Here is a 142,482-nt window from a genome sequence, read left to right as displayed (position 1 = left end):
AAAAACAAAAACAAAGACAGAGATGGCAATCCCTTTCCATTCCCACCAGCAAAGAAAGATCAGTCTCTTTTGGTTGGATGTGGTGGTGCACGCCTTTAATCCTAGCATTTGATGAGCAGAGATAGTAGATCTCTGTGAGTTCCAGGTCAGCCTAATCTACATAGTGAGTTCTAGGCTAACCAGGGCTACATATTGAGATGTTGTCTCAAAACAAATGTATTACAGGATATTACACTGTGTGTTGAACATGCCTCCCTTGTTATTCCACATGAGCCTTGCCTTAGCACCTGCATTTAATCCTGTTTGTTTCTCTGGCCAATTCCATCTACCATCTACCGTCATACACACAAAAGTCAGTATCATGGCAGAGTTAAGACCTGAAGCCAGGCCGGGTGTGGTGGCGCACGCCTTTGATCCCAGCACTTGGGAGGCAGAGGCAGGCGGATTTCTGAGTTTGAGGCCAGCCTGGTCTACAAAGTGAGTTCCAGGACAGCCAGGGCTACACAGAGAAACTGTCTGGAAAAACAAAAGAAAAAAAAAAGAAAGAAAAGAGAAAGAAAAAGAAAAAAGAAAGAAAGAAAACCTGAAAACTGCAAATATTTGATACCCTTTAATAGTTGTCTTTTTGAACTTGTCTTAATCCCTTTATGATTATATCCAGTTGCATCCATTCCTATGAATAACATGACCTCATCCTTTCTTATTTATGTTTGATGGATTGTTTGTTTGTTTGTTTTTGAGACAGGGTTTCTCTGTGTAGCCCTGGCTGTCCTGGAACTCACTCTGTAGACCAGGCTGGCCTTGAACTCAGAAATCTGCCTGCCTCTGCCTCCCAAGTGCTGGGATTAAAGGAGTGTGCCATCACTGCCTGGCCTTCCTTTCTTTTAAAATATTTATGTGTATGACTGTTTTGCCTGTATGTATGTGCTCCACATGTGTGCCTGGTGCCAATGTCAGAAGAAAGAACTAGAGTTTTCTCTCTCTCTCTCTCTCTCTCTCTCTGTCTCTCTGTGTGTGTGTGTGTGTGTGTGTGTGTGTGTAGAGAGAGAGAGAGAGAGAGAATCATGTTAAATATATGTGAAGAATGTCCCAAACAGCCACCAGCCATCAACCAAGTAACAGAGACAGCAAATGTGTCATATTCATAAACATTCATAAATATTGAAATATTCCTCAGCTACAAGAAGGAATGAATGCCAGCACTCAGGAGGCACAGGCGGATGTATTTCTGTGAGTTCTATGCTAGCCTGGTCTACAGAGTGAGTTCTAGGACAGCTAGGGCTACACAGAGAAGCCCTGTCTTTGAAAAAACAAGGGCTGGAGAGATGATAGCTCAGGGGGTAAGGGCTATCTCTCCAGATGCTGACTGCTCTTCTGAAGATCCTAAGTTCAAGTCCCAGCAACCACATGGTGCTCACAACCATCCATAATGAGATCTGACGCCCTCTTCTGGTGTGTCTGAAGACAGCTACAGTGTACTTGTGTAGGAAGAAAGAAACAAAGAAACAAAGAAACAGAAAGAAACAAAGAAAGGAACAAAGAAGAAACAAACAAAAAGGATCCATATCAGAGATGAAGAGATTGGCAGAACAGCAAGCAATTAAATAAATCAGCCTTCAGGAGGCATGGGGACAGCTGGCCATGTGAGTATAGGAATCCTTTCTAGCCGGGTGTGGTGGTGCACATCTTTAATCCCAGCACTTGGGAGGCAGAGGCAGGCAGATTTCTGAGTTCGAGGCCAGCCTGGTTTACAGAGTGAGTTCCTTGACAGCCAGGGTTACACAGAGAAACCCTGTCTTGGAAAAACAAAACAAAACAAAACAAAACAAAACAAAAAAAAGGAGTCCTTCCTACGAAGGAGTACCTGAAGTGTCAAGGGACATAAGTCCCTGGAGGGAAGGGGGAAGATTTGAGACTCAGACTTTGAGCACTTAGGAGTCTCCAGGGAGTAGGGAAGGAGGAAGAATATGGGAAAAGCTCCAGCCCCAGCTCTCAGGAAGGTGACTTCTCTTCTTGCTGTGGCGGCCACAGCCTGTAGTGACTTCCTCCCCAACTGTGAGCTTAGAGGCATGTTCAAGAGAGGCAGGGATACTGAAAGGACAGGTCAACCTCAGGGTCAGAGAATTGAGGAAGGAGCCAAGCAGAAAGAGAGGAGGACCAGAGATGGTGTCTGTAGATGACACACCTGATGCCACAGGAATCAAGCACAATATCTGTAGGGATGTTCCAGTGCTCTGGAGCCACCATAACAAATGACTATACATTGAGGAGTTCTAACAGCAGTCAGTCCACCATAGACCAGAGCACCAAAGACTGAGTTGGAGGCAGGACCTGGGGGAGGTGCCTTCCTGCCTTTTTAGCTGCTGGTGGCACCATTAGACCTTGCTTGTAGTTACACCTCTGTCCTGCCTTCAGACGGCCTCCAATCTCCCTCCCCCACGCCTTCTCTCAGTCTCATCTTTGCCTGCAAATGACAATGATAGGTTCTGGAAATCAGATGAGATATTTAAGGGGGGGCAGCATTCAAGCACACTACATAAGGCAACTTCAGAAAATGAATAAGGGACACCTGGAACCAAGGACAGCTTGGTGACCAACTGGTGACACCTTCAGAGGACCCATCTCACTTCCACAACTCTGTGGACTCAGGAGCAAAGCAGCCTGGGCTGTGAGCAGATTGGAGCTGGTCTCTGGAAAGGCTGCATCAACTGGAGGACCCAGTCCATCACCCCATATTACAGGACTCCCCTTAAGGCAATGGTCAGAATGTCAGGCCAAGGCCAGACAGCAAGACCAAGAGTTTGTCCCAGCACTCCATCTGCTGGTGTCTGGCTTGGTGTGGGGGGGGCCAGACAAGGCTTGATGGCAGACACTTAAGGCAGCACAAACCTAAGGGTCACACATGACCTTGTCAGCGGCCTGGATATGTTCCAAGTGTTCCTTAGGCAGAGTCCTCAGCTGTGAGGACTCTGCCTCTTCTCCTTTCTCTTCCACGTCTGTACACTGTACCTCAGTAAGGAAGGAGGAGGGCAGAGGACTGAGGGCAGCTGGGAGCTCAGTTCAAAATCTTCTTCCTCCTCATTTTTCCTTTCCACTCTGTCATTGTGATGTTATTGCTCTTTCAGACAGGGTCTTGTCAGGGTTTGCTCAGGCAAACCTCTTACTCATGGTGATCCTCCTGTTTCACCTTTTCTTTTCTTCTTTTTCTTTTTTTTTTTTTTTTTTTTTTTTTTTTAGTATTTTCTTCATTTACATTTCCAATGCTATCCCAAAAGTCCCCCACTCCCCCACCCACCCACTCCCACTTCTTGGCCCTGGCGTTCCCCTGTACTGAGGCATATAAAGTTTGCATGACCAATGGGCCTCTCTTTCCACTGATGGCCAACTAGGCCATCTTCTGATACATATGCAGCTGGAGTCAAGGGCTCCCGGGTACTGGTTAGTTCATATTGTTGTTCCACCTATAGGGTTGCAGATCCCTTTAGCTCCTTGGGTACTTTCTCCAGCTCTTCCATTGGGGGCCCTGTGATCCATCCAATAGCTGACTATGAGCATCCACTTCTGTGTTTGCTAGGCCCCGGCATAGTCTCACAAGAGACAGCTATATCTGGGTCCTTTCAGCAAAATCTTGCTAGTGTATGCAATGGTGTCAGCTTTTGGAAGCTAATTATGGGATGGATCCCCAGATATGGCAGTCTCTAGATGGTCCATCCTTTTGTCTCAGCTCCAAACTTTATCTCTGTAACTCCTTCCATGGGTGTTTTGTTCCCAATTCTAAGAAGGGGCAAAGTGTCCACACTTTCATCTTCGTTCTTGAGTTTCATGTGTTTTGCAAATTGTATCTTGTATCTTGGGTATTCTAAGTTTCTGTTCCACCTTTTCTTGAATTCACACCTGGCTTTTCTTTTTTTTTTTTTTCTTTGAGACAGTCACACTATACATATACAGACCAGGCTGGCTTCAAATTGAGAATCCTCCTGCCTCAGCTTCCAGAGTTCTGTAATTAAAAAAAAAAAAAAAAAAAAAAAAGAGGACAAAAAGGTTTCTTCCTTCTTCTTCTTCCTTCTTCCCCTCCTTCCCCTCCTTCTCCTCCTCCTCCTCCTCCTTCTTCTTTTTTTTGGGACAGGGTTTCTCTGTGTAGCCCTGGCTGTCCTGGAACTCACTCTTTAGACCAGGCTGGCCTTGAACTCAGAAATCAGCCTGCCTCTGCCTCCCAAGTGCTGGGGTTAAAGGCGTGCACCACCACTGTCCGGCAACGAAAAGGTTTCTTATCACCTTTCTGAGATGCAACTTGAGAGTCAATATGGCTAATGCTAAGATAACTGATTGTCCATACCCACTCTTAAGTATGATGTTGCCCCTCCTCTCCCTCACACGCCTTTGGGTGTGTCCCCTGAGCCCCTCTATGGCTCATGCTTAAGCCTTTATTAAAAAACCCAGCTCTGGGCTGGAGAGGGCTCAGTGGTTAAGAGTTCTGAGTGCTCCTCTGAAGGTCCTGAGTTTAATTCCCAGCAACCACATGGTGGCTCACAACGATCCGTAATGAGATCTGATGACCTCTTCTGGTGCATCTGAAGACAGCCACAGTGTACTCACATATAATAAATAAATAAATCTTTAAAAACAAAACAAAACAGATCTGCTATGCCAGCTATCCTGGTTGGCCTGAGCTGAGGTCCCTAAAATTCTAGAGGAACCACCCAGGCTGGTGTGAGTGGTGGCAGAGCTTTGTCCCCTAACCAGCTATAAAGTGAGGCCACAGAAAGGGGGCATCCTGGTCACAGACAAGCTGAAAACAGCAGAGTGAGAGGCACATTGAGCCACTGACACCAAGGGAATAGCCAGGAAACTATACTCCAAAACAATGGTGTGTGTGTGTGTGTTTGTGTGTGTGTGTGTGTGTGTGTGTGTGTTATGTGTGTGTGGCATGTGTGGCGAAAGCCTTTAGTCACAGCACTCTGGAGGCAGAAGCAGGTGGATCTCTGAATTTGAGGCTAGCCTGTTCTACAAATAAATTCCAGGACAGCCAGTCATGTTACACAGAGAAATCCTGTCTTGGAAAACAACAATAATAACAATAATTGAAGAAAAAAGAGGAATTTAAAAACAGAAGGCTTGCCGGGCAGTGGTGGCACACACCTTTGATCCCAGCACTTGGGAGGCAGAGGCAGGTGGATTTCTGAGTTCGAGGCCAGCCTGGTCTACAGAGTGAGAGCCAGAGCTACACAGAGAAACCCTGTCTAAAAAAAAAAAAAAAAACCAGGGCTGGTGAGATGGCTCAGTGGGTAAGAGCACCCGACTGCTCTTCCGAAGGTCCAGAGTTCTAATCCCAGCAACCACATGGTGGCTCACAACCATCCGTAACGAGATCTGGCGCCCTCTTCTGGAGTGTCTGAAGACAGCTACAGTGTACTTACATGTTTTGTTTTGTTTCTGTTGTTGCTTTTTGAGAAAGGGTCTCTCTATGTAATCCTGGCTGTCCTGGAACTCGATATGTGGACTAGGCTGGCCTCAAACTTACAGAGAGTTTGCCTTCATCTGCGTCTGTCTGCAGCGGCTGGGATTGAAGTGTGCAGCACCCCAGTGTTGTGTTTTCTGTGCCTGCTTTTTGGGTACTGAAGTTCAGGCAGGGCCATCGAGCCTGGTTTAAAGCACTCACTTCATGAGGCTTATGGTTACTGTGTGGAAGCAGACAAATGCTTGTGTCAATAATGAGAGAAAACATATGACAATCTGCTGGTGATTAAGAACCACATACGGGGCTGGCGACATGGCTGCTCTTCCAGAGGGCTGGGTTCAATTCTCAGTACTCACAACGGTAGCTCCCATCCTACTATAACTCCAGTCCCAAGGGAGTTCCATGCCTCTTCAGGCCCATGTGGGCACTACACACAAATGGTTCTCAGACATGCATGCAGGCAATATATCTATACACATAAGATAAAAGTTGAAAAGTACCAGACACAGGCCAGCACGATGGCTCTGTGGACAAAGGCACTTGCTGCCAAGGCTGATGGCTCTGGGACTCATGGTGACCAAAAAAAAAAAAACAAGTTGCACACGTTTTTCTCTGTTCTCCACATGTGTGCAATGGCATGTGCACACCTTCCCCCTCGCATGCTCTCACATGTGGTCATGCACACACAGAAAGTAAGTAAACAAATGCAATTTTTTAAAAAAATAAACAGGGCTGGTGAGATGGCTCAGTGGGTAAGAGCACCCAACTGCTCTTCCGAAGGTCCGGAGTTCAAATCCCAGCAACCACATGGTGGCTCACAACCATCCGTAACAAGATCTGACTTCCTCTTCTGGAGTGTCTGAAGACCTTTTACAAGGGTAACTGTACACTGTGGGAAAGGAAATAATCAGACTTTTCGGGGTCTGCTGGATACTGGTTCTGAGTTGACACTGATCCCAGGAGATCCCAAAAACAGTGTGGCCCTCCAGTTAAAGTAGGGGCTTATGGAGGGCAGGTGATTAATGGAGTTTTGACTGATGTCAACTCACAGTAGGTCCAGTAGGTCCACGGACACATCCTGTGGTGATTTCCCCAGTTCCAGAATGTATAATTGGGATAGATATACTCAGAAATTGGCAGAATTCTCATATTGGTTTCCTGAACTGTAGAGTGAGGGCTATTATGATTGGAAGCCTTTAGAGTTGCCTCTGCCAAAGAAAATAGTGAATCAAAAACAGTATCGTATTCCTGGAGGCACTGAAGAAATTACTGCCACTATGAAGGACTTGAAAGATGCAGGGGTGGTGGTTCCCACCACATCTTCCTTTAACTCTCCTATCTGGCCAGTGCAGAAAACAGATGGATCATGGAGAGAGACAGTTGATTATCGAAAACTAAATCAGGTAGTAACTCCAATTGCAGCTGCTGTACCAGATAGTAGTTTCGTTACTTAAGCAAATTAACACATCTCCTGGCACCTGGTATGCGGCTATTGATCTGGCAAATGCCTTCTTCTCAGTACCTGTCCAAAGGACCACCAGAAGCAATTTGCTTTCAGTTGGCAAGGCCATCAGTATACCTTCACAGTTTTGCCTCAAGGATATATTAACTCTCATAACTTAGTTAGAAGGGATCTTGATCGTTTGGCTCTTCCACAAAATATCACATTGGTGCACTATATTGATGACATTATGCTGATTGGACCAAGTGAGCAGGAAGTAGCAACCACTTTGGACTCATTGGTAACACGTATGCGTATCAGAGGATGGGAAATATGGGAAATAAATCCAACCAAAATTCAAGGACCATCTACCTCAGTGAAATTCTTAGGAGTCCAGTGGTGTGGGGCATGTAGAGATTCTGGAGACAGCACATCCCTCACTTGGGTGTGTTACTTAGGCCTATTTACCAAGTGACTCGGAAAGCTGCTAGCTTTGTGTGGGGCCTGGAACAGGAGAAGGCCCTTCAACAGGTCCAGGCTGCTGTGCAGGCTGCTCTACCACTTGGACCATATGACCCAGCAGACCTGATGGTACTTGAGGTGTCTGTGGCTGATAGAGATGCTGTTTGGAGCCTCTGGCAGGCCCCTGTAGATGAATCACAGAAAAGACCTTTGGGATTTTGGAGCAAAGCTCTACCATCATCTGCAGATAACTGTTCTCCCTTTGAAAAACAGCTCTTGGCCTGCTATTGGGCCTTAGTGGAAACTGAACGTTTGACAATAGGACACCAAGTTACTATGCAACCTGAACTGCTCATCATGAGCTGGGTACTATCAGACCCTGCAAGTCATAAAGTGGGATGCGCACAGCAGCAGTCTATTATTAAATGGAAGTGGTATATACGTGATCGGGCCAGAGCAGGTCCTGAAGGCACAAGCAAGTTACATGAAGAAGTTGCTCAAATGCCTATGGCTTCTACTCCTGTTACAATGCCATCTGCTGCCAAGCATGCACCTATAGCCTCATGGGGTGTTCCCTATGATCGGCTGACCGAAGAGGAGAAGACTAGGGCCTGGTTTACTGATGGCTCTGCACGTTATGCAGACACCACCCAGAAGTGGACAGCTGCAGCATTACAACCCCTTTCTGGGACAACCCTGAAAGACACAGGTGAAGGGAAATCTTCACAGTGGGCAGAACTTCAGGCAGTACACATGATATTACAGTTTGTTTGGAAGAAGAAGTGGCCAGATGTATGATTATTCACTGACTCATGGGCTGTAGCCAATGGATTGGCTGGATGGTCAGGGACTTGGAAAGATCACAATTGGAAAATTGGTGAGAAAGACATCTGGGGAAGAAGTATGTGGATAGATCTCTCCAAATGGGCCAAGGATGTGAAGATATTTGTGTCCCATATAAATGCTCACAAAAAGGTGACTTCAGCTGAGGAGGAGTTCAATAATCAAGTGGATAAGATGACCTGTCCTGTGGACAGTAAGTCTCTCTCCCCAGCCATCCTTGTCATTGCTCAATGGGCACATGAACAAAGTGGCCATGGTGGTCGAGATGGAGGTTATGCTTGGGCTCAGCAACACGAACTTCCACTCACCAAGGCTGACCTGGCTACAGCTGCTGCTGATTTCCAGATTTGCCAACAGCAGAAACCAACACTGAGCCCAGATATGGCACCATTCCTCAAGGTGACCAGCCAGCAACCTGGTGGCAGGTTGACTACATTGGACCACTTCCTTCGTGGAAAGGACAGCGTTTTGTTCGTACTGGAGTAGATACTTATTCTGGTTATGGATTTGCCTTTCCTGCACGTAATGCCTCTGCTAAAACCACCATCCACGGACTGACAGAATGTCTTATCTATCGTCATGGTATTCCACACAGTATTGCTTCTGACCAAGGAACTCATTTCACAGCCAGAGAAGTGTGACAGTGGGCCCACGATCATGGAATTCACTGGTCTTATCATGTTCCCCAACATCCTGAAGCAGCTGGTCTGATAGAAAGATGGAATGGCCTTTTGAAGACGCAGTTACAGCGCCAATTAGGTGGTAACAGCATGGAAGGCTGGGGCAGAGTTCTTCAGAAGGCAGTATATGCTTTGAATCAGCGTTCAATATATGGTACAGTTTCCCCCATAGCCAGGATCCATGAGTCCAGGAATCAAGGGGTGGAAAAGGGAATAGTTCCACTCACTATCACTCCTAGTGACCCTCTAGGAAAAATTTTGCTTCCTGTCCCCATAACTCTAGGCTCTGCAGGCCTAGAAGTTTTGGCTCCAGAGGGGAGAGTGCTCCTAACAGGAGCTACAACAAACATTCCATTGAACTGGAAGCTCAGACTTCCCCCTGGTCATTTTGGGCTTCTAATGCCCTTAAACCAACAGGCTAAAAAAGGAATAACAGTGTTAGGAGGGGTGACAGATCCAGATTACCATGGAGAAACTGGATTGCCTCTCCACAATGGAGGTAAGCAAGATTATGTCTGCAATGTAGGACATCCCTTAGGGCATCTCTTAGGACTACCATGTCCTGTGATTAAAGTCAATAGGAAACTACAACAGCCTAATCCAAGCAGGATGACAAAGGACACAGACCCATCAGGGATGAAGGTATGGGTCACTCCTCCAGGAAAAGAGCCAAGACCTGCTGAGGTGCTTGCCGAAGGTGAAGGAAATACAGAATGGGTAGTAGAGGAAGGTAGTTATAAATACCAATTAAGGCTACATAACCAGTTGCAGAAACGAGGATTATAAAGTAATATGAATGCCCCTGTCTTACTTTGCTAGTGAATATATTTGTCTTTTTTCCAATTTCTTTAACATCAATTTGTATTTAAGTTGAGACACTAAAAGGATGTTCCCAAGGGACATTGCCCCATTGTAAATTTACAAATGTGTTTGTGATTGTACGAGGGATAGTTATATCATGTTAGGTGTATTCACAACCTTGCTACTGTTTCATGTGAACATGAGATATTATTTGTGTCAAGTTGACAAGGGGTGGATTGTAGTGGCTATTCCTGGTTGTCAACTTGACTATATTTGGAATGAACTACAATCCAGATTGGAAGGCTCACCAGTGACCCTTATTTGGAGGCTTAGAGATAGAAGTTTCTTTTTTTTTTTTTTTTTTTTTTGGTTTTTCGAGACAGGGTTTCTCTGTGTAGCCCTGGCTGTCCTGGCACTCACTTTGTAGACCAGGCTGGCCTCGAACTCAGAAATCCGCCTGCCTCTGCCTCCCCAGTGCTGGGATTAAAGGCGTGCGCCACCACACCCGGCCAAGAAGTTTCTGATCTGGATCTTGGTATGAAGATCTTGAGGCATAGTGGCTATGGATTCCAGAAGATTAAATCTCCAAATTCAAGGTCATCTGGGATTAAAGGTGTGGTAGAACACACCTTTAATCTGGGCTACACCTTCTGCTGGAGACAATATAAGGACATTGGAAGAAGGGAGTCTCGCTCTTGCTCCCTCACTTGCTTGCTGTGTGGGACTGAGTAACTGCTAGATCCTTGGACTTCCATTCACAGCTACTACTGAACCATTGTTGGGAATTGGAATGCAGACTGTAAGTCATCAATAAATTCCTTTACTATATAGAGACTACCCATAAGTTCTGTGACTCTAGAGAACCCTAACTAATACAGGAGTATTAGTTACTCGCTGGGTATCCCCGAGTCCATCACTGGATAAACAGAATCACAGAGTCCCTGAGTCCATCACTGGATAAACAGAATCACAGAGTCCCCGAGTCCATCACTGGATAAACAGAATTGCAGGGTATCCCCAAGTCCATTACTGAATAAACAGAGTTGCAGGGTATCTCCGAGTCCATTACTGGATAAACACAATGGGCTGTCTCCATGCAATGAGACCATCTTCTCCCATAAAAAGGAGGGAAATTCTGGCAGCAACTGAAGATATGTGCCTGCAATCTCAGTCCTCGAGGGCCTTAGGCAAAGAGGATTGGCTGCAAGTTCAAGGCTAGCCTGAGTCATAGTGTGAGAACCTGTTTCAACCTCTCCCCAACCAAAGAAGTTCTGACACACAGATGAACCTTGAAGTCACAAAGCTAAGTGAAGTATGTGGGCCTCAAAACCACAAACCCTGTGGTTGGACTTATATGAGGTTCTTAAGTCAAATGCAGGGACACAGTAGAATGGAGTGAGCTGGAGAAGCATGGGGGTATGTGTAATGCAGTGGCTCGCAATTCATGAGTCTGGGCTCCTTTGGCGGTTACAGATCAGATGGATATCCTGCATATCCGATATTTATGATCCCTAACAGTAGCAAAATTACAGTTATGACGTAGCAACAAAGTAATTGTATGCTTGGGGTCACCATCACATGAGGAACTGTATTAAAGTAACCCCAGCATTAGGAAGGCTGATTTAATGGATAGAGTGTCTTCTGGAGAAGATAAAATCACCCTGGAGATAGATAGTGGTTGTATGACAAAGCATGTGTTTGACACTTATGTACCTGGATACTTGAGTGTGACCAGAATGTACAGTAGATTTAGCAAGAACAGTAGCAATGGTAATTGTGGGTTAGCGGGAGAATGAACTCTTTTGAAAGGTAAGGCAGAAAAAGTAGATACCTTGCAGGTGCCTGTGTCTAATCTGTCACCTGGGGGCCTGCATGCATACAAGTAGGAAATGATTTCTACAAATTTTGTCCAACCAAAACAATCTTAAACTTACTTAGCACATGAGATACTTGTTAAATCGGCCTGGTTCTCTAGTAGGAACTTTGTAGGTGACAACATCATGTTGCAATGTCAAAGGGCTGGATGACCCTGCCAGCCTTACAGAATGCCAAAAGTATCTACAGGTCCCTTCCGTTTGGCTAGAAAATAATTGTTTAAAGTATTTGTGCACATAATTACTTTGCTAGCTTGTTACATCGTTGCACTATCTGCCGCATGCAGAAGGGATGTAGGTCAAAGGTCAGAAAGGAGCAGGGAATTCTGGGAAATTCCACCTGTTGGTTCTGAGAAGCAAAACCTGGATCTCTACAAGACCAGTCAACCCTTTCTTTTCTTTTTTAATTTTATATATTTCTTTATTATTTTTTTTTTGGCTTTTCAAGACAGGGTCTCTGTGCTAGTACTAAAGTATGCTCTTGCACGCCTGGTGCTTTTAACCACTGAATCATCTCTCCAGCCCTTAGGAAAATCAGAGTGATTTCTTTTGTTGTCGATGTTTTGTTTTGTTTCCTCTTTTCTTTTTTTTCTTTTTTTTTCTGAGACAGGGTTTCTCTGTATAGCCCTGGCTGTCCTGGAACTCACTTTGTAGACCAGGCTGGCCTTGAACTCAGAAATTCACCTGCCTCTGCCTCTTGAGTGCTGGAATTAAAGCCGTGCGCCACCACCCCAGGCTTGAACAGAGTGATTTCAACAGAGTGAAAGAGGCAGCACTCAGGAAGGGACTATTTGGCTGTGTAGAGTCTACGTGGGCAGGTATGTGTTGTTTTCACTTTCAGCGATGGGCTTCTCAATTCCCTGTCTCTAAAGACGCACCGGTCCGCCATGAAAGACTCGAAGGTTCCAGATGGCCCTGGCCAGTATTCGGTCACGAACTGACTAGACGAGCAGGCTTTGGCCAGGCCCAGGCCCAGGCCCTGGCCCTGCCTGCCCTGCCGTGGCCCCGCCCCCGCCATAGCCCCACCCCCAGTCGGCCCCGCCCCGGTGGACAGAAGCAGGAAGCGTGCGGGGCTCCTCCGACGCCGCGGTCGCAAAGGTGCGGAGGGGACGCAGGGTGCAGGCCGGGCGCACTGAACTTCCTGCACGGCAGCCAGTCGCCGCCCCGGCCCAGCCCCGGCCCAGCCCCGGCTCAACCCGGCCATGCAGGCCCGCACTCGCCCCTGCCCGAGCTTCTGGAGCAGCGCTCGGGGCTCTGCTGCTCTGGCCTGGGGGGCGGGGCCGGCGGCGCGGCGTCATGCATATGCATGAGCAGCGCGGCGGCGGCTCCATTGTGCCCTCCGAGCGGCGGCGGCGCGATGGCGCGGGCGGCGGCGGCCCGGGGGCGGCGGGCGGCGCCGAGGGCGGGCTGAGCGCATGGAGCGGCGCGGGCCGGGGGCCGCGGCGACGGGCCGGGCCGGGCCGGGCGGAGGTGAGCGGCTAGGTGGCGCGGGGTACCGCAGGCGAGCGCGGGCGGTGGGGCGCGCAGGTGCGGCAGGTGCGGTGGCAGGTGCGGCCGGTCCCGGAGCACCGGACGGTTTTGGCTGGGCCCGGCTCTACCGCCCACCTTCGGGTACCTGTCCCCCTGCGCCGTGCTATCCGACTCTCTCACCCCTCCGCTGAGCCTTTGTTGGGGTTGGCCCAGGGGTGCAAGTGGCCTTCGGGGGCCTCCTGAGCCGAGGAGGCTGATGGGCCCTCTCCCCAGCCTGTCGTTCCAGCTCTGGAGCGGGGCAGGTTCACCTTCACGGAGCACCCCTCGGGTTCCCACTTACGTGCTCACCATCTGGGCGATTGGGGGCCGGGGGTGGGGCGTGGGAGCGGTTACTGGACGGACAAGGAGCCGCGCTGCCCCTAGGCTGAGGACGCTGACCTGTCAGTCCCTGGCCGCGTTTTTGACAGGAACACCGTTTTGCAAACTGAAGCTCTGGCACGAAGGTGCCCTACTCTCCCTAAATTTTTTGTTCTCCTTGGTACCCTTAACACCACTCCTAGGTGCCCAGTCCCCCCCCCCCCCCCAGTATCCCTTTCCCTCAAGGTATCATTTTCCCAGTACCCAGTACCTTTCTTATTTTGCCACCTTTCCTGCTTGCCTCCCCTATCCTGCCCTCATCCTTCTAGGGTTCCTTCTCATAGTAGTTAGAGACAGTCTTTGCTGATATCTTTAACTCATTTATGTTATTGCAGAAAATTTCATAGGGACACAAATAGTACATGTGACCTGATGAATGTGAGTAGGGTGAACAGAGACTCACCACCAAGTCCTGGCAAAGCCAGTACAAAGGGCGTCCCTTGACACTTGAGAATAGTAACTAGGGAGGGAAGCTTAACTTTCCTCCCCAGAGCAGACCTCAAGGCCCTTGACGTGCTCCCAGGATGTGGAAGCAGACTGGAGGTATAATGAGCATAAGCAGGTAAGAGACAGGCCCGACATGTTTAGGGAGCATCCTGATTGCTGGGATTGATCTGTAAGGGCTGATGACTTAAAGGTGTCCATATAGCTTAGAGTGGCCTCCAGATTCCCGCTTGAAACCTTGTGCTTTGAAGTCAGGTTTGGTTGGGTTGTTGGCAGATGCTCATCCCTGGAGTCATCATGAACACTTGTCTGCACACTGAGGCTAGGGGGTAGGAAGTACTGTTACCTGTACATGCTGGGCAGGCAGGACCCCTAGCTTCTGGGCGTTTGACCCTTCCTTAAATACTAGGGACTCGGTCTTTGCCACACCCACACGTCACACCTGTCACATCGTCGTCCTCCTCCTGCCATGTGATTTTACTAGCTTACCTCGAACTCCTAGGCTTAAATGATCTTCCTGCCCCAACCTCCTGAGTGTCTAAGACTACAGGTTTACACCGCCTCACCCTTTCCTGGAACTGCCATTTCTCTGGAGCCTTTCGGTCCCAGTTTCTTTTTCTTTTTCTTTTCTTTCTTTCTTTTCTTTTTTTTTTTTTTTTTTTTTTTTTTTTTCAAGACAGGGTTTCTCTGTGTAGCCCTGGCTGTCCTGGAACTCACTCTGTAGACCAAGCTCTTTGAATGCAAAGATCCGCCTGCCTCTGCCTCTAGAGTGCAGGGATTAAAGGTGTGTGCCACCACTGCCCAGCTGATCCCACTTTCTTAAGATGAAGCCTAACCCTGGAACTTTAGAGGAGTGAGCCCTATTTTGTGAGCTGTTGAGAAAGACGTTGGCTGGGAGTGGTGCCCATTACTAGGTCTTGTTCTTAGCTGCTCAGACAGGTAGAAGTGGATGGAGCCAGGAGACTTGGATTGTCGCTGCTCTGGGACACCTGGAAAGAAGGTTCTCTGGAGCTCAGTGCCTGAGGGAAGACGTGACCTGCCCCCCAGAAAGCTTTGTACTCCTAGATGGACTTCAAGTCAGAGCAGCTCTGTTAGGGGACCTGGCTTCTAGCTTCAGTAGGCACCCTGAGAGGCCAGGCCTCTTACCCAGCTCTGCCTTGGAAGTGGGAGGTAGTAGATCTACGCTCATAGAATGCCTCTCTATAGTCAGGAGCAGGGGGTCCACTGGATACCAGATCTTGGGGCTTGGGGCCTTCTCACCAGACCTACGTGATGAGGTGTGAACTTAGGAGTTTAGCAGGAAGTCCTCCCAGCAAAGAGGCATGCTTAGGGGGAACTGGAAATGCCTGTGGTCTCTGTCCACAGCAGAGAAGCATTGTGGGTGGAATTCCCCAGGCTCATGTGATGTAGAAGGCCCCTGTGGGTGCCTCCCCACCCTACACCTGCCCTGCTCTCTTCTCCCCGACTCTGTTCCGTGCATTTCCTAGATTAGAGGCTTTCAAACTGTGGTCAGGTGTATTAAACATACAAGGCTCAGGACCCAGCCTGTGCTGATGACCCTGGGTGGGGCCAGCAGCCTGTCTCACCAGCGACTGGAAAGCTCTGACATTGACTGTTGCTGCCTTAGGTGACTTGAAATGAGGCAAGAGCTTACTGGCTGCCTCTCAGCCTGGTTCCCTCCCTTCTTAGGACAGCAGAACAATCCTGGCCAACCCAAAAAAAACAGCAGTTTTTTGAGGGGAAGGGTGTTTGCTGTTGGTGATGTGGTTTTGTAATTATTTAGTTAATTTGTTTTGTTTTGGCAGGCCTTGAACTCATGACCCTTTTGCCTGTGTCTCCCAGTTGCTGTGATTTTAAGTAGGCGCCAGCACACTAGGCTAGTCTAGAACTCATCATCTAATCAAAGCTGGCCTTGACTTCCTGATCCTTGTGGCTCTACCTCCCTAGTGCTAGGGTTGTAGGCATGGGCCACCATACCTTGATTTGGCTAAATGTTTTATTGTCAGATAATTGTAGCTATCTCCAGTTGTAAGAAATATCACAAAAAGTTTCCTTGTATCTCTACCCAGTTTCCTCCAAATGGTAACATTGTACAAAACTGTAGTAAAATATCACTCTGGGACCAGCACATTGCTACAATCAGGAGGAGCCTTTCTGTTGTGGATTTATATTCACATCCATCTTCTTTCTGCTGAAGTTATAGACCTGAAGGTCATCCCCCCACCCTCATTCAATCCCTGGCCACTATTAACCTGTTTACAGTTTTCCTAATTTTGGCAGATGATGGAATCATACCATATAGCACCAGTAATTGGCTTTTTGTACTCAACACAGTTTCTGGAAGATTCATCTAGAATAGGCTGTAGTGTGTTAGCAGTAGTGTGCACCTCTGGCATCTGGGCTGTGGGTGTCCTGCACTGATGGAACTATTCTTTCATTGAAGGACATCTGGGCCGTTTCCAATCTTTGGCTGTGACAAACATTTGTTTGTAGGTTCTATAAACATAAGTTGGCATCTCTGAGCTATATGTCCCAGAGTTGAGTTGCTGGGTTGTGCTGTGGTAGCTGCACACTCGGATTTATAAGAAATAGCCAGACTCTTCCAGAGTAGCTGTGCCTTTCATTTTACATTCTCATGAGAGATACATGTGGGGTCTAGTTCCTCCTTTCCAGCGTTTTATGATGTCACTTTTTATCTTAGCCGTTCTCCTTTAATCTGTTTCCTGACAGGATGCTAAGCACTTTTCCTTGAGTTATTTTACCATTTATGTTTTCTTTGAAGAAGTCTATTCGTGTGTTTTGCTGATTTTCTATTTGGATTTTGTTTTAATAATAATTTAAGCTGGGCAGTTGTGGTGTACAACTTTAATCCCAGCACTAGGGAGTCAGATTGATCTTTGTGAGTTTGAGGTCAGCTTGGTCTACAGAGCAAATTCCAGGGTAGCCAGAGCTACACAAAGAAACCCTGTCACAAAAACAATAGCAATAATAATAATAATTTAATAATTTGTTATATATTTTAGGTGCTATGCTGCCTTTTTTGGAACAGGTGTAAGCATTTCTTCCAGCTTGTATCATATCTTATAATTCTTTTAGCAGATCTTTCACAGAAAAGTTTTTAATTTTATTTTATGGATCAAATTTAGATTTGGTATCACATCTAAAAACTTTCTGCTCACCCTGGATCCTGTGGAGTTTCTTTGACATTTTCTTAAACATTTTATAGTTTGTATTTTACATTTAAACCTAGGACCTAGTTCATTTTGGTATATGCTGTGAATCGGTTGTTGTTGTTACAGTAGTGAGGCTCAAACTCAGAACATGACATGTGTAAACACACAGGACAAGTGCTCTGCCATTAAGCTACATCTAGAGATGCTGCCACCCCATCATATTTTGTGTCTGAAGCTTTTTGTTTACTGGTAGGCTCTAGTTGCTCATGCACCACTTGTTAGAGATGTCCTTCCTCCACTGAACTGCTTTGGTGTCTCTGGGAGTATTTGTGGCTATTTTCCCATCTCTTCTCTTTTCCATTAAGTCGTGCTTTTGTCTTGATTCCTGTTCCTATTTCCGACATCCACATGGTTGTTCCAGACCCCACATGTCAGATCTTGGGAGGAGTTCTTCCCACCAGGTCAGCTGCCAGGATCCAGCAGGAGCAACATAGATGCCAGCCTTTGCTGCCAATCTGGCACATTCTGTCTCCAGCTGCCTAGGCAGGACCTGGCCTGGGCTAGAATCAAGTGTAGTTGCCTCTGAGGGCTAGGGGACAGACACCTGTGGATGAGGCTTCTGTGCCCCTGATTAGTTCTCTTCCCTGGGAGCCTGGTGCTGGGTGTGAGAAGGACCTCTGGGAGCCTAAGGCTGCCCAGGCAAGGACAAGTCACAGTCCCCTTTTCTCTCTTTCTCTTATCTGTTCTGGGGCTTTGTGTGTGTAGCCCTGCCCTGCAGAGCCTCCAGGTCTGTACTGAGCTCTGAGCGGTAAGCACAAAGAAATGTTTGTTCCAGAGCTGAGGGGGTGCTGCGATACCCCTTGCTCCCCTAGACAAGAGGCTTGTGAGTGCTGAGTGGAAATTACCAGATCTGATCATGGTTCAAAAGATAGCTGTGGCAATCACACAGCCCCTACCAAGAGAGGGTTTCAGACAGGAGTACCCAGGTCTTCCCAGAGGTCCCTGAGAAGTGCCCAACACATGGCTTGTGTGCCATTCTGGTGAGACCAAGCAGAGGTAGGCACGCATGTGGTCCAGGGTATATTAGGGCCTGAGTGGATGAGGCACTGAGAAAGGCAGGGAGTGGGAGGCTTCTGTACCAGTCGCTGCTCTTACCTGCTGTCGCCTCCCTGTCCACCAGCCACTGCTACGGTTTTCTAAGGATGAGGCCTAGTTGGTCCCATCTTGTAGATATGCGTTAGCATGGTCTCGCTTTGTGAATACCCCCCACATCTGCTGTGCTGTGTGTGTCACTGCCATGTTGGGAATTCACAAGTGTCACAGATGGGTCTGTGGGAGGGCAAGATGTCCCCTTGACCATATACTTAAGGCCATATTTGTCTCAGGTGTGTGAGACACTCGAGCGAGCGCGCGCGCGCACACACACACACACACACACACGCACGCACACACACACACGCACACACACACACACACGCCTGCTCCCCTCAAGTCATCTGGATCAGCTTGAAGGTCCTGTGACCTGAAGCCTTTCTGCCACCTTCTTGATAGGAGAGAGCTGCCAACCAGGGACTGGGTCAGTGCCTGTGTCCTGTGTCAGCCGTGTCAGTACAGCCGCCCTAAGGCCAACCTGGTGGATGGACTGCCGTTGTACATCTGCTGCCTGACTTTCCAGCCTCTGCCTCAAAGAACACTCAAGCTCTGCTCCTTCTCAGGTCTCTGGGCTCCCCAGGGTTGGGGCTACCCCTCTGACCTTCTCCAGGGCCTGCTGAGGGTTCCTGGCTTTCTATGGTTTATATGGGAAAGGGAATATGGGAAGTATTTGATATCAGAAAGCCCTTTTCCAGGGTTGATCCAATGGCTTAAGATGACAGAGCCCTTGTTAGAGTTGCTTTGCACTGCATTCTGGGCTGACATTTGCCAACACTACTACCCTGGCTTTGTCCATGCTACCATGAGCATCTAAGCTCTTGCCCTCTCCCTCCTGTCCAGCAGCCGGAGCAGCAACTCCCGGATAAGTTCCAGCACATTGGGCCTGTAGGCTGCTCCATCACCAATGAACCCCATGAACCCCATGAAACCTGCCCTGCCCCCTGCACCACACGGGTGAGTGTGGGCTTTTGTGGCCTGCCTCTAGCAAGCCCTTGGCCTTCTGACCCTGCCTTAACCAGCCGCTCTCTTCTAGTGATGGTTCATTTGCATATGAGTCTGTGCCTTGGCAACAAAGTGCCACTCAGCCAGCTGGGTCACTGTCTGTGGTCACTACTGTGTGGGGAGTTGGCAACGCAACACAGAGCCAGGTGAGTGTGCACCAGGGCCATCCCCCCAGCCCTCAAGATCCAGAGTCTTGGTGGTGCCTCTACTATCTTAGGGCTCCAAGAACCAGGGACCAAGCAGACTGTCTGAAGCACAAGGATGGGGCTTCTTGAGGGTCTCAAGTCACTAGGTGCCTTTCTTCTGTACTACCATGGGATGTCTTCCCCTGGCTCCAGAGACCCTTCCAGTCAGAACTGTAGACAACCACTCCTGCCACCCAGGTCCTCCCCCATTTGCTGGGCATCTCTTGGCATCTAGCACTTTAGGGCTGTGTCTTAAAGACAGTGGTTTGGCTGGTTCTCTCTGGTGACTCCCACTTCCTTGTAGGTTTTGGGGAACCCCATGGGCCCTGCAGGAAGCCCCCCTGGTGGTTCCATGATGCCTGGTGTGGCAGGTGGCAGCTCTGCCTTGACCTCCCCGCAGTGCCTGGGACAGCAGGCGTTTGCTGAAGGAGGTGCTAGCAAGAGCTACGTACAGCAAGGCGTATATGGCCGAGGGAGCTACCCTGGGGGATCCAGCTTCACTACCGGGTAAGCCAGTGACTTGAAGCCCTCAGCCTGTCAGTCCTGTAGAAGGGTTGGATGTTGCCTGCTCCTCCCTACTGTTCTAGTAGCGACAGTGGAAGTTCTATTAAGAATGGAAGAAGTGCTGTGTGTCCCAGAGAAAGCCTCTCTAGACAGTAAGGCAGTCCTATATCACCTACAGGTATGCAGGAGGCCCTGCAGGCCTGGGGCTCCCCACACATGCAGCACGGCCCTCAACTGACTTCACACAAGCAGCAGCTGCAGCTGCCATGGCTGCTGCTGCAGCCACCGCGACAGCCACAGCCACCGCCACGGTGGCTGCCCTGCAGGAAAAGCAGAGCCAGGAGCTAAGCCAATATGGAGCGGTAAGGCCCCCTCCAGCTCCTTCCATGTGCTAGTAATTATGGGTGGGCTTGTAGATTTGGCAAGGCAGCAGGTTCTGGGGACAAGTGTGGACTGTGCTGGGTTTCCCAAGGCCAGTGAGAGAGAGGACCATGGCAGCAGCTGAGAGTGGGGTCTGACTGTTCCTCTTCTTTCTCCTCTCAGATGGGGACTGGGCAGTCTTTTAACAGCCAGTTTCTGCAGCATGGAGGTCCTCGAGGACCCAGTGTGCCCCCTGGCATGAACCCTTCAGGCATGGGAGGAATGATGGGTCCCTCTGGCCTTTCTTCGATGGCCATGACTCCTACCCGGGCAGCAGGCATGACACCCTTATATGCAGGACAGCGACTGCCTCAGCATGGGTACCCTGGGCCTCCACAGGGGCAGCCATTGCCTCGACAGGGGATCAAGAGAGCCTACTCAGAGGTGGGTATCTTGCTGGCTCAGGTTCGGTCCTAGATGATGAGTCAACTACCCTAGCACCCTCCAAGTTATGACAAGGGTGGCATCTGGAATGAGAGAGGACTGCCTGTGCCCAACAGAATCACATACATGCACACGCACTCACGTTGACATATATACATGCATGCAAACTGCTTCCCCCTGATACCTCTCTTTCCCTGGGCATCTGCTTCTTCTCAGGTGTATCCTGGGCAGCAGTATCTGCAAGGAGGCCAGTATGCAGCCAGCACTGCCCAGTATGCTCCTGGCCCTGGGCAGCCCCCTGGCCCTGCCTCCTCCTATGCAGGACACAGACTACCCCTGCAGCAGGGCATGGCCCAGTCCCTGTCTGCTCCTGGCCCCACGGGACTGCATTACAAGGTAGGACTGGTTCCCGTGGGCCTGGGCTGGGTTGAGTGCCACAGGGTTCAGTGGGCGTTAGGCAGGTTGGCCAGGGAATCCTAAGCAGTACAAGAACAGCTCTCAGGGTGACTGGTGGTACGCACATGCCTGCCCCACCTGCCCGCCTGCCTACCCGTGAGCAATTGGTATAGGGACAGCAGGTAGGCTTCCAAGCCATACTCTCTGTGAAGCTGTGCATTTCACTCCCTCACTCCTCTACCCTGCATCCTGACCTCTGTCTAAAAGACAGGCCCTTGCTGGCAGTGCCTCCTCTCTGGGCACATGGAGGATGAGCACACCTCATGTGGGGCCTGGGGAGGCAGGATGATGAGGCTGAGAAGGGGGAAGGTAGAAGGAGCGTGGTGTGCACTGATCTTTCAGCCTTTCCAGCTTGGAGGGTCACTCCTGTTGATGTAATGTTAACCTTTTGCACTATGAAATAATTTCGGGGGATGTGGGCACAGATCAGCACCTCTGTGTGGTACAGGCTCTGGGATTGGGCCTCGGGGGTCAGTGCAGGGCAGGCTAGAACCCCAAGCACACTCAGTTTTCTCTCCCACAGCCCACAGAGCAGTTCAACGGGCAGGGCGCCAGCTTCAACGGGGGCAGCATCAGCTACAGCCAGCCTGGCTTGAGTGGGGTACGGGGCTTGGCAGGGGTGGATGGGCCGGGAGGTTCACAGGGTGGGCACATGGAAAGAGGGCACCCAGGCAGGAGGAAGTGTAGGCGCCCTGCCTAGTACTCCAGGGTGCCTCCTGCCCACTTGGGTAGTGATGGTTTCCACGGGTGCTCCGTGAACAGACCACCCTCCCTCCCGTGCCATTCTGCTTTGACTGTGTATGCTCAACCTCTACAGCCTGCCCGCTCCATCCCTGGTTACCCCAGCTCCCCACTGCCGGGGAACCCCACACCACCCATGACGCCTAGCAGCAATGTTCCCTACATGTCCCCAAGCCAGGAAGTCAAGTCTCCTTTCCTGCCTGACCTCAAGCCAGGCCTCAGCTCCTTGCACCCATCGCCCTCTGGTGAGTGTTTATTTTAAGGACAACACCCACCTGAGGTGTCTGTAGCTTCAGTAATTACGCCTCAATAGAGTCCTCCAGGGAGCTTGGAAAACTAGGGACAGTTGCTAGACCCTGAGAAAAGCCCAGTGCCCCAGCTTCATAAGAACCAAGAAGGGGTGGGGGGAGCTGGAGAGAAGGCTCAGCAGTTAAGAACACTGACTGCTTACCCAGAGGTCTTGAGTTCAAATCCCAGCAACCACAAGGTGTCTCACAACCATCTGTAATGGAATGTGATGCCCTCTTCTGCTGTGTTTGAAGACAGTGATAGTGTACTCACATACATGAAATAAATCAATAAATCTTTAAAAAAAAAAACCCAAAAAACAAAAACCAGGAAGGGTTAGATCAGATCCTCCTGTTTCTCATAGTGGCCCTGTCAAAATTTTTCTGTGAAGCCAAAATGAGCCCTCAGCAGCTCAACCCTGCTACAGACCCTTATTTCAGGGAGACTTCTGTGGAAAAGGTCTAGATTGAATATGCTTTCTTGGTTGGAACCGTGTCCTGTGACTGTGTTCAGATGTGATTCAGTCTGTGCTTGATAACCAAGCATGATAGAACATGCATACTGTGGGCCCAAGTCCTAAGAAGAAACACTAATGGGAGCCCCTCTTGTCGGGGTGTCTCATCCTCTCCAGAGTTTCTGGCCGCAGTTGACTTAGGGTTTGGGGCTCTAGGTGCAGAAGTGTTGTTGAGGGCCAAGCTCTCTTGGCAAGGTACCAAACTCATGGCCAGCATACCTCTGCCCTCAGGAAGTGTCCATTGTGATGAGCTGCGCCTGACCTTCCCAGTTCGAGATGGGGTGGTCCTGGAGCCCTTCCGCCTGCAGCACAACCTGGCTGTGAGCAACCATGTCTTCCAGCTCCGAGATTCTGTCTATAAGACCCTGATGCTGAGGTGAGTCTCGCTGCCATCTTGCCGCTGGTCCCTGGCTGCACAGTGTGGGCTCCCATCATCTTCTTCCCTGCTAGGCCTGACCTGGAGCTGCAGTTTAAGTGCTATCACCATGAGGACCGGCAGATGAACACCAACTGGCCAGCGTCTGTGCAGGTCAGCGTCAACGCCACACCCCTCAGCATCGAGCGTGGAGACAACAAGACCTCGCACAAGCCCCTCTACCTGAAGCATGTGTGCCAGCCAGGTCGCAACACCATCCAGATCACTGTCACCGCTTGCTGCTGTGTGCGTAGTGTGGGACTGTGGGCAGGGCTGGTACACACCCCCAGATTGTCGTCTCTCCTGTGGGGTTTGGGAGCTGTGGGTGAGGGTCTGTCTCCCTGAGAAGCAAGGGGTTGCTTCTCCATTTTACTCTGTCCTTGCCCTTTAAGAAAAGGGAACCGTGCACCACCACACCTTTAACCCCAGCACTCGGGAGGCAGAGGCAGGCGGGTTTCTGAGTTCGAGGCCAACCTGGTCTACAAAGTTCCAGGACAGCCAGGGCTACCCAGAGAAATCCTGTCTCGAAAAGAAAAGAAAAGAAAAGAAAAGAAAAGAAAAGAAAAGAAAAGAAAAGAAAAGGGAACCAGTTAAATACGCTCTGTTACATTAAAAGATTGAACGCTCCCGTTGATTATGTCAGAGAAACCAAGCTCATGGAAGATGTTCCATCTGTACTGGTCTGGGCCTCACCAGGTTCCAGTGGGCAGGATCCCAAGTAGACTGTGAGCTGCAGGCCACCAGGAGCCGTGCGGATTGAGGTGGCTCAGAAGCCAGAGCATGTCAGGAGTTCCAGGGACTTGCGGTGATTGCCTTTTGACAGAAAACTAGACAGTGGTTGAGCAATACCAGAGTGCTCTGCTGAGGGCTGAGACAGTGTGGTAACAAACAGAAAAGCCCCTGCCTGTGTGTCAGCACTCAGGAGAGCCTCGCTGCCAGGATGGTGGCTGGCTTGGCTTTCTTCCATACTAAGCTCTTCCTCCCCTCTGCCTGCACTCCTTGAATTCACTCTTAGACATGTCCCCGAGCTGGGCCCACCTTCCCTAGCTCCTCCTCCCACCCTCCATGTAACATCCCGCACTCTGTTGCAGTCCCACCTCTTCGTGCTGCAGCTGGTGCACCGTCCGTCTGTCCGTTCCGTGCTGCAGGGCCTCCTCAAGAAGCGCCTATTGCCAGCTGAACACTGCATCACCAAGAGTGAGTGCTCTCTGCTCCTCAACCGCCTGCCTGTGCTGTGCTCGGACTGACCCCTGCTCTGTGGGCCAGAGCCCATTTCCTCTCAGACTGCTAGTTCTAACCCAGGGGCAGCGGTTAGCTCCAGGCTACTCCTGAGAGCCTTTGCTTGAGCAGTGACAGGGTCCCTGGTTAGCCATGGTGCTGGGGTCCTTTACTCAAGTCCTCTCCCCTGTCAATGTCAGTAAAGCGGAACTTCAGTAGCGGCACCATCCCTGGCACCCCTGGGCCCAATGGAGAGGATGGGGTGGAGCAGACGGCTATCAAGGTGTCCCTGAAGTGCCCCATCACCTTCCGCAGGATCCAGCTCCCAGCCCGTGGTCACGACTGTCGACATATACAGGTGTGTGGTCCCTGTAGACATTTGTTGCCCTTAAGATATTTTGAGCTTGTGGAGAAACCAGTATTGACTGGAATCTAGGTGGAAACTGAGAAAACTGCTTAGTAAGAAAGATTAAGAAGGAAGAGCAGTTGAGTGGTGGAGTTGTGGAGGGTTACCAGGAAGGGGATATCATTTGAAATGTAAACGAATAAAATGATTAAGGACAGAATAGAGCACAGGATCCATGGGAAGAATTCTATTTCCAACATTTACCCAACTAAGCTGAGATGCACACTAATATCCATAGCTGCTGCATCCTGTAAAAACCTCAGATAAAGCCATGTTTACCAGCAGTTAAATATTTTGAGCCTGGTATGGTAATCTACACCTGTAATCCCAGATCTCAAGATCTTAAGTGGAAAGCCAGCCTGAGATACATTGTGATAATCTGTCTCAGTTGGGTTTTTTTCCCCTTGAGATAGGACCTCAGATATCCCAGGCTGGCCTCAGACTCACTGTGTAGCTGGGACGAGCCTGACTTCCTAATCATCTTGCCTTAAGCTCCAAGCGCTGTGTCGGCAGGCAGAAACCACCTCACTCTGTGTTGGAAAACAATGTTCTTGGCCTCATCCTCTTTGTTGGGTGGGACCCCAGTATCTCAGCTGGCAGACCAAAAAGACAGACCCACCACAGGGGCCTGTCTTCTTGCTTGCCTCCCCTGAGATTAGATTTGTTCATTTTGAAACAGAATGACAATTGTTTCTACTTATGTTTGTGACATGTTGCTCCAACTGTCCTGGAAAGCTCTTTATGTAGACTAGGAGGCCTCAAACAGAAGGTTCTACCTGCCTCACCTCTGGAACACTGGGGTTAAAGGCATGGGACCCCCAGCCTGCCCTGTGGATACCTGCTAGGGAAGGCTGCCTGGGCATCCCAAGCTGGGTCTATTAAAGAAAAGGCTGCCTGGCAGTGGGCGCACGCCTTTAATCCCAACACTTGGGAGGCAGAGGCAGAGGCAGGCAGATTTCTGAGTTTGAGGCCAGCTTGGTCTACAGAGTGAGTTCCAGGACAGCCAGGCCTACACAGAGAAACCCTGTCTGGACAAAAAAGAAAGAGGGGGGGCGGGGGGGAGAAAGCTGCCGTAGAAACCTGATACCTTAAATATATACCTAAATAAGTCCTACTTTCCTGAAGACTCTCATCACACCCCTGTCCACTCAGGTGGTGAGAATGACCACTGTCTCTATCTCTCCACAGTGCTTTGACCTGGAGTCATACTTACAGCTCAACTGTGAGCGGGGGACCTGGAGGTGTCCAGTATGCAAGTAAGTCAGTCTTGTTAATGATGTGGGGAGAGCTGCCACTTCCTCAGAGGGTGAAACACGAAATAGCATCAAGAAGGGTTCCCTAACAGACCAGAGCAGCCCATCTCAGGGCAGAAAGCGCCTACCAAGTGGCCTTGCATAGCATCCCCTCACACTGGACTGCCATAGTGGCTTATCCAGGGTCACCTCACATAGGGTCACTTGGTACATACCATGAACAGTTGCTGCACACACAGGGGCCCTTACAGAGTCACCTCACATAGGTGACAGAGGTGGAGAAGTGATAGGATTGGCTAGGCTTCCTCACCAGTCTCCTTTGATTTCTACAGCAAGACGGCATTGCTGGAGGGCCTGGAGGTGGATCAGTATATGCTGGGCATCCTGATTTATATTCAGAAGTAAGTGTCTTCTTCCTGCTACCCCTGCATCTGTGGCCACCAGGGGGCGTGCTGGAGTAAGTGCTGTTCTCAGAGCCTCTTCCACGGTGAAGCAGCTCCACTCCTGGCCAGTGCCTACTGCACATCTGATGAGTGCCCTACTGCACATCTGATGAGGTTCCTGGGTAGCGGAAAACCTGGTTGGAAACTTCCTGAAGCTGAGTAGGTAGCAGGTGCCGAGCGGGTGGCAGATGACCGGTACCTGTCTGTCTGTCCGTCCCTGCTTAGCTCAGACTACGAGGAGATCACCATCGACCCTACGTGCAGCTGGAAGCCAGTGCCTGTGAAGCCTGACCTACACATCAAGGAGGAGCCGGATGGGCCAGTGCTGAAGCGCTGCCGCACCGTGAGCCCTGCCCATGTGCTCATGCCCAGTGTGATGGAGATGATTGCAGCCCTGGGCCCTGGCGCTGCCCCTTTTGCCCCATTGCAGCCCCCTTCGGCCCCTACCCCCAGCGACTACCCCAGCCAGGGTGAGTATGGCACAGCCAGGCCTGCACCTCAGGTGACCCTGGGCAAATGACGCATCTCCTCCACATCAGCCTCCTTGCCTGTGGCAGTGTCACAGCCATGGGTACAAGTCCCATGCTGGGGATGCCTGCCCTTCAGAGCCCGTCTCTGGCATGGTAGGAAAGTCATGGGGACCAGGACTCAAGAAAGCAGGGTAGTGAGGCTTCCACCTTTCCTTCTGGCTTGGAGTAAGACTTTTCACTGAAATACTTGCATTTGTTGTGGGTCCCTTTCCATCCGGCGACTGCCCAGGTTCGGCCCCCTTGCAGTGATGGGAAGGCATGTAGAATTACCGCCCGTGTGCCTGCATCCCTCTGTTCCCTAGCTACCTTTCTACCTGGTACGTCCACCTAGCTGAGCTTTCTGTCTGACTTTCCTCTTGTAGGTTCCAACTTCCTGGGGCCTGGAACTTTCCCAGAATCTTTCCCATCTGCTACACCCACCACCCCAAATCTTGCTGAGTTCACCCAGGGGCCACCCCCAATCTCCTACCAGTCTGACATTCCCAGCAGCCTCCTGACTCCAGACAAGTCTGCTCCTTGCCTCCCAGGCCAGGTTAGTGCTGTTACAGAGGCCCATGGGTGGGGAGTCTCCAAGGAGTCCTAGAACTATTCTAACAAGTTCTTTCTCTATCCTCAGATGGCACCAGCAGGCCACCTGGACCCAGCCCATAATCCTGGACCACCAGGACTGCACACTCCCAACCTCGGGCCCACCCCAGGCACTCAGCTACACCATCCAAACCCTTCCCCTGCATCCCGGCAGCCCCTGGGCCAACCAAACACAGGACCCATCAGCGAACTGGCTTTCAATCCTGCCTCGGGCATGATGGGGCCTCCCAGCATGACTGGGGCAGGGGAGGCCTCAGAACCAGCTTTGGATGTAAGTAGCCAGTCCTGTGTGGGGTGGGGTGAGAGTCATCGGTCCCTGAGTCTACACACCTTGCTTCATAGATGGGATAACAGTGAACCTTCAGGAGGGAATGTCACCCAGGGGCAGCTGTTTCACACAGGTTATACCTGGAATAGCTATAGGGCACCAGGTACCTGTGTGTGGTTAATGAGTGACCTGCCCTTAGAAGCTTTGGAGCCTGGGTGTGTGATGCTCACAGCGCTGTCCTCAGAGCCCAATGTGACCTGGGCATTTATTCAGTTCTGCATCTTGATAATGCAGGCAGTTTGTGAGCAGGAGCATGAGTGTGTGTGTTCACTGTCCTTGGACCATAAGAGAAACTCAGTGACGTTCCAGCATGAGGAAGATGAGGAGGAGTAGGCCAGAGCAGAAAGCCCCAGGGGCATGGAATCCTACCATGGGCCCTGGAGATCCTTTTTTAGGCCTCTGCATCTCCAGTGCCACCTCCAGTTGTTCTCACTGGCTCCTGGGGACCAAGTCTCAAGCTGTTGTCCTGCAGCAGCCTTGCATGGGGAGATACAGAGGCCGCTGAGTACAGCCAGATGGCTTCTCTCAGGCACCCAGCATTTGGCAGGGAAGGGCACTTTAGCATTCCCACTGGGCCTGAGGCCAGAACAGCTTGGCCACTGGACACGAAGGGTCTGCACTGCGCTCACAGCTGCTAATGTGTTTGCTTTGCCCTCAGCTGCTCCCAGAACTGACCAATCCTGATGAACTGCTCTCCTACCTGGGTCCACCTGACCTCCCCACAAACAGCAGTGATGATCTGCTCTCACTCTTTGAGAACAACTGATCCTGTGGTAACCCCTGGCCTGGCGAAGACACACTCAAAGATACCACCACAGCCTTCCCTTCTCACCCAGCCCCACAGGCTGCCTGCTGGCTCTCCCTGAACCCCCAATGCACACACCCTGAGCTGGGGCCTGCCACTGCCAGCCCCTGATAAACTGGAAGCAGCCCTGCGCTCCATGGGGCCCCAGGCCAGTGGTCCTCACACCCTCCCTCCATCAAGCTCACTGCTCCAGAATGGTTCTTGTGAGGGGCCTGCAGGCCCCGTCAGCCCCACGTGCACAGCCCTCTGCCCCAGACTCATGGCCTTGCACTTGTCCTTCCACCCTGCCTGCTCCTACCCAGCCTGCATCTTGTCCAGCACTGATCCTTCTGTTTCTGTTCCTCCTCAGAAGAGCTGGCTGCTGAGGCTGGCTCTGTACCCTTGGTCTGCAGCTCCAGTTCCTGAGCCTGGCAGCCTCAGAACCATGCAGAGCACCAGCCTTAGAGGGCCTGGCGCTCCCACCCAGCTGAATCTGGTTTAGGGGTTCCTCCCTCCACCCTGAGCTCCAGGTGGAGGCTGGGGTGGGAGCAATAAAGCACAACAATGTACATAGTGTAGAAATGCCAACAGCTGGGAAAGGGAGGGGCCGCTATTTCAGTCAGCATGTTCCTCTGGACTGGCCTGCGCCTTCCATGTGGTGTCTGCCCCTTACTGAGCACAGACAGCTCAGGGGAGGTTCGACTCCTCTAGGGGTGGGCTTTCAGACTCAGCTCTATGTAAATTCTCCAGTGAGCTGCTCCCCCAAGTTTCTCTCTTCTGTGAAAGTGAAGAATTAGTACAGCTGTGTTTTTTAAACCACCTCATCTCCACCCTGCGGCCCACACCCAGGTGGGGGAGGCCATTGCCTGTGCTGGCAAAGCGCCTGGGCCTGCAAGCAGGGTGCTGGCCTGTTGTGTCTCCTGTCTGTGCAATCTATTAAAGGACTCCCTCTTGGTGGGCTTGGCTGAGTCCTTCCTTTGTGCTGAGGGTCTGTGGCCTTCCTGTTCTTAGCACCCCAAATAAAAATCTAGATGTTTTCATCCAAGCTCAGGATATCCCTGAGCTGTAGTAAATTTCCTTTCTCCTGGAATTTTCCAAGTTGGCTTCAGCTGCAGAGCTATTTTGTAAAGCGTCTCAGGCTTGCCCTGGAGACATTTGCCACCATGTCACCTTTTCTGGGTGTGCCCTAGGGCAGGGAGCCAGCTATCTGACAAGTGACTGCAGCATGGCCAGGGGCCTCAACAGCAGTAGGGACTGAGCCTGTGTTCACTGCCCCTTCTTGGCCTGCGCCCTGCCTAGACAGCATTTCCTGTGCAACAGGAAAGGTGAGAAGCAGGGAGGGGTGAGGGGAATCCTCGGCTGGCTGCCAGAGCCTTCCCTACAGTACTAGAGGCTGCTGGGCAAGAGCAAGGAACCGCCTGCAGAGGCTCAGTAGCTGTCTGACATTTGAGAACACACCGATGGGCTCCGGCCTCCCTAAGGAGCCTGTTTCCAGCTTTTCTGTCCTCTTGCTGAGAGTGGGGGAGGGGATAGAAGTGGAGAAGACAGCAGTGTACAGCCTCTGCGAGGGGAGGTAGCAGGGTTGGAAGAGCCAGGATGCCGGCATAGACTCTGTAATAGGTACCTGCAATCGGGAGAACCTAGAGACCAGCAGCACCATAGCCATCTGTCCTGACAACAGCCATCCAGAAAATCCAACCTCAGGAGCTGGACAAGTGATGGAGGAGTAGCTGTCAGAGTTCCTGTGCTCGGTCGGGAATGGGTGACAGAAAAGGTGGCAGAAACTCAGTACGCTGCTTTTATGAAGCTTAAGGCTAGTGAGCTGCACAGGACCTGTACATGCATTCCTTTCAACAAAGCACGCGCATGGACCCAATGAGGGCTGCTGGCTTTGGGGCTCTCCACCGCATTGCACTGGCTCTGTCACTATAATTTATGTATGTGCCAAGTATTACATAACTTTAATAAAGTTGGCTAGACCTGACATACAGAATACATGTTCTCAGTGCAACATACCCCAGGATATATAGCATGTCTCAGGCAATTAGACTGGAACCTGCTGCCTCTCTGCAGTGGAGTCCGGCACACAAGCAGGAAAGAAACAAATTTGGAAATCACATCTGGTTTTGAGATGAGACAGGCTCCCTCATGAAGCCCAGGCTAGCCTCATCATCCTGCTATGCCTGAGTGCTAGAATTACATATGTATCACACTGTCTTTTAACAACTGATAGGAGCCGGGCGTGGTGGCGCACGCCTTTAATCCCAGCACTCGGGAGGCAGAGGCAGGTGGATTTCTGAGTTCGAGGCCAGCCTGGGCTACAGAGTGAGTTCCAGGACAGCCACGACTACACAGAGAAACCCTGTCTCGAAAAACAAAAAATAAAAAAAACAAAAAATAAAAATAAAAAAAAAAAAACAACTGATAGGTTAAAAGAAAAGTGCAGACAAATGAAAACAGCATACTCAACCTTAGAGCAGATCAAGGAGGGAGTGGGTACCCTTGTGAGACAGAATCTCACTAAATCTGGCTGTCCTGGAACTTAATGTGTAGAATAGGCTAGCTAGCCTTGAACTCAGAGAACTTTCAAGGCATGCACCCTCAAACCAGCCAACAGCCTACTTTTAAAAGGTGGAATTGTTGGTTGGTTTTTCGAGACAGGGTTTCTCTGTGTAGCCCTGGCTGTCCTGGAACTCACTCTGTAGACCAGGCTGGCCTCGAACTCAGAAATCTGCCTGCCTCTGCCTCCCGAGTGCTGGGATTGAAGGCGTGCGCCACCACTGCCCAGTAAAAGGTAGAATTCTTAGGGCTGGAGATTGATTCCCAAAATAGGGGAGATCACAACATTTGTAATACCAGTTGCAGGGGATCCATCCAGTGCCCTCTTATTTTGGCCTCCTTGGGTACCAGGTACACATGTGGTGTATGGACAGAAACAAGCAAAACATACACAAAGTGGAGGCAGAGACCAGCATGGTCCATATACAGGACCACCACAGGGCTAGCTACGCAGAAAGACCCTGTCTTAGTGAGTGGAACTTGAAAGTCTGTACTAGCAATATATTTAAAGGGACTAGACGTAGCCAAGAGGAAGGGAGGGAAGATTAGGGCTGAGAAAGTTGGGGGGAGGGCTGGGTAAGAGAGCTGAAGAGATGGCTAAGGAGTTCAGCATGCCTACAGCTCTTGCAAAAGTCCTGAGTTCAGTTCCCAGCACCCACATTAAGTGGCTCACTTGGTTTTGTTGGTTTTGTTTTGTTTGTTTTTTCTGAGAAAAGGTTTCTCTGTGTGGCCCCTGCTATCCTGGAATTTGCTCTGAAGACCAGGCTGGCTTCAGAGTTCTGCCTGCCTCTGCCTCCGGAGTGCTGGGATTTAAAACATGCACAACCACCCTCTACAACCACACGTTAACTCTAAAGGCTCCCATGCCACCTTCTGCCTTTTACACGTGCCTGCATACATGCACATATAAGCAAAACCTTAAGAAAGCAAATATTGGGCTGGTGAGATGGCTCAGTGGGTAAGAGCACCCAACTGCTCTTCTGAAGGTCCAGAGTTCAAATCCCAGCAACCACATGGTGGCTCACAACCATCTGTAACGAGATCTGACTCCCTCTTCTGGAGTGTCTGAAGACAGCTACAGTGTACTTACATATAATAAATAAACAAATCTTAAAAAAAAAAAAAGAAAGTAAATATTTCTTTGCCAGCAAATTTAATAAGCCTTTAGCTAAACTGACTAGGAAAACGAGGGGAAAGTGAGTAGCTAGGTGTGTAGCTCAGATGTCCCAGGCTCTCTCCCCAGCACCATAGGCAGACAGGAGAGAAGGGAGAGGGAGAAAGGAAGAAGGGAGAAAAAAATGCTCATATCAGTTTTATGAAAATAAGATAACAGTAAGAATAATTATGTTAACAAATCAGATAACAAAGTGGACCAATTGCCACATAGAAACACAGATGACCAAACCTACAGGACATAAACCCTCAGCAGACCTACAGGTAAGTGACGGATGCAGTCATCAGAAGCCTTCCCTTGCTTTTGGAAAAGCCCAGTGTCAGATGTTGAATTATATGACAAGAAAGAGGAGCCGCTGGACCTCCTGAGACCAGGCCCTTAAAAGGGGGTGTAAAGGTCTCGGGCTCTCCTATGCCACCCTTACTCTGAGCGACATGGAGACCTGGTTATCAGACGCTTCTGGGCACTAGAGCTGTGCTGATCCTGAGCTTCTCCAGCCTGATAATCCTGGCCTGGCCACTTCCCAGCCACTTCCCAGCCACATGACGTTTGTTACCTGTCATCTTGGTCTCTTTCTGGCCTTCTTAATTCCTGTCTCAATGGCAGCTCCCCTCTTTCCACCTGAGACCCCCCCCCCTCTCTCTCACCACCTGATCCTCTCCTGCTGGCGACCAACTTTATACTGACCAATCAGAAGGTGATGGAGAATAATGTCCTGAAAAATACTGAGGCGGCAGAGGCTTCACAATAATGACAATACCAAGGCTAGACTACATCCAGACTTCTGGGTACAGACATCAGTGTTTAAATGCACGGTGCACAAAACCAGTCCCCAACAAGTGGGAACTCCTCAGTGTGCATGGCAGGTTGGGACCTTTCCCACTGCCACCATTCCCTCCCTGATGCAATCCTCTCTGTCCCCAACCGCTCTAGGTGTTCTTGGTTCTAAGAAGTCAAGACATCAGCACAATGTTTGTTAGAACCAATTTCTGTCCCATCTGTCTTCCCCCCACCCCCACCCCTGCTGGCAATTTACCGTTTGTCTCAAAGGTCATTGGTCACTTGCCCTGTGGTTTGCTTTTGTTTGAACTATTGTAAAGAATACACAGAAGTGATATGCTGTTGAGGTTTGATGGGTGCCCTCTGGTGCACCTGCCGGCCCAGCCCACAGAGATGCCCATGACCCCTAAATGTGTCCAGCTTTGAACTTTATGTAAGTGAATCTTAGAGTTTGTACCTCTTTGTTAATTGACTTTGTTTTGCTTTTTGAGACAGGTTCTCTCTTTTTAACCTTGGCTGTCCTGGAACTCACTCTGTAGACAAGACTGACCTTAAACTCACAGAGATCCTCCTGCCTCTGCCTCCCAAGCACTGGGACTAAAGACAAGATATGAGCCCCAAGAGAATTAATGATTCCCCTTCCTCCCCTTTCCATACTCCACCTCTTCCCTGGCTGGGCATTCCCCTGCTGAAGGCTTTCATTGTGCATTAGCCAGGACTTTGGGGGGAACAATTTGAACCAGCTTAGGAAAGGAAGAACCCAAAATAGTATTGCAAGATCTGCCAGGGCCTCAGGCACAGCTGGGTGGGGGTGGGGACTGAGGGGGGGGGATGGGAGGTGAGGAGGTTGACTGTGGCTTCCTGGGAGTTTGGTCTCAGCCAGCCAGCCAGCCAGCCAGCCAGCCAGCCAGCCGCTTCTGTGCAGTTGTGCCTGCAGAGCCTGAGCCCAGCCCTCAGCCACCCCACACAAAGGGCCTAATGGCTGTGCCTTCTGATGCTAGAGATGGCTCCGGTTGGTTCCCATGTGGGCCCACCTACAACTAGGCTGAGGTCAAAACAAAACACAACAACAACAACAACAACAAAGAGTTGCCTTGGTCATGGTGTCTGTTTACAGCAGTAAAACCTAAGACAATGAATGGACCTGGTAGTGTAAGATTAAATAAGCCCCCTCCTTCCCTTAAGCTGTTTTTGGTCACAGTGAGGTTTTTTGTTGTTGTTGTTTTGGTTTGGTTTGTTTTGGTTTGTTTTGGTTTTTTGAGACAGGGTATACATTTTTTTTTTTTTTCCAATACAGGGTTTCTCTGTGAAGCCCTGGCTGTCCTGGAACTCACTTTGTAGACCAGGCTGGCCTCGAACTCAGAAATCTACCTGCCTCTGCCTTCCAAGTGCTGGGATCAAAGGTGTGCGCCAAAGGTGTGTTTTATCACAGTAACAGAAAGCAAACTAGAAAAGCCAGCGCTGAGGACTGGGGCTCAGCAAGCCATGGGCGGGGACACTGGAGGCCAAGGCTGGAGCCTGCATCCTCAGGGTGTGCATTAGGATGGCAAATTCTGCTTGTGCTCTGGAGGTGAGGCCTCCCTCTAGCATTTGTTCTCTCTCCCTCTAGCATTTGTTCATTTGTTCTCTCAGCTGTCTCTCTCTCTCTCTCTCTCTCTCTCTTTTTTTTTTTTTTTTTTTTTTTTTTTTTTGGTTTTTGGAGACAGGGTTTCTCTGTGTAGCCCTGGCTGTCCTGGAATTCACTCTGTAAACCAGACTGGCCTCAAACTCAGAAATCCGTCTGCCTCTGCCTCACAAATGCTGGGATTAAACACGTGCACCACCACTGCCCAGCTAAGCTGTGTCTCATGTTCTTCCAATGCATCATGAGTTATTAGCAAGCTTTCCATAAATCCATTGATCCATTTAGCTAAAGTTGGTTCTATTGATTGTAACAGGTAGAGAAACCTCACTTGGAAAAAGGACATTTGCTTGGATGTTGTGATCCATGCCTTTGATCCCAGCACTTGGGAGACAGAGGCAGGCTGGCCTGGTCTATAGAGCGAGTTCCAGGATGGCCAGGAAAACACAGAGAATCCCTGTCTCAGGGAAAAAGGAAAGAAAGGAAGAACGATATGTGTATTTTAGTTCTGGCCATCCCAGAATAGTCAGTATGAAATTTGCCTCCTGTCAATCCTTGTATGTTGGCAACATAACTTTTAGCCATGGTCAGCATAGCTGTGCTCTCTGGAAGAGGTGAGGTTCCAGGTTTACCCCCAATATTTCTTCTGGAATCAGCTGAGTAATGTGGATAAATGGACAGAATCTAGAGGTTACAAGCCTCAAACACGGTGAGGAGGGGCGGGGGAAGGGGGAATGCAGCTACCTCAGGGCTGTTTTTGGAGAACAAGATCCCAAAAAACAGGGAAGAGTGCTGTGCTTGAGTGCTGCCCCCTAGGGGCCTAAGCAGTATTGCAAGCCACACAGCCAGAGGGAACCTGCCCTTGGAAGGGCCAGGAACAAATAAATGCTTTGCTGTCACTGTCCTGAAATTCTCAAGGTGTTTGAACAAGAGACCTCTATAGTTTGTCCTGGTGAAATAAGAAGCTGAAAACAAACAAGAAGACAAGCAAAACAAAACCAACCAAACAAAAAAACCCAGCTGCTGGAGGACTGAGCTCAGACTTCTGAAATGGTGCTGCCCAGGGCTGGAGCCAGCCTACCCAATACTTTGTGAATGCACTATTTCCCAAAAACTACTCCAGAAGAGAGGGCATCTCTTTCCCAGTATTTAAGCAGATGTCCCAGGGAAGACCCTGATTTTTTTTTTGTTTTGTTTTTTTTTTTTTTTTTTTTAGATTTATTTATTATATGTAAGTACACTGTAGCTGTCTTCAGACACTCCAGAAGAGGGCGCCAGATCTCGTTACGGATGGTTGTGAGCCACCATGTGGTTGCTGGGATTTGAACTCTGGACCTTCGGAAGAGCAGTCAGGTGCTCTTACCCACTGAGCCATCTCACCAGCCCCGATTATTTTGTTGTTGTTGTTGTTGTTTTTTTTTTTTTTTTAATATTTTTATTACATATTTTCCTCAATTACGTTTCCAATGCTATCCCAAAAGTCCCCCATAGCGCCCCCCCACTTCCCTATCCACCCATTCCCATTCTTTTGGCCCTGGCATTCCCCTATATTGGGGCATATAAAGTTTGCAAGTCCAATGGGCCTCTCTTTCCATTGATGGCTGACTAGGCCATCTTTTGATACATATGCAGCTAGAGACAAGAGCTCCGGGGTTCTAGTTAGTACATCATGTTGTTCCAACAATAGGGTTGCAGATCCCTTTAGCTCCTTGGGTACTTACTCTAGCTTCTCCATTGGGAGCCCTGTGATACATCCAATAGCTGACTGTGAACATCCACTCCTGTGTTTGCTAGGCCCCAGCATCGTCTCACAAGAGACAGCTATATTTGGGTCCTTTCAGCAAAATCTTGCTAGTGTATGCAATGGTGTCAGCGTTTAGAAGTTGATTATGGGATGGATCCCTGGATACGGCAGTCTCTAAATGGTCCATCCTTTCATCACCGCTACGAACTTTGTCTCTGTAACTCCTTCCCTGGGTGTTTAAAGTGTGTAGCCCAGGCTGGCCTCGAACTCGTGATCCTCCTGCCTCTGCCTCCTTCAGCAAATCCTACCGGCGTGCGCCACCACAACCGGCGTTGTTTTGTTTTTTGTTTTTTGCTTTTTTGCTTTTTTTTGAGACAGGGTTTCTCTGTGTAGCCCTGGCTATCCTGGAACTCACTCTGTAGACCAGGCTGGCCTCGAACTCAGAAATCCACCTGCCTCTACCTCTCGAGTGCTGGGATTAAAGGCGTGCACCACCACCGCCCAGTTTAAGACCCTGATTTCTTGAAGAAAATACCATTATGTTACATGCCAGAGCTACCCAACCTGAGGTTGGGAGTGAGACCGGCTCCACTTGGAATGTATTTGTGGCAGGAACTCCCCGGGAGCAAGCTCTGATGCTATGTTGGTTAGCTGTTGTCCATTAGAAACAGGCTAAGATCTCTTGGGAAGAGGTGGTAGCACTTACCTGTAATCCCAGGATGCTCGGAAGGATGACTACCATGATCTGATGTAGTCTTGGCTACATAGTGAAATCTAATCCAGCCACTATACAGCAAGACCTGCCCTCTTCCAGTCCAAAAAGCAGAGACTAGAGACTAACAGGGGGCTCTGTCTGGAGAACTGTGTGCTGTTTCATCTGGCAGGCTGTTCATGTGTGGGGTCAAGTCCATCCAGTCTGCATGGACAGACATCGGGACTAGGCCATGAAATCCAGCTTTCCCTTATGTAAGGCTGACATCTCTCTGGCTTGCCCTTCTCCCCTCCTCATGGTAATGGCTGATTTGGAGCAGTCAGTGTAGCCCCTGGGGGAACCCCAGGGCAGTTCTCCCAGGTACCCTTGCTCTCATAACACATAAGCCCTAGTGCCTATGCCCTTGGGAAAGGCTCAAATCCCCTGTCGGAGGCTTACGTGAGCCTGTGCAGGGTCAGGCACGTTGGCCAGTTCCCAGTAGTGCTCACTCCTCTGCCTGGCAGGTGTGCCTGGCTGGGTGTGGCTCAGGTTCTTCCCTTTCCAGGCTAAGCAAGTACTGAACAACTGAGCTGTACACTCTGACTTCCATATGCTTTCAAGAGACAATAATGAGTATTGCTCAAGACATGGAGACATTAGACTCCTTCTGAATTGTTGGGAGCCTGTTTTGGTGGTGTCTCCTGTGATCCAGGGTCTTGCTACTAGTGCCTTGTTTGGGGACCTGGGGATGTTGCTCAGTCAGAAGACTGTTTGCCTAGCTTGCCTGGAGTCCTGGGTTCTAGTCCCAGCATTGGATAAACTGGGTATGCTGGCTCATATCTGCAATCCTAGTCCACAGATTTATGTTTGTGTGCGTTCACATTTATTTACTTATGTATTTACATTTAAAAAAACAAGATTTATTATATGTAAGTACACTTTAGCTGTCTTCAGACACCCCAGAAGAGGGCATCAAATCTCATTATGGATGGTTGTGAGCCACCATGTGGTTGCCGGGATTTGAACTCGGGACCTTCGGAAGAGCCAGTCAGTGCTCTTAACCACTGAGCCATCTCTCCAGCCCCATGTATTTATATTTATTTACTTGTGTGTATGTGTGTGAGTGTGGGCACATGTATAACTTAAAAAAATATTTTTTGCAAGTTGGATTTTTTTGTTGTTGTTGTTGTTTTTCGAGACAGGGTTTCTCTGTGTAGCCTTGGCTGTCCTGGAACTCACTTTGTAGACCAGGCTGGCCTCGAACTCAGAAATCCACCTGCCTCTGCCTCCTGAGTGCTGGGATTAAAGGCGTGCGCCACCACGCCCGGCGGATTTTTTTTTTAACATTTAGTGTGTGTGTGTGTGTGTGTGTGCATGTGGAGGTCAAAGGACAACTTGTGGGAGTCTGTCCTCTCCTTCTACCATGTGAGTACCAGAGGTTGTATTCAAGTCATCTTGTCCCCTCTGAGGTCTCTCTGGTATTCATCTTGCTTTGAGGCAAGGTCTTTCTTGTGACTTCTGTCGGTCTCCTCTGATTCCCAACCTTTAGAGTGCTGGCATCACAGATGTGAGCCACTTCATCTGGCCTTTTCCCCAGTTCCAGGGCCTTGTATTGCAAGCACTTTTACCTGCTAAGCCATCTTGCTGGCTCAACGGAAGGACAGCGGAACATATCAGCAAATTATGTGCCAGGTAAGAAATTAAACCCAGAATATGTAAAGAACTCCTAAAATACAAGCTATAACCAAAACAATCAGTTAGTTAAAAATGAAGGCAAGTGCTCTTAACCATGGGGCCTTCTCCCCATCCCCGTCTCTACCTTATCCACTATACTGACTCAGTCTTGCCTAGACTGTCTAACCAGTCAGTCTCCATTGCCCCCAGGCCTGGACTTACAGACTCCTCCCAATGGCCTGGCTTTTACATAGGTGCTGGGGATCCAAACGCTGGTCCTTGAGCTTGTCCTGCAAGCACTTAACAGAGAGTTTTGAGAAAAGCAGGTTTACATGATGCTATATGCACAAAGCACACCGGTACAGAATTTTCCAGTTTGGCAAATCAAGACTTTTTGTAGTTCAACCTAATGTGCTTTTGGTCTGATTCATCCAGATAAGGCATGGCCAGACCCACATTCCTGAGGTTGTGTCTAAAGGCCTTAGGGCTCGGAGCCAACTCCAGCAGACGCTATGGTGAAGGGTCTTCCACAGCTCCGACTTTCCCATACTCAGGCTTTGTTTTTGAGGCAGGGCCTCACACTTACAGCTCAGGCTGTATGGAACTCACTATCCTCCTGTCTCCATCTACCTAGAGGTGGGATTTACAGGCGTGTGAAGCCTTTGTTTTGAGAGCACACCTTAGGCCTCATGAGGAAATGAGAAGACCTTGGGGTACTGGGGGTCGGAGGTGGGGGCGGGGAGAAAAAAATTACAGGTAGACTCTGACCAGGATCATGTTTAAATAGCTTCCTCCTGGAGAAAACACAAGATATATTTGTAAAGTAGGACATTTTAAAAGTATTTCATAATCTTTAAAATGAGGGGGCTGCTTGTGCCCGTTCCCCAGAGTTTAAGAAAACGGAGGCGCTCACAGGGACCTATCAGGAAGCGGTAGCCATTGCACAATGCCGGTGTGGGTCCTGGATCTCGGCCCAGGGATGCCTGCCGGTTCGAGTTTCCGCAGCGAGGGCAGCGCCTTAGGACCCCGCCCGACCTTGAAGGGCCGCTCGACCTTGAGGTCCATGTTTGCCTCAGTTACTTGCTCTGTGCAATGGGAAGATACGCAGTATCACTGGGGAAGACCAGGGGTACTAAGGCGTTCCTAAGGACAGCCAGATTGCGTGGCCATCCTCCCTAACTGCCCTCGGACTCTTCCCCCACCGACCGCGCCGCAACCATCTCGTAGGAGCCCGCGGGCGGGAACCTGCCTCTGCGCGCTAGAGCGCACGCGCGCCTCGCGCCCCGCCCCACCCGCGCCCGCGCGCGCCCATAGGCCTGTCGCGCCGTCACTCCGTCTGGGAAGCAGTTGTGATTGATCCAGGTCCGGGCGCGCGACTCGGTGGTGGGCGGGGCCCGAACCGGGTATAAAGGAAGCCGCGGCGAGGCTCGTGCCGCTTTGCAGACGCCACTGTCGCTTTTCGCCGCTTCCTGCAGCCATGGTCAACCCCACCGTGTTCTTCGACATCACGGCCGATGACGAGCCCTTGGGCCGCGTCTCCTTCGAGGTCGGGTGGGCAGTGGTGCTCCAGGGTGGGGTCCCGGGAGCTGTGGAGGGGGAGGCTCTCTCGGGCGCGGGCCGACCCTCCGGTGGAGCGAGCGCGGGCGGCGGCGCCATTTCCTGACGAGGGGCCATTTTGGGAGGCTGGCGAGGCGCGGGGAGGCTGGGCGGGCTGCGGACAAAGCCGGGCGGGGCGCGGCCGTTGGGGGAGGGGGCCGCCCCCGCCCGTCCCGGCCTCCCCGCAGGCGCACGTGGCTGCGTCCTGTGGGGCCCCGCGAGGCCGGGCGCACGTGCTCCGCGCCTCTCCCTTCTCCCAGCCGTTGGGCCCCGCCCTGCTCCGCTGCGGCGCTGCAGCCCCGCGGGCCTCTTCCCAGCCTGCTTTCCGGAGCCCCGCAGCCTTTTAGTCTGATCTGAGCAGGGACCCTGCCTAAGGTCTCGGGGGAGAAGGCTCGGAGAGCCGGGACGTGCTCGTTAGCCCGGTTAAACCTAATGGTTTCCTAAACCTAGTGGTTCCTACGAAGAATATAAAATAATCGTTTGGTAGCAGACTTGAGTGTGAATTGAACCTTTGGCCATTTGGTCCGAAGCAGCCACATTTGGTTAGGGAGGCCCAAAATACCCCTCCGCGTCCCCCACCCCCTAGCGGAAACGAGAAAGGCTTGGCTTTTGCTGGTGCCCAAGGACCGCCTCCTGTCGCAGTGATGGCGCAGCGGGGGAGGCGCTCTGAACCCCTCCCTGTTACCCTCTGTGAGACAGGCATGTTATGACTGGCCACGCTGCAGGTTGCATTGACCAAAGTGGATTGCCAGTGGTTACCTACTTAATTAGTTCTGGAGGTTAAGTGGCTGTTAAAGATCAGTTAGTAATTAGAGTAGTACCCCAAGCAATTGGCGTTTTTCTTTTACAAAATTAAATATTCAGCCGGGCGTGGTGGCGCATGCCTTTAATCCCAGCACCCGGGAGGCAGAGGCAGGCGGATTTCTGAGTTCGAGGCCAGCCAGGTCTACAAAGTGAGTTCTAGGACAGCCAGAGTTATACAGAGAAACCCTGTCTCGAAAAAGCAAAAAAAAAAAAAAAAAACCAAAATTAAATATTCTTGTTAGCCTCAGTACCAGGCATTAGGCCATAGTGAAATGTTACTTAGTGTCTGTACTGTTAAACTCCAGAAGCTATCATTGGTGAGTTTTTAACTCTAAAACTAGATCTTCGGATTGCCTGCCTGCCACAGTGCTGGGTACATAGTAGGTAAGCACCTAAAAAGAGCACTAGGAATAAAAGGAAAAGAGCAATAGGTTCTAATTAGCCCTTACCCAGCATGTATCTAGTCAGAGCTGATAATTGACAAGGACTCCTGTGGAAACTTGGCCTAAGCTTAGCCTGGGTAGGTTAGTATCAGGTTAGCCAGAGCTTAATGGGAATGAGACAAGCCTATAGGTGAAAATAGAGGAGGAGCTGCCAAGAAAGGCTTTGAAGTCATAATTGGATAAAAAAAATGTGGACTTGGAAAGCTGTTAAGCTGTGAGAAAAAACAGTCCAAAGGAGTCACATATTTAACTACTTAAACCATAAATATATTCCTCCAAAAGAAGTGTAGGCGCTGCAACTGATGAGTTGTGGTTTTCAACTTGCTATGAAAGGGCGTGTAGATAATGAAGTGTTTGAGTCCTCTACGGGCCTCTACAGTTAGGTCAGGGACCACTCACCTGATGCTATGCTGACAGGTTGAAGGTGGTAGCAGTTTCATTGCCAGAAACTAACAGTTCGTTTGCCTAGTCATGCATTGTGTGACAGTGCTTTGGGAATTTATGAAGTTAGGAGTGATGGTAAACTTCTGAGAAGCCTCAGTCTATTCCGAAGTAGATGTGATGTAGTAAAAGCTCTTGAGTTCTGCTTAAGCAGTCTGTCACTATTGTAAGTAATGACTAGTTCCAGATTTCCTTCATAGGTTTTGGGTCTCAACTCAACCCTGTAGAATCTTAAAGCTGATAGGCATGATTTCTTACTAGGAATTGAACGTTATTACCAAAGTAGTGTTCTGAGAATGAATTTGACTCACAAATCCCTAAAGCTAAAGGCATTAAGCTTGAGACTGTTCACCTATATATTAATTAGCTGTTTTTTTTTTTTTTTTTGTTACAGCTGTTTGCAGACAAAGTTCCAAAGACAGCAGGTTGGTTTCATTTTCTAGATTTAATAAGTTTCGTGGGTAAAACTATTAAAAAGAGAAAGTATATGTGTGTACATGTTTTTGTTTTTAACAGAAAACTTTCGAGCTCTGAGCACTGGAGAGAAAGGATTTGGCTATAAGGGTTCCTCCTTTCACAGAATTATTCCAGGATTCATGTGCCAGGTATTTATTAAATTGAAATTTTTATTTTTTTAGCTCCTTTTATTGAGCCAGCATGTTTTAGTAGTACTTGAGCTAATATTACACCATTTCTTTCCAGTTGCCTGTTTTTTCTTGTGTGTGTACATAGCAATACATGTGAGTTCTTCTGAGCCTGATGACTGTCCCCAGCACAGGCTCTGTTCTCTGCAGTATTATGACATGCAGGCTGGGCTTAAACTCCTTATCCACTTGCCTCTTCTGTGTGCTGGGATTCCAGATGTGTTAACATACCAACCTTCTAAAAAATCTGTATCTTGGATTGGGTGTGAGTCTTATGAAGTGCCCGCTACATAAGGATCCCAAAACTGAGGACCTGAGTCCTAGAGCCCCTATAAAAAGCTGGGCGTGGCAGCACATGCTATCATATCAACCAGCCTAGCTAAAGCTTTGAGCCCCAGGCTAAACAAAGGGTGGGTGAAAAGATTGGAGAGCAGTGCTGATCTACTGTGCCGTATGTATATACACAGCAAGAAAATTAGAAATGGTATAAAAGCTGACTTTGTGGCAGACTTTTCAGTTACATTGTTAAAGTGACATTACTATCTGATTTTTACAGGGTGGTGACTTTACACGCCATAATGGCACTGGCGGCAGGTCCATCTACGGGGAGAAGTTTGAGGATGAGAACTTCATCCTGAAGCACACAGGTCCTGGCATCTTGTCCATGGCAAATGCTGGACCAAACACAAACGGTTCCCAGTTTTTTATCTGCACTGCCAAGACTGAATGGTAAGAAACCGTGAATGGGATCTGTAGAAAGAGTACAAAGTCGTCCCCCCCCTCCATTGGGGGACACTTGTTTCTTGCTTCAGTGTTCCTTTCATTCCCTCCCTTAAGATAGTGGACATTGAGCCAGTAAGAATGCTGTGTTGGTAGCCATTTTTATCTTTAGTGTTTGATCTACCTCTGGTTGCTGATGGTGGTTATCATTCTTCTACAGGCTGGATGGCAAGCATGTGGTCTTTGGGAAGGTGAAGGAAGGCATGAACATTGTGGAAGCCATGGAGCGTTTTGGGTCCAGGAATGGCAAGACCAGCAAGAAGATCACCATTTCCGACTGTGGACAACTCTAATTTCTTTTGACTTGCGGGCGTTTTACCCATCAAACCATTCCTTCTGTAGCTCAGGAGAGCGTCCCTACCCCATCTGCTCGCAATGTCCTGTAATCTCTGCTCTCACTGATGTTCTTTGGGTTCCATATTTTCCTCATTCCCCTTCAAGTCTAGCTGGATTGCAAAGTTAAGTTTATGATTATGAATAAAAACTAAATAACTGTCCTTGTTTGTATTGGAGTGGTACAGGTCTCTAAGCAACTGGCTGGGTTACTTGGCTGACTATAGCAGTACTCTGTAAGGTTTTCCTCTTCACTAGCCCAACAGGTCTTAACTGCTGCCACTGAGTATCTGGGGGAGGATAAGGAACTTGCCTGAGACACGGAGTAGTATGTAGGGATTCCTATAATTTTAAGTTTTTGTGGGGACTGCCCCATGGACCACAGGATAAACCTATCTACACATAGGTTTCAAGGATTCAGGTTGTCCTCTAGTCTACTCAAACTTTTTTTTTTTTTTTTTTTTTTTTGTGGTTTTTTTCGAGACAGGGTTTCTCTGTGTAGCTCTGGCTGTCCTGGAACTCACTTTGTAGACCAGGCTGGCCTCGAACTCAGAAATCCGCCTGCCTCTGCCTCCCGAGTGCTGGGATTAAAGGCGTGCGCCACCACGCCCGGCTACTCAAACTTCTGATCCTCCTGCCACTTCTGGGAGAATCAAATCTGAAACTCAGTAATAGCTTACCTGGTAAAGATGCATTTATCCTGTGGACCCGAATGGACATCTGGCCAATGAAGTTAAGCTTTAGTTTGGGCTGCAGATGAATTTGTGCTTAACAGCATAGTGCTTTTCCAAAACCACATGGTAATTTACGATCCAGGGCATCCAATGCCCTCTCTTGGTCTCTAAGATAGATACCTGGTGCACAAGCATGGATACATGAAGGTGAAGCATTCAGAAGTTAATCTTGGCTGTATGTTTTGGGACGTGTGTTGTCTATGGGAGCTGGTAGCTTCAGAGTGTGCAGCTAAAGATGGCTGGAAGCCACCTGATGGGTATTGAGACCTGAGCTCAGCCTCTGCAAGTGCTAACTGCTGAGCTGTCTACTCCTAAGACTTTTAGTTTGTATTCTGTGGGGATGGTGATATGAGTGGAGAGATTAGGATGACTCAGGATTTGACCTCAGAACTTAAGTTGGTGATCCACTGAGTCATCTTGCCAGCTCCAATATTTCAGGTACATTACATTGTTCTTAAAATGTTAGATGTAGTTTACATCTAACTAGGGTTAGAATGTTAAAACATCCCTTCAACAACTCCATAATGACATTACTAGAATGTCAATTTTTGTCAGATTTTTACAAACCTACATAGACCTAGAAAGGAATTCTCAATAGAAGAATTGCCCCTTCTTCAGATTGGCCTGTGGCAAGTCTGCAGCCTTTTCATCATTGATGTAGGCAGTTCAGCCCAGTGCTGCTGGTGTCAGCCCTCCTGGGGAAGGTATACAGCCCAGGCCTGGTGAACAAGGCATGGGAGCAAACAGGAAGCCATGATTTCTACTTGTTCATGATTTCTACTTGAAGCTCCTGCATTGAGTTTCTTCCCCCAGTCATGGTGTTGACAGCAATAGAAAGCAAACTAGAAGTGTTATTTCCTCTTAGTCTAGAAGTCTTGGCTGCTGTCTTTCCTGTGTATGAGAGCACACGCACCTGTGAGGCCAGAAGAGGCCAAAGTTGGATCCCTTTGGATCTGGAGTTGGTTGTGAGCCACCTGATATGCTTGTTTGGGAACCCAACTTGGGTCCTCCGCAAGAGCGATACACAACCACTGTTCTCAGCACCTCTGCCCCACCTTTTTTTTTTTTTTAAAGTCACATACACGTAGGCCAAAAAAAAGCAAGCTGGGTGGTGGTGGTGGTGCATACCCCTAATCCCAGCACTGAGGAGAAAGCAAGATCTCTTGAGTTCAAGGCCAGCCAGGCCTACAAAGCAGAGAAATCCTGTTAAAACACTTAACAATGACTCATATATACCTATAACAGCCAGGGACACTTAGTCTCCTACTTGATACAATCTAAAAACCAATCAGAAACAAAATAACTTCCTGAGCCTCAAGCCAGACAAGGTGGGAAAGGCCTGTTGTTGGTTTTTTTATTAAAGATTTATTTATTTATTATATATGGAAGTGCACTGTATCTGTCTTCAGACACTCCAGAAGAGGTCAGATCCCATTACAGATGGTTGTGAGCCACCATGTATGTGGTTGCTGGGATCTGAACTCAGGACCTCTGGAAGAGCAGTCAGTGCTCTTAACCACTGAACCATCTCTCCAGCCCATGTAGTCTTTTTTTGTATGTTTCTTTGATTGTTTTTCGAGATAGGGTTTCTCTGTGCAGCCCTGGCTGTCCTGGCACTCACTTTGTAGACCAGGCTGCCCTCGAACTCAGAAATCCACCTGCCTCTGCCTCCCAAGTGCCGGGATTACAGGCGTGCGCCACCACTGCCTGGCCTGTGTGTAGTCTTTCATAGTTGTTTTTACAGTGAGTTTATTCTTATGCTATAGCTTTTGTTTCTTCTGAGATTTTTTCCTGTAAGGCCTCCTCTTCTGGCTTGAACCATTTTCTGGTTCCTTCTTGGTGAAGAAGGCCTCACTGTGGCAGGGAGTTCATGTACAGGTTCATTATACCAGGGGCTCTTGCAAGTCAAAGATGGACTTATGTGCACAGGATAATCAATGAGTGGAGAAGCTACATCTAGACACTTCAGTTCAGCGCTGCTTTCTGCGCTTCTAAGCATGTGCAGCAAAACACAAAAAGACACAAAAACAAAATCAAACCAGCATTTCTTTTGGACCACAGACCTGTGTCCAGCCCAATAGTAGGCCTGGGCACACCTACCAACTCCAGCATTCTAACACCTGAATGAACACATACTGTTTCTTTGAAGGGCCATCTTTCAGCTACTTGATGCTTTTCAGATATGCATATCTGCCGTGTGAGACCTATGAACCTAACTCGGCTCTGTAAAAGCAGGGAGAACTCTTTATCTGAGCCATGTTTCTATCACCTGGAACGCTTCTATGCACCTTTCTCCTCCCCACACTTTTTCTGAGGGTGACAGCCAGAGAACCAGTCTTTGTAGAGAACAACCCTTCTGTACAGCATATGGTAGAATCTCAATACATGGAATTAAGAGAAAGACTTAGCAAGGAAACCGTTCCCACCAAATGGAAGAAATCAACTTGTTCACAGAGGATCCACCAAACGAAGAAAATTCATATATAGTCAGCTACAGACACACCAGGCCCCCTATTCTGAGGCCACTGGCATGGGTTGGAAGCACCGGTGCAGGGTCTCACAAACATTTCAGGAAGATTCTCAACAATTCACACCAAAGAAGTTGGAACTGAGACACTGGCTAAGAGGCTAGGGCTTGAGACAACCTGAGAATGGTCAGAGAGCATGCACTGAGAGCATGCTCTGAATGCTCTTCTGGATTCCCCTGAAAATATCCAAACTAGGTAACTGTTCATAACTCAAGATGGCCTGATGAAAGAGGGAGAACATGTGATTGAGAAGCTGATAGCAGCCACTCAAGAGAATGACACACTGTGAGTCGTGGTGGAAGAGCAAGCGGTTTCACTCAAAATAGGATCCCAAGGTGATGTTGCTAATTCCATACAATGGATCCGCCTAAGGCTGAGGCTGAGGCTGAGGCGGTTCATGAACCATATAACCCACACTTACGTGGGCAGTCTTTAGGTTCCTGGGCAGTTTGCAGTGTGCTGCTTTCCCACTGACCATTCTTAGAAATGCTGGGGTATTGCAGCCCAGTATGCCCAGTTCTGTAGAGCGCAGTCAACTGGACACTTATGAAAGCCATGCATTTTCAGCTCCATATCAAGAATAAAGTCCCAGTCTCTCTGCCTCTAGGAACTGTATCTAACAGACACACCCATCTCTTCTGGGAACTGTTTGCAACACTAAAGCTCAGAACATTTGGCTCTCCACAAGACTAGAGTAAGAGCCTTGTGATGCTTTACGGACTTCTCAGGAAAACCAGAAAACCCTGACACGGCATGCCCACTGTATAGTCAAGCTCTTTGCACCAACAGACCCTGTATTTGAGCTCACACTGATCTGGATGTATATGAGCTTAGCAAATATTTTTGACTCTGAATTTGTCTATAAGATGAGGCTGCCTGGGGCTGGAGAGACAGTTCAGTAGTTAAGAGCACTTGTTTTGCAGAGGACTGGGGTTTGAATTCCCAGTTCTGAGGGACTCAATACCTCTTCTGACCTCCATGGGCAGCAGGGATGCACATGCTGCATAGACACACATTTGAGCAAAACACTCATATACATAAAATGCAAAAGAAAACTGAGGAGGCTGCCTAGTTTCTTTCCCAGCTATCCACGGAATCAAACAGATAAACCCACACAAACCATACAAGTCATGCTGGGCTTATTTTGTTTTGTTTTTGAGACAACAGGGTCTCACGACCTAGCTCTGTTGTCCTAGAACTCACCCTGTAGACCAGGCTGGCCTCTATTTCACAGAGATCCACCAGTCTCTGTCTCCTGAGTGCTAGGATTAAAGTCACGTGCACCACCTTCCCTGGCTGCTGTTGGTTTTCAAAGAAAATGCTGAGTAGGTTTCCCTATCTGAAAAGAAAAATCCAGGGTTTAGCTTGTAGCTCAATGGCAAAAGCCCGGAGTTCAATCTCTAGAAGCATGAGAAAGCTAAAAAACAATCCCAAGCCTCTGAGGTAACAGACGGAGTCTCCTGTGTCTCTCACCTCAGGCATGCTGTTCTGACTGTTAGTCATCTTGCTCTGCTGTGTGTGACCCAGAGCGATCACCTCCATGCCTGTACCACAATTAGCACTGTCCTCAGTCTTTTTTTTAAAAAGATATATTTATTATTATATGTAAGAACACTGTAGACACACCAGAAGAAGGCATTCGATCTCACTACAGATGGTTGTGAGCCACCACGTGGTTGCTGGGATTTGAACTCAGGACCTTCAGAAGAGCAGTCAGTGCTCTTAACCGCTGAGTGGTCTCTCCAGCCCATCTTTTGTTTTTTTGAAATAGGGTCTATGTCCTTGTCTGGTCTGGAATTTACTCTATAGACCAAGCTGGCATCAAACTGAGAGTGTTCTGCCTGTATCCGCCTTCTGAGTGCTGGGATTAAATATGTCTGCTACTATACCCAGCCACCATCTTTTTCTTTCAAAGTTTAAACTTGTCTAGATTTTAATTCCAACAAACTATAAAAAACTTGACTGGTACTTGGTAATAAAACTGTCAGCTCAATGGTTAAGAGCACCAACTGGGGGCTGGTGAGATGGCTCAGTGGGTAAGAGCACCCGACTGCTCTTCCGAAGGTCCAGAGTTCAAATCCCAGCAACCACATGGTGGCTCACAACCATCCGCAACGAGATCTGGCGCCCTCTTCTGGAGTGTCTGAAGACAGCTACAGTGTACTTACATATAATAAATAAATCTTTAAAAAAAAAAAAAAAAAAAAGAGCACCAACTGTTCTTGCAGAGATCCTGAGTTCAATTCCCAGCAACCACATGGTGGCTCACAACCATCTGTGATGGGATCTGATGCCCTCTTCCGGTGTGTCTGAAGATAGCGACAGTGTACTAATACATAAAATAAGTTAATTACAAAAAACCAAGAAACAAAACAACAAAACCACGTCAGCTGTCTTCAATGAACCCTGTGTAGCACACCAATGTGAAGACTGTCACAGTACTCAGACTAATCCACTGGTGGTGGCAGGTGGGGACACGGTTAAAACTGACCACAAAAACTAATTTGCAGGACCAGGACACATGGCTTTGTCACACTAGTGCTAGTCTCTTTATTTCTGTGCATTTGTCAGAATTTCCATAATAAAATATTTCTTCAAAAATGAATTGTTTTGATACTGTGATATTATAAAACATTAATTTCTCACAAAGATATAACTTACATCTTGTAGTTATTTAGACATCAATCATAAAGGCTATAAGTTACTGCAGGTTAGTGGGAATGATGAATGGCCACAAAAAGTTAGAATTCCAGGACCCAATCAGAAAAGTCTGACTTAGTAGCATCACTTCTGTGTGCACTCTGAAGCCAGACAGACCTAGGTTTGTGTCCTAACTGCACTGACCCACCTACCAGCTCAACTGTCTTCTCAGCAGATCATTAATTCCTGTGGACAATGGGCAGCATGCCCATAAAGTGGGGTAATAACATTCCTTGATTAGGGCTGGAGAAATGGCTCAGAGGTTAAGAGCACTGGCTGCTCTTCCAGAGGTCCTGAGTTCGGTTCCCAGCACCCACATGGTGGCTCCCAATGGTCTGTAATGGGATCTGGTGCTTTCTTATGGCTTGCAGGCATACAGGCAGGCAGAACACTGTATACATTAATAAATATATAATTCTAAAAATTGATTGTATCTGAGATTCAAACACTATAACAATCAAGGTATACTACATTCCAATTTTTGCTTTAAGATTATTCTGAATATCTTAAAACGTCAATGTCTGAAGAGAATATATTTTTTTCTTTTGAGACAGTCTCTTGTAGTCCAGGTTGTGGTAGAACTTGGAATGTAGGCAGACATCAGCGTGTATTCTGAAGGTCCTGCCCACACCTCCCAAACGCTGGGGGTGCAGGCCACAGGGCCCTGCCCAGGTTTGAACAAAGTATTTCTAACACATCATGAAGAAATACTGAGACACAGTACTTTTGTAAAAAATGTTTTATCAATTCTACTTTTGTATAAAACACAAGGGAGAAACCTGGCCAATCAACACATGACTGTGACCACAGGGAAAGGGACTTATCAAACTCCGAGTCTAAAAACATACAGATGTGGCCTTTGTCTCGTCTACAGCAAGCGTCTATGCTCTTCCGCACACCGCACTCGTCCCCTCTGCCCCGTTACAGAGCGAGGAGGGCAGGCCAGCGCCTGACTCACGTCCTAAGCAGTCTTCTGCTGCCCCTTCTTGCCAATCAGAGACTTGTGGATGTGCGGGATCACGCCTACAACACAATGAGTATGACTTGTTATTTTTAATAATGGCCTTTATATCTTAAAGCTTTAAAGCTAAAGTAAAAAACGATTATACCAAGGATGGAACTTATTTAAGACCTTTCTCCTTTGGATCCTACTGAACCTACAGGAGCCTGTGAACCCTTCTACAGGAAGAGTAAACAAGGCTGACTACAGCCATGACATCTGTAAGGTATGCTCAAAACAGCTGAGAACTACCAACTCACCTCACACCTTGACAGATTCCTAACACAGAACTAGCTCAGTCCTGCCACGTCTACCACATTAGACAACTGCTCAGAGTCATGGCAGTTCTCTAGCATAGTTCAAAACATATGGGGAAGCCGCGGGCATGGTGGCGCACGCCTTTAATCCCAGCACTCAGGAGGCAGAGGCAGGCGGATTTCTGAGTTCGAGGCCAGCCTGGTCTACAAAGGGAGTGCCAGGACAGCCAGGGCTACACAGAGAAACCCTGTCTCGAAAAACCAAAAAAGAAAAAAAAAACCCAAAACAAAACATATGGGGAAGTATTTTAAACCTTAGGTTTGAAGTATCGCATCATTTAAAGAACAAGCTAAAATAAAAATAGCACTACACAGGACAGGTGGTGAAAGAGGAAAATTACTGACCACCAGAACTTTCACCCCAGAGTACATTCTGAACTCTCACACCAGAGTCAGACCCCCTCTCAAATGAAAACTGTTCCGGGGACATTTCTGAGATAAGGGTTTCCTGGAACGAACCCAGTCCAACCCCTCCCAACTAAGGACTGTGCCAGGGACATCTTTGAGATAAGGGTGTGAGTAAAAACCTCAGTTCCAATGAATCAAGTACATGGCCAAAGTGTGGGACGCGGTTGCAAAAGCACTTTGGAAAAACCCTTGGTTGAATCACTTAGTGACGTAAAACCTGTATTTTCCCTGCCCTCCTCCCCCCCTGCCCTTTTCTTATAAAAACCTGTGAAAAGTTTGGGCTAATTGCCGGATCTCCTCTGCACCTGCTGCATGAGGTCCGGCCCCAGATATCTGGTATATATGTGCTTTTTGTTTGTTTTGTCTGCTTTCTTGTCGTTGCTGTATTAAATCTTACTATCTATACATCTTAAGTACCGGTCTCAGTGTCTTCTTGGGTGCGCGGCTGACCCGAGGCTTGAGTAAGTGCCTCCCTTTGGGAGTTTGGAGTCTTTCATTTGGTGCATTGGCCGGGAATCAGCGCGTCTACCCAGAAGTCCTGGACCCGCTCAGAAGTAAGATTTACTGTTCTGCTTTGGTCTAGTGTCTGTGTTCTGTTTACTGTGGGCCTGGGAGAGGCCATCTGAATCTGTATCTGGTGCGATCGCTGTTTTGGGTTTGCGTGACGCTCTGTGCTCAGTACGAGCACCAGAGACCGTGCTCAGGGACTGTGGGCCTGGGAGAGGCCATCTGACTGGAGACCAAGCAGGTCTCAATAGAGAGCACGGGGTGGGTAGAGATAGACGTATCTGGTGCCCACCGTCCGATCGCCCTGGGGGACGCCCCAGGAAGACAAGGGGAGGGCCAAGGACGCTTGGCGGACCCCTCTGAAGGCCGAGAGACCATCACTTAGGTGGAAGGTCTAAGCTGGCCGGCCTTGGAAAGGCCATCTGAATCTGTGAGTTGCCTGTGGGCGACGGGAAGTCGCCGCTGTTTTTGGTTTCTTTTGTCTCAAGTCTTGTGTCTGCTTTTGTCATGTCTGCTATTATTCTAGAAATGGGACAATCTGCTGGGTGTGTAGGTGTGGAACTGCTGCATTTGTGTATTCTGAGATTGTGGGTTTATTCTGGCAGTGGCTGTGAGAGGACGACTGTCTATGGCCTCACAGTTTGCACCCCAAAGAGATGTTCCAAGGGAGACCCTGGAAGGAGTGCCCAGGGTACAGAACAGTCAAAAAGACCTGGCTGTTGCCTGGCAGAGTGAAAGAGAGAGAGAGTTCTCTCTGCCAGAGCGGGAGTGGATGTGGAATCCCACCCCTATCAGGAAAAAGAGTCAATGTGAAATCCGACCCCGTCAGAAAGTGGCGTTTGGCTGGTTGTGTTTGTGTCACGTGACAAGACTGTGTGTGTGTGTGTGTGTGTGTGTTAACCCTTTGTCGACTGTAGACTTGGACTGACGTCAGGACAGAATTTGTCAGCAACAGTTTTAAAAAAAAAAGGGAAAAAAACTCAGTGCTGGTGAGTCCCAGACTGCTCAAAAGAGCTCTGAGATTGCAGAGCTGGGCTAAGAATTTCCGGCTTTGGCAGCGTGGGTAGGGCTTTGATAGCAGCAGTGGTGCTGAGGTTCTGAGTTCTGCAGACACAGCAGCAACGGAGGCTGTCTGTGCCCTGCGAATGAGTTGTAAAATGCTGATAGTGAGTGCAGCGGCCTGCCAGCCCCCGCCTGCCAGTCCCGGAGTGGCCGTGAAGCTTGCCACAGCTGGGGAGGGGCCGACTACAGCCGCCGTCCCTCCTTTGGCCCCCCCCAGAGTCTACCCGCACTCCCTTGTGCCGGCCCGGCTGCGTGCTCCCTCCCCAAAGACAGTGCAGAGAACACCGGGAGTCTATCAGGTAGTTAAATAGTTAAATTGGTTCCTCTGCCTGCCAGCGTTTGTTTGCCACTCCCACATTTCCGCTGTGGTGCGCGGGGAGACTCAGCCTTTGCCTGCCTCCTGGGTGGGAGAAAGGCTCATTCTCCTGTCCCCTGTATCCTGTCTCTTGCTAACTGTTAACAGAAAAAATTGTGTTCATTTTGAAATATCAGTGGTCTTGTGCAGCTAGATGTAAAAGCTGCACTCCCTTCTATGCCCCATGTGTTTTCTCTTCTCAGGCATCGCCCTGAGCTGCTAGCAGTGAATCTGTTTTAAGCTCCGGTGAGGGAGACATACAAGGTAAGGAGCACCAACGGGTCTAACTGCCAGGCTCTGATGAAGGATAGAGGTCTGCAAAAAAAGAGCTGAGAGCAAAGCTTCAGCAGACTCAGAAGAGATAGGTTAACAGTGAAAAGAGGTAAAAATAGAGATAAAGAAAATTAGGTCTGAAATGAGAAAGATACTCTAAATGAGAAATATTTAAAAGAGGAACCAGTAAAATGAGGCTGGCAAGTACAGAGACCAGAGTCAGAATCAGAAATGTGCTGTAAGACAGAAAAATAAACCAGGGTAGTCGAACTATGAAGAGAGACATTATATGAGATCTCCATTGCAGTTAAGAAACAGGAGCAAAGAGAGATAAACGACAAAGACTAGAACCTAGCAAAGTGACACTTGCTAATAATACTAGCACTTAGAGATGATCTGCAAGAAATAGGGAGCCAGAAAATTTTCTAAAAAAGATAAGAGAAATGAACTGCTGGTCACAAAAGTCAGGGAGACTAGAAAACTTAGTACCTGGCAACAAAAAAGGAAAGCTTTTGGCTAAAGATCAGAGTGTTTGCTGTTGAAAAAGAAGAGCACTGGGTGAGAGACTGTCCTAACAAGAAGAAGAGGGCCCCCCCCCAAGACAAAACCCTTCACCTGCTCGTGGCTAAAAGTAAGGAAATAGCAGAAGGGGTGCTAACACAGAAAGCTGAGTCCTTAAAAGAGACCGGTGGTCTACCTGTTAAAAGCAGCTAAAAAGAGACTGTGTTTCATATTCCTCCACTGACCAGTGCAAAGCAAGTTTAAAAGGTTCCTGGACACTGCAGGCCTTTGCAGACTGTGGATTCCAGGTTTTGCTGAATTAAAAAGATAAACAGCCCTTCGTATAAAAAATAAAAAGAACAACCTTGGATGGCCTTAGATGCTATTGAGACTGCCCTAATGTTGTCCCTAACTTTGGGACTCCTAGATGTGACTGAGAACAAAAGTATTGCCAAAGAGGTTCTTACTCAGAGATTGGGACCCTGAAAAAGACCGGTGGCATACTTGTGAAAATTAGACCTGGTGACTGTAAGATGACCTGCTTGTCTGCACATAAGTGGTTTCTAGTCAAGGACGCAGATAAACTGACTCTGAGACAAAACTTGGCACATGCCCTAAAAGTGTGGTTCAGCCCCCTGACCGATGGCTGACTAATGCTCTGGAAAACATGAACTCTTGGCACTAACCCAAGCCCTGCGGTTGGCTAAAGGCAGAGACATCAAAGACAAAGAAGAAATTCTGGCCCTCCTAGAAGCTCCTGAATGGACTGGGTGAGTCGGAGTAAAGCTCAGTTATGTCGTACCGAGGTGCTGAGACGACGAAAAGCGGTGGCTCACCGAGGCCAAAAAAAAGACTGTGATGCTGATCCCAACCCCCACCACCCCGCACCAAGTACGTGAGTTTCTGGGGACGGCGGGCTTTTGCAGAGAGAAAAAGTCCCATTCACCTGGACTGAGGAACACCAAAAAGCCTTTGACAGCATAAAGGCAGCCCTGCTTGCAGCCCCCGCTCTGGCTTTGCCAGATCTGACTAAGCCTTTTCTGAACTGGTACACGGATGGCAGTAGCCTCATGGTTAAAGGTAAGCGGAAGGCGGGGACAGCAGTGCAGTGGTGGACCAAAAAAGCAAGTGATTAGGCCAGCAGCCTCCCTAAAGGGACTTCAGCCCAGAAAGCTGAATTTGTGGTTTTGATACAAGCTTTATAAATGACATCTGCAGAAAAAGACGTTCTCAAAATGGATAAATGAGACTGCTCACATAGTCATCAAGAAGATTATTGAAGAAAATTTTTCCAAGGTTCAGAGTGCCAAAAGCAATAGTGTCAGATAATAGCCCTGCTTTGTTGCCCAGGTAAGTCAGGGTGTGGCCAAGTATTTAGAGGTCAAATAAAAATTACATTGTGTGTATAGACCTCAGAGCTCAGGATAGATAAAAATTAGTTTAAAACTCTAAGACAGACCTTGACAAAATTAATCGTGGAGACTGGCACAGACTTGGTGTTCCTTCCCTATGCCCTATCTCTTGATTCAGTTTTACTCTGTTTAAGATCTTTTATGAGACTCCTATGCCCATTATAGTCTTAAATGATGTGTTTAAACCTATGTTGTTATAATAATGCTCTGTATGCTAAGTTAAAAGGCTTGCAGGTGGTCTGGTCACAACTGGGAAAAATTGGACTGAGTACATGGACGACATTGCTCCAGGGATCCCAACAGCTGAGACAGTGAACGAGCTGGGTATCCCAAGGACATCTCACCAGTTCCAGCCAGAGATCTGATCTACGTGCACCTACATCATGCCCAGACCCTCAAGCCTCGCTAAAAGGGCCCCTGCCTAGTTCTGTTTACTAATGCTTCTTGTTCTGTTTTTGTTCCCATGTTAAAATAGAGTCTTTCATTTGGTGCATTATGCAGTATCTGAAATTCTAAGATTAGAATTATTTACTAAAAGAAGGGGGGAATGAAAGAGGAAAATTACTGACCACCAGAACTTTCACCCCAGAGTACATTCTGAACTCTCACACCAGAGTCAGACCCCCTCTCAAATGAAAACTGTTCCGGGGACATTTCTGAGATAAGGGTTTCCTGGAACGAACCCAGTCCAACCCCTCCCAACTAAGGACTGTGCCAGGGACATCTTTGAGATAAGGGTGTGAGTAAAAACCTCAGTTCCAATGAATCAAGTACATGGCCAAAGTGTGGGACGCGGTTGCAAAAGCACTTTGGAAAAACCCTTGGTTGAATCACTTAGTGACGTAAAACCTGTATTTTCCCTGCCCTCCTCCCCCCCTGCCCTTTTCTTATAAAAACCTGTGAAAAGTTTGGGCTAATTGCCGGATCTCCTCTGCACCTGCTGCATGAGGTCCGGCCCCAGATATCTGGTATATATGTGCTTTTTGTTTGTTTTGTCTGCTTTCTTGTCGTTGCTGTATTAAATCTTACTATCTATACATCTTAAGTACCGGTCTCAGTGTCTTCTTGGGTGCGCGGCTGACCCGAGGCTTGAGTAAGTGCCTCCCTTTGGGAGTTTGGAGTCTTTCAGTGGGAGAACAAGTATTTACTCAGATCACTATGACAAGGAGCAGAGAGGAACCCAGAAAGGTACTCAATTAGAGGGTTTACCTGTAGCATTTCTGAGGACCTAGGATCACCAAACACCACCAACAGAGCTGTAGTACATTTAACACGCATGGAGTTTAAATCCATATGGTTTCTAGTTAACCATTCAAATACAGAGGACCATTAGTTAGAAATAATCTAGGCTTAATAATACGTACCGCCCCCGGCTATGGTGGCTTTGATAAGTGAATCCAACTCTTCATCACCTCGGATTGCAAGCTGTAAGTGACGTGGGGTGATGCGCTTCACTTTGAGATCTTTGGAAGCATTCCCTGCTAACTCCAACACCTACAATGCATCCAGAGTAACACAATCAGGTCTCCAAAGGCAAGAGAAGGGCTTCTCTAGGATCTATATGGAACCTGGTTTTTCCTGTGTATGTGTCCATGACACTAAAACCCTCCTCCTGACTCCCTCATATGCATTACCTGCACAGAGAAACATGCAAAAAGTCAGGGCCAGGATGTTCAGCAGCACAGCCTGGCTCTGAACTCAGTGACCTTTCTGTCTCAGCCTCCTGGCTGCTGGGATGAAAGACATGTGCCTGCCATTATGTCTGGTACACACAAATCAAAGGATCAGCCAAGATACTAAGTGTGAGCATTTAGAAGTCATACATTCTGATATATTAATGTAGTCCACCTTAGCTGTTTATATAGACAATTTAGTAAACTTAGTTTCCTTAACAATTGGAACTTAAAAAAGTTTTTTTATATATTTATTGAACATATGTGAGTACACTGTTGCTATCTTCAGACACACTAGAAGAGGGCACTGGATCTCATTACAGATGGTTATGAGTCACTACGTGGGTGCTGGGAATTGAACTCAGGACCTCTGGAAGAACAGTCAGTGCTCTTAACCGCTGGGCCCTCTCCAGCCCCACAGTTGGAACTTCTTTAACACTCAGAAAAACAAAAGGGCTGTGCATGGAAGGATGCCTTGACCTTCTGGCCTCCTGGTCCTACCTCCCAAGTAGGAGGATTATCATGATGTCCCCCACACCTAACTGCATTGAAATTGTTTCAAAGGTGAGCCCTAAGAGCTATAAACAATAAGCCAGAGAAGCCTTCTATCCTGGAGTAGAACACTTTTGTCTTTTTTCTGTTGTTTTCCTAGGCTGGCCTTGGATTTGCTATGTAGCCAGGGATGACAAGGAACTTCTTTCTAACCACTCCAGTCTCCAGAGCAAGAGTTACAGGTTATGCCACCACTCCCACTTCACGTGGTACTTGGGACTGAACACAGGGAGGGCTTCCTGCATGCTAGGTAAGTACGCTACCAACTAAGCCCTATCCCTACTCACATTTCAAGAGATGGCAATGTTCTAGTCAGCGACTACAACCAACTGTTGCTTTGTTTTTGGACACAGGGTCAATCTTAGGAGCTGAGGCTGGCATTTCTCCTGCTTTCGTCTTTGAAATTTGGGATTACAGTTCCCTAGCCTGTCTAGCTAACATTGATTTGTTCTTGTCTGGCTAACATTGATTTGTTTTTGGTCTTTCCATGCATCAGCTGTACTGGCATTGTCACATCTCTGACAGAAACAACAAAAAGAACTTCACAGAGAATGCTCATTAAGGAGCACAGACAATATCATATATCTGAATCAACTATTGGGCAAGCTTCAGAACCACCCAGTGCCTGCCTTTCCTTGGGCATCCCGCTGGTCTAGGGTGAACAGATCATACCTGACGCATACCTGCAGCAAGGATGCTGTGAAAGCTCGCCAAAGGGTTCTGGGGAAAGCCCAGACTGAGACATGATCCCCCTGACATACACATTGGATTAGGGTTTGCAATTCTACCTCTACTAAGAAACAAAATTCCAAATTTTTTGTTTTGTTTTTGTTTTTCGAGACAAGGTTTCTGTAGACTAGGCTGGTCTCCAACTCAGAGATCCACCTGCATCTGTCTCCAAGTCCTGGGATTAAAGGCGTGACCACTAAGGTCAAAACTCCAAATTTAAATACCTAGAACATGGGGGTTTTTTTTGGATTTTTGAGACAGGGTTTCTCTGTATAGCCCTGGCTGTCCTGGAACTCACTTTGTAGACCAGGCTGGCCTTGAACTCAGAAATTCGACTGCCTCTGCCTCCCGAGTGCTGGGATTAAAGGCGTGCGCCACCACGACCAACCGGCACTACATGTTGACTTTTTAAAAAAACAAACAAACAAACAAAAAAAAAAAAAAAAAAAAAAAAAAAAACCAACAACAACAACAAAAAAAGCCGGGCGTGGTGGCGCACACCTTTAATCCCAGCACTCGGGAGGCAGAGGCAGGCGGATTTCTGAGTTCCAGGCCAGCCTGGTCTACAAAGTGAGTTCCAGGACAGCCCGGGCTATACAGAGAAACCCTGTCTCTAAAAACCAAAAAAAAAAAAAAAAAATAAATAAATAAAAAACAAAAAACACACAAAACAAACCTATTGTGTAGCGCTTGAGTTTTTATTGGACTCATGGACAAAGACATTAAGACAAGTTTAAAACTAACCTCCTCCTGCGATCCAGAAGTCAGGGCTCATTCTGAGTGCTGACTCAGGTAAGATACTAACTGTCTAAGAGTGACAGTGGCATTGTACTGATAACGAGGCTGGGTCTAAGAAGAAACGATGATTGATATTTAAAAGCATAAAAATAAAAACGCAGGGCCTCACACAGCTATCTTGTACCTACCCTCTCACTGAGCTGTATTTAGAGCCGGGCGTGGTGGCGCACACCTTTTAATCCCAGCACTTGGGAGGCAGAGGCAGGCGGATTTCTGAGTTCGAGGCCAGCCTGGTCTACAAAGTGAGTTCCAGGACAGCCAGGGCTACACAGAGAAACCCTGTCTCAAAAACAAAACAAAACAAAACAAAATAAACAAACAAAAAAAACTTTAGCCAACCATGAGCAAAACAACATGTCATCTAACTCACCTGGGGGTCTGACTGAGACAGGACTACAACCCGAATGCTGGTGGAGGCAACCTACAAGACTGCCTCAAAGAAACAAAGGATGGTCCCACCTTTTCCAGAACCCACATGTGAATCATTAACTATCCTTAACTCCAGACCCAGAGTATCTGACCCTCTTCTGGTTTCTGAAGGCACGGAATGCAAACTGTACACAGACATACAAGAAGCTAAAACACAACAACAACAACAACACCTTCAAAGGACTTGAGATGTAGATCAGTGTAGAGGGTTCTAGAACTCATAATGTCTTGGGTTCAATCCCAAGTACCACAAAGAAAATGTAGCTGACAATCTGTGTAGAAAGGCTTCAAAAGGTGTGAGCTAGAACCACTATGGGCAAAGCGCTAATGAAAGAGACTGCAGTGGATGACAATCTGGGATAGGAGCGCATCGCAACTAGGATCAAAATGCTCCCATGAAACCTTTGCTTTATAACCCAGCAAAGTTAAACTACCCATAATTCCAAGTTAACTCCTGGGCAGCATAATGAGATGAAGGCATTGATGCCTGATATACCTTACACCCACACAGTTCAGCTTTCTTCCCTATCACATCTTCCCAACTAAGAATCCTCCCTGCCTGCCTGGCTGTCTACATCTTCCTCCTGGCTTACTTGCTACTCAATCACTACCCTGGTTTGCAATGTAGCTACTAGCATTTCATGCCTTCTTATTTATTTTCCACAGAAGGGACAAAGTGGTGGTCTAGGACCCTCATATTAAGAAGTCTTGTCAGCTAGTCAGTGGTGGCGCACACCTTTAATCCCAGCAGACAGGAGGCAAAGGCAGAGGCAGGTGATCTCTGAGTTGGAGGCCAGCCTGGTCTACAGATCGGGTTCTAAGGCAGTCAGGGATACACAGAGAGACCTTGTCTTGAAAAAACAGAAAGAGGGGCTGGTGAGATGGCTCAGTGGGTAAGAGCACCCGACTGCTCTTCCGAAGGTCCAGAGTTCAAATCCCAGCAACCACATGGTGGCTCACAACCATCCGCAATGAGATCTGGTGCCCTCTTCTGGAGTGTCTGAAGACAGCTACAGTGTACTTACATGTAATAAATAAATAAATCTAAAAAAAAAAAAAAAGAAAGAAAGAAAAACAGAAAGAAAAAAACTAAAGAAAAAGTAACTCAGCTAAGTGAAATGTGAAGCTAATTTGTAACCATGAGAGGACTGCTAACTCTTCTGCCTGTGATATCAGAATGTACGTGATTTTTACAGTCTGTTTGTTGTTTTTGGAACAGGGTCTCTCTAGATAGCTCAGGATGGCCTCAAAGATCTTCTAATCTAAACCATCTGAGTGCTATGACTCCAAGCATGTGCCACCATGCCTGGCAATGTCATTCAGGTTTGTGGGGGAGGGGGGTTGTTTGGTTGTTTTCTTGAGAAAGGGTCTCATGTACTCCACGACAGCTCTGAATTCACAATGGAGCCAAAATGACTTCAGTTCCTGATCTTCCTGCCTCCACGTCTCAAGTGTTAGAATTACACTATGCCCACTCTTCGTGGGATTGGGAAATAAACCAGGGCTTCATACACTACCAACTGACTAATATATACACCTCATTAACTTAATTACAACAATGTTTATTTATTATGTTAAAAATATGGCTTGCTGGCCCACATTTAATATAATTAAACAAACAAAAAACCCCAAACAAACAAAACCCAACTATACCAACACTCTTTAAATTGATGAGATGGCCTGGTCTACACAGACTTCCTATTAGCCAGTTACCTTGTCTCTACCAAACCAAACCAACAAACCAACCCTCTCCAAATTAAGCAGAACACAGAGCAAGATCCAAGCCAGCATGAGCTGCTGTCTCAAAAAGGCAAAGAGAAAAAAAAGCAGGAGCCAGCGTGCAGGTATAGTCCTGCAACCCCAGGATTTGGGAGATGGGAACAAGATCCGAAATTCAAGGTCATCTTCTGCTATGGTGGAGTCTAAGGTTGGACTGGATGATCTGAGGCTCGAAATAAACAAAAGTGGCCAGGCGGTGGTGGCGCACACCTTTAATCCCAGCACCTGGGAGGCAAAGGCAGGCGGATTTCTGAATTTGAGGCCAGCCTGGTCTACAGAGTGAGTTCCAGGACAGCCAGGGCTACACAGAGAAACCCTGTCTCCAAAAAACGAAAGAAACAAAACCAAAAGCACATTAGTCTCTTTAGAAGTCTCTCCCCGGCAGTCTCAGCCAGTGAGTTTTCAGCAACCCTTGGACCCCCAGACAGGACATTCCCCACAAACCTCAGCTGTGAGGTACTCCAGAATTGCGGCACTGTACACAGCAGCAGTGGCGCCCACCCGTCCATGGCTTGTGGTGCGAGTCTTCAAGTGTCTGTGGATTCGGCCCACAGGAAACTGAAAAAGAGATGTCTTGTTGGGAAGTCCTACAGTTTTGACAATATATGGTTGAGTGTAACTAAAGGTTTAGCTGTATCACAGGCCAAATTTACTTTGCAAAGATCAATCCTAAAACCTAGATGTGCTGTAATCAGCCCCAAATTTGTATTTTTGGACAACAGAGTTTCACTGTAAAATCATAATTATAGCATATGTTATCAACTACACATTCACCATGGCCCAATAATCATAACCACATCTAATCAATTCTTTCACCCAAAAGCCACATGACTTTGAACCTCTGCTTTTCTCTCTGACCCTAATTATTCTTTCCTTTCCTCAATTTCAAAAGGTCTCCTATTGGTCCCACACGTCCACTGGGATGCTTTCCTTGAGAAAGTAATTTCCATTTCTAAAGCGATCTAATCCTTCTGACTGACTGTAGCACCTCGCTTGCTTCCTTCCACACTTGTTTTAGGTTTGGGGTGCCTTGCACATGCTAAGTAGCTCTACTACAGAGCCACACGCTAAGCCGCCACTCTGCCTGGGCTTCACTGCCTCAGTATTCCAGTAACCTCAATTACGTCCTTTCTGGCAGCTATCTAGGACCTACCTTTCAAAGGCAGCATTCACTAACAAATCTTGTTCTTTTAGATTTTAGTTTTTGTTTCTCATCAGCTGCCCTGGGTTTCACGCTGTAGCCCAGGCTGCCCTCCACCTAGAGATCTGCTTGTCTCAAGAAACAAAAAAACAAAAAAGGAACTCTCCATGTAGAGCCTGGAGAGAGAACTCAGCTGTTAAGAGCATTTGTAGTTGGAGGTGTGGGCTATGTGTACTTATCTCCCTGTCTAAAATAGGGTTGCCTCTCAAGGCTGGCTTCGAATTCTCAATCTTCTTGCCACAGTATCTGTAGCACTGGCTTTTTAGCTATGTACTATAATGCCTAGCTACCTGCAATTCAGTTTTCTGTTATGGCTTCTCCCAATCCAACTCAGCTTCTGAGAAATACTTTTTTTTTTTTTTCGAGACAGGGTTTCTCTGTGTAGCCCTGGCTGTCCTGGAACTCACTTTGTAGACCAGGCTGGCCTCGAACTCAGAAATCCGCCTGCCTCTGCCTCCCGAGTGCTGGGATTAAAGGCGTGCGCCACCACGCCCGGCGAGAAATACTTTTTTGATGTCCACATTTTAGTTACCAAATCTAGCAGTCACTTGTTCATCTCATTCTCAAGGGGAAAGCACATCTCCAGAATTAGTTATAATTTTCTCAAGTGCGCAATCAACGCGTTCGTCCTGAATGTTAGTAGGATATGCTGTTTGGCACATTACAAGACCTCAAACCATCTCTTACTACAAAGAATTTTATTTTAGATGTATTTATTTATTCATTCGTGTGTATGGATACACAACACTTGAGCCTAGTCCTGCAGAGGCCGATGGGCCCCCTGAGCTACTTTAAACTGCACTGCAGCGAGTGTCTCAGGAAGCAGCATTGCATTTGTCTTACAGTGCACTCGGACTACAGTTGCTAGCTGGGTGGTGGCAAGACTCTTAAATTCTAAGTCTTAGAGAAACTTGGGGCGGGGGGGGCTTCCTTTCAATTCTATGCCTCCATCATCTGTTAATGTTACTCCTGTCTTGGAGTGTTAGGGTCTCACAGCATGCTGGGTATGCTAGACAGCTGTGAGAGCTGTCTCTGTATTCCTTTGACCTTGCTATGGATGGGCTGACCTCCACCTTACAGAACTCTTCCTGCCTCTGCATCCTGGGTGCTGAGATTACAGGCCTGAACTACACGTCAAACTCAAACTTTTTTTGAGGCAAAGTAGTGCTAAGCACCGGAGCGGTGGTGGCACACACCTTTAATCCCAGCACTTGGGAGGCAGAGCCAGGCGGATTTCTGAGTTCGAGGCCAGCCTGGTCTACAGAGTGAGTTGCAGGACAGCCGGGGCTATGCAGAGAAACTCTGTCTCAAAAAACAAAAACAAAAAACAAAAAAGAAAGAAGAGAAGAGAAGAGAAGAGAAGAGAAGAGAAGAGAAGAGAAGAGAAGAGAAGAGTATTGCTAAGCTGCCCAGGCTATTCTGAACACACTATGTAGGCCTGGTTGGCTTTGAATTTGTGACCCTACTGCCTCAGTCTCTTAAGCACAGGTAACTCTGCCTCAGTTACATAGAATTACAAAAAAAAAAAGCCAGGCTCATTTTATTTTATATAACTTTTAAAAAAGATTTATTTATTCATTTTATTAAGTATACTGTAGCTGTCTTCAGAAACACTGGAGAAGAACATTAGATCACATGATGGCTGTGAGCCACCATGTTGTTGCTGGGAACTGAACTCAGGACCAGTCAGTGCTCTAAACCACTGAGCCATCTCTCCAGTCCTATTTTTAAAATTTTATGTATATGGGTATTTTTCCTATACATATGTCTGCATACCACTTGCATGCCTGATACCCTAGAACCAGTTACACAAAGTTGTAGCTGCCATTTGGGTAATGAAACTTGAACTCATGCCCTCTGGAAGAACTATAAATGCTCTTAACAGCTGAGTTCTCTCTCCAGCCTCTACATGAAGAGTTTATTTTTTGTCTTGAGACAGGCTTCTTTTTTTCTTTTAAAAAATTTATGTATTTCATGTATGTGGGTATATTGTCGCTGTCTTCAGATACACCTTAAGAAGTCATCGGATCCCATTACAGATGGTTGTGAGCTACCATGTGGGTGCTGGGAATTGAACTCAGGACCTCTGGAAGAGCAGTCAGTGCTCTGAACTGCTGAGTCATCTCTCCAGGTTGTTTTTTTTTTTTTTTTTTTTTTTTTTTTAATACCTTTGCTATCCTGGAATTTGTTCTATAGACCAGGCTGGCTTTGAGCTCAGAGATCTGCCTGCCTCTACTTCCCACCTCCCAAGTGCTAGGATTAAAGGCTCATGCTACCTTGGCCAAGCTACATGATAGATCCATCCATGTGCATGTGTGCATTCAGGAAGGCCAGAAGAGGGTGCTGACTCCCCAGGAGCTGGAGCTACAGTTTGTTAAGGGATGAGCACATTGCAGGGTGGTGATGGTGGAGGTGGCATCAGTGTCTGCGCATCCCTTTAATCCTAATACTCGGGAGGCATCACACTCTCTATGATGCAGAGGATCTCTGAAGCCTGCTTTATAACTAGAGTTCTAGGACAGCCAAGTCTATACAGAGAAATTATCTTAAAAACCGCCACCACAAAAGAGAGAGAGAGACAGAGAGAGACAGAGAGAGAGAGAGAGAGAGAGAGAGAGAGAGAGAGAGAGAGAGAAGGGCCCACAAGAGTGTGGGAACCCCTCTAGTCATCTAGAAGGGCGAGCTGTGAGTGCTCTCAATGACTAAGCCACCTCTCTATGGCCCTACTTATTTATGTCAGTCAGAGGATAAGCTACAGAAGTTGGTTAACTCCTCCCACCGACTGGGTCCTGGGAACTAAGGCACCAGGAGGGAAACCCTTTACATGTTAGGCCCTCTCACCAGCCCTTCTTTTCTTTATTTCTTAAACCAAAGCAACAATTTCCACTTGACACAGTTTAAATACACCTGAAATAAATTCTGAGAATTTAAATAGTGCCCTAGCATGTGTAATATATGCTTTTAAGCTAAGTCCCCAGACTACAGAAAATGACTCGTGGTTAAGAGCACATACCGCCCTTGAGAGAATCTGGGTTTGGTTCCCCCTTATACATGGCAGCTCATTCTACTTCCAGGGGTTCCAATGCCTTCTTTGGGTCTCTGCACATAGTGTAAACACATGCAGACAAAGCACTCATACACATAAAATCAAATTACCAAAAAAAAAGGAACTTAAAAGTTCCTATCCCTTTTCCTTCCATGTCACATAGATAGTGTCATCCACTTGCTGAAATTTTTTCCATAAGAACCTGGTTTTGAGCAGGGCGTGGTGGTGCACACCTTTAATCCCAGCACTTGGGAGGCAGAGGCAGGCAGATTTCTGAGTTTGAGGCCAGCCTGGTCTACAGAGTGAGTTCCAGGACAGCCAGGGTTACACAGAGAAACCGTCTTGAAAAGTCAAAGAAAAAAAAAAAGGATTTCTTTATGTGTGTGGATATGCTTGCCATAACACTCACTCTCTCTCTCACACACACACACACAAAGGTGAGAAGATAACTTTGTTAGAGATGGTACCACCCTCCACACTCGGGGTCCTGAGAGTTGAACTCAGGCCAGGTCATCAGGCTTGCTGGCCAGTGTTCTTTCCACTGAGCAATCCTAATTCCCTTGTATAGAGTGTTTCATGGGGCTAGAGGAATGGGTCATCGTTAAGAGCACTTGCTGCTCTTGTGGAAGACCTGGGTTCAGTTCCCAACACCTACATGGCATATGTGTGATTCCAGTTCCAGGATATCTGACTCCCTCGTCTGGCCTCCTCTGGCACTGTATGTACATGCTGCACAGACATACATGTAGGGCAAGCACCTGCATACATAAAATAAAAATAAGTAAATCTTTATAAAACCCTGTCTCACAAAAAAGAAAAAAAAGGAAACAAAACAAAACAAAACAAAAAAGGATTTTTTAATTTACATGTTTTGCCTACATTTATGTCTGTTTACCACATGTATACCTCGTGCCCAAACAGGTCAGAAGAGTGTGCTGGCGCTCCTGGAAATAGAGCTGCAGACAGTTGCGACCCACCATGTGGGTTCTGGGAATCAAACCCAGGTCCTCTGGTAGAATAGCAAGTGCTCTAACCACTGAGCAACCCACCCCTCTGGCTCCTTTTAAGTTTTTGTGTAGGGAATAATTTCACTTTTACCACCTGGAAATCTTTGAGTCTGTAGATTAAAGTTATAGTAATTCACATGTAAGAAACTTGAAAATACTGAGGAGTCTAGAGCACACTTCTCAGTGTACAATGGAGGTCATTTGGGAAATATTCAGAGAATGGTGTAACAACCCAATATTGGCCTCCAATTCTATTCTATCCTTAAAGTCAATGAACCACTGTAAATAGTCTCAAAGGAAAACCAGAGCACACTCATTTTAAGTTTATAAGATTGAAGAATAGTTAGAATCTTGAAAGCACAGGTATTTTTTTAAAAGAGATTTAAAGCATATGTGCCTCTGTGTGTGTGTGAGATCTGTCAAATTCATCCGGAGCAAGTATTACAAGTGGCTGTGGCCCTTTCCATGTGGGTGCTGGGGACTGACTCACGTGTTCTAAAAGAGCAGTACGTACACAGTTTTTAAACTTTTTTTTTTTTTGGGGGGGGGGGTGTCAAGACAGGGTTTTTCTGTGTAGCCCTGGCTGCCTGGAACTTGTTCTGTGGACCAAGGCTGGCCTTGAATTTACAGGGATCCACCTGCCTCTGCTTCCCGAGTGGTGCACCACCCCACCAGGGTATAAGAGCATGTTCTTAACTGCTAATTCACCATTCCAGGCCCAAGAAGAGATACTAATGGGGGGGGGGGGATCACCAAATTTATTAAGACACCATGTTCACTTATAAAATACAAATTACTGGCTTTATGATTTTACTTTATGATTTAAGGCAACCAGTTAATCACAAACTCAAGGTCTGTCACAGTAAAGGGCATTTCTGTAATTAACGAACCGTCTCCGGGTCATAAATTACGAAGGTAAAGAACATGCAGAACAGTGACAGGGTGGGGTCCTGCCTTACCTGGAGCCCAGCTCGCTGGGAACGAGACACCGCCTTAGCCTTGGCCTTACCACTGTCTTTTCCAGCTTTGCCTCCAGCCTGGAGTAAAACAATCGGGAGTTGAAAATGTTACCTCAAAAGACTGTCAGGAAACAAATTCTAGCTTTACTCTGGGTAAAAATATCTAGTAAAAAATTTAAAACCTAAGATATATATATAGGTCCTCTCCTGACTCACTATAAATCTATATATTTTCTTTTACTAGCATATTAAAAATCAAACATTAAACACTTATTCAAAATTGAAGTATCTATAAATTTAGACATATCTTGCAAATTACTGACAGGTCATGTAAAATTGAAGTATCTATAAATTTAGACATATCTTGCAAATTACTGACAGGTCATGTAAGCTGGCTTTTTGAGACAGGGTTTCTCTGTGTAGCCCTGGCTGTCTTGGAACTCACTCTGTAGACCAGGCTGGCCTTGAACTCACAGAGATTTGCCCACCTCTGCCTCCTAAGTGCTTGGAATTAAAGGTGAGTGCCATCATGACATTTAACTTTTTTAAAAGTCAGCATAACATTTCCACAGAAATTTGCGAATTTGGCTCTCCTGTGAGGAAAAACAAGCACATTATCAAAAAATTAGGTTAACCAAAACCAAGACTAAAAAAGTGAAGGACCTGTCTCAGAACCCAGCAATTCCACTTCTAGTTATAATACCCAAACAAGCCAAGACTCTGATGGCACTTATACAGCTGTGCTCACAACTGCATTATTTACAACAGCCAGAGAAATCAGTAAAGGGCCGAATTGAAGCCTTGGTTCCTAAATGGTGGAGAGACTCTTTAGGTGGTTAAGACAGAAATGAAAGATGTTGATGTTGGATCACTGGGGTATGTCCTTACAGAGCATACTATCCTTGGTGGCTTTCTGGTCAACCACGAAGTAAACACATTCTTGCTACCATAATGCTTTGCACAAGAATATGGGGCCAAGTGAGCACAGATGGGATGATCTGAAACTATGAGCCAAAGCCATTCCTTTTTCTTAACCTTTCTGTCAAGTACTTGGTCATGGTGATGAGAAAAGTAAGCAATAAAGAAATCTGGTAGCCAGGTGTGGTGGCGCAGGCCTTTAATCCCAGCACTCGGGAGGCAGAGGCAGGTGATTTCTGAGTTTGAGGCCAGCCTGGTCTACAAAGTGAGTTCCAGGACAGCCAGGGCTACACAGAGAAACCCTGTCTCGAAAAACCAAAAACCAAAAAACAAACAAAAAAAGAAATCTGGTACCGGGAGTGGGGTTGTTGCCATGACCAATTTTTGATCTTTGGCTCTTAGGCTTGTGGAACTGATTGACAGGAGGAAAGGGAAAGAGTTTGGAGATGTAGGTTATAGAAGCCCTAGGATGTTATAAGCAGAACTCAACCAACAATTTTGGTAGGGTCTCAGAAGAATAGAGAACATTTAGAATTACACAACAAAGATGATACAGGAATTCAGATGGGAACAAAAATTCTATTGGGAAACAAAATAAGGTGTTACATACCATAAACATACTCAATGTTTCATTCATATTATAATTGTTTGTATTTTGTATTTGTTCAGGACTTTGTGGGAAGCTGAATTTAAATGTGTCACATGTGTGAATTTAGGGAGGGAATTTCAGGACTGCACAGCTCCGGACTTTGGTATTGCTGTTGCTAGGTGCTACAAACAAAGATCAGGAACAAAAAGCTCAACATTTTTTAAATTAAAAAAATTTAAGCCGGGCGTGGTGGCGCATGCCTTTAATCCCAGCACTCGGGAGGCAGAGGCAGGCGGATTTCTGAGTTCGAGGCCAGCCTGGTCTACAAAGTGAGTGCCAGGACAGCCAGGGCTACACAGAGAAACCCTGTCTCGAAAAACCAAAAAAAAAAAAAAAAAAATTTAAATACTAATGTTATCCTTTTATGTGTGTGTTACACTTGCATGTCTGTCTGTGCAGCGTGTGTATGGCTGGTATCCATGGATGTCGGAAGGGGGCAGTGGATTCTTCAGGACTGGCTGTGAGCTGCCATGTGAGTGCTGTGAATTAAACCTGGATCCTGTGAATGGCAGTGCTCTTAACCACTGAGCTACATGTCCAGTTCAGCAGGATTATAAAAACCACTGTTGGCTACAAAAGAAATGAGTTAAATTGTCAGCAAGGAAAATGTGCCTGTTTAGGAGATATGAAAGATATGCCAGAGCCCAAGTGGGTGGCAGCCTGTGTTCCTATCATTTTAGAGTCTAAGACAAGACTCTTGTGAGTAAGAGGCCAGCCTGTATAACTGAGTTAAGTTAGGCCCCTGTGACGGGGGTGGGGTGGGAATGGGGGTCTGGGAGATCACAACATGTTTAAGGCCTACTTCCAATGTACAGACTCTGGATACCTTTTTAAAAATACACCAACAAAAGCAAACCTTACAAAAACAAACAATAAATTGCTACTTTATGTAACATCTCAAACCATACGTAATTCTTTTAACTTTACATGTAAAATAGCTGATGACTTAGAAATAGAAACAGAAAATGGAGATGGCTCATCCTGTAGAAGTGACTGGCACTAAGCTGGCCATCTCAGCTGGCTCTCTGAGACTCATGTGTGGAAAGAGAATTGACTTTGGCAAGCTGTCCTCTAACTCCCATAAGCCCACCCATGTGTATACATAATAAATAATACTTTAAAAAGCGAAACAATACAAAATTACTTATCCTAAGAATTCTGTTAGACTGGGCTAAGCTTCTTGGTTAAAAAAAATTTATACACGGGAAAAGGAGGGCACTGAACTATATTTTCACTCCTAAAAACCTGAAAAACTTCCTATTACTGTAATAGACACACCTTTACTTATCAATTTAAAACATCTTTTGTTTTGGTTTGGTTTTTTGAGACAGGGTTTCTCTGTGTAGCCCTGGCTGTCCTGGAACTCACTCTGTAGACCAGGCTGGCCTCTAACTCAGAAATCCGCCTGCCTCTGCCTCCCAAGTGCTGGGATTAAAGTTAAAACATCTTTACAAGGACAACCAATGCATGAAGGATTTTTTTATTTTACATTAATGCTTATGTACTTTTAAAGGGATACTTGAAAACATATCACTAGAATTTATGAGAAAGAAAAAAAAAACCAAGGGCTATGAAAATCAACTGTTTGAGCAAATTCATTTACAAAGAAATAACCTATGCTGCTTGTCAGAGCACTTCCTCATGATCACCACAGAACAACTAACTACAAATGACAGAAGTTTTCTAGTCATTCAAAGTCTGAGAATTTTACAGTCCAAACTTGGAGACTTTCCATTAGCCAATCTATTTATAGTTGATCTATTAAATGCCTCAGATGCATTATCAACAATGAGACAAACTATTATTATCTGCAGTATGAGAAATGATAGCCTGGGGTTGATTTTTAACTTTTAAGCAAGAAGCACCTGTTGAAAGTACCTGTCAAGCCAGGCGTGGTGGCACACACCTTTAGTCCCAGCACTTGGGAGGCAGAGGCAGGCGGATTTCTGAGTTCGAGGCCAGCCTGGTCTACAGAGTGAGTTCCAGGACAGCCAGGGCTATACAGAGAAACCCTGTCTCTAAAAAACCAAAACCAAAACAACAACAACAACAAAAAACCAAAAAAGAAAGTACCTGTCATGTGAAAATGTAGATGAAACACAAAGTAATAAAACTGATGTTACAGTGGATTTACTAATAGATTTGCTCAGGAAACATTGGCCCAAGTAAAATTTAGTTCAAGGAGGACTGCCTCCCAAATCCCTGGAAGATAAGCAGTATGCTAAGTAGGCCTGTTAAATTAAAAACGTGGAACTTGGGCTGGTGAGATGGCTCAGTGGGTAAGAGCACCCGACTGCTCTTCCCAAGGTCCAGAGTTCAAATCCCAGCAACCACATGGTGGCTCACAACCATCTGTAATGAGATCTGACTCCCTCTTCTGGAGTGTCTGAAGACAACTACAGTGTACTTACATATAATAAATAAATAAATCTTTAAAAAAAAAAGAAAGTGAAACTTAGGGTGTTAGGAGACAACTGTTCACCAGGATGGGCCACCCAATCAGACTCATTCCTGTGACAAAGGAGACAGAATTGATCTATGACCAGCAGTTAGGCCCAGATAAAGATAAACCAGCTTATAATTCTGCAAGGTAGGTATGATGACCCTCGGTAATAACTTTGAAAAGGAACAACAGTGGCATACTTAAAAATACTCCTAGCCATATGTAGTAATATGTATAAATCTATCCACTTAAGCGGCCAGACTTGCAATCTCCTGTCTCTGCTTAAATTGCTCGAAGTGTAACCTGGGACCTGAAAAGAGATGTCAGGATAACAGAGTCTGTGAAATGCACACACCTAAAATGTACATAAATTAGTAAGCTCTTCGGTTGGAGGCAGGCTCTTGCTTGAGTCTTAGCCCAGCCAGACAAGCGTCAAAGAAAAGATAAAGAGCTTTTCCTTAACTAATCTCTAAGTGCATGCAGAGAGACCTTCTTGGGAAGGCTTACTATTTCTATAACAGTGAAAGCATATTTCAAACAGGATACCGACAAAAATATAATTCCAAAAAGAGAGCGTCACTCTCCTTAACAATCTTGGTGAAACACATAGGTCTCGATTGGTTTTAGGACTTTCCCCTCAACTTCAGAATGGGGCTAAAGTTTTATTCACTTTCTTTCTTTAGAAGTCACTTTCAACTAGATCTAAACTACAGAATGAAAAGATACTTTAAGATGAAGCCAAGTAAATAAACTTCTATTCCAAAGAATAACCGGCAAGCCGCTGACCGGTCGAGCGGTTCTGGTGGGCAGGATCAGAACTCCTCCGATCCTCAGCGGGGGGCATTACGTAACCCTGAGCCGCAGACTCGGAACTCGCAGGGCTACAGCCGGACCTCCTCCGTGCGGCGCAGCACCCGCCCCCCTGCTTCTGCCTCCCGCGTCGGGCGCGGCCCCCCTAACCCCAGGCGGAGTCCGGAACAGCGGGCACTCCGGCTCCGAAGTGCGACACCGCCCACTCCCGATCCCCGCGGTGGAGGCGCAGTCCGGGGCTTCTGCGCGCCCACTCCACGCGCGACCCCGCACTCACCATGGTCTCGGCCGCGCGACGCCTACTGCAGCCCCGCGCCGCCGCCGCTGCTCTCGCAGTCGGACCGCTGCAGCCAGAGCGGGACAATGCCCGGAGCCCGCCTCGCGCCGCCGCCACCAATAGCCGCTCACGTTGTTCGTTTGAACCCCGGCGGCCGGCCAATTGTACGCTTCCTTCTAGCCATAACTCCGCCCTCCCGGTGCCGCCTCTCTAACCGCTGTTTGTTTTTTTGCACACGGCCCTCGGAGGTGGGGCCTCCGACCAAACATTGACACTCTCTCCGCCTCTTTCCTTGCGCGGAGTTCTGATGAACAGAAGAATGAACCAATGAGAGAGGGGGAAAGCCAATGAAAACATTGTCGGCCGCACCGGGGGCGGGAGGCTGGGAACAACAGCTCGGTGAACCAATAGACTGGAGCGATTCGGCACAGCTGTGACTTTCCCGCCCATTTCGGAGCCCGCCCGGACTTCTTTGCTTTGTTTTTCTTCAATTGCTACAAGTTTAAGCGGAACGTTTAGGTAGCACAGGGTCAAAGGTCTAAAGTAGAGTTACCTTTGTGCAGAAGGTATTGTGAAAATTTAGGAATAAGTGTATATCGTAGTCCGCACCTAGTTAAATCCTCTAGCTATCGCCAACCCCTTCACACAACTTTAAAAGGTTTTATTATTTTTGTGATCATCAATGAGCCCGGGAGATTTGGGAGAGCCACATCCATTTCTCAGCTGGAGAAATGCACTTAGGTGAACGTAGTCATTTGCATACAGCCTTCATCAGAAGTCTTAAGACTTTGTTCTGGTTCCAGCTTCAAAGCTTAATTTTTTTTCCCATTAGGAAAATTAATTGTGAGCAAAACAGTTTTCTACGGTTTTTGTTGTTGTTGTTTGTTGTTGTTGTTGTTGTTTTTTCTATATTGAGACTTTGTTCTTGTGGTAGGATTTTTCCAAGCCATTGTTTTAGAAATTTATCTCCAGCTAGACAATACCTGTCTGAAAATTTGAATTGTTTCTTTTGACAGGGACTATAGCTCTGAGATCAACCTCCATCAGAAGAAGCAACTTGAAGGAAATAGGTCTTTATAAAAAATTTATTTTAATTCTAAACGAGGAACTTGGGCTGGTGAGATGGCTCAGCAGGTAAGAGCACCCGACTGCTCTTCCAAAGGTCCTTAGTTCAAATCCCAGCAACCACATGGTGGCTCACAACCATCCATAACAAGATCTGACTCCCTCTTCTGGTGTGTCTGAAGACAGCTACAGTGTACTTACATATAATAAATAAATAAATAAATCTTTAAAAAAAAAACCCAGAAAACAGAACTTCCTATTCTAAAGGTTTGTGTGTGTGTGCACGCGCACATGTATTAGTATCTGTGCAAACGTACAAGCATGGAGGTCCGATGAGGGGGTTAGGTATCTCTCTCGCTCTCTCTTTCTCCACTTGACTTCCCTGAGCAGGGTCTCTCACTAATCCTGAAGCCTGAAGACTTGCTTGCATCCCTGGGCTCTCCTGATGCACAGGGCTTGCAGTTTCTGTGCTGCAGCTCCTGACAGCCTTTTATACCCTTTTCAGTCTTGGCTCTGTGCCCTCTCTCCTCTGTCCTTCCTGACACGACCACTCTTGAGCTGTCTGGCTGCCTCTTCAGCTGACAAGCAGCTGGTACCTGTTCCTTGTTTAGATTCACTGCTGCTCCCAGCTGCACTGCTCTTCTTCCTTCCCCCTTCTCTCCTCTCTCCCCTGAGATAAGGTCTTTCAAGCTATGACTCCGGCTGGCCAAGAACTCACTGTATAGCCCTACTTGACCACAAATCATACAAAACGAGGGTGAAAAATTAGTAAGATAACATCGAAACCATCACTTATTTTATTGAAGCAACTGGCATGGAAATCTTAAAATTCATACTCAAATGCAAGAGAATTAGAAACAGCCAAACTTATCTTGAAAAAGAACCAAGTTAGAGAACATGCCCTTCTTAATTCCAATATAGACTGCAAAGGTATAGTAGTGAAGATGGAGTGGGTTCTAGCAAAACAGTAAACTATCAGGCCAGGTTCAGAGCACGAAAATGAGCCCACATGTTTAATGTCAGCTGATAATTTGACAAGACTGACCATACAATTCAACAGGGAAGAAGGCAGCCTTCATCAGGCAACACTGAACCTCTAAATAAAATGTGCTTTCTGTTTCCTTTCTTCCCAGATCCCCAGCACCCATGTGAGCGCTCACAGCCATCTCTAACTCCAGTTCCCTGGAGCGCCAACATCCTCCTCTACCCTCCACAGACACTGCATGTACACAGACAAGCAGGCAAAACATTCATATACACACACACACACGAAATATATGTGATATATTATGAATATATAAAATATATAATATATAATACATTATGAATATATGAAGTGTATGTGATATATTCAAATCTATTCATGAGCTTCAGGTTAACTCTTTTTTTTTTTTTTTTTTTTTTTTTTTTGGTTTTTCGAGACAGGGTTTCTCTGTGTAGCCCTGGCTGATCCTGGAACTCACTCTGTAGACCAGGCTGGTCTCGAACTCAGAAATCCACCTGCCTCTGCCTCCCGAGTGCTGGGATTAAAGGCGTGCGCCACCACGCCCGGCTCAGGTTAACTCTTAAAGGCAATGGGATCAACTTTGGCATATTTACAGTGTGGATTACTAAACAACTTATAAGAAATGAATACACAGTGGATGGGGAGACGCCTTTGCAAGCATGATAGATTTGGGTTTAGATTCCTGGTACTCACATAAAAAGTCAGACATAGAAGCACATATCTATGATCCAAACACTGGGAAGCAGAGGCGGAAGGGTTCCAGGGCATCACAGGTCAGTCACTGTGACCAATGGGTAAGCTTCAGGCTCAGTGGCAGGACCCTTGCCTAAAAACTAGATATACACACAAATATGGATGGAACAATAAAAAGGCCATAGATTTGAGAGAGAGTAAGGGGACAACAGTACCTAGGAGGAATTGGAGGGAGGAAGGGGAAGGGAAAACAATCTAACTGCAATCTCAAAAAATAAAAATTATAATGCATGTTCACTAACTCCAGTTGCCTGATGCCACTCTCTCTACTCTCTAATGTACTGGTTTTTATTTGCTTAATGCCTGTTTGCTGAACTCCCCACAAAATGTAAGTTCTACAGGGGAAAAAAAACTGGACAGCAGTAGAGTAAGACACCTAATGTCAACCTCTGACATACACACACACACACACACATACACACACACACACACAGCAAGTATGCTCAAATTGCTCATATTCTATAGATCTCCAAGAAGAATTGAAAGGAGACCAGGCTTCAGAATAATATGTATGGTATAATTAATTGTGTGTGTGTTGAGATGTAAATGTATTTTTTAAAGTGGCAGTTTTTCTCTATCCCCAACTAGTTCCCAAATAAATGAGACAAAGACTATAAGATTTATTTATGGAGGGAGGGTATAGGGAACTTTCGGGATAGCATTTGAAATGTATATAAAGAAAATATCTGGTCCACCGCTGCCGCCTCCTCCTGCCGCTCCTGGTGCTGCTTGTGTGCTCCCTCAGTGCGGACCCGGTGCCTCTTTTTTGTGCTCCCTCAGTGTGGACCCGGTGCCTCTTTTGTGAAGCAGCAGCTGAGGAGACTCCCGCGCTCGCCATGGCCGACGAGAAACCCAAGGAAGGAGTCAAGACTGAGAACAAAGATCATATTAATTTGAAGGTGGCGGGACAGGATGGTTCTGTGGTGCAGTTTAAGATTAAGAGGCATACACCACTTAGTAAACTAATGAAAGCCTATTGTGAACGGCAGGGTTTGTCAATGAGGCAGATCAGATTCCGGTTTGATGGGCAGCCAATCAACGAAACAGACACACCTGCACAGTTGGAAATGGAGGATGAAGATAAGATTGGTGTGTTCCAGCAGAAGACTGGAGGTGTCTACTAAAAAAAGAGCCTGTTACTTTATTCCAGAATTTTGTTATAGACCAAGAATACATTCTCAATTAGAAAGCCACAATTTGGTCCCGCCACATCCTGACTACTAGAGGATAGTTTTCTCTTCTTCCATTTCCCTGTCCCCATTTCTTTCTTTTTTTTTTTTTTAAAGATTTATTTATTTATTATATATAAGTACACTGTAGCTGTCTTCAGACACTCCAGAAGAGGGCGCCAGATCTCGTTGTGGATGGTTGTGAGCCACCATGTGGTTGCTGGGATCTGAACTCTGGACCTTCGGAAGAGCAGTCGGGTGTTCTTACCCACTGAGCCATCTCACCAGCCCCCCCCATTTCTTTATTGTATATAAAGTAACTGGTGGATGTGCACAAGCATAGTGCTCTTTTTTTCTCTCCCTTTTTTAAATGAAATGGTCAATGTTCTGTCCTGGTTGACATCAGATGGAGATGGTCTGGGGGGAAATACTGGGTTTGTGAAAATACCCCCTTCTCCATTAGTGGCATGCCCATTCAGCTCTTATCTTTATATTCCAGTAAGTTATTTTGCTCTCATTGTTTTAACAAAAGAACCCAACACCACCAAATCCTTGCATGCCTTGTTCGATTGGAGAATTTTAATGTTTTTCATTTATCATTGTAAAACCAAGGACAATTTTATAACTTTTTTGTACATAGCTGCTACATAGGGCAATCTGTCTTTAAGTAGGGATAAATTACTCTTGAACAAAATGATCCTAGATAGTTTTCCCTTCAAGTCAAGCGTCTTGTTGTTTAAATAAACTTCTTGTTTAAAATGAAAAAAGAAAAAAGAAAGAAAATATCTAATAATAAATAAATAAATAAGAAAAAAAGATTTATTTAATTAGCTTTACTACACAATAACTGGGCAGTTAACAATCTATTATAACCCTCTAAACTTATCTGGCTACTTCCCAGTTAAAACGCTAAGATATCTGCATTTTAGCATTGGCCTGCCTCTCAGGGGTTTTTATGTGATGTCTCTCCAGACTCCTTCCTTGTGGTGAATCCTCCCTCTCTCTTCTCTCCTCTCTCTTCTCCCAGAAGCCCAGCCCTATTTTCTCCTTTGCCTAGCCATTGGCTGATCATCTTTTATTGACGTGTCAGAAAACAAATGGGAATCAGCATTGGCACAAACGGGAAATAGGAGCTACTTAGAATAAGCATGACAATGCCATGACTGGGCAGCAGCCAGATATGGAGGCAAAGAAGTCAGTACTTGAGTAACACAAGGATCATCTTTATGCCCACACTGAGACCATGTTATGTTTCGGGTGGCCTAGGCGTGACCTCACAATCCTATTTTACTTTCCAGAGAGTTGTGATTAAATGTGTGAGTGACATCATGCCTCTCTTTGTTCATCATAATTAAGCACACAGAATCCAGGGGTACACATGTAAACACATAAAGGCTCACAGGAGGACTAGAGAGATGGCTCAGCGGGTAAGAGAACTGACTGCTCTTCCAGAGGTCCTGAGTTCAATTCCCAGCAACCACATGGTGGCTCGAAACCATCTGTAATGGGGTCTGACACCCTCTTCTGGTGTGTCTGAGGACAGCAGCAATGTGTTCATATATGAAATAAATAAATCTCTAAAATAAAAAAGAAAGGCTCACAGGCTCTCCCTCATGCTTCCGACTGATTACTTTGGAGTGAGGGGTGACAATAAAGAACGTGTTCTAGCCAGGCAGTGGTGGCACAGGCCTTTAACCCCAGCACTTGGGAGGCAGAGGCAGGTGGATTTCTGAGTTTGAGGCCAGCCTAGTCTACTGTTGCGCTCACCTCATCCATTGTTTACGGCATTGTTTACGGCAACTGCGCCATCTTTTAGGTGCCCGGCTGCCTACATCTCCCCCTTTTTTGTTTAATAATATGATGCTGGGCCGGGCGTGGTGGCGCATGCCTTTAATCCCAGCACTCGGGAGGCAGAGGCAAGCGAATTTCTGAGCTCAAGGCCAGTCTGGTCTACAAAGTGAGTTCCAGGACAGCCAGGGCTATACAGAGAAACCCTGTCTTGAAAAACCAAAATAGCCGGGCGTGGTGGCGCACGCCTTTAATCCCAGCACTCGGGAGGCAGAGGCAGGCGGATTTCTGAGTTCGAGGCCAGCCTGGTCTACAGAGTGAGTTCCAGGATAGCCAAGGCTACACAGAGAAACCCTGTCTCGAAAAACCAAAAAAAAAAAAAAAAAAGAAAAAGAAAAACCAAAATAAATAAATAATATGATGCTGGACTAGGTCTGGGCAAGTCTGTCCATTGGCCACGGCTCCTGTCTTAGGTCGATCCTTTCATGTCACAGCCTTACCCGTCCTAGGGTTACCCTATCGCCTCCAGGCCCCATGTCTTAGGTTGGTCTGTGCATAAGGAAAGTTGCCTGTCACTGGATACCATGGATCTGTGTGACTCCAACTGCCAGATGACCTAGGGCGAATTCTTAATTTTTTAAAGAGGCCAGCCAAACATTGGGAGATGCGCCATCAATGCTTGGTACACCACTGCCTTATACTGAGCGTGCTCTCGTTTGAATCGACACAATAGCCAGATACAAAAGACACAACCCAGGAGGACCACTGCCCCCCAGGCCAACATTCCCACCCATTCCTTAAAAAATGAGAAGGCATTGGTGATCCAGGAGGTGAAGTCCCCCAAGGTGACAGGGTCCAGTTGAGTGCTGTTGAGTTTTGCAATCTGGAGGAGCAGCTTTCTAGACAACTGCTCCGCTTCAGCCGACCAATTTCCTACTCAGATAAGAGGCGAATCTGGCAACAGTGTACGGGAGGCCGGCGCCATCTTTTAGGCACCCGGCTGCCTATAGTCTACAAAGTGAGTTCCAGGACAGCCAGGGCTATACAGAGAAACCCTGTCTCAAAAAACCAAACCAAAACAAAACAAAAAAAAATCATTGCTGGTGAAAGAGGAAAATTACTGACCACCAGAACTCTCACCCCAGAGTCCTACCCCTCCCATCTGGAGATTGTTCCCGGAACCCTCCTGAACTTCTCACCCCAGAGTACATTCTGAACTCTCACACCAGAGTCAGACCCCCTCTCAAATGAAAACTGTTCCGGGGACATTTCTGAGATAAGGGTCTCCTGGAACGAACCCAGTCCAACCCCTCCCAACTAAGGACTGTGCCAGGGACATTTTTGAGATAAGGGTGTGAGTAAAAACCTCAGTTCCAATGAATCAAGTACATGGCCAAAGTGTGGGACGCGTTGCGAAAAGCACTTTGAAAAAAACCCTTGGCTGAATCTCTTAGTGACGTAAAACCTGTATTTTCCCTGCCCTGCTCCCCCCTTGCCTCCTTCCTATAAAAGCTTGTGAAAAGTTTGGGCTAATTGCCGAATCTCCTCTGCACCTGCTGCATGAGATTCGACCCCAGATATCTGGTATATGTGCTTTTATGTGCTTTCTTGTCGTTGCTGTATTAAATCTTACTCTCTATACATCTTAAGTACCGGTCTCAGTGTCTTCTTGGGTGCGCGGCTGACCCGAGGCTTGAGTAAGTGCCTCCCTTTGGGAGTTTTGGAGTCTTTCATTTGGTGCGTTGGCCGGGAATCAGCGCGTCTACCCAGAAGCCCTGGACCCACTCAGAAGTAAGATTTACTGTTCTGCTTTGGTCTGGTGTCTGTGTTCTGTTAATTTCTGAGAGGCCAGGAAGGCCATTCTGTATGAGCGATCGCTGTTCTGGTTTTGCGTGACGCTCTGTGCTCAGTAAGAGCACCAGAGATCGCACTCCGGGAGGGAATGCGAAGTGGGTAAGAGTAGACGTGCTCAGGTGCCCACCGTCCGATCTGCCCCTGGGAGACGTCCCAGGTGAGATAGGGGAGGACCAAGGACGCTTGGTGGACCCCACTGGAGACCAGGAAGGTCTCAATCTGTCGGCCTTGGAGAGGCCATCTGATTCTGTAAGTTGCCTGTAGTGTCTCAAGTCTTGTGTCTGCTTTTGTCGTGTCTGCTATTATTCTAGAAAATGGGACAATCTGCTGGGTGTGTAGGTGTGGAACTGCTGCATTTGTGTATTCTGAGATTGTGGGTTTATTCTGGCAGCTGCCACTGTGGACCGTAAGGACCCTAGTGGCTGTGAGAGGACGACTGTCTATGGCCTCACAGTCTGCACCCCAAAAGAGATGTTCCAAGGGAGACCCTGGAAGGAGTGCCCAGGGTACAGAACAGTCAAAAAGACCTGGCTGTTGCCTGGCAGAGTGAAGGAAAGAGAGAGAGAGTGTTCTCTCTGCCAGAGCGGGAGTGAATGTGGAATCCCACCCCTATCAGGAAAAAGAGTCAATGTGAAATCCGACCCCGTCAGAAAAAAGTGTTTGGCTGGTTGTGTAAGTCCAGGCGTGGACGAGTGTGCTTGTTTGTGGCCACATGACAAGACTGTGTGTGTGTGTGTGTGTGTGTGTGTGTGTTAACCCTTTGTCGACTGTAGACTTGGACTGACGTCAGGACAGAATTTGTCAGCAATGGTTTTAAAAAAGGAAAGAAAACCACCAGGCCGGTCCTCCCCAGGCTGCTCAAAAGAGCTCTGAGATCCAGAGCTGCCGCAGTGGTGCTGAGGTTCTGAGTTCTGCAGACACAGCAGCAACGGAGGCTGTCTGTGCCCTGCGAGTGAGTTGTAAAATGCTGATAGTGAGTGCAGCGGCCTGCCGGCCCCCGCCTGCCAGTCCCGGAGTGGCCGTGAAGCCTGCCACAGCTGGGGAGGGGCCGACTACAGCGTCCCTCTTTTGGCCCCCCCCCCCAGAGTCTACCCGCACTCCCTTGTGCCGGCCTGGCTGCGTGCTCCCTCCCCAAAGACAGTGCAGAGAACACCGGGTGTCTATCAGGTAGTTAAATAGTTAAATTGCTGCCTCTGCCTGCCAGCGTTTGTTTGCCACTCCCAGGAGTTTACACGGCATTCCGGCGCGCAGCGGAGACTCGGCGCTTGGCTCCTCCCTGTCCATTCGCCGTTACTGAGAAAATCCTGGTTGGTTTCTTTCCCTCCGCTGACTGGTATGCTTGAGTTCAGCGGGTTGCTGCGTCTGATCTGAGGACGCCACAAGATTCCCTGGTTGCTTCTCATTTCCCTGTCCCCTGTATCCTGTCTCTTGTAAACAAAAAAATTGTGTTCATTTTGAAATATCAGTGGTCTGATGTGAGAACTACACTCCCTTCTCTGCCCCATGTGTTTTCTCTTCTCAGGCACTGCCCTGAGCTGCTAGCAGTGAATCTGTTTTAAGCTCCGGTGAGGGAGATATACAAGGTAAGGAGCACCTACGAGTCTAACTGCCAGGCTCTGATGAGGGTCTCATGTCTGTGGGACTAGAAAATGTCCCATCAATCTGACCTAGGTAATAGGTAATAAAAAGTTATAGAAGTTAAGAAAAGGATAGAGGTCTGAAAAAAAAAAAAAGAGCTGAGAGCAAAGCTTTAGCAGACTCAAAAGAAATAGGTTAACAGTAAAAAGAGGTAAACTATGAAAAAAGTTAAGTGACAGAATATAGATGTAATAATTAGATAACATTCAAAGGAAAGAGAACAAAAAGATATATTTATAGATAGAGAGGGAGACAGTTATGTGATCTAGTGAAAGAGGCAGAGAAAGTGTGTGTGAGAGAGAGAGAGGCGGGAGGCAGAAGAAAGAAAAAACAGGAGGGATCTTAGACAAGAGAGACATTATATGAGATCTCCATTGCAGTTAAGAAATAGGAGCAAAGAGAGATAAATGACAAAGACTAGAACCTAGCAAAGTGACACTTGCTAATAATGCTAGCACTCAGGAATGATCTGTAAGAAACAGGGAGCCAGAAAATTTTTAAAAAAAGATAAGAAAAATAAAATGCCGGCCACAAAAGTCAGGGAAGCTAGAAAACTTAGTACCCGGCAACAAAAGCAAGCTTTTGGCTGAAGATCAAAGTGTTTACTGTTATCTGTTAAAGAAAAAGAGCACTGAGTGAGAGACTGCCCTAACAAAAAAGAGAGGAGCCCCCCCCTCATGACCAAACCCTTCACCTGCTCGTGGCTAAAAGTAAGGAAATAGCAGAAGGGGTGCTAACACAGAAGCTGAGTCCTTAAAAGAGACCGGTGGCCTACCTGTTGAAGCAGGTAAAAAGAGACTGTGTTTTCATATTCCTCCACTGACCAGTGCAAAGCAAGTTTAAAAGGTCCCTGAACACTACAGGTCTTTGCAAACTGTGGATTCCAGGTTTTGCTGCGTTAAAAAGATAAACAGCCCTTCGTATAAAAAATAAAAAGAACAACCTTGGATGGCCTTAGATGCTATTGAGACTGCCCTAATGTTGTCCCTAACTTTGGGACTCCTAGATGTGACTGAGAACAAAAGTATTGCCAAAGAGGTTCTTACTCAGAGATTGGGACCCTGAAAAAGACCGGTGGCATACTTGTGAAAATTAGACCTGGTGACTGTAAGATGACCTGCTTGTCTGCACATAGTGGCTTCTGGTCAAGGACGCAGATAAACTGACTCTGAGACAAAACTTGGCACATGCCCTAAAAGTGTGGTTCAGCCCCCTGACCGATGGCTGACTAATGCTCTGGAAAACATGAACTCTTGGCACTAACCCAAGCCCTGCGGTTGGCTAAAGGCAGAGACATCAAAGACAAAGAAGAAATTCTGGCCCTCCTAGAAGCTCCTGAATGAACTGGGTGAGTTGGGGTACCGGGTATCAGCCAAGAAAGCTCAGTTATGTCGTACCGAGGTGCCGAGACGACGAAAAGCGGTGGCTCACCGAGGCCAGAAAAAAGACTGTGATGCTGATCCCAACCCCCACCACCCCGTGCCAAGTACGTGAGTTTCTGGGGACGGCGGGCTTTTGCAGAAAGAAAAAGTCCCATTCACCTGGACTGAAAAACACCAAAAAGCCTTTGACAGCATAAAGGCAGCCCTGCTTGTTAAAGATGCTGACAAGCTTACTCTGGGTCAGCATGTGACTATACCCACTACCAGAGTTTACTGCTCCTTGGCGGATGACTCCACTCCTGTACATCAATGTGCTGATGTCCTGGCTGAGGAAACTGGAACAAGGAGAGATCTGACTGATCAGCCTTGGCCAGGTGTGCCTGCCTGGTACACAGATGGCAGCAGCTTTGTCACAGGAGCAGCAGTAGTTGATGAAAAGCAGCTCATATCCATGGGGCCATCTACCAACAGAGGGGGCTACTTACCTCGGCAAGTAAAGATCAGATCAGCCTTGGCCTGAGAGTTTGAGCTGGTACACGGACGGCAGTAGCCTCGCGATTGAAGGTAAGCGGAAGGCGGGGACAGCAGTGCAGTGGTGGACAAAAAGCAAGTGATCTAGGCCAGCAGCCTCCCTAAAGGGACTTCAGCCCAAAAAGCTAAACTTGTGGCTTTGATATAAGCTTTATAAAAGTCTACACTGACAGCAGGTATGCTTTTGCCACTGTATGGAACAATATACAGACAAAGAGAGCTGTTGACATCTACAGAAAAAGACCTAAGATGCTGTGAACAAAAGAAATCAGATGGCAGATCTAACCGCCAAAAACAGGCATCCCAAAGAGCAATGATCCTGGCAGTCTGAAGACTATCAAGTTATAGACAAATTAAGACTGGTAAAAGAAACCCTGTATAAAATGGTAAAAACTGAAAGAAAGAAAACTAGTCCTCCCTTGAAAAGACAGACCTGACATCAACTGAGAAATAAACTTTACTGAGAAAAAACGTTCTCAAAATGGATAAATGAGACTGCTCACATAGTCATCAAGAAGATTATTGAAGAAAATTTTTCCAAGGTTCAGAGTGCCAAAAGCAATAGTGTCAGATAATAGCCCTGCTTTGTTGCCCAGGTAAGTCAGGGTGTGGCCAAGCATTTAGAGGTCAAATAAAAATTACATTGTGTGTATAGACCTCAGAGCTCAGGATAAAAGAAATTAGTTTAAAACTCTATGACAGACCTTGACAAAATTAATCGTAGAGACTGGCACAGACTTGGTGTTCCTTCCCTATGCCCTATTTAAACGTACTAGAAATACTTCCTCTTGATTCAGTTTTATCCTTTATGAGACTCCTATGCCCATTATAGTCTCAAATGATGTGTTTAAACCTATGTTGTTATAATAATGATCTGTATGCTAAGTTAAAAGGCTTGCAGGTGGTCTGGTCACAACTGGGAAGAATTGGACTGAGTACGCGGACGACATTGCTCCAGGGATCCCAACAGCTGAGACAGTGAACGAGCTGGGTACCCCAAGGACATCTCACCAGTTCCAGCCAGAGATCTGATCTACGTGCACCTACATCATGCCCAGACCCTCAAGCCTCGCTAAAAGGGCCCCTGCCTAGTTTTGTTTACTAATGCTTCTTGTTCTGTTTTTGTTCCCATGTTAAAATAGAGTAAATGCAGTATTCTCCGCATAAAAATATAGACTTCTGAAATTCTAAGATTAGAATTATTCACTAGAAGGAGTGGGGAATGAAAGAGGAAAATTACTGACCACCAGAACTCTCACCCCAGAGTCCTACCCCTCCCATCTGGAGATTGTTCCCGGAACCCTCCTGAACTTCTCACCCCAGAGTACATTCTGAACTCTCACACCAGAGTCAGACCCCCTCTCAAATGAAAACTGTTCCGGGGACATTTCTGAGATAAGGGTCTCCTGGAACGAACCCAGTCCAACCCCTCCCAACTAAGGACTGTGCCAGGGACATTTTTGAGATAAGGGTGTGAGTAAAAACCTCAGTTCCAATGAATCAAGTACATGGCCAAAGTGTGGGACGCGTTGCGAAAAGCACTTTGAAAAAAACCCTTGGCTGAATCTCTTAGTGACGTAAAACCTGTATTTTCCCTGCCCTGCTCCCCCCTTGCCTCCTTCCTATAAAAGCTTGTGAAAAGTTTGGGCTAATTGCCGAATCTCCTCTGCACCTGCTGCATGAGATTCGACCCCAGATATCTGGTATATGTGCTTTTATGTGCTTTCTTGTCGTTGCTGTATTAAATCTTACTCTCTATACATCTTAAGTACCGGTCTCAGTGTCTTCTTGGGTGCGCGGCTGACCCGAGGCTTGAGTAAGTGCCTCCCTTTGGGAGTTTTGGAGTCTTTCACTGGAACAAAATATTTGACAAAGGCTACTTAAGGTATCTTAGTTATTTTGTTGTTGCTGCTGCTGTTGCTGTGATTAAAAAAAAAACATGAAAAAAAGCAACTTAAGAGAAAAGGAATTGTTTTGGTTCACAGTTTGAGGTTACAGTTTCTCTTAGTTACTTTTCAATTGCTGGGCAGTGGTGGCTCACGCCTTTAATCCCAGCACTTGGGGGGCAGAGGCAGGCAGATCTCTGAGTTGGAGACCAGCCTGGTCTATAGAGTGAGTTCCAGGCCAGTCAGGGCTACACAGAGAAACCCTGTCTTGAAAAACAAAACACAAACATACAGCACCATGACCAAGGCAACTTATAAAAGAAAGCATTTACTTGTGGGCTTGCTTCTGCTTCCAGTGGATGTGTTCATGGCCACCTTGGCAGGGAGCATGGCAGCAGGCAGGCAGGCAGGCAGGCATGGTGCTAGAGGAGGAGCTGAGCGCTTACAGCTGACCCAGAAGCAGGAGGCAGGCAGAAGGGCCTGGTATTGGCCTTTGAAACTTCAAAGTCCACTCTTGGAAAACCTCCTCTGAGGCCACACCTCACTGTCTTTTCTAAACAGTCCATCAACTGGGAACAGAGCATTCAAATCTATGAGCCTAGAGAGGCCATTCTCATTCAAACCACCACAGTCCACCCCCAGCCCCCCAGAAGCTTGGAGCCACATCATAATGCAAAATGTATTTAATCTAACTGCAAAGATTCCCATAGTTCTGTTTGTTTGTTTGTTACACTCCCAACACAGTTTTAAAGGCCAAATTTCTTTGGAGACTCAAGATAATCTCTTAACTGTAATCCCTTCTAAAATTAAAATAAAAAACAAATTACAGGGCTGGAGAGATGGCTCAGTGGTTAAGAGCACTGACTGCTATTCCGAAGGTCCTGAGTTCAAATCCCAGAAACTACATGGTGGCTCACAACCATCCTTAGTTGGATGACACCCTCTTCTGGTGAGTCTGAAGTCAGCTACATTGTACTTACATAATAAATAAATAAATCTTAAAACAAAACAAATTCAGCCAGGCGTGCTGAGTTCCAGGACAGCCAGGGCTATACAGAGAAACCCTGTCTCGAAAAAAAACTAAACAACACAAACAAACAAACAAACAAAAAACCAGAAAGGTATGATCCCCATACCTGTGACCTGTAAGGATTTAGATCTCAGTGTGAGAGCCAGGCTATGTAAGTCTTTCTCAAAACCAAACTAAGCTCAGCGAGAGAGGTTTCTCTCCAAATCTGTAACGATGGTGAAGGTAGCAGCTGCTGAAGAGTTTAGTATACGTCCAATTGAACATTAAGTCACAACATTTGAGAGGTGGCCATTGCATTTATATGTTCATTTATTTACTTATTGGGTTGTTTTGTTTTCTTTGGTTTTGAGACAGGGGTTTATCTGTGCAGCTTGGCTGTCCTGGAACTCACTCTGGACCAGGAGACCTTGAACTCAGGCATCTCTCTCCCTCTGCATCTTGAGTGCTGGGATTAAAGGCTTATACCACCACTGCATGGCTAAATGCACTGATTTTTATCAAGAAAATATGGGCTGGAGAGATTGCTCACTGGTTACTGCTCTAGCAGAGGGCGTGAATGCAATACCCAGTACCAAATTGGGATAACCTCTGACCTGTACATGCTCATACCCACACATGCACGGAATTTGAAATGAAAGCTTTGTGTGACTTTAATCCCAGCACTTGGGAGGCAGGGGGAGGCTGATCTCTGTGAGTTCAAAGCCAGCCTGGTGTCTACATAGTGAGTTTCAGGACAGCCAGAGTTAAATAGTGAAACCCTGCCTCAAAAAAACAAAACAAAACATAGTCTGCGTGGTGGGGTCAAAGGCCTGAGCACCATCCCACGTTTTATCATTAAACTGCCACAAGACATACAACTCTTATGCAGAAATTAAGTTGAAAAACAATTTCTTGTGCTAAATTCCACTCCAACATAGATGCAATGAAACTCCTTGTGTCTGTAGAGTTGACAGAAAGCGTGTTTATTACTCTGGATCTGAGAGAACCCATTAGATGCTTGCACCACACAAATCCATTCTCCTCCCTGGAGGCAGACATTTCCCTTTCAGTAAACACATTTACTTAAAATGAGTAAGTTGGGGCTGGAGAGATGGCTCTGTGGTTAAGAATGTTGGTTCCTCTTTCAGAAGACCTGAGTTGGATTCCTAGCACCCATATGACAGCTCACAGCTTAATTTCTAACCATTACTTTTTTTTTTTTCCCAGACAGGGTTTCTCTGTGTAGTCCTGGCTGTTCTGGAACTCACTTTGTAGACCAGGCTGGCCTCGAACTCTGAAATCCGCCTGCCTCTGCCTCCCGAATGCTGGGATCAAAGGCATGCGCCACCACGCCCTGCTCACCATTTTTTCAAAAAGATTTTAAAATTTATTTATGTACATGAGTGCTTAATTTACATGACAGAAGAGAGTGTCAGATCCATTACAGATGGTTGTGAGCCACCTTGTGGTTGCTGGGAATTGAACTCAAGAACCTTTGTAAGAGCAGTCAGTGCTCTTAACCACTGAGCCATCTCTCTAGCCCCCAAGACTCACCATTTTTTTTTTTAAAAGATTTTTTTATTTATTTATTATATGTAAGTACACTGTAGCTGTCTTCAGACACTCCAGAAGAGGGCGCCAGATCTCGTTACGGATGGTTGTGAGCCACCATGTGGTTGCTGGGATTTGAACTCTGGACCTTCGGAAGAGCAGTCGGGTGCTCTTACCCACTGAGCCATCTCACCAGCCCGAGACTCACCATTTTTAACTACAGTTATAATAAGTTATCATAAGACAACATAAGAAAAAAACTGAATAAAGTCTAATTGGTGGAAGGTTATATCTTTACCAGAACCAGATGTGCCTTTAATCCTTCTTACATCTAGATGTAGACTATTCTTACATTAATTGTAAAAATAATTTAGGGGAGAAGTTTCTTTGCAATCACAACTCTGAAGTCACATGGTTATACAAATCCTGGTGCATTGCAGTGGGAAACATGAAACACACTTAACCTTCTTGTCAGTCACCTAGGAGGACTTATCAGGCACCCAAGAAGTAGAGACTAGATGTGTTTCTGTAACATCAGGAGCTCAGCAATACAGTAGGAGGAGAAGCAGTGTCCTTCCTTATGGTTCCAGACAGCAGGGAAGGAGGCGATGGGGAAGAGAACCATAATTGTTACAGCTGAGAAATCACCTTGATATCACCTTCATTTTTATTATGCACGATGGCTGAGTAGCTGAGGCTCAATAAATCAGAAGTCTGGTTGTTATGGTTGTTATGTGGGAGAGTGTTTTTGTTGCTATTTTGTGTCTTGTTTCTGTTTTTTTAAGAAAAGGTCTCTATATGCAGCCTTGGCTGCCCTGGAACTCACTCTGTAGATCAGGCTAGTCTGGAACTCACAGAGATCTGCCTACCTCTGCCTAGGCACAGAAGGACCTAGCAAGCGTCCTCTGTTAGAATCTCATGTAGCCCTGCCTGTCCTAGAACTTGTGATGTAAAAAGCAGGCTGGCCTGAAACTCACAGAAATTCACCTGTCTCCACCTCTACATAGAGTGCTGGGACTGAGGCACCATGTTTAGCAAAAACTCTTTTAATAACAAAACTTTTCTTCTGCTGAGACCTCGCATGGTGTCCTTGTGTACTTTATGCTGGCTCTGGACTCCAGCTCTTTCTGCCTCAACCTGCCAAGTGTTGGGATTACAAGTGCCATCATGCTTAAGTATAACTCCCATTTTCAACTGGAATTTGCATTTTTCACTGGAACTAAACACAATCATAAGGGCTCACATTATGGAATGTTTACATTTGATGAAACTAAAAGAAACTATGAAGACAGATTTTAAATTTTTTTCAAGGTTGGCTGCTCTCTACTAGAAGTCAAAAGATAGTAACCGAAAATGTACGCGCACTGAGATGTCTATATTTTTCAATACAAAATCCCCTGAGAATTGAGTCTTTCCTTTATGTGGAACTTCCTCTGCTGAGGCCCTTCTGAATGGAGGTTTTTTTCTATAAAAAGTATTATAACTTAAATGGAAAGGCACTTGCTATAAAACCATGGGAACTTTGATTCTTGATTCCCTATGAAGAGCCAGGTGTGGTGCATTTTGTGTGTGATCTCAACACTGGATAGGTGCATTTCCTTAGCTAGACCATATAGCCAAATCAGTGAGTGCCATGTCCCAGTGAAAGAATCTGTCACAAAATATAAGGCTGATAGCCTCTGAGAAACATCCAGCGTTGACATCTGGCCTTCATATACAACACATTTATGTGCATGTGCACTCAACCCCCAATACATGCATAATACATACATAATACATACATACATAAAATATAATATGTAGCTCAGTTGATAGCATGCTTACCTAGCATGTATGATGCCTGGAGTTTAATTCCTGTATCACAAAAACTGCGCAGGGTAGCACATGACTATAATCTCAACACTTCAGGGACAGAGGCAGGAAGATTAGGAATTTAAGATCAGCTGGGCGGTGGTGGCGCATGCCTTTAATCCCAGCACTTGGGAGGCAGAGGCAGGCAGATTTCTGAGTTCAAGGCCAGCCTGGTCTACAAAGCGAGTTCCAGGACAGCCAGGGCTACACAGAGAAACCCTGTCTTGAAAAAAACAAAACAAAACAAAAAATTTAAGATCATCTTCACTATTACACAGAGCACTCAAGGCCAGCCAGGGTTACAGGAAACCCATCTTTAAAAAGTAAATTTTGGGGCTGGTGAGATGGCTCAGTGGGTAAGAGCACCCGACTGCTCTTCCGAAGGTCCAGAGTTCAAATCCCAGCAACCACATGGTGGCTCACAACCATCCGTAACGAGATCTGGCGCCCTCTTCTGGAGTGTCTGAAGACAGCTACAGTGTACTTACATGTAATAAATAAAAAAAAAAAAGTAAATTTTGTATATATGTACACACACACACATGTATGTATGTATGTATTATGTATGTGTACCACACACAGGCCAGATGCCCACAGAGGCTAGATGTCAGATCCCCTGGACTGGAGCTACACTGAAATGAGCCACCACCTGGGTGCTAGGACTCAAACCTGGGTTCCTTGCAAAAGCAGAAAGTGCCCTTAGCAGCTGAGCCATATGTAAAATGAATATTAATATCTGTATATATTAATACAAGAAATCATTAGGGCCACAGTTATTCATTAGCCTGCTATTTTCCAAATAAAAGATTCAGAGCCCTTTTAGGTTTATAACAGGCCTTACAGCCCTACAGCTGGGCAGATCTCAACCCTGGAAGCTATCTTGTGTGCTTCCCTGACAAAATCCCCATAAGGACTTGCATCTCTCCCACCTGTGTTGCTCCTGCTTCATCAGGCAGCCCCTGTGGCCCCATACTCACCATCCACACTCTGTTATGGGGACTTGCTTTCTCCCCTCCTCACTCTCTCTTTGCAGTCCCTACCTAAAGCCCCCAGCCAGGAAACACTGCTCTGCCTGCTTCTCTTCTGCCAACCCAGGCTGTAGGCATCTTTATTAACCAATCAGGGATAATCTGGTAGTGGTGTGGGGGGTGGGGGGAGGGGGGGGAGGGTTTACACAAGCTGGATACAGGATTTAGCATTTGAATCCACAACAACACCAGACCAACCCTAACATTTCTCCCCTTTTGTCTAAATAAAAATGCTCTTTCTCTTACAGTAACAAATTATATACAGTAAGAACAATTATGAAATCTATGGTATAATAATTACATTAATAATGTCCAGCTCAGGGCTGGTGAAATGGCTCAGTGGTTAAGAGCCCTGACTGCTCTTCTGAAGGTCATGAGTTCAAATCCCAGCAACCACATGGTGGCTCACAACCATCTGTAATGAGATCTGATGCCCTCTTCTGGTGTGTCTGAAGTCAGCTACAGTGTACTTACATATAATAATTAATAAATAAATCTTTAAAAAAAATAATAATGTCCAGCCCATTTGTATTTGGTAACTTAGGAGAAAGTATGGTATTATCTAACCTATCTTTTTTTGTGTGTGGGGGGGGGTTGTTTCGAGACAGGGTTTCTCTGTTTAGCCCTGGCTGTCCTGGAACTCACTTTGTAGACCAGGCTGGCCTTGAACTCAGAAATCTGCCTGCCTCTGTCTCCCGAGTGCTGGGATTAAAGTCGTGAGCCACCATGCCTGGCCTAACCTATTTTGAAAAGTTTAGAATTTTATATTTAAATCATTTTCTTATTAACACATTAAGCATTTAAATCCTACAACTTTCATAACTTGCAATTACCAACCTTAAAACACCTGTTTATGTCGGGCGGTGGTGGCGCACGCCTTTAATCCCAGCACTAGGGAGGCAGAAGCAGGCAGATTTCTGAGTTCAAGGCCAGCCTGGTCTACAAAGTGAGTTTCAGGACAGCCAGGGCTATACAGAGAAACCCTGTCTTGAAGAAAACAAAAACAAAAAACAAAAACAAAAACAAAAACAAAAACAAAAACAAAAACAAAACAAACAAAAAAATCACACCTGTTTACAATTTCTTCCAACCCTCATTAAAACGCCTTCTAGTCCCTCTAACCTCCATATACCAACCTTAAAACATCTCCTTACACCCTAAAACATGTTCTTAGATCCTTGAGTTATATCACATTTAACTGTGAAACTATGACACTCTAGTCTTCAGTGCCATCAGAGACTGGAAGTGATAAACATTACCTGAGTGAGTAGGAAGAGCAGGGATGCAGCTTCTGAGGCTAGAGCTAGCAGAGACATGGCTGCCTGATCAGTTACTCAGTATTGTCCCAATTACATTGGAACATCTATTTTCAGCTTTCTGGCCCAGTATATGACAGTCTTTTTGTGAAGTAGGAATTATGAAGGACTGCTTACCCTATCTTGGCAAAGATCAGCAATCAACTTCCCTGTGTCTGGTTTTTGGTTTTGTTTTTGTTTTGTTTTTCTGGACAGCATTCTGTCTGAAAATGAAATTAGGGCATTTTTCTTTGCCCAGTGGCTAGCTTGCCATAATTGAAGCAACCCTATATGGAAGTTCTTCAATGCTCATCATCTTCTTTGAAGTAGAGTGTGGGTGCTGCCAGGAGCAAACCTCTCTCTCTCTCTCTCTCTCTCTCTCTCTCTCTCTCTCTCTCTACCAGGCTGGCCTCGAACTCAGAAATCTGCCTGCCTCTGCCTCCCCCAACTGCTGGGTTTTTAAAAAATTTTATTTATTATATGTAAGTACACTGTAGCTGTCTTTAGACACACCAAAAGAGGGCATCAGATCTCATTACAGATGGTTGTGAGTCACCATGTGGCTGCTGGGATTTGAACTCAGGACCTCTGGAAGAGCAGTCAGTGTTCTTAACTGCTGAGTCATCTCTCCAGCCCTGGACCTGTCTCATTGTTTAAAAAAAAAAAAAATCAATTAATAAAAACCTCCTCAGATGCCGTCTTCTGTGAGTCCCTAAGGTGTTCGAAGGTCATCTATCTTTCCATAGCATATTTAAATAGGGAAATTTTGCTTGTTTCTAGCTATTTACTATCTGTTTAAGATAGGATGTATATTTCTGTGATAATCTAGTCTAATATCTGACAGGACAATGAATTTGATTGACTTACTTTGTGTTATTTAACTATCATAAACAGTTTGTAATAGCAGCTTTAAAAGGACTGGAACTAAAAATTGCACTTTCAAATGAGTTCCAAAAGTCCAATAACTTATACAAGAGTAGAAAACATGTATACATAGCATTTTGTAACAAAAATAACGGGCTGGTGAGATGGCTCAGCAGGTAAGAGCACCCGACTGCTCTTCCAAGGGTCCTGAGTTCAAATCCCAGCTCACAACCATCTGTAACAAGATCTGACTCCCTCATCTGGTGTGTTCGAAGACAGCTACAGTGTACTTACATATAATAAATAAATCTTTAAAAAAAAATAACTTGGGCTGGAGAGAAGGCTCAGTGGTTAAAAGCACCGACTGCTCTTCCAGAGGTTCTGAGTCTAATTCCCAGCCACCACATGGTGACTCACAACCATCTGTAATGGTATCTGATGCCCTCTTCTGGTGTGTCTGAAGACAGCTATGGTGTACTTATATATAATAATAAATAAATCTTTATAAACAAAACAAAAATAACTTTAACCTTTGTATCAAAGACTTGTACCAATGAAAACCTTAAACCTGTATCAATATACAATAATCCATATCAATGTAAACAAAAGTAACCACATTTAATCTACCCTTTTATCCTATTATTTCTATGTGATATTTCTATATTCACCCCTTTTCTTTTCAACCCCCTTCCTTTTATCTAAGAAAGAAGGATAGAGAAAAGGAAAGGAAAGAGAAATCCTTGAGTCTAAGCTCCTATGCCTTCCTTGTTTTTGTTTTTTTTTCCTAATCAAAACCATTAACAACTTGAAACCACCCCCCTAAATGGCAACAGACTTCCATAACTCACAAAATGACTAAAACCATCTACTTCATCTTTTGAGTTTTTTGTTTGTTTGTTTGTTTTTGTTTTTGTTTTTTGGAGACAGGGTTCCTCTGTATAGCCCTGGCTGTCCTGGAACTCACTTTGTAGACCAGGCTGGCCTCAAACTCAGAAATCCGCCTGCCTCTGCCTCCCGAGTGCTGGGATTAAAGGCGTGCGCCACCACTGCCCGGCAGGATCATGCCTTTCTTTCAGTTTCTCTGCAGCTGTCTCTTGTAAGGAGCAAATGCTTGAGTTAGGAATGGTGCTGTTGATGACAACATCTATTGCCATTTTAGTGCTTCATAAATGCTTTCTACTGGCTAAACTGTGACTTCCACCCAAACTGTGGGCCGTGTCTTCTACATCTAGTATAACATATAATAGCTACTCAATAATTAACCGAACTTATGAATAATCTAACCTAAGAACAGTTACTGAGGGGCTGGAGAGATGGCTCAGCAGTTAAGAGCACTAACTGCTCTTCCAGAGGTCCTGAGTTCAACTCCCAGCAACCATTTGTTATGGGATCTGATGCCCTCTTCTGGTGTGTCTGTAGGGAGTGACAGTATATATATATATATATATATATATATATATATATATATATATATATATATGTTTCAGTTCCTGAAACAAAGAGACTGAGACTCTCTGGCCAAGACCACTGAGCACCACCTTCTTGTTTTCCCTCTATCATTTGGGCATATATATATATATATATATATATATATATATATATATATTTTTTTTTTTTTTTAAATAAGTAACTGAGATTTTGGCCATGACCACCAGGTGGCTCTCATTTCCAAAAGTCTCAGTGCTTCCTCGGAAGCTAGGTTGGCCTGGCAACCCTTAGAAGCTCTTCAGTGTGCCAAACAACCTACTCTGCATACATCTAGGGGGTTTTGTTGGTTCTTTGTTTTGTCTTTGATAACTCACTATGTAGACTAGCTAGTCTGGCCTCAAGCTCAGAAAGATCTACCTTCCTTTGCTTCCCAAATGCTAGGATTCCAGGTATGTACTAAACCTGTCAGTTGATTTGTGCTTTAAAAAAATCTTTTAAACCGGGCGTGGTGGCACAGGCCTTTAATCCCAGCACTCGGGAGGCAGAGGCAGGCAGATTTCTGAGTTCGAGGCCAGCCTGGTCCACAAAGTGAGTTCCAGGACAGCCAGGGCTATACAGAGAATCCCTGTCTTGAAAAAAAACAAAACAAAACAAAAGCAAAAAAAAAAAAAAAAAAAAATCTTTTATGCGTTTTATGTGTATTACCTGCTTGCGTCTGTGTGTAAAACCCAGAAAGGCTGGGAGCACGAACTAAGTCCCCTGAAACTGGAGTTACAGATAGTTGTGAGCTACTGAATTGGTGCTGGAAGTCAAATCCAGATCAGTGTGTGCTCTTAACCATAGAGCCATCTCTTCAGCCCCTCCTCCCATTTTCTTTTGATTCATGGTCTTGCTATATAGCCCAGGCTTACCTCAAAATTACATTGATCTTCCTGCTTCAGCCTACCAAAGAGATGGGATTAGGTATTCCACCACACCCTGCTTTACAGTTTTATTATTTTCTGTGTATGTGTGTGGGTATATACCATGGTGCACAGGTGGAAGTGCGAACCACCGGGGACAAGTAAGGTCAGTTCTCTCTTTCCACCATGTGGGCCCTTGGGATGGAACCTTGGTCACGAGGCTTGGCATCAAGTACCCTTACCTGCTGAATCATCCCCTTTGCACTGTATCTCATCTTTAAGTTCAGTCCTTAAATCAATAGCATCAACACTGCCAGAAGGATTCTTTTTTTTTTTTTTTGGTTTTTCGAGACAGGGTTTCTCTGTATAGCCCTGGCTGTCCTGGAACTCACTTTGTAGACCAGGCTGGCCTCGAACTCAGAAATCCGCCTGCCTCTGCCTCCCAAGTGCTGGGATTAAAGGCGTGCGCCACCACCGCCCGGCCAGAAGGATTCTTAGAACAGCTTCTTTCCTAGGTCCAAACTTAGAATCCATTCTGCGAGGTCTTGGGCAACTAAAGTGTAAAGTAAAGGGGTCTCTGTGTAAACCCACCCCAGGGATTTTAGCCAAGGGCCTGAAGACAGTGCTGGAGGATTGTATTTCCATCTTTCTCACCATCCTGCAAGCACCATAGCAGGCTGGAGGCTCAGGATAGCTGTACATTGAGGACCGCTTTGGCAGAAACCCTAAGACTTCAATCATTGCCCCTTCCTTGTACCTTCAGATCCCTCAAGGCACTGCTTTTTAGCTCTCACTACACAGTAAAACCACCCTGGGGAAGCTTATCAAGGTCCACACATCAGATCTCATGTCTCCAGATTCTGGCCCAGTTGACCCGGACATGAGAACCCAGAACTCTCTCAACTATTCTGTCCCTGGCCCTAATAACCAATGCCAGGCTGCAGAAAGGCATATTCATAGAAAAATTATGTGTATGCACCTAAGTGTGGTCTCTGTGGATAAGATTAACTTTTTGGTTTTTTGAGACAAGGTTTTACTATGTTATGGCTGGCCTAGTATTTGTCATGTAGACCAGGCTGGCCTTGAATTACCTGAGATCTACCTACTCAGATTAAGTCTGTGCCACCACTCCTGGCTAAACTTCCATCTTCCCCAATTCCACCCTTCGTTTTCAGAAATGTCACTTACACAGACTGATGTCTGGCACAAGTTCTCCAGGAGTCCAGCTGACAAAACTTGATATTGCATGTGTTCACTGTGCACTTAGTCTTCCAGAAGTCTATGGTGTGCTCCAGGAGTCAAATGGAATGGTGTCACTACTCTGACAGTGGATCACAGGGATGACTGTTTTAGGAAATCTCCCATTTCTAATATGATAGGTACCCATGGCTATATCCCGGAAAGATTTCCTTGGCTATGGATACAGCAGTTCCTGAAACAAAGAGACTGAGACTCTCTGGCCAAGACCACTGAGCACCACCTTCTTGTTTTCCCTCTATCATTTGGGCAAGAGATTGGCCTAATTTGCTGCTTAGTCAGTTCAACATAAAGGAGGGAACATCTGAGGCAGCAAGCTTTTGTGAGCCCTGCTAATCTGCTCTGACTTATTCAACAGAAACCCAGATGATCTGAACGTGGTTAGATTTCAGGTCACTTCAAGTGGGGACTTCTTCAAACCCACAGCCATTTGTGAACTACAAAGGATGATAATAGTGCCTTCCCTAATCACCATGCAATCCCTTAAATAAGAGGCAAGAGCACAAGACTGTCATTCACTTTTCCGCATACTTTATTTGTTACAAACATACAATTTTTTAAATATAGACTGTAAAACTCCATTTGCAAAAGTCTGCTATTGGAAGGAGTGCACACCAGCAGGAAGGATTCTTAAACTTTTTATTTCTATGAGTTTTTCTGTCAGTTTTGCTAGTTAGTGGTAAATACGGGACCCGCCATTTTACAGACCTGTCTGAAGCTTCTGGCTGTATTCACATTGCTCTTTGAAGCAGCCCTGCTTGTCTCACAATTGATCAGAATCTGAGCTTCAACCTACAGGCAGTGAGATCACCAGCCCGTCTGGACTCTGCTTTGAACGGTTTTCAGGAAGTGTGGTTTCTGGATGGGTACTGCACTTCATGGATTTGTTTGAATTGCCCATGCAGCTGTGTTTGTTAAAGTGCATACTTCTTTCAAAAAATAAGAGGAATAATCTTTACTCTTTAACCAAGGTACTTAAAAAAATGAACTTTTTGGTCTCTCAGCAGATATTTCCCAAATTGATCCTATCGCTACAAATTTTAGTGTTCTATTTACAAATGTTTATAGGGTTCCGGGTGGAGGGGACCTTATAAAATCAAAGGTTCAGCTTCACTTGAAGCAGAAACCAGCTCTACAGATCCATACACAGGCATACACACTGGTTTACGATGCATAATAAGCACGTTGGTATTTACACAGAGACTAAAGACATTCCCAAACCCTCTTTAATTCCAACTTAAGCTAATTGTACATCTAGACCAGGAAGCTGTCTCCTGCTATCAAGATTTGGTTTTAACTCATTCAAATTACTTCTGAAGATTCCCAACTAGAAGGACGTTAAGTCCCAGCTTTGGAGTGAAGAACCTAGCCTAACAGAGCCTCTGGCAAACAGGATGGGCAGTGAGATTCCTACAATACAAAGTATGTCATCTGCACTTTATTCACAAGACTGGTAAGACATCTGCATAAAGATTCACAAGAGTAAATGCCTAATACAACTGTTCTAACTTCAGGAAAAAAAAAAAGTCCAAATACACTGACAATCTTAATTTCAAATATCAAGGTCACAGAAAAATAACTAAAATATACTTGCCTGCCAAAAAAATATGCAAAACCACAGACTCTGTAAAAAACTGTGTCACGCTGACCCACAGCCAAGTGTCTAGAGTTTTGGCCCAACCTCCTGACTTCCCAGACTCCTGAGGCCTTTGGTTGGATGGACAGTGACATGGGCGTGGAGAAAGGGTTTTACAAAACCTCCAAATCCCCACATGCACCGGGCTCAGAGACAGCCCTGCTCATTTTCTTGGACTTTCCTGGACTTATATTTCTGAGACAGACATTTTAAAAGGGAAGAAACAAACTTCTTATTCTATTTCCAAATACTAAGATTTTACTAACCATTGTGACCTTGCAACACAGGACACAAAATATTTTGCCTTTAAGAAATAAAAATTGTGTTGAAAACGTTAGCCAGTGAAGAGTTCCAAGGTGGGGAAAGGTCACACCTGTGCCTTCTGCACTTCATGGTGGACACTGAGCAAGGCCTACTACTGCTTTCTCTCTAGAACTTGAGACCCATTTACTAGAGGACAAAAGTGATCCCTCTTATCCATGCCAGGGGACAGTGATGGAGTGGGCATAAAACCTGATCACAGGACCTTATGTTTATATCAAAATCCTTCTTCAAAGTGTTAAAATCACAAAAAGGCTTTACCTTCTAATAAAGGTCTGTTCTCTTTATTAGAACTCCTACTGAAACGACAAATATGGCATTTACTATTGTTTTAAAATGGCTCTACCTATTCCAATTGGAATGTCTAACTTAAGAGGCATTTGCTTTTCAAATGAAAAAGTACTTATGTGAGTACATTGGTGGCTATTTCCTCTTTCATTAGGAAATGTAAAATACATTCATAAAGGCCTTAATTTGGGTCAGGAGTACACACAGCAAATGGGAATCACTACGGAAATAAATCTTTATGGTGCAATTTTATTTTTTTTCCATTTTCCAAATTTAAGTTTCAAAATTGATGACTGGCTCCCATTTGTTCACATACAAATTTATTAAATACTTCAGTAATGAAACTAGGTTTAAAAATTGAAGAGTGAAAAAGGTAACTTTAAATGGCAAAGTCAGATATATCTATAAAATTCACCTTTTATGAGTCTAGCTATCTCTTAAAATGGGGGGGGGGGGCTAATATTTTAAAATAACTTAGGTCTTCTAAATTAAAAGCAGGGAAATAAAATACCTCACCATTCCCACCTTACACCTTACATTTCCAACAGGACAGGACAGGGACTTTTTTTCCTTTTTTTTTTCTCTGTATTTTAAGGTAAATGTAGCTCTTTTTTTCTTTTTTCTTTTCTACAAACTACCTCTCTCCCTTCCCTATTCCCCCCTCCCACACCCACCATTCAGTCTACTGAAGGGAGTTACGACTCTTTAGGAAGACAGCTAATTAATTTACAGTACTCTAAAACCAACCCTGAAAACAGATAATCTCATTCACTTACTAAAACTTCAGTGCTGTTGTCGACAGAAAAGAAAAGTTCCCTTAAGGCTGAGGGAAAGCAACTTATTAAACCATGAGTGCAGCATCGTGTACTCTCCCATCCATTGGAAACTAGCAAGTGCATTCTAACCAAGAATACAAACTTTCTAACATTAGCAAAGATCTCTACTCTCCTTACATAGAACAATACTCAGAAGTGGATTATCTAGGGGCCTGAGAAACCATGATCCACATCACACATTATCCATGTATTTCATGTTCAAAAAGTGCTTTATCTTTGAGAACTATGTCAGGGTTAAAATGGAAATATACAATGCAAAGTCACTTGACACCTCTTCAAGTGAAGTACAACATGGAAAAGGAGCAAAAAGATGGAGGCTCTGCTCTTTGAACAGGCCTTATTATGCACGTGACTTTTAGGGTATACTAAATCAAAACTGTCTTAAGAATTAGTAACAGTGGGATTTTATACCACTATCTTTTAAAACCTGAGATTGGACATCAAAGCAGTTAACTTTGTTACTCATCAGAGCAATTCTGATACTTCCTAAAAATAGAAGAAAACTCAATTCAGGGTCAAAAACATTAACTCTCCCTAATCAAAACTTGCCATTAAGAGAGCTGCAGAACGACCACTCTCAGCCAACAGGTCATCTTAACACAAGTGTAAGTCACTTCTTCCCCTCTCACTGAGCAAGGCCACACTATTTTCAAATGAATATCTACTGAGAGATCAGTTGTGCATTGGACAAAGTACCATAATTGGGTTAAAAATGAAAATAAAATTTACAGTGAATACTTATGTGCATGACTTACACACTCCAGCCTTTCCTTATTTCCATCCACCTCAACAACAAGATGGATGCAAATAGTCGCCCGTGTAGACTGTTCTACACCTCTGTAAAGCCAGTCAAGGTCACATTAACAACGCATCCTCAGCAACTCTAGTGCCTGAAGTGTGCAGCCATTTACAGACCACTCAATATGAGGGCATTATTATAACCAGCCTCTTTTGCCCACAACCCTGCATTTTCAGGTAAGACAGGATAATTGTTTTGTTTTGAGAAAACCGAAGCTTGAATCTTTTAAAAGACCTGCAATTTACTGCAAAGTGATCCAGGGATAACAAAGGAAGCAGGAGGCTAATGGCTGCCTGCACCAAAAGCCTCTCAATCATTTTGCAGTAAATAATTATGGAAAGTGACATGACAAGAAGCCATGTGTGCTCATGGCTACAGTCATCTGTACCACCTACATGCCTCCAACAGATACATAGGGTGTCTGGGTTTTTGGTTTGCTTTTGTTTGGTTTTTGGTGCCGTGCAGAGTTATGTTTTGTTTTGTGCAGCATATGCACTGAAGGACTTGCTGACAAGAACTGCCATTATAGACATGCTGAAATGATGTGTAGGGACAATAGAAACCACAAAGTAGTAGGGTCTCTGCATAGATTTTTTTTCCTCTTTGATTTTCTTAAAAACACATTTCTACATACAGTAGAAACAAGTATTTCAACAATAATTTGGAGTTTTAGCTCCAACTTCTCAGGAATGTGACTATTTTCATTAGCTGGGCTATCTGCCAAATTTAAAAGAAAAAAAACTACCACTCTGAATCGTTCATAGTAGCACTTCAAAAACAGAACAGAAAAGTTGGTTGCTTCCCATAATTTGTACAATGCCATTTTCTGACAGAAATCAACAAAGACCAACAATGCCTTCAAAAAGCTAGTATTTATGACTAACTCTCCATGTTTGCAGATTTCTATTGTCCCTAGTCCCTGGATGAGGGTCAGTGAAATGCTACAATTAATCCCCATCCTTCTGCTATCTTCCTACAGTGGGAAGAGAGGCCATGAACCATCCCCTGCAGGAGAAATAAACCTCAGAGATTGGTTAAGACATAAAAACCCACCACTATGACATTTACCACTTAATCTTACAAAGGCAGGTCAAAATTTTAATATAAATTACTTTTGCCAACACATAGCTTATGCATTCTTTGCTCCTTTTTTTGGAGGATTCTCAAATTGAAATCTAAAGATTTACATATGATATATTACTGTTATATGGTCTAATGACTAAGAAAATTTCTCTGGTAACCAAAGCTGATGCCATATATGGTAGTGTTCTTGGCATATACTCTATATGCCTCAGACCACTTCCACATTCTTTCTATTCAGCTAATTATAGCTTAGTAGCCACTGGTGAAGGATTGTGAAGACCCTGTCATTTCTACAGAATAGAAAGGCAAGGCTAGTTACTGCAATTCAGCCAAATAAAAAGAAAAGAGAAAAACAAAAAACAAAAACCAACCCCTTGAAAAGGAGAGGTACTGCACCTTTGCAAAATTGAACTGGCTCACTGCAGCTGAGCAACAGAACCACCGCTGAAGCAAGAAAACAAGTTGGTCTATACAGGAATAGTACATGATTTCAAAATGAAAACGTTACAGCAGTCAATGAATAGCTGCAACCTTAATTTTCATTGCTGCCTCAGAGTTTGAAACTGTAAACAGTTTCTGCAAACCTAATGCTAGCTTCTCAGCTCCTTTACTAAAAGTAGGAATTTGTTCTCCGCAGCAAAGAAACAAACACTCAAAACACATAGGTAAATACAGCAGGACATTATTGAAAACAGCTGCCTTGTAGTACAAAATACAGTACAAGTATACGGATGTCATTAGAACATCAAAAATACTATTGCTCCCATACAATTTAGGAAACATTCTTTGCAACGGAGAAAAATTTAAAAGAAAAGCATTAAAAAAATCTGTTTAAAAATTCTACTGTGGATGATGAGAGTAGAGAAATAGTCTGTAAGGGCACCAATGTTTGTGGCTCTTCCATTTTTAAGTCTAAGATCAACAATATTCTGAATCAGTCTATTTTTTTCAAAGCCTAATTTTATATACACAAATATTTCCCTCCCTCTCAGCCACAGACACAAAAAATGACCTTTTTGTATATTACTTATTTCCGAATAAATACAAAAAGATTGTATAGATTGAATAATACCAAAATAAGATAATAAAAAGGATATGCAATAAATTAAAAAGGCAGCTCAAATAAAGGGCAGGCATGCAGTTAAAAAAAATACTAAGATTGTGGAGGTGGGGTTACTTGCCTCCTGGTTCTTGAGAAGGTGTCACACAGATACCTGAAAAACTTTGGAAAGAACATTAGCTCCCATTCAATTCAAAGTTGCCTAGGTCTATGACATTTCTAGGAATACCTTTTGATGGGGTGGGATTAACTTGATTAGAAAAATCATTTATACTGAAAATCCATTTAAAATATAGAAGAGGCGATCCTTGAAAACCCCAACTTTTATTCTTGAAAGACAGCTGGATAAACCGGCAAGTGCCAGTTTGTTGAAATTTCAAGATGGTATAAAAATGCTTCCAGGATAGAGTCAGCATTCGCGTTCACTTCAGTTCCATTCACAAATGGATTCAGCTTCTACCGGGTGCAAGGCTTGAATCATTCATCCATCATTTGCCAACTTTGATTGTGAGGTACTGAATAAGATGGATCAAGTTCTTAAAAATTTATTTTAAAAGAATAAATGATGCTGGAATTCTGGACCTGAGGATCGTCAGTATTTCAATAAATCCACAGATTAAACTGAAGGTAAATTAAGACTTCAGTTATTTCCAACTTCTCTGTGAGGATGTATATTTCATTAAAGCTCAGGCTTGTAGCCACACTGTTCCTTTTTTGCAGTTAGTCAAGTTTTAAGGTTTAAAATGCAGCCAGCCAGTGGCTGTAACAGCCGAATTAGCCATAATTCACTGGTTCATACGGTGGAGCCATTGGGATTCAGCTCCCACTCATGCTAAGCCATTTCTTGGTAAAGACCTCCATACTTAAGAGATCAAGGGAAGAACTTTAATGAGCAGCAACCAATCCACTCAAACGGTCCACTTTGTGCTTTATGCCTGACTTCTTGTGCCTACCTCAGCAATCCCTATTGTAAAAATGCTTTTGTTTTTGAAAAAAAAAATTGCCAACTTTTAAACTATTTTAGTAATGGATTCTAGTTCAAGCTTTGATCTCTAAATTCATTTGCATCCCGGAAAACAATTCTGCAAAGTAAAGACAGGGGCCTTGGTCCAGGTTCCATGCAAAACCATTTTTTTTAAATGGATCTAATTTTCGAATTCTCCAATGGCTTCTTGAATTCTTCTCTCGCCCTGCCCATGAGTGTGAAAGTTGCATTCCTTTTCATAAACCTGTACCCTCAGAACTGGGTAACTGCAAAAGGCCTCTTTCTTCTCAAAGATTCCACTAAGACCTAGATCCAAAATGCTGATTTCGATGGAGATGAAGGGATAGATGCTGCAGTAGTGAGGCCTGGAGGGATCCTAAGACCAGATTACCCAGGTAGAACACAAATTCTGCTATTCCCAATGCATAAGTCTGGGTAACCCAGGTGTGGTTTTGGTCCCAGACGTTCCAAGATTTATCTATCCCTTCCAGTGTTTTCCTGATGAATTTCCGAACCTCGGTTTTAAACAACAGAAGCTGAGACTCTTGCGCAGGTGAGGAGATGCTGCTGTCCTCTTTGCAGGTTGCTGGCAGTTCCTCGGAACTTAACTGCTTTTCTCTAATTGTCTGTGACTGTTTTCTTATGGTTATTTCTCTTAACTATATTATTTTATTTATTTTTTTTTGTTTTCTTCGTCTGCGGCCTCCCCTGATCCCTCTCCACTAGCTCACTGGGGACGAGAAGGAAAGGGCGCTCTCTAGCCAAGGGGATGGTGGTGGGGTTGGGGGAGGCCGGTACAGGAAGCTGCCTGCTTCAATCCTCATCCACTTCCTCACCCTCCGACTCCTCGCCGCCACCGCTGCCCCCGCCGCGTCGCTCGTAAAGCTTATCCCTCTGTCGCTCCTGGATCTCTTTCATTTCATCTGCATACCGACAGAAGGCGCCTCCAAACTTGCCCCAGGCCTTGAAGGGCACGGTGATGGCATTGCGGTAGGACGGCTTCACCTCGCTCACTCGCAGGAACACCCCGTACTTGTTGCAGCCGACGTCGAAGAAGAAGCGCTTCGAGTCCACCGTGATGGAGGTGCCCTCCGGGAGCTCTCCGTACAGGCCGCCCCCGGGGCCGCCGGCGCCGCCTCCCGGGCCGCCGGCCAGCTCGTCCTCGTCGCCCCCGTAGTCGTCGATGAGCTTGGCGAGCGCGTCGCGGAACTCGATGAGGCCCTGCGCGGGCAGCGCGATGGTCTGGCCGCTCTGCAGGCCGCCGGGCCCGGGCCCCCCGCCGAAGCCGCCGCCGCCGCGGTTCACCGTCTGGCGGATGCGCAGGAAGCGGCCGCGCTGGTTCTCCTTGAGGTCCAGGTAGTACTTGCGGTTCTCGCGCACCAGGAACTCGCTCTTGAGCGCGCGGCGCGGCCCGCCGCCCTCCTCGGCGCCCGCCGCCAGCTGCTCGGGGCTGCTGGGACCCAGCTGCGCGTAGTGCTCGATGAAGTCGCCCAGCGAGTCGCGGAACTCGGCGGCCACCGCCATCGACAGCGTGAGGCGGCTCTTGGAGCCGCCCGCGCCCACCTCGGCGATCTTGAGGAAGCGGCCCTTGGCGTTCTGCTTCACGTCCAGGTAGAAGCGCTTGTTCTGGATGTCCAGCCGCTTCGAGGCCAGCTCCTGCGTCTCCTGCTCGCCGCCGGGCCCGCCACCGCCACCGCCGCCGCCGCGGGGCGCGGGCTGGAAGCCGCCGGGCCCGCCGCCGCCGCCGCCGCCACCGCCGCGCTCGCTGCCGCTGTCGCCGTCCGCCATCTTCTCGGCCGCCGCCTCGCCGCCGCCGCCCGCTGCGCTCGCGCCCCCGCCCTCCGCCCTGCGGCTCGCGCTCCGGGGCCCCCCAGCCTCGCCCGCCGGCTCCTCACGCGCGCCCGCCGCTCATCGCCGGTCGCCGCCGCCCCCCATCGCCTCCGCGCCCCGCCCCCGCGGCTTCCGTGCGGCACGGCCCGCTTCCGGTGCGCGCCTCCCGTGACGTCACTCCGCCCCGCCCGCCGCCGCCTCCCGGCCGGAAGACACACACACCACGCCGGCAGGGCGCAGGGGTGACGTCACTGGCCGCGCCGGGAAGGCGTTCTGCGGCTCCCCGGGGCGAGCCTATGTCTCTGTCCGCTGGTTTTGGGGTCCTCTTTCTTGATGCTTTACTGACGCTCCTGGTTTCAGAGGGTTTAGTGTGTGACTAGATGACTCTTGCTTTGGGGCTGTGGGAAGGCAGAACGTTTTGCCGAGAAGCACATGAATTACTCAACAGTGGAGCCAATCACCTCATGGCGCCTGGGAAAGCAGAGAGACAGGAAAGGGCCAGGGGCGAGGGATCTTTCCAGAGCATACCCCAATAACCTGTTTTCTCCAGTGAGATCCTACTTCACACTAATGCTACTAGATTATTGATCCTCAGGGACTAGTCTGATTAAGTCAGACTCTTAACGATTGGATCCAGCAATCCTTCAGTAAATAAGCCCGTGTTTCTAAAACAAACAAACAAACAAACAAACAAAAAAGCCAGAATACCATCTTACTTTATAAACTCCCTGAATGGAGTTCACACAAATAACTTCTTGTTTTTTTTGTTTTTTTTACAATTGGGTGGGGTTTTTTGTTTGTTTGTTTGTGTTTTTTGTTTTGTTTTTTTGAGACAGGGTTTCTCTGTATAGCCCTGACTGTCCTGGAACTCACTTTGTACACCAGGCTGGCCTCGAACTCAGAAATCCGCCTGTTTCTGCCTCCCAAGTGCTGGGACTAAAGGCGTGCACCACCACGCCCAGCAATTGGGTGTTTTAAATGATAGGATCTCACTAAGCTATATTGGCTTGAACATGAGTTCTAGCATCAGTTTAATATTCATTAACCAGGTTCCTCTAAAGTGTTTTAAATTTGTTTCTGTGTGCCTGTGGCTATACATGTACGTGTATGTGAAGGCCGGAAATAGAGTGTGTTACTCTCCACCGTATTTTTTGTGACTGGGTCTCTGGCTGAACTTGGAGCTCACTGAGTTGATCTAAACTGGCTGTCAGTGAGCCCTAGGGATCCTCCCCTCAGTGCTAAGATTACAGAAGCACACTGCTGCACCCTGCTCTTTTATGCAGCTGCTAGGTATTCAAGCTTGTGTCTTCATGCTTGTGTGATGAGCAGTTAACCGCCCCTCTAGCCTGCATTCTGCCTGATGGGCCAGCTTTCTTATTTTGTTTCCGCTGAAATTTCATTTGCATCTAAGCTTAGAGTTTTCTTTTGTAATTCTTTCGTAAGGACATATTTTTTGAGTGGTTTTATGGTTTGATTTTTAAGTATAGGACTATGTTTATCTGAAATATATCATGATGTCTGGGATGAAGTAAAGAATCTAAGGAATTTCCTTCAAATAACTAACCCATTGTCCCAGTAATACGTATTGGGTAATCCTTGGAGGATAGATGTTAACAGGTGGAGACAGGGGTAGGTTATTTTGGGCAGAGGACCATATGTCTCCAGATGGTGAGTTGTGCAGTTTGGCTGGGGCCTAGGGTCTGTGAACAGTGGAACTGGGCGCAGCTGTTCTCTGGTGGCTAGAAGAGATCCTTGATTCAGTGGACAGGGGCCACCATAAATTGTATAAACAGGAGTCATTTTCTAGTTTTGTACTTTTTTTAAAAAAAGACTTATTTATTATATGTAAATACTCTGTAGCTGTCTTCAGACACTCCAGAAGAGGGCATCAGGTCTCATTACAGGTGGTTATGAGCCACCATGTGTTTACTGGGGATTTGAACTCAGGACTTTGGAAGGGCAGTCAATGCTCTTACCCACTGAGCCATCTCACCAGCTCCCTAGTTTTGTACTTCAAGAAAGTGACCCAGGGCAAAGGAGAGCATGGGTGGGCTACAGTGGGACCCAGCCCAAACTCTTGATTAAAAGCAGTAACTATGTTGTAAAATAGGCCCACATTTTCAGACTCTTAGTGGCTAGGCAGTGCTGGTTGGGAAGTAGGGAGACTGTGGTCTTTGGGTCAGGATATTAAAACTATATGGAGCCAAGAGGGGAAAAAAAGTAGGTGGTAATTGGAGCTGAGGGCTCTGGTGACCAGAGAATGAGAATAATGCTAGCAGATAAGCCTGGTCAGGGGCTTGGGCTCTTTAATAACCCAGCACCAAACTTAGACTTCACAAAACCTCAGATGTTGCAGGTGTTAGATACTCCCCCACCCCCATCCCTGAGAGCATGGAACCAATGAAAAGTGGGACTTTAATGCGTTTTTTGGAATATCAGTTATTTTCTTCAGTTTCTTTCTTCTTGGTGGACTTAAAGTCTTGCCTTTCAGCAAACTGAGGGTATGTGAAATAGATCTGTTGACCATTTGAGATGCTGGCTGGATCCTCCTGGGCAAATGTACCAATGGTCAGTCTAGTGTTGGGCTGGGTGATAAAGATGAAGCTTAGAGACTGCCAGCAGACAGGAAGGCTGGACACCACTTTCCTTGGGGGTTGGGGCAATCACATAAAGCAAGGGACAAGTGAACAAAATGGGGCGAGAGCAAAGGTGATGCCTGGATGACTGGAGGTCCTGTGACAGTTAATACTGAGTTGCACATGAGCCCCTCCCCCATCAGGTTGCACCACAGGACACACTGCTCAAATCTTCCTATTCTAAATACAGTTCCTTAGCCTTGTTTCACACTGTAACGGGTCCGGGGGGGGGGGGGCATGGAAGGCAGATGTCAAAGCACTCGGCAGTAAACGTGGGCAGGAAGTGTGGGTGGAGGAGCCACATGGACAGGGCAGGAAAGGAAGGGAATGGTCAAAGGGCACAGGCCTTGGGCTCTAGAGCAGTGGTTCCCAATCTCCCTAACGCTGTGACCCTTGAATACAGTTTCTTATATTCGAAGACACACAACCATAAAATTATTTTTTGTTATTTCATAACTAATTTTGGTATGAGCTGTAATATCTGATGTGCAGGATATCTGATATACAATGCCTGTAAAAGGGTTGCTTTGACACCCCTCACACACACACACAAGGGGCTGAGTCCCACAGGTTGAGAACGAATGCTCTAGAGAAACCTGAGTAGCATGAAGGTTGAAGAAGGGAGGAACATGGAGACTCGCCCATAATCTCATGTGAAGCCTGGAGCAATCACAGGACATGGATATTTGGGAAAGGGACAGGGTAGAAAATGAGAAGTATCTGCTGCCTTCTTGAAAACTAGGAGAGGGCCGGGCGGTGGTGGCACACGCCTTTAATCCCAGCACTTGGGAGGCAGAGGCAGGCGGATTTCTGAGTTCGAGGCCAGCCTGGTCTACAAAGTGAGTTCCAGGACAGCCAGGGCTATACAGAGAAACCCTGTCTCGAAAAACCAAAAAAAAAAAAAAAAAAAAAAAAAAAGAAAACTAGGAGAGGAGAAACAACACTGGGGCCTCAGCTGGACCAGGTAGACCTTGAAGCAGCCTGCCCTGAGGCCACATGCTAACTTGGCTGGCACTGAGGGGTGGTGAGAGGAATCTGGATAGAAGCCTGCAGAGCAGCCCTTGACATCCAGGGAGGAGGCCGAGGAGACAGAAGTAGGTGTTTTGGATACATACACTCTGAAGTGGAGGCTGGATTCTGGGAAGCAGAGTGGGAGGCTAAGGTGGTGGGCCAAAAGAAAGAGCCTTGGATGGGTAGTTTTGGAAGGGCCATACTTTGGCAGGAGCTGGGCCAGGAAAGAGAGGAAGAGACCATATATTATAAGGAGTGCACAGTCTTGGCCACCTCCTCACCCCATTTTTCCTTTTAAACTTGAAATTTAAATAAACAATACTTGCAATGGCCTGAATACGGCTCAGTCGGTAAAGTGTCTGCTGCATAGTCTTGGTCCCTGGCCATCGTGTAACACTAGGTGTGGTGGTCTAACCCTTTAACCTAAGTACTTAGGTAAGACACAGGAGCAGCCTGGGGGCTCTTGGGCTGGCCAATTTAGCAGAACAAGTGAACTCATGTGACAAGAGACTCTCAGAAATAAAATGGAAAGTGATGGAGGAAAACGTTCCAATACCCACCTCTGGCCTCCATGTCTGCAGGCATGGATAAGCACACCCAAGTCCACTTCTGCACACATATATAGCACACAATGTAGCACACTAGCTGTAAGAGTAGTAGCCTTCACACGAATCCACCCGAAGAAATAGTAAGTAACATGTCTGGTCTCTTTCTCTCATCGCTATCTTGGTCTCCATCTTTCTATGCCTGTTCCTTCCCATTTCTCCATGTCTGTATTTTTCCTTGCCTCTGTCTTTCTTTGTGTTTAGATTTCCTTCTGAGCTGTTTGGGGGTAAACTAGTATTCCCATTCACTGCAACATTTCTGTGTCTGTTTACCAGAATAAGGACAATTTTAGCTAACTGGAGCACCATGATCAAACCCAAGAAATTAGCTCAGCCACGCCTGCCGTTAGCCCATCTGCAGACCCAAGAAGACTGTGCCAAGTGTCCAGACTGCACCCTCTGCAGCATGAAGAACCCTACCGGATTCAGGTCACGGAGTCTGCTCTTCTTACTCTGTGGCTGGCCGGCTCTGGGCTCTGTTATTCACATCAGCAGCACTTTGAAGTCTGAAAGCTGGTTATCCTGTAGATAGATCACTCTACTCTGGGTTTAAAGGTGCTTTTGGCCACACTCTGGAACCATTTGCTGCCCTGACCCTTCCAACTCCCCATAGTGCATTCAATGTTGTCCATGTGCTAGCCAGCCTGTGCCCTAAAGCTAGAAGGAGGGAGAAGAGATGGTTGCAGGCCAGGGTCGTCAGGGCAGGGGCTGGCAGGAGGATGTGGGGCCCCACAAAACCGTTTGTGACTGTATCTAAGGTGGAACCATGTTTAACTCCAAGGCCCTGTGCTCTGAGCTGCTTGCAAGCTGCAATTCCCTGGTCTTTTTTTTTTTTTTTTTTTGCCCTTTCCCATTTGCAATAAAAGCAGATCGGGAAAGCAGTGAAGGCTTCCAAAGTAACCTGTGCATGCACTGCCAGGAGAGCAGGGCAGTCCATGTCCCAGGCCAGGCCTCCCGTGCTGCAGACACATGCTAGCTTGACAATTACGGGCCAAATGTACTGTTCAGGTCTCCATGGAGATCTTGGATTCCTGTGACTGAAGGCAAGTTTGTCCATAGTTACTGCCTCACCCTCTGTGCAGTAGTTGTGCCACTATTTATACTTGTTTTCTGTGAGGTGGAAAATGGATTCCTCGCATGAGCACTGGGTTTTAGGAAGCATAGTTTCTCAGCCTCTGGGCTTAGCAGTCAGCTGTGGCACCTCTTGTCATGAGGCTTCTGTCACACTTGAAAGGCTGGGATACCACATGAAGCACAGCTGCCTCCAGTGCCCAGGATGCACGTGCTGTGACAACCCGACTTCCCAGCGCCTAGCACCGAGTGACTTTCTTCACTGTGTAGGACACTCCTACTCCTCGACCACAGGTGAAGATGCTCATGCGCCTCTCACAAAGCTACCTGAGAACGCTATGGCTCTGTAGCCATATGGTTCCTCATGGGTAGGTCTGGCTCATCCGCAGTCAAGACCACTGTCTGTTGTTGATGTTATTCATGGAAGTTACTCAGCTTCCTCCATAAATCTGACTCCTAGAAAGAAAATTATTATTTTTTAGCTAATGTTGGTTTTTGAGAACATACAAATGAAATCCAGATACACTATTATCCTTATTGGATACATATTTGTTGAAGAAAAAAAAAAAGCTGAAACTTCAAATGGGATGAAAGATCTTGGCATGGGACAGTCAGAGAGACTGGTAGATGGGAAGAGACAGGTGTGGGAGGTGAGGGGAAGGGTGCACACGCAGCCCTGATGGGCCACCCTCTTCTCTCATGGGCTTCTGCCAACAGCTGACTCTACAGAGCCTCCACGTAGACTCCCAGCTGCCAGCCAGCCTCGGCTGAAGCCAGCTGTTGTGTCCACAAAGCCTCCAGTTAGGAGTCTCATCCCAGCTGTTGTGGGGAACAGGTTTGCCCTTTCCAGGCACACTATAGGTCACTTGTGGGTCTTCTGCAGAGCCGGCCAACAGCCCATCTGCTCTGGCTTCTCACTCACCCGGAGAGGCCCAGTCCTCCCCTTGTCCACTGGCAACCCCCATTTCCTGGAGATTTTGTCTCCCCTGAACCTTCCAGAAGGCCTGTTGGCTTCGAATCAGGCCCCTGCCTGGTTACTCCGTCTGCCCTTCTGCTTGATTAGAGCAAGGGTCTCCCACAGGCTGGATGATGCTCAAGTCTGTACTGAGCACAAGGAAAGCCATGTGGCAAGGGAGAGGGTTCCTGGGGTCAGTGAAAGGGATGGTAGCCTGCACAGTACTTACAGTCTTTAAAAGTGTCTTTAGCTGAAGGAAGGGAGTAAAGATGTTTAATAATTGCAAATTTGGTGGATGCTTTCTCTAATTTTTCAAGGTTTGATTTTACTCTATAGCTCAAGATGACCTTGAATTTTTGGTCCTCTTACTTTCCAAAGTTCTGTGAGAGATCTACTTTGTTAACTGAATTTTTAGTGCATAGCAAATTGACGGTTTTGTTTTGAGACGGCTCTCTCTTGCTCAGACTTCCTGGAGCGCTGTCTGGCCTTGAACCTAAGGTGATGCTCTGCCCTCTCTCCTTAGCCCTTGGGTTATCGGCATGGGCCACCACAGCTGGCTCCACAGTACTGATTCATCTAGAAGAACCCAGACGTTCCATCTGGGGATCAGCAGGCTTCATCCCCCCTCTTCATGCCCCTGACAGTCACCATGTTGACCTGAGTTTGGCTGCTTTAAGGACCTTATGTAAGTGGCACTAGGCGGCGTTTGTGCATGACTGGCTTACTTCTCTGAGCACAATGTCTTCAAGGTTTGTCCCTGTTGGTTGCTGCAGATTTGCATTTCTTTCTCAGACTGACTCACTGAGCATGTGTGGTGTGTGACGCTGTCTTTTCACTCGTCCATCTATGAGAATTTAAGTTTTGTGGATAATGCTGCTGTGAGCATGGGTGACTCCCTCCTCGAGATCCTGGCTTCTGGGCTAAGAACACTGTGCAGTGATTGAGAATCTGCCTAGCACATACAATTCAGTTTCAAGTATGACACAATAAATAGAAGCCCAGCTGTGGATAGCTGGATCATACAGTAATTCTGTTTTTAATTTTTGAAGGCATCTCTATACTGCTTCTATAGAAATAGCTGCACTGTGCTCTTCTAGACGTCCTCCCTCCCTTCCATCCTTCCTGCCAAGAAATAGGGTCTCACCCCCAAAACAATACAGACTATTGTCACTGTTTTTGTTTGTTTGCTCGCCAGAACTTGACAAGACCCGACTGCTGGAGACAACCACATACTTCAGTCACAAGACTCGGAGAGACCAAGTTGGTGCTAACCAGGAAACTTCCTACCAGCTGGCTAGTTGTACACTTAGCTTGTATACTAAGAGAAGGTGCTACTGTAGGCTGCCGGATGGGTGCTGCATGTCAATAATCTTACCCATCTGTGAAACCTGTGAGCCATAATAATGATTAACATGCAAGATTTGCCAGTGGTGGTGTGAGTAGGGGTAACCAACTATATTCTGGTCAGATTTAAGGCCAGCTCCACTGGAGGAAGCACATACCCAATGCTGAAAACCTAAACAGGCACCCATGGCTAAGAGCTCACAGACCCAAGGGGTGAACCTACTCCTATTACCCTGCTAAATGGACACAGTTATCAAACTGCCCTCTAAATCCTTATCTCTCTACCCAGCTCTTTCTGCAGTGGACGGTGGTTAATGCAGAAACTCACAACTGATCAAATGCAGACAGGGTCTGCGAGGACTCAACCACAAATAAGACATCTCTATCTCCTGCCTTCCCCACCCTCAAGATGCAGAGCTCATCTGAAAGAGCTGAAGAGCCAGAGGTTGACAGGGACTGAAGCAAAGCAGTATCTTCCGGACATGAAAAGGTCACTATGTCCATGAGCTCAGCAGCCGTGGGAGCCTGCCAGGTCAACACCATCAGCATTCCAGCACAAAGGAGGAGCAACTCAGGAGCCACTACCCCTAACTGAAGAACCATGGACAGTTACTGCCTTCTGGGGGAGGGAGACTCAGTTTTCTTTAAGGTGTGACCATATGCCATGCTCCTGTGGATGGCACCATACCCAGGACAATATAGGCATCAGAAACTGGACTGGATGAATTATTTAGAAAGACAAGCCGGGCGTGGTGGCGCACGCCTTTAATCCCAGCACTCGGGAGGCAGAGGCAGGCGGATTTCTGAGTTCGAGGCCAGCCTGGTCTACAAAGTGAGTTCCAGGACAGCCAGGGCTGTACAGAGAAACCCTGTCTCGAAAAACCAAAAAAAAAAAAAAAAAAAAAAAAGAAAGACAAAACAGAACAAAACACATACATACAAAGTTGGGGGTGGATCTGGTCAGAAGTTAGAGGGAGAAGATATATTGAAATGACCAAAACCCGTTGTATAAAATCCTCAAAGAATTGATTTTTTAAAAAAACCTATTAGAAGCCAGGTTTGGTGGCTCACGCCTTTAATCCCGTTACTCGGGAGGCAGAGGCAGGCGGATTTCTGAGTTTGAGGCCAGCCTAGTGTACAAAGTGAGTTCCAGGACAGCCAGGGCTACACAGAAAAACCCTGTCTTGAAAAAAACCAAAAAGCAAAACAAAACAAAACAAAACCTATTAGAGTTAAGAGAGAAAAAAAAATAAAGAATTAGGGTCTGTGTAGATCAGGTATCTACATCTTGGGACCCTCCCTCCCCCGATTCACCCAGTGGCTGGGATTTCAGGCATGTGGCGCCATGCTCACCTCAAGGCATCCTTAGTGACAGCTTGTTCTGATCAATTGCTAATATATTTTAAACAGTGTACAGGGAGCCACAGACTCCCTGGCTCTCAAATCAACGACCTAGGGAGTGTGGAACATTGTGAAGTCTGAGGTGGGGCCAAGTCATTGAGATATTGCTGTAGTTCTCTGTAGATTCTTGTGTTGCTCTGAGCTATGACTGCTCCCCCCCCCAACTGTTGAACTGGAACAGGAAATAGGGTATACTTCATCTGTCAAGACAGTGCTGGAACAATTTCATCTAGGTAAAGGGTAATGAGAGAATAGGGAACCCTCTATCTACCTCAGTGGACTGTGGAAGAAGCCAGGAGTCACTGGACTGCAGCCTGCTGCTGAGCTCAGCCTGGCTACTCTTAGTTGTAGGGACCTACCTGCCCCTTAGCCTAGGGACCCATCTGCCCCTTAGCAAAAGTCTATTGTGTGTCTCATGTGTTTCACCTTCTCCCCTTCTCTGTCAAGACTCAGGTGTGAGGGTCATCTTTGTAGTCAAATAAACAGCACATGAAAGGACCTGACTTGGCCCAGGACACACCAAGAACAAGTTCTCAGCCCAAAGGGAACTTATTTGCCCCAGAGAGACAAAGACAGGAAGCAGAGGACGGGAGCAAAAGGAAAAGAAACAAGGGAAAGGGGGAGGGATCCTTGCCCCCAAGGGACAAAGGACAGAAGTCGCCTGAAGGCAAATGGCAGTTTATAAAGGGAAAGGGAAAACCCACATTAGGATGAATTAGTTCGTTTTGATTGGATGTGTCAGTTAGGGAGGCCAAAAGGGGGTTTTTGATTGCTGCACATCAATATGCTGATAGCTGGACCTTGGTGGTCAGGTTCAGGAAGAGAAAGTGGCCAAATAAAGGGCTAGACCTTGAGGGCCGGCTTTACTAGTAGAATTTAGCAGGTTAGCAAGGGGAGAAGAGTAAGAGGCAAAGCTGTCTGCACCACATTTGCCATCATGTCCCAGCTTACTAGAGCCCTTCAATACATGAGTCACTTCCCAATGTCCACCATGCTCAGGCCTGTGAGAGCCTACAGTATGCATGTCACTTCACAATGCCCACCTTGCTGCCCCCCCCCCACCCACACACACACACTTGCCTGCTAAGCTGGGATCCCATCACTTGGACTCTTGGCAAGGCTGACTGTGTGCGTCTTGTAGTCACCTCCCACTGTCAACTCTGCCCAGCTGAACCCATCCCCCCCTCACCTGCCCTACAGCCATGCTGGCCTTTAAGTGTGGGAGCTTCTCCTTCAGCTTTCAGTGATTTGCTGTGGGACCCTTTCAGCTCTTTCCAGCCCCACTGCCCTACCTTGTATTGTACGCAGAGTGGAATGCCAATTGTGTTACCTCTGCCTTGGATTATATGTGGCTGAGTCCAGTCCCCTGAATTCCCTGTGGTCCCTTTCCCCACTGTCCCCACTGTCCCCACTGTCCCCACAGTCAGATGACTAGCCACACTGCCTGTTCTGGAATCACCAGTTTTGTCTGTATTTACTCAGGATCAGAAAAGAAGTCCACCCAAGCCTTGCGTATACCTCAGTACTGCTCTGTCCTCAGAGTACAAAAAGGTAAACAGAAATTGAGAGAAAGTATCTGTTTGAGAAATGCTTCAGCTTGTTGGACCAGACAAACCCTGGAGTACTTATCCCCTTTGTTCTTCAGTTGAATTGTTTCTTTTCAAAGAGTATTTTATTTAAAAGTTACTAAAATATTAAACACAACTTTAAACGAAAAAATTTCATGCCAAGTGCTATCACTCAGGTGGACCCATCCCCTATTATTTGTTTCCGACTTGCTACTTTTCTATTTCTGTTTTCTATCAATACATCTATTTCGGTGCTGTAATTATATGGTGTATCATTAGATAGAAGACACTGAATGCCACAGTTTCTCCTCCCTGCTTACATTATTGCAGGAACATGGTATTTCTGTTGTCTTAGGGATTAGCAATTTATTTTATTTTATAAAGCTATTTATGCATTTTATGCATATGAGTGTATGTTACTCATACATGCTACTACCCCCTACCTGCCTGCTGCTCTGGGATCCCACCAGCTGGACTCTTGGCAAGGCTGACATGACACAAGACAGCATTAGACAGAAGAGGGCATCGGATCCCATTACAGACGGTTGTGAGCCATCACGTGGGTGCTGGGAATTGAACTCGGGACCTCTGGAAGAGAAACCAGTGCTCTTACCCACTGAGCCATCTCTCCAGCTCCAGGATTAGCAATTTAAATGAGTTGATATTTATGTTTTCTGTGGTTGGGCCTTTCCATTTTTTGTTGGTAAGCAAACTCATATGTATAGCTCTTTTTCTTTTTAAAATTTATTTTATTTTCATTTATGTCCCTGTGTCTATGTGAGTATATGCATTTTGTGTGTGTGTGTGTGTGTGTGTGTGTGTGTGTGTGTGTAAAACCAGAAGAGGGTATTAAAACAACATTCACATAACTGGGCTTGCTTTTTTGTTTTTGTTTTTGTTTTTCTGAGACAGGGTTTCTCTGTGTAGCCCTGGCTGTCCTGGAACTCACTTTGTAGACCAGGCTGGCCTCGAACTCAGAGACCCGCCTGCCTCTGCCTCCCAAATGCTGGGATTAAAGGCGTGAGCCACCGTGCCCGGCTTTATCAGAGCTTTTCTTTCTTTCTTTTTTTTTAAAAAAAGATTTATTTATTATTATATCTAAGTACATTGTAGCTGTCTTAGGATGTACCAGAAGAGGCATCAGATCTCATTATGGATGGTTGTGAGCCACCATGTGGTTGCTGGGATTTGAACTCAGGACCTTCAGAAGAGCAGTGGGTTCTCTTAACCACTGAGCCATCTCTCCAGCCCCCAGAGCTTTTCAAGATGCAGGTGAAAACATGGAATTAAACTATATCCAAATAAAGAGCCACTCTCTCTCCTGAGAGGCCCGAGGCTGTGTGATGGCTCGGGGATCTGGAGCCTCCACCCCAATCATTTCATCTCAGGCCTAGATCCCCTCTCTTGAGGAATGAAACAACACTTACCTAGCAGGCTAGCTGTGCAGAGAAACTGGACTCTGTTATGTAGCGATTTTGTAAGGTCTGCGAGTCATCCTAAATTTGGCTTCGGGCAAATCATGCACTTGGCCTCGTACTCAGCCACAGAGGCACGGAAGCCATGGAGAAACTCATCCATCCATTCAAAGATTGCAGTTGGCCTCCCAGGGAGTGTGGCAGTCACTTAGGCTATGAATATGTATTGGCCACCTGCTAAGAGTGGCATTCTGAAAAGGTGACCAGTCTCTCCTAGGGAACAAGAGGCAAGTTCACACATCCCAAGAGTTGGAGGACAGGCAGGAAGCCCAGTTTTAACTGATGGAGACACCCAGGAGTGATTTCTGGAACAACAGGCCCCCTCCAGAACCCCCTTCAGAGCTGCACCTCAGCAAACAGAGAAACCAGTGCAGTCAGGGAGTGTCCCCAGACCCATGGAGTAGAAAACCATCTAGCCCTTTCTAAGGGAGGAGCCAGGCTGCAGCAGCTCCTGGGAAGAGCAGAAGGTATCTATCTCCAGGGATGAACTGAATGATTGAGGTGTGGCAGCCTGGAAAAAAGATGGGGTGAGACAGGGCAGCTGCAAACCTGGTTAAGGGGACAGTGTGGTTTGTGTGTCCTCAGCACACCCACGAGGGCCCTAGGAAGGGATTGGTGCAACTTTCCCACCCATAGCCAGAGCTTTGGGTGTGGGTGGACCCTGCTTAAGGGTCTTGTAATCCCAGCTGTCCTGTGTGGCCCCGTGACAGCCAGGCCCAGGGCTTGTGAATCCAGGGCCTCCTCCTGAGAGGTCAAAGTGGTTCCTCTCAGAGACCTAAGCCTTCCCAGCTAATGTCTCTTCTCTTCCCCTGCTTCTTCCCTTTTCAGGGAAGTGCTGAACACAGAAGGGGAGAGAGGCCCATGACAGATGGGGCACCTAGCAACTCGATCATGACTCTATGGGACACCCTATCCCCACCCAGAGTTCTAGGCAGGGATGACACAGGACATAGGTCCACCTGTGCTCTTCTGCCCCCTAATGGCCACCCCATCTTAGTGGCACAGGACTGGACCTATCTTCACAGTCAGAACTTGGCACTTAATCATTCCCACGTGCCTGAAATCTTTGCTGAGCACCAGCCGACCCCCGGAGTTCTAGAGCTGTGTTGTCCATATGCCAACCACGCACACCATGACACTTGAAGAGTAATGATTGCAGACTGAGACTGCAGTGGCTGTAAATCACATTTTATGTCAAAGACTTAGTATTTTAAGTAAGTAAAATGGATGTGGGTGTGGGGGTGTTGCCAGTAGAGATAGCTCAGGGGTTAAGAGTACTTCCTGGCCGGGCGTGGTGGCGCACACCTTTAATCCCAGCACTCGGGAGGCAGAGGCAGGAGGATTTCTGAGTTTGAGGCCAGCCTGGTCTACAGAGTAAGTTCCAGAACAGCCAAGGCTATACAGAGAAACCCTGTCTCGAAAAACCAAAAAAAAAAAAAAAAAAGAGTACTGCCAAAAAGAGTACTGCCTGTTTTTGCAGAGGACCCAGGTTCGAGTCTCGGAACACACACATGGCAGCCCATAGCCATGTATAATTCCAGTTCCAGGGGATCCAGCACCCTCCTCTGGCCTTCTTGAGCACCTGCACACACATGGTTAACATACATGCAGGTAAAACACTCATACACGTTAAAGTATATATTTGCTTTTTGTTTTTTGTTTTTGGGTTTGTTGTTGTTTTGATTTTTGGTTTTTGGATGATTTTTTCTGTAAACCATCCTGGAACTTGCTATGTAGACCAGGCTGGCCTTGAATTGACAGAGATCTGCCTGCCTCTGCCTCCAAAGTACTGGGATTAAATTCCTGTGCCACTAGGCCCAGTCCTATTTAAAAAAAAAAAAAACCAAAAAAACACATATTTAGCTAGATATATGCCTTTAATCCCAGCACTGGTCTAAATATCGAGTCAAGGACAGCCAGAGCTATTACACATAGAAATCTTGTCTTGAAAACCCAAAAAAAAGTAAAATAAAATAAAATATAGTGACCATTTTGATATTGACTGTACACTGAACTGCTAATCTTTTGGATAAGTTATGGCAAATAAACTATGATTGAAGTCTAGTTCCTCTGCTTCTCTTTGTTCCTAGTATGTCTGCCAGAAAGCTTTTCTGTTCTTTCCAGATTGACTTCTGCTTCTGTTAGGGAGTGCTCTCCCAGGTCATCAGGTCCTGGGCATTCAGGTCACATAGACAAGCAATGTCTCCATGTGACATCACTGTTCCCAACTCTCTATTTAGCACTGCTCAGACTGGCCTGGCAGTGCATGGATAAGCCCAGCTCTCAGGGACAAGAACGATCAGAAATGCAGGTCGGTCTTAGTCTACCTGGACTACTTCAAGGCCAGACTGGATATGACCAAGCCAGCTCAGTCAGCCAACAGGTTCTCCAGGGCAGGAGTGAGGATTAAATAGAAAAAAAAGACAGACAACACTGTAGCATGACCCCAGCCAGTTCTGAGGCTGAGGCAGGTTTATTTTTTCCCAGTCTACTTTTATATAATTTTAATTACATGCAAGTAAGTTACAGTTCTAAGTCAAGGAACAAGCCAGGCAATAAACAAAGTCCGGTGATCACTGTTTCTAGGGGTTTATCAGGATGACCAGGGTATCTGAGCCTACCTCCCTGTCCTAGCCTAAAGTCATATTCTTGCCTGAAGCCTACTTCTTAGTTGTACCCCAAAATAAGATTCCTGCCTGAGCTTACTTCCGTGTCCTGGCCCAATGTCAAATTCCTGCCAAGTGGCCCCAAAAGCTCTCCACGTGGATATCAATGAGATTCTGTTTCAAAATAAAAAGTGTAAGCAAGGCTGGGGTTCAGCAGTAGAAAGCTGGCCTAATGTGCAAGGCCCTGGGTTCAAACCCCAGTCCAAATCGCTGGGCAGTGGTGGCGCACGCCTTTAATCCCAGCACTTGGGAGGCAGAGGCAGAGGCAGGCAGATTTCTGAGTTCGAGGTCAGCCTGGTCTACAAAGTGAGTTCCAGGACAGCCAGGGCTACACAGAGAAACCCTGTCTTGAAAAACTGAAAAAGAAAGAAAGAGAGAGAGAGAGAGAGAGAGACAGAGAGAGAGACAGAGAGAGAGAGAGAGACAGAGAGAGAGAGAGACACACAGAGAGAGACACAGAGAGAGACACAGAGAGAGAGAAAGAAAGAAAGAAAGAAAGAAAAAGAAAATCCTGCTCACCTCACCCTTCCTTCCAGGAAAGGAGAGTCACTTTCGTCCCAGAGGCATAGAAGGCCACCTTCGGAAGGCGGAGGACACACGGGCATTTCCCCCACAGATGCAGCTGCTGATGTCCTGAAGGGCAGGGAAGGTTTTGCTAGACGCAGTTCCCGCTGCTTCTTTAAGACTTGTACTTGTTTATTTCAGGAGGAGGGGTTCTTGCCTGTTTGTATGTCAGTGCATTGCATGCCCACTGAGGGTGTGATGGCTACAGAAACTCCATTTTATGTTGGGAGTTCATCTTGGTACCAAATAGCCATTTGTCTCTGACTCAAGTTCCTGGAAGGTAAAGTTTCGGCAACCCCAACTCCTTGTCCCCACCCAGACATGTACAGTGGTGACCACCTGCTGGTTATGCTATGACTGACTGGTGATTTGGCTTCTGTAATTTGCTTCTGCAGACATTCAAGGACTGTTCTGAAGTCACCTTGACCATCCATCTAATCCGGGTAGAGCAGAACAGCCCCTGTGGGTTTTACCTTTAAATGTCCTTCCTGCTCCCTCATCTGACTCTGATTGAGTGCAGCCTTGCCAGAAGTTCTAATAAATTCTGCTAATTATAATCAGAATCAAGTCTGGTAGTCTTTTTCCTGGGCATCTCAAACTCCATTACAAGGATAGAAGACATCAAATCTCTTGGATCAGGAGTAACAGATGTTTGTGAGGCACTGGAAATCAAAAGCCAACTCTCTGTAAGAGCAGCCAGTGCTCTTGACCCCTGAGCGTCTCTCCAGCCCCCGTGTACCCCTTTCTAGACTGTGGGCTGGGACTCCAAAGGAAGGGAGCTGTTTTGTTTCATTTTGCTTTTGGGTTCTTTTGTTTGTTTGTTTGTTTGTTTTGGTTTTTCGAGACAGGGTTTCTCTGTGTAGCCCTGGTTGTCCTGGAACTCACTCTGTAGACCAGGCTGGCCTCGAACTCAGAAATCTGCCTGCCTCTGCCTCCCAAGTGCTGGGATTAAAGGAGTCCTGGAACTCACTCTGTAGACCAGGCTGGCCTCGAACTCAGAAATCTGCCTGCCTCTGCCTCCCAAGAGCTGGGATTAAAGGAGTGTGCCACCACCACCCAGCTTGTTTTTGGTTTTTGAGAGAGGGTCTCACCATGTAGGCCAAGCTGGTCTGGAACTCAGAGCGATCCACCTGCCTCTGCTTACCAAATGCTGGAACCAGAGTGGTAGATCACCACATCTGGCGTCTCAACATGTAAGAGTTGTCAGCAATAACAGGTTTTTGTGCATATGCATCAAAAACTTCATCAAAAATCAAATACAAGATGGCGCCCAAGTCTTTCTGACTGTGTTCCTTTGTGTTGCCTTGTGCGGCTTCACTGCAGCCTTGGTTCTGAACATACAACAGGCACAGTCTGCTGTGTGTGCCCTCAGACCATGCAATGCCAACAGAACATGTAGCAGAATTGTAGCAGCGCCACTGCATCTGGCATGAATTCCAGGGTGGTGGCACCTAGGCTTTGAAGCAGCCTTCTGTAAATAGGCTGTGGTTGTTATCTGAGGTTTATGGGGTTGCTCTTCCTTAAGGATTCACAGAGCCTTTGCATAACTTAGTCCTGAGACATACCTGACAAACCAGGAAGTCTCCTGAGGCTGAATACTGCTTAGGTAACTGTTCCTTCAGACACCTCCTAAATCAGATAAGTATTGGTATGCGGAAATTGACTAAAAGTGCTAAAAGTGCCTTTTGTGTATCAATCAAAAGGCTCTGCAAAGCAAATTTGAAGTTTAGTTCTTCAGAGGCTGATCCCCTGGCTGCTGAGAAGCCTAAATTCATCCTGCAGTGTCTCCCTTTCTCAGATCAATTGACCCAGAACCCACACAAGAACAGAACGGTTCCCAAAGATTTGAGTCTATTGTACGTTAAGAACTGCAAGGTTTCTACTGCACACACAAGGCTTCTTCCTTATAGCTACAGAGAGCAAAGATCCAACACTTTTCCGACATCAATCCTCGACATACATCAAACTCGTGTCTGGATCATAACTGTGTTAAAGTGTTTGAGTTTGAAAATTGGGTTTGGGTTGCTGACTTGAGTTTCACAAAAAAGAATTCGGGGTTGGGATTAAGATAGCATTTTGAAGCCGGGCGTGGTGGCGCACGCCTTTAATCCCAGCACTCGGGAGGCAGAGGCAGGTGGATTTCTGAGTTCGAGGCCAGCCTGGGCTACAGAGTGAGTTCCAGGACAGCCACGACTATACAGAGAAACCCTGTCTCGAAAAACAAAACAAAAAAAAATAATAAAAAAATAAAAAAAAGATAGCATTTTGAGCAATTTCTGAAGTGGCCCTAAGTATACTTCTGCCATTATAGGAATTGATGTTCTCTGTTGAGTTCATAAAACTATAAAGAACTGGGCGTGGTGGCCCATGCCTTTAATCCCAGCACTCAGGAGGCAGAGGCAGGTGGATTTCTATGTTCAAGGCCAGCCTGGTCTACAAAGTGAGTTCCAGGACAGCCTGGGCTATACAGAGAAACCCCGTCTTGAAAAAACCAAAACCAAAACAAAACAAAACAAAAAAAACTATAAAGAGAGAAGGAATATGTTTGTGAAGGTGTAGTCAGGTATGTGGGAAGGGGGGGGGGCTCTGCAGGCCCATGCTGAGCCATCCCTTCCCCCACACCCAGAGACCAGCCACACAATGACGGTATAGTATAAAATAGTTTAGGGCTTGTGGAGGGGAGTTGAGAGGATAGTGGAGACAGAGAAAGGCAGAGAGAGAGAGAGAGAGAGAGAGAGAGAGAGAGAGAGAGAGAGAGAGAGAGAAGAAGAAGAAGAAGAAGAAGAAGAAGAAGAAGAAGAAGAAGAAGAAGAAGAAGAAGAAGAAGAAGAAGAAGAAGAAGAATCAGTTATGAGCACATGGAGTGGGGGGAGTGGGAATAGAGGGGGGAAGGGGTGAGAGGACCAAGAGGAAGCAAGAAGGCAAGAGCAAGAGAAAACAGGCATCGAACAGCCCCTTTTATAGTGAGTGAGGCATAGCTGGCCATTGCCAGGTAACTGTGGGGTGGAACTTAGACAAAATGCTAACACTCTCAGCACAGATAATCATAAAAATCAAAAATACTGATGAACTGTAAACAGCACTGAGACACTGGAAGTTCCCTACCCCCATAGTTCATGAATGGAGAGTTCCAGAAATCTGTTCCAAGGCGTCTCCTGTGAAGGCCTGTAGGTTCGTTCCTGGCTGTGAGCACCTCTGAGAAGACCTGGGGTTGTCACCGCTGGAGGAGGCACACTGACAATACCAGGAGGCATGCTCTGTCCTTGGAGGGAGCATGGTGTGACACAGGTGCTTTACAAGGAGTTTGGCACAATGCTTGTTTGTTTACTTTCTTAAAGGAAAAGTGGATTACTTTTAGAGCATGAGAATATATTTAAAGTTTGTATCTTATATGTTTAAACGTTTGCATTTGTTTTCTCTGTGCATGTGTGTGAGAGCTCAAGTGTACACTGTGTGCCATAGTGCTCCTATACAGGTTAGAGGACAACTGATGGGGGCTAGTCCTCTCTTCCAGTCATGCTGGTCCTGGTCAGGCTTGGTGGAAGGAACCTTTACCCACTGAGCCATTTCACTGGCCTGTTTTTTGTTTTTGTTTTTTTTTTTTTTTTTTTTTTTATGGACATGGGTGCTTTCTCTGTATGTATGTCTGTGCACCACTTGTGTCTTGGTACCCACTGAGGTCAGAAGAGAATGTTGGATCCTTCATAACTGGATTTACAGACAGTTGTGAGCTACCATGTGGTTGCTTGGAATCAAACCTGGGTCCTGTGGAAGAGCAGTCAGTGTTTTTTTTTACTGCTGAGCCATCTCTCCAGCTCCCAATATTTTTTATTTTTTTTAATTTAAAGTCTCATATAATCCAGACTAGTCTCCAACCCACTGTGTGAAAGATGACTTTGAACTCCCGATCGTCCTGCATTTCTAGCGTGCTAAGGTGCTAGGCATGCACCCCCACCCCAGTGTCATCAGAAGCTTTAGCAGATGGGGCTCCACACACCTTATACTTCCCCAGTCTACTCAATCAAAACACACGGAGGAGACACAGCACTGCCAGAGCTTCAGCCTTGGAGATGGCCAAGGGTCAAGGAAAATGACATAGACATACAATAGAATACGACAGCTCTGAAACAGGTCAGCTACCATTACACACTATACACACTACAACTCTGTATCTAAATGATGGACTTCCAGAGAATAATCATTAATGTGATGACCAATACCTTTATGTATTTATGAACTTCCTATAGAGGATGTCTATATAATGAGCTGCTAGAAAATAGTTGATAAGTGAAGCTATTGGAGTATGGTTTTTTCTGTCGTGTCTGGTTGAGTTTGTCTCACACAGTAATCCAAATTGGCCTGGAACTCTTAAGTAATCCTCCTATCTCAGCCTTTTGAGTACTGAGACTTACATGCATGTATCACACACAATGCCTGGAAGGATATATGTACTAGCCAAGAACATATAGAGTGAACCCCTTTCTCTTGCTCTGTGTGTGTGTGTGTGTGTGTGTGTACCTGTAGTTAAACCAAACTGCGGTTCAGCTGGTCCAACAATGGCTGTCTATAACTGAAGGTCCAAAACTCTAGTAGTTGCTCAGTCCATGAGGTTGGATGCTTCAGCTGGTCTTCAGTATATGCTGGAATTCTAACGGAGTAGGCTGTAATGTCAGTGAAGGAATGTACTTGCTAGCAAGAGTGAGAGCAAGCAGGCAAAGAGAGAGCGTCCTTCTTCCTTGCCCTTTATATAGGCTGCCAGCAGAAGGGTGGCCCAGATAAAAGTTGGATCTTTTCACCACAAAGATTTAGATTAGAAGTGAGTCTTCTGTCTTCAAATGACTTAATTACGGACAAAACCCTCATAGGTGTGCACAGCCCCCTGGGTTTTAGTTAATTCCAGATGTAGCCAAGCTGACAGCCAAGAAGAGAACCATCACCCTATGGAGAGCCTTAATTTTCTTTCTTTATCTCTTTCTTTTTTTCCTTATTCCTTACAGATGTTGTCAGTTACCTCCAGAAAAACACTAACTCAGTTTGTCTTCACACCACCCACACTTTCCACATCAGAGTCTCCGGAGCCTGCTTGCTTGGTATCGTCCCTTGCTCGCTGGCATTGCGAACTCTAGAAAGTACCTCCTGCTGTGACCAAATGACTCCAGAAGGAATGAAGCAGCATGTCCTCTGTGTGAATGCAAACAATGGAAGCTCCTGAACACACACACACACACACACACACACACACACACACACACACACACGGCAGGCAGCAGGCTTTGCTTTATGTAGAGCTGAGCCTTGTCTTACTTAGGGTTTCTGACGCCTTGATAAACAACACCACGACTGAAAGCAACTTGAGAAGCTAAAGGTTTATTTCAGCTCACAACTCTCGGGTCTCACTCCATCACTGAAGGAAGTCAGGGCAGGAACTGCAGCGGAGAACATGGAGGGATGCTGCTTACTGGCTTGCTCCCCATGGCTTGCTCAGCCTGTTTTTTTTATATACCTGCTCAGGATGGCACCACCCACAGTCAACGGACTCTGTCACATCAGAGTCAAAAAAAAAAAAAAATGCCTCCAAAGGCTTGACTTATAGTCAACCTAATGGGGACATTTTTTCAGTTGATCTTCCCTCTTTTCAGATGACCCTAGATTGTATCAAGTTGACAAAACTAACCAGGACACTCCCATCTCTTCATGTATGCATATACATTAATTCAGTAATGCAGGCTCGAATCTCTCCCTTCCTCCTCCTCTTCTTTCTTTCCACTTAAATTCATGCAAGGAATTGGATCCAAGGCTATGTGCACAGGAAACACTTGTGATACTATAGAGCTACACCCCCGACTTACAAATAGTTCTCTCTTCTTTTTTTTTGGTTTTGGTTTTGGTTTTGGTTTTGGTTTTTCAAGACAGGGTTTCTCTGTGTAGCCCTGGCTGTCCTGGAACTCACTCTGTAGACCAGGCTGGCCTTGAACTCAGAAGTCTGCCTGCCTCTGCCTCCAAAGTGCTGGGATTAAAGGCATGCGCCACCACCGCCCGGCTAGTTCTCTCTTCTTGTAACAAAATATTGTACAGAATGGAAACTTCAGAAGATGAAAATGAATATAAAGAAAGAAACATATTGGCTGGAGAGATATCTCAGTGATTAAGAACACTCCCTGCTCTTGCTGAAGACCCAGGTTCTGAGCAACCACATCAGGTAGTTAACAACTGCCTGTAATGTAAGTACAGTGCCAGGAGATCTGACACACTCTGGCCTCTGGGCATCTGCACTCACTGGGCATCGGCACTCACGTGATACACATAAGCTTGTGCATTCACACCCCCCCTCACACACAATAAATAATGTATAATAAATAAGTCTTTTAAGAAAAGAACTAAAGGCATAGCATCAAACATATAAAAATGATTGCTAACAGCTGGAGGTGTTTTCTTTCTCTTTTCTCTTTCAAACACACATCTGTATCTACATTTTTTTTTCGAAGCTATCATCATTAGGGGCTTGGAATATGGTTGAGTATCAGAGCCCTTATTTAGCAGGCTCAATGCTCTGGATTCAATCCCCAGAACTGCAAAACAAGTAACTATAACCAAATATTAGCATTTTAGAATTGTTTGCTTCATTTTCCTTGCGTAAATATATTTCCGTGTCACTAAATATTACTGCAACAGGTTGTTGTTGTTGTTGTTTGGCTTTTTAGAATAGAGTCTAGCTCTGTAGCACAGGCTGGCCTGCAAAGGACCACTCCATTCTTCTGCCTCAGCTTCCCAGTGCTGGGAATACAGATGTGATCCGCTCCGCCCAGCTCCATTTCAGTCTTCTGTACTGTATTTTATGATTAGCCATGGTGTTGAACTGATTTTTAAACATTTTTATTTTGCTCAAAGACTTAAATTTAGAACTATTTGATACTGGAGATGTAGCTCAGTTGGTAGAGTATTTGCCTAGCACGCAGAGCCCAGTCCAATACCTAGAACCAAATAATGGAGTGTGGTAATGTATTCCTGTCGTGCCAATACTCAGGAGATAGACACAAAACACTACAAATGCACTCTGTGCCAGCATCTGTTTGGTTTGATATCACAAAATATAAGTTGGGTGGCTTATGAACAGCAGGAAGTGATCTCTCACATTCTGGATTCTGGCCCTGAATGGTCCTGATGGTGGCCCGTCACTGATGGAGTAGTCACAGATACTTGCAGACATCTCCCTGTCTGCATATGGGGCTGGCGTCAGCCTAGCAAGTGTTACCTAACAGTCATTAATTACATTATACCTCTAACAACTAGACAGCCATCATCAGTAGCCACGGTCTACTGTGTGATGTTCATAACCACAGGGGCCTGCATGATGGTACTACTTTTCTGGTCTTGGTTTTGCTGTTGTTGTTGGTTTGGTTTGGTTTTGGTTTTTGGTTTTTCCAAGATAGAGTTTCTCTGTATAGCCTTGGCTGTCCTGGAACTCACTCTGTAGACCAGGCTGGCCTCAAACTCACAGAGATCTGCCTGCTTCTGCCTCAGAGTGCTGGGATTAAAGGCGTGCACACCACTGCCTAGACCAACAATACTGCTTTGATCCCATGACTTCCTGCTCCTAAGTGATCTTTGCTTTTTTATACAGGGCCTCATGTAGCCCAAGCTGATCTTAAAATTGGTGTGTAGCTGATACAGGCCTTCAACTCTTGACCCTTCTGCATCTACTTCTAAGTCCTGGGGTTGCCAGCATGTGCCACCTTGTTTGGTTCCCAAGGTAAATGGGAGCTTTATATATAGAATCCTTCCTGTTGGACAGAAATAATTTTCCACAAGGGGTCCTACTTTCTTGTAGTCCCGAGACTGGCATCTGTGTAGCTCCCAGAATTCTCTGGTGTGGTATTAGAACAGTAGTTCTTGCACAGACAGCTGGAGACCCTAAGTTCCCATTCTCGGGGGTGAAGGCCTTCTCATTGGCCTGAAGTACTCCATGAAGCCTTGTAGAAGACAGCATCACCACCACAGCCCTAAGACTGCTGCACTGGGGCGTGGCAGGGCCGGTAGGAAAGGGAGCGACTGCAGGCATTCCCCACAGTCTTTTATTTTGAACCAGCTCACACTCAGATCTATCACTGAGAGATTGTGCTTTGGGATCCTGCAGTCACCATCAGTGTGGCTGGGCTGTCTGAGCACACTGGGTTCTATTGTATCTTATAGGCTAATGTTCTATTAACATTAAGAAGTCAGAAGTCATTGGCAGCCCAGCCGGGCGTGGTGGGGCACGCCTTTGCTCCCAGCACTTGGGAGGCAGAGGCAGGCGGATTTCTGAGTTCAAGGCCAACCTGGTGTACAAAGTGAGTTCTAGGTCAGCCAGGGCTACACAGAGAAACTCTGTCTCGAAAAACAAAAAAAAAAAAAAAAAAAAAAAAGAAGTCATTGGCTTTAGTAAAATCCTCATAGTTTAGGAGTATTATGGGCTGTGCTACTTTCTTAACATGCAGGAGGCTCTGATTCACTCTGCAGCACTGAAAAATAAGGAAGTAAGGTAGGGTGTGGAGGTTCAGTGGGGGCAGGGAGGAGGAGGACGGGCAGAGGCAGGTGGGTCTCTGTGAGTTCAATACCAGCCTGGTCTACACAGAAAGTTCCAGGCCATCCAGGACTAGTGAGATTGTCTCAAAATAACAACACAAATATAAAAAGAACTGTTTCGCCTGGTATTTCTCCTCTTCTGTAGATGTTGATGGAGCCACATGACCTCATTCAGAAAGATCCCTTATCTGACATCCTGCTCTCTTTCCCAGATAGCGGTCTGACCCTTGACTGTCCTAGAGCCACACCCGTTGTGCCTGCAGAGCTCACTGCACTACCTCCCTCCTGGCAGATGTACAATTCAAACCACAGATGATGCCAATTTTCTAACTTATCTTTTGTAGAGTCACTGTTTGCTTTGTTTTGGGTTTCTTATTGGGTTTGTTCTGTTTTTTTTTTTTTTTTTTTTTTTTTGAGACAGGGTTTCTCTGTGTAGCCCTGGCTGACCTGAAACTCACTCTGTAGACCAGGCTGGCCTCGAACTCAGAGATCCGCTTGCCTTTGCTGGGATTAAAGGCATGTGCCTCCTCTGTTTCTTTTCAGACAGGGTGCCAGCTGTTGTATCTAGTGATATTCCAGGAAGCCGAAGAATTTCTATATCAGATCCAAATGGCTAGAACTCCATCATTATCTGGTCGCTCCCCTATTGTTTGTCCTGGTTTTAAAATAGGGTTTAACCTCAGAAAGCCTTATTCACTCACCTAATGAATGCCTGGCTTCTAGTCAGCTCAATGGTTTCCTTGGGCCACTGAGAGAGCAGAGCTCCTACGGCCTCCTTATTTCTGTGGAGCTTCCCCACTTGTCTGTCTCAGTATCCTCTCTGGCAAGGAGCTGGGTGCCCCTTGCTGTAACCGCTTGGTAAGCGGCCTTGCTTGCCTCACTTGGATGGCCTCTGTCTACGTGACACGGGCTGTGGGTGTGTGGCTTTGCCTGTTGAGGAGGCCTTTAGTCATCTCCCTGGATGGAAGGTCAGCTGTCACTGGATTCCCTAGCTTCAGGGTCCTGGTGATCTCTGGTGGAAGGAATTCTGATGAGACACACAGGGTGAGGGGTAGAAGATAAGCAGAGTTGACGTGGAGAAGTGAGCCCACCCTGGAGGCTGGGAGTAGACAATGCCTTAAGGGGACCATTGCCAAATCTGCATTTCAGGCAAGCTCTAAGTTTCTCGAGCCCTTGTAACAAACACCTTTTCTGAGGGACTTTGCCTAGTCCAAGTGGCCCGCAAGCCTGTTCAGCTTGACCCTTGCAGGATGATACAGTGGTTACCTGTCTTTGTTATTTCTCAGAAAAGCTTCCTGCAGATGATGAGGCTTAGAGTCCCGGAAGTGACCTAGGTAGTTATCCGTTCAGGGCAGTTCAGTTATCCTGTCCTGGCCAGAGCTATGACTCAGGTCTCATTCTTCTGGCTAGAAATTAGAGTCCTGCCACTCCAGTCATTGATTTTGCAAACTGCTGCTTATGAGGGAGATGGCCCCATCTCTGGGTCCTCTAGTCACATTAGTATGTAATTAGTCACCTAGCATTGGGAGAGGTTTTTGCCTGAAATCGTGCATAGTAGTGCACGGCTGTAAAGCCAGCTAGGGAAGAGGCTGGAGCAGGATGGCCACTGGAGCCCAGGAAACTGAGCTAGCAACACAGAAAAACCCAGTCTAAAGAAATAGAGGGGAAAAAAATCAGAAAGGGAAGGAGAAAAGAATGGACAGGTGGATAAAAGAACAAGGGGTTTATAGTACACGCCTATAACCCCAGTTCATGAAACACAGAAGCGGACAGATCAGGAGCTTAAGATCATTCTCAGCCACGAGTAAGCTCAGTGCCAGTCTGAGCTGCGTAAGATCCGGTCTCAAAAGGCCAGAAGAAGCAGGCTATGAAATCCAGCACTCAGGAGGCGGAGACAGGCAGATCTGAGTTTGAGGCTAGCCTTTGATTCCAGCACTTGGGAGGCAGAAGCAGGTAGGTGGATCTTTGTGAGTTGGAGGACAGACAGGGGTACACAATGAGATACTGTCTCAGAAAGAAGGAAGGAAAGAAAGAAAGAAAGAAGGAAAGAAGGAAGGAAGGAAGGAAGGAAGGAAGGAAGGAAGGAAGGAAGGAAGGAAGGAAGGAAGGAAGAAAGGAAGGAAGGAAAGAAAAGGTGCTTAGTGAAAAACTCCAAGGGTGTGATGGCCACACCCAGCCCAGTCAACTCTAGCCCGCATGTCTTATGATCAACCAGAATGCCTGAGCCTGTACCGAAACTCCTGTCCAGCAGTCCTTGTTAGACAGAGGGAAGAGTCAATTCTTTGCCTTTGATTGGTGTGTGTGTGTGTGTGTGTGTATGTGTGTGTGGTGTATTTGTTTGTTTTTGTTTCTTTGAGAGTGAGTCTTACTCTGTAGTTCTGTCCAGCCTGGAATCCACTATGTCAATCAGGCTACCCTAGAACTACAGAGATCTCTCTCTACCAAGGACTGAGATTATACATGTTACTACTATACCTGGCTTGCTTTTTCTTTTTCCTTTTTTTTTTTCTTTTCTTCTTTTTGTTTTGCTGAGACAGGACTCTTGCCTTGTCTTTTATAATAAATAGTATTTTTAAAAACTGTGACAAAACATACACATCAAATTTTCCCAGTTTTGGTGTCATTCATTTATTTATTTGCTTTTTTCTCCTCTCTCTCTCTCTTTTTTAAGACAGGGTCTCATGTTGCCCAGGCTGGCCTTAGCCTAGCGGTCTTCTTTCTTCCTGTCTTTCCCTCCTGGGGCCATGCTCCATATCTGGCTTATTTATTTGTGTGTTTGTTTATTTATTCATTTATTTATGATGAGGTCTCACTGTGGTTGGCTTGAAATTCACAGAGATCTACCTATCTCTGACCCCTGAATGATGGATTCAAGATGTGTGCACCATGCTGGGCTCCTTCATATATGAGATTGAGGGACCCTAAAGGGTTTTCCAGTCCCACACACTCCTTACAGCTTCCCCCTCCTGCCTGGAGTCAAGGCTAGGCCAAATTCCATTCTCCACCCACGGGAACATTCTTGAGTAAAACATTCTCAGAATGTCCTGACTGATAGTTATTGACCCCCTGGAAAGTCTCAGGTAGAGTTCAAATGCTTGCTATGCTTGCTAGCCAATAGATTTAAAGGTCAATATGCTTAGCCAATAAGTTTGAACTGTAACCTTGCTGATGTAACCTGTGCCCCTAAAAAGTATAAAAACTGCTTGTAATAGCCATTCAGGGTCTCCTTCTTAGTAACTGCCCTTGAGGGACTGATCGAAGGTCGGCCAATGCACAGGAAAATAAATGTCTTGCTTTTGCATCGATCTGCATCTCGGTATCTCACTCGGGGGCACCTGGTACCAGTGACCGAGGGTCAGGGTCTTACAATACAAGGCCTCATGATGATGCCCAGGCCAGTGCTGCACTTACAGCATGTCCCTCCCCAGTCAAGGCGTCACTCTGTAGTGCAGCTGAGTTCAGTCAGACTCACTGTGTAGGCAAGGATGATCAGAACTGAAGATCCACCAGTTCCCTGAACACAGGCACTGCAGCCACTACCTAGCTGATTAGTTGTTTTTGAGACAGGGCTCCTTACATAGCTCAGGTTAGCCTTAAACCTTTCTCCCAGTGCTCCTCAGTCCTCGGGTCATAGGTGTGGGCCACCAGGCTTCACTTGTTTGTTGCTCTTACAATCCTCCTGCTTGAGCACTGGGGATCACAAGCACCAACTAGGGCGGTTGGCTGACCTTAGGAGCAGCCAAGTTAGTATTCACATCAACCCACCCAACATTATGTTTCATGATAAAGGAATAGGAAGGCAAAGGATGCGTGCTTCATATATGTATATATATGCACAATCATATTCTCAGCCAATAGGACAGAAAACACATGACAGTTGTTATCCTTACCGCTCAGCCTTCATGTGGTTAGAAGCAAGCGGCCAGCTTGGAACTCACTTTGAGTTCATGATATTTCCTTCTTTTTTTTTTCTTTCGAGACAGGGTTTCTCTGTGTAGCCCTGGCTGTCCTGGAACTCACTTTGTAGACCAGGCTGGCCTCAAACTCAGAAATCTGCCTGCTTCTGCCTCCCAAGTGCTGAGATTAAAGGTGTGCGCCACCACGACCGGCTATGATATTTCTTAGTTTCCTGGAAATGTTCCAAAGCGTCATGTATAGAGTTATTGAGTTCTTTGTATCTCACAAACCTTAAGTGCTCTTATTTTGTGTAGTCTTTCTTTATTTTATGTGCATCGGTCCTTTGCCTGTGTGTATGTCTGTATGAGGGTGTCAGAAGGCCCGAAACTGAGTTTCCAAAGAAACCAGAAGCCTCTGGATCTTCCTAAAAGTATAATTGCTGTTATTGCATTTTCAAAATAAACTTGGGCCATATGAGCACGTGGGCATGTTAAAATCATGTTAGCAAATCACGCCCATGGGAACTTATCAACCATACGGATTCTAAAGAGTGACACTTGCTCGCCTGGACCCCATAAGGTTCAAGACAGGGCCTAACACTGTGATGGCAGTGGTTCCCAACAACCTGTCATCTGATCACCCACTGTGTTTGTCAAGGGACTGACTGACAGAGAACTCCTGACTGCCCTAGAAGCTGCAGCTCTTCTTGGTCCCCAGTGCTGATGCAGTCTGCTTGAACTGCTTCCATCTGTTTACCTTTTTACCCCATTTGTCTGTTTGTCTGGCACTGGTCCTGCGCCTAGCATGGAAGTTCTGCTCAGTGCTGACTGTGGAGAGCTTTGGAGGCTGCTTCTAGAAAGTGGGCAGGAATTTGACATTGGGTCTGGACAAGGAAGTAGGCTTTCGGTAGGAATCTGATTTGGGGTTAGAACTAAGAAGTAGGTTTCAGACAAGAATTTGACTTTGGGCTGGGACTGGGAAGTAGGCTCAGATAGCATCCTGATAAACCCCTAGAAACAACATCCCAGGACTTTGTTTATTACTTTGCTTGTTCCTTGACTATTTGTGTTTATTGTCTTGCTTGTTCCTTAACCTAAAATTGACCTTATTTCTTGCATGTAATTAATATTGTTTAAAAGCAGATTTGGGGGAAAAACCCCTCCTCAGCCTCAGAACTGGCTGGAGTCGTGTTATGGTGTTGTTTAATTGTCGTTTTCTTTTTAATCCTCGCGTGTGCCCTGGAGAACCTGTTGACTGACTGAGCTGGCTTGGTCGCTGACTTGGCTTGACTCGGGGACCAGCCCCTCCTATTGGTCCCAGTGCAGTGATTCTTTCTGCATGAGTCACTTGTTACCTCTTAGTCTCAGAAAGACCGCTTTGACCTCCTTGAACTCTGCTGTGTCCTATAGCTCTTGTAGCCACTCTGTAGCCTACATATATGTAGATGCCATGGGATATGTAATGTGGAATCTGAAAGTTAACAGCGGCAGCTAAGATTAGAATAAAAGAACCTGTGTTTGCCTTGGCCAGCTGTCAAAGGAAATCTGGGCTACTTGCCTTAGCCAATGAAAATTAGCTCACAATTTAGCTTGTGAGTTTATTGTTATCCAATAAATGTTGATGTTGTGGAAAGAGACATACCTATCAATGTTTCTGACACAACACACCTTCAGAGATGACCATCTGTGTGCTAGAGAGGCAGAGAACACAGTAGCTTCTCAGTGCATGAAGCTGAAGGCTTCTATACTTCTGGTCCGACACTGGAGGCCTGAAATCTCCTTGGAGAATCACTGGTTTGAGGTCTATGTAGAAAAGCTGAAGATGCTGATGTCCAATGTCCTCTGGTGATGGCAAAAATGACAGGTACACTGACATTCTCTGGCTTCTTCCTCTTCCTTTTTTCTCCTTCTGTGTCCCCTGCCCTTTGGATGGTTTCACCCACATTCAGGGTGGATTCCCTTGTCACCTGCTACATAGTAATCCTCCCTGGAAATGTCCCCTCAGTCACCCAGAAGTGCATGTCCCCATTCCTAGACCTCTCTTAATCCCATCAATTTGACAACCAAGACCAACCATACACACTGTTTGGTGGCCATCGCTGTCTGCCGGGGACTCCCAAGCCTCCAGGAACTCTCTGGAGCTCTTTCTTTTGCTCTGCAATTATTCCTGTCCCATCCACGTGTGCTGCATATCATCAGCTTTATTTTAAGAGTAATGAGTTTAATTCCCAGCAACCACATGGTGGCTCACAACCATCTGTACTGGGATCCCATGCATTGCATGCATACAGACATGTAACGGGTCTGTCTGGTGTATCAGAAGACAGCTACAGTGTACTCGTATACATTAAATAAATAAATAATAGATCTTTTAAGAAAAGAAAAGAGTAATGAATGATGTTTCATATCCCAGGGCTGCTGGTGATCCTGCAATATACTTCTATCTCCAACTTGACCTATAGTGTCTGTGCACAGCCACTCTCAATGTGTCTGCTTGTGCTTAGCTTGGGGTAATAGAGGTAGTTTCCCTGCTTCGGGGGAAGAGCTGCAGGGCTGTGAGGTTCCTGTCCTGTTTTGGTCACTTAGAAAGTGTATGGCTTTTTTGGTGGCACATTTTCCTTCCTGGTAAGTAGGACAGAGTAACATGTGGTGCATGGGAAATGGAGTTAGGAACTAGTAATCCCTCAGCGCCGTGACAGGGGCCTTGCAATTTCTGCTGTCTCCATCTGCAGGATTATTCTTAGTGGGGATTTAAACTGAACAGATGGTTCTGCTTGCCTAAAGTTGCTTCTGGAGTATTCTGACCTTTTCTTTCCCCCAAGACAAAAACGAGAGCAAGAACACCCGTGGTGGCGTTGGGTGTTTGCCAGGTTGCTCTGTGTGAATCTCAGGTTCCTCTCTCCCTCTGCCCTATGGGAGTGGGTACCTGTGGACATCCCTAACAGGAGCTAGGGGTTGTTGCTCCACAGAAGTTTTCTTTATTCCTGCCTCTCAGACCACAGATGAGGTCAATTCACCTGTACACGCAACGTAGGAGGTTAAACGCCACATGCCCAACCTGGGAAATTACCATCCACCAATGGACAATGAACGGCCAAGTGTCATCTGCTGACGGGCAGATGGGTGAAGACAGAGGATGTGGCTGAAGAGTCTGGGTGGTTGATGCTGCTCCTGGGAGTCCCAGGGGGCTTAGTGCAGACAGGAGTTGACTGGCCCTGCCAGGTGGAATGCTGTGAGTTTCCTTGCAGTGAGTGGGGCTTGGCTGACGAGCTACCCATGGGCTCCTGAGTTCATGGAGAGCTTAGCCTGTGCTGTGCACCACTACCCAGGAGCTCACATTGCTTGTGACATTTAGTATAGGAATTGAGCAGAAAGTAGGAAAACACTCGCAAAACTAAAATGAGTGTAACCTTGCAAGTCAAACGAAAGCTCTCAGAGTTCCGTGTTTCTTTCTGCCTGTTCCCCGGGTAATTCTCTTGCCACACTTGGACTCTGTGGTACCTGCTGCTCTGATTCTCCCCTCCTGCCCAACCTCTGGCAGGCACTCTCCACATTGCTTATTCAATCTTCTCACTCAGCAAAGCCTGGCAGGCATGCTAAGGGGAGGTTTGATGGCACACAGTACTCGTGAGGGTCTCTGGCTCTGAGTGGCTGTCTTAGTCACTTCTATTGCTTGAAGAGATGCCATGACCACAGCAACTCTTACAAAAGAAAACATTTAGCTGTGGCTTGCTTACAGTTTCAGAGGTTTGGTCCATTTTCTTTTCTTTTCTTTTTTTAAAGATTGATTTATCTATTTCATGTATATGAGTATACTGTAGCTGTACAGATGGTTGTTAGTCTTCATGTGGTTGTTGGGAATTGAATTTTAGGACCTCTGCTCGCTCTGGTCAACCCCTCTTGCTCCAGTTGGTCCCACTTGCTCAGTCCCTGCTCACTTCAGCCCAAAAACTTATTTATTATTATTAATAGCTACAATGTTGCTGTCTTCAGATGCACCAGACGAGGGCATCAGATCTCATTATGGGTGGTTGTGAGCCACCCTGTGGTTGCTGGGACTTTAACTCAGGACCTCTAGAAGAGCCCAGTCCATTCTCATCATGGCGAAGAGCATGACACCATGCAGGCAGCAGACATGGTGCTGGAGAAGTTGAGAGAAGAGACACTGTGACTGGCTTGGGCCTTTGAAACCCAAAACCCACCCCAAGTGATACTTCCTCCATCAGGACCACACCAATCCAACAGGGCTGTACCTCCCAATCTCTTCCAAGCCACTCCCTGATGACTGTGCATCCAAAACATAATAGCCTATGGGGACATTCATTTTTGTTTGTTTGTTTTTCAAGACAGGGTTTCTCTGTATAGCCCTGGCTGTCCTGGAACTCACTTTTTTTTTTTGTTTTGTTTTTTGTTTTTTGCAGAATAGGCATGCCCATGTAGCTGGGCCTGCTGGTCTCCACTTGGATAAAGAACATCCCAGTGACTTCTAGATAGTGGGCAGTGGCCACTGAATTGTCTTACATACATATCTTAACAGGGAAAATGGTACTGCACTCGAGTCCACCTCTCCTTGTGGCTCACAAGGAAGAGGAAAACTTGGGGTAGGGTTTTATCTGTACTCAGAATATTGGCTTTAGGTTGAAGAGTTGACTTCTGAGGGGGTCAAACCCAGAAATGATGGACTTCCCCCAATTTTTTGCAGGAATGTGACTTAACTCTAAGAACAATATAAAAGTAGACCTTTTCAATTATAAAGAAACTGACCTGGGGTTGGCGAGATGGCTCAGTGGTTAAGAGCGCTGACTGCTCTTCCAAAGGTCCTGAGTTCAAATCCCAGCAACCACATGGTGGCTCACAACCATCTGTAACAAGATCTGACTCCCTCTTCTGGAGTGTCTGAAGACAGCTACAGTGTACTTACATATAATAAATAAACAAATCTTTAAAAAAAAAAAAAGAAAGCAAATATTTCAAAAAAAAAAAATAGCTGGGCGTGGTGGCGCACGCCTTTAATCCCAGCACTTTGGAGGCAGAGGCAGGCGGATTTCTGAGTTCGAGGCCAGCCTGGTCTACAAAGTGAGTTCCAGGACAGCCAGGGCTATACATACAGAGAAACTCCATCTCGAAAAACAAAATAAATAAATAAATAAATAAATAAATAAATAAAAAATAAAAATAAAAAAAAAGAAAAAAAGAAAAAAATGGTTGTGTGTGTAGCTGTTGTGAGCAAGAAGGTAGATACATGGGGTTAGCATAACAATAGTTATATTTCATTATGCTGACATTCATGACATTCATCACACAATGTTCACACTCTAAATTCCTGACTATGGTCCTGAGCCTGTCTTCCTAAGGCTGCCTACCTGTTTCTCCCTAACAGAAGTCTCTGATTTTTGAGTGAGGATCCTGGAGAAAACTCTCCAGCCACAGGGCAGATCAAGGTGGCATCTCTTCATACATGCAGAGATTAATCGGAGGAGGTAAGAAAATGAACATAAAGGACAAGAACCATCCAGAGAGTAGATGGGACAGAACATGACATTTGGTTACCTAGGCTCAAGAAGGAACCTAAGATCAATCGATATTCGATGGTCCACCCCAGTGATCGCTGAGCCCTTCCTAGAGAGGTCAGAGACCCCTCAGCATACTAAATACAACCTTTGTTATACTTACTATGTGTATCTACCCTCTTGCTTGTGATAGTAGCTCAGTGACACAGTGCTTGCCTAGCATGAACAGGCCGTGTGTTTGTTCCACAGATCTGCAAAGAAGGGAACGAAAGCGATAGACATGGTAAAGGTGGCATGAACCTGTGGTCCAGCTACCCCTGCTGATTGGGCCCAGGAGTTCGAGGTCAGCCTGGCGACAAAATGAGATCTCGTCTGCTAAAAAGAAGTGGGGGTAGTGGGGTGGCTGGGAATGTAGTGCAGCATAGGGTGTTTGCCTGGCATGCTTAAACCCAGGGTTCAATCTTGGGCACTATAACAGAAAAAGTAATTCATTTTTCTAAATGAATTAATTTCTAAATAATCCAATCAACAGATTATAGCTAGGTGCCTATAATTCCAGAATTTAGGAGTCTGACGTAGTGTGATGGTTTGTGTATCCGTGGACCAGGGGGTGGCACCATCTGGAGGTGTGGCCTTGTTGGAATAGGTGTGACCTGGTTGGAATGGGTGTGTCACTGTGGGTGTGGGTATAAGATCCTCACTGTAATTGCCTGGAAGACAGTCTTCCACTAGCAGCCTTTGAGTGAAGATGTAGAACTCTCAGCTCTGCCTGCACCATGCCTACCTGGATACTGCCATGCTCCCACCTTGATGATAATGGATTGAACCTCTGAACCTGTAAGCCAGCCCCAATTAAATGTTGTTTTTATAAGACTTGCCTTGGTCAAGGTGTCTGTTCACAGCAGTAAAACCCTTACTAAGACACGTAGGATGATCACTACAAATTTGAGGCTAGCCAGAGCTGTGTAGTGATTTTTCCAGGACAGTTATGGCTTCAAAGCAAGATCCTGCCCCAAAGAAAAGCAAAATATAGATACAGATAACCCAAAAATTAGGTCTGGAGAGATGGCTCAGCAAGTGTGGTTCCCACTCCCTTGTGACATCTCACAACCATCTGTAGCTCTGGTCCCAGGATGACTGATGCCCTAGTCTGGCCTCCGTGGACATGTTTGCACATACATTCAGGCAAAACACTCACATACACAAAATAAAAATAAAATCTAAAAAACAAAACTACACCTTCCCAATAAAGCTAAATCCCCCACCCCCCCAAATCACAAATGTTGGTGAGAATACAGAGCCATTGGAACCGCCATCTGTTGCTGATGGGAATGTAAAATGTACAGCCACCATGGAACACCATTCTGTGGATCTTAACAAAGTTAAACTGATAATCACCATTCAAATCAGAGATTTCACCCTAGATACTTGCTTAGGAATTGGAAAGCTGTACCTATGCAAAAACTTCTATACAAATGTTCCAGCATCATTGGCCAAAAAGGCCAATACAAACACGCATTGACTGATGGAGGGATAAACAAATGAGGTCTGTCTGCATGGCCCAGAGGGGATGGTAAGGGCATTTTCTGTGTGAGCCTAACCACTTGAGTGTAATCCCCAGAACTTAAGTAAAGGAGGAAGGAAAAAAACAGTCTCCATGCCAGGTAGTGGTGGTGCACGCCTTTAATCGCAGCACTTGGGAGGTAGAGGCAGGTGGATTTCTGAGTTCGAAGCCAACCTGGTCTATGGAGTGAGTTCCAGGACAGTCAGGGCTATACAGAGAAACCCTGTCTCAGAAAAAAAAAAAAAAAAAACAAAAAAAACCGAACAAACAAAGAAACCAGATTCCACAAAAAATTGTCCTCTGGCCTTCATACACATACAGGCTGGACATGTATATGTATGTATACACACACATACATACATAAATACATACATACATACATACATACATGGGAGAGGGAGATGCAAAATTTTTGATGTCTAAACAAATAAACAAAGACCTAAATGTGCGTTGACAAGGATTCTCTAGAGCAGGGGTTCTCATCCTTCCTAATGTGATGGCTCTTACAGGTCTCATGTGTGGTGACCCCCAATGTCTTAGGGCTTTACTGCTGTGAACAGACACCATGACCAAGGCAACTCTTACAAGGACAACATTTAAATGGGGCTGGCTTACAGGTCCAGAGATTCAGTCCAGTATCATCAAGGCAGGAACATGGCAGCATCCAGGTGGGCATGGCGCTGGAGGAGCTGAGAGGTCTAAATCTTCTACAGGCCTCTAAGAGAAGACTGACCTCCAGGCAGCTAGAATGAGAGTCTTAGGCTCACATCCACAGTGACACACCTACTCCAACAAGGCCACACCTCCTAATAGTGCCATTCCCTGGCCCAATCATATACAAACCATCACAACCAACCATAAAATTATTTTATTACCGGCTGGAGAGATGGCTCAGCAGTTAATAGTACTGACAGCTCTTCCAGAGGTCCTGAATTTAATTCCCAGCAACCACATAGTGGCTCACAACTATCTGTAATGGGATCCGATGCCCTCTTCTGGTGTGTCTGAAGACAGCTACAGTGTACTCCTATAAATGAAATAAATAAATAAATCTCTGAAAAAATGCAAATATCTGATATTTGACCCTCGACCCTCAAAGGTGTTGAGACCCACAGGTTGAGAACTTCTACTCTGGACTCTCCCAAGCATAAGGGCTGGGAATTTGGAGCACAGTGAAGAGATACAGCTTACTCTTTCCTAGGGAATTCATGAAGAACAGGAGACACACTTAATGTCTAGGAGCATTTAGGACCCAGTGACTGAAAGGAACCCTTTGGGAATAGATAGAAATGTAGCTAACTTGGTAGAATGCTCTCCTGGCCTGCAGAAGCCCTGGTCTGGAGGACCCCAGCACTGCACAGACGGGAGTGTGTTGCTGGCATAGTCCTAGCATCCAGAGGTATGAGCAGGAGGAGCAGAAGTTCATGGCCATCCTCAGATGCATATGGAGTTCACAGCTGGCCTGCACAGCCTGAGACTTCTCAAAAGAAAGTCTTGGGGCTGGAGAGATGGCTCACAAGTTTAGAGGTGACAC

The 142,482-nt window shown here is 46.4% G+C and overlaps 4 protein-coding genes and 1 pseudogene across 9 annotated transcripts; 3 read left to right on the top strand and 2 right to left on the bottom strand.

Moving 5' to 3' along the window:
* Positions 1-12,590: 12,590 nt before the first annotated feature.
* Positions 12,591-29,714, top strand: Zmiz2 (zinc finger MIZ-type containing 2). Of its 6 annotated transcripts, none has more exons than XM_021175896.2 (20): positions 12,591-12,657; positions 18,615-18,778; positions 19,059-19,169; positions 19,249-19,363; positions 19,707-19,909; positions 20,085-20,268; positions 20,450-20,710; positions 20,927-21,106; positions 21,690-21,767; positions 21,984-22,152; positions 22,941-23,085; positions 23,160-23,370; positions 24,216-24,321; positions 24,543-24,700; positions 25,937-26,004; positions 26,334-26,402; positions 26,670-26,914; positions 27,337-27,506; positions 27,591-27,833; positions 28,549-29,714. In XM_021175896.2, exons 3-20 carry the CDS (start codon positions 19,120-19,122, stop codon positions 28,654-28,656), a joined length of 2,763 nt encoding a protein of 920 aa, XP_021031555.1. In that variant the 5' UTR covers positions 12,591-12,657; positions 18,615-18,778; positions 19,059-19,119; the 3' UTR covers positions 28,657-29,714. The 6 variants fall into 6 exon arrangements, with proteins under 6 accessions (XP_021031555.1, XP_029339693.1, XP_029339692.1 ...); XM_029483833.2 differs by lacking the exon at positions 12,591-12,657 and adding an exon at positions 12,682-13,029 and having other exon boundaries at positions 22,086-22,152; XM_029483832.2 differs by lacking the exon at positions 12,591-12,657 and adding an exon at positions 12,861-13,029 and having other exon boundaries at positions 19,803-19,909.
* A 10,620-nt stretch (positions 29,715-40,334) lies between these two features.
* On the top strand, positions 40,335-44,132 carry Ppia (peptidylprolyl isomerase A). Its single transcript, XM_085829121.1, has 5 exons — positions 40,335-40,463; positions 42,596-42,626; positions 42,718-42,806; positions 43,402-43,574; positions 43,786-44,132. The coding sequence occupies exons 1-5, from the start codon at positions 40,395-40,397 to the stop codon at positions 43,916-43,918; spliced, it is 495 nt and encodes a 164-aa protein (XP_085685247.1). The 5' UTR covers positions 40,335-40,394; the 3' UTR covers positions 43,919-44,132.
* Positions 44,133-50,644: 6,512 nt separating this feature from the next.
* Positions 50,645-73,131, bottom strand: H2az2 (H2A.Z variant histone 2). Its single transcript, XM_021176959.2, has 5 exons — positions 73,026-73,131; positions 67,929-68,006; positions 62,160-62,273; positions 57,120-57,249; positions 50,645-50,943 (listed from the first exon to the last, which is right to left on the bottom strand). The coding sequence occupies exons 1-5, from the start codon at positions 73,026-73,028 to the stop codon at positions 50,882-50,884; spliced, it is 387 nt and encodes a 128-aa protein (XP_021032618.1). The 5' UTR covers positions 73,029-73,131; the 3' UTR covers positions 50,645-50,881.
* Positions 73,132-76,619: 3,488 nt separating this feature from the next.
* Positions 76,620-76,973, top strand: LOC147001603 (small ubiquitin-related modifier 2 pseudogene; annotated as a pseudogene).
* Positions 76,974-98,797: 21,824 nt separating this feature from the next.
* Positions 98,798-106,225, bottom strand: Purb (purine rich element binding protein B). The gene has a single exon (XM_021176862.2). It carries the CDS (start codon positions 106,076-106,078, stop codon positions 105,104-105,106), a length of 975 nt encoding a protein of 324 aa, XP_021032521.1. The 5' UTR covers positions 106,079-106,225; the 3' UTR covers positions 98,798-105,103.
* Positions 106,226-142,482: the final 36,257 nt, after the last annotated feature.

Source organism: Mus caroli, unplaced genomic scaffold, assembly GCF_978045245.1.
Source record: "Mus caroli unplaced genomic scaffold, Mus_caroli_1 scaffold_13, whole genome shotgun sequence".
Lineage (NCBI taxonomy): Eukaryota > Metazoa > Chordata > Mammalia > Rodentia > Muridae > Mus > Mus caroli.
Note: the sequence above shows the minus strand (reverse complement) of the source record. Positions and strands in the feature narration are given on the sequence as shown.

Bases quoted from the DNA above. Each gene is read 5' to 3' on its own strand.
- H2az2 (XM_021176959.2), bottom strand. The intron at 62,274-67,928 runs GTAAGGCAGGAC...TCTCTTTTTCAG, and splicing joins CCCAGCGAGCTGGGCTCCAG to TTTCCTGTGGGCCGAATCCA. The intron at 50,944-57,119 runs GTACGTATTATT...ATTGTGTTGTAG, and splicing joins AGCCACCATAGCCGGGGGCG to GCGTGATCCCGCACATCCAC.
- Zmiz2 (XM_021175896.2), top strand. From the start codon at position 19,120: ATGAACCCCATGAACCCCATGAAACCTGCCCTGCCCCCTGCACCACAC. The intron at 19,364-19,706 runs GTGAGTGTGCAC...ACTTCCTTGTAG, and splicing joins GCAACGCAACACAGAGCCAG to GTTTTGGGGAACCCCATGGG. The intron at 21,768-21,983 runs GTACGGGGCTTG...CAACCTCTACAG, and splicing joins GCCAGCCTGGCTTGAGTGGG to CCTGCCCGCTCCATCCCTGG.
- Purb (XM_021176862.2), bottom strand. From the start codon at position 106,078: ATGGCGGACGGCGACAGCGGCAGCGAGCGCGGCGGTGGCGGCGGCGGC.
- Ppia (XM_085829121.1), top strand. From the start codon at position 40,395: ATGGTCAACCCCACCGTGTTCTTCGACATCACGGCCGATGACGAGCCC. The intron at 42,627-42,717 runs GTTGGTTTCATT...TGTTTTTAACAG, and splicing joins CAAAGTTCCAAAGACAGCAG to AAAACTTTCGAGCTCTGAGC. The intron at 43,575-43,785 runs GTAAGAAACCGT...ATTCTTCTACAG, and splicing joins TGCACTGCCAAGACTGAATG to GCTGGATGGCAAGCATGTGG.